The sequence below is a fragment of the Miniopterus schreibersii genome (genome assembly GCF_964146895.1).
Source record: "Miniopterus schreibersii genome assembly, chromosome: 15".
Lineage (NCBI taxonomy): Eukaryota > Metazoa > Chordata > Mammalia > Chiroptera > Miniopteridae > Miniopterus > Miniopterus schreibersii.
Window position 1 is genome coordinate 23,911,586 of NC_138115.1, and position 102,650 is coordinate 24,014,235.

A 102,650-nucleotide genomic window follows, 5' to 3' on the forward strand; every position below is an offset into this window, starting at 1 on the left:
ACACTAGGGGAATGAGAAGGAGCCTGGTATAGGAAGACCTGGAGGACAGTGGTTAGGGAGAGGGGCCAGCTGGAGAAAGGCCCATAGGTAGGGAGGGCTGTGCCATCTGAAGAACAGTTAAGTGCTGGTCACAGACAAGTGGAGGGGGAGAATGAAGAAGAGGCTTGTCATCAGAGCCTTTGGGCTATATTCTCAGAGCAAGCATGAGCCATGGAGGGACACATCCTGATTTGGAATTTTAAAGATTTCACTCTGGTAGTGGGTACCCATGGGATGCAGCACAGAGTGACAGGGACTCAGACTCCAAAAGGCGTCTTCTCTGGGGGACCTTTTGCTATGACCCTGGAGAAACCTGAGTCATAGGGAGAAGCAGTCATTTGTTGTTGTTTTGGGGGGCAGGGCAGGGCAGGGCAGGGACCCTGTGGCCTGCATGATCAGGAGCCCAGCCTTTTCCTTGACAGCCTACCAGTACACGCCCCTCCCTCTCTCGGTGCCCAAGGGCAGCTGTGAGGAGGCCATGAACACAGCTCCCAGCACTGCGATGCATGTGGCAGCTGCTCTACAGTTGCTTTGTGAATAACATCTGCTCTCCTAACTGTGGCCTCCAAGACCGGGCACACCCCCACCTCATCAGGCCCCTCTCTACCTCATCTCCAACCACCACCCCTTTCCCTCAGTTCCAGGCATACTAGCCTTCCTCTCCATCCCTGACCCTGCTCAGCTCCCTCCAGCCCCAGGGACTTTGCACCTGCCATTTCTGCTCTCTAGAAAACACCTTCTCAATTTTTCCCATGCCTGGGCCAGCTTTCCTTATCAGTCAGGTCTCAAATGTCACCTTTTCACAGACGTGTGCCTGACCACTGCCCACCCCCAGCCCCTCTCCATCTCATCCTTTCGTGGTTCTTGTTTGCTTGCACTCACCCATACCTGAGACCATCATTCTGTTTAATTATCTATTTACCTGTGTTGCATCTGTCTCCCCACCTGGAATGCCAGCTCCAGGAGGGCAGGGCTGGGTCTCCCTTCTTGGCTGCCTTACTGGCATGGCACCTGGAACAGAGCCTGGCCCATCGTGAGCACCCACTGTAATGTCTGTTATGTACCCAACAAACAGTAACAGACACCCTTCCACACAACTCCCACTCTCCTCACAGTCTGAAGGGGCTGGTGGTCTCTCGGCCAGGATGCAGCTCTCAAGAGGAGTACGTTGGAGATGAGGGGATCACGATTAAATGATTACTCTATGGAGGAACTGGCATTCATTCACAATGAACAAGCTAATGTGGTCTCACTGTTACAATCACCAAAAACTACACTGGGGATTAGTGAACCCAGAGGAATGTATCATTATCCCCATTTTTCAGATGAGGAAACAGAGGCTCAGAGAAGCAAAGTCTGTGCCTAAGACCACTCAGCTGGGAAGTGGCAGAGGTGAGGGGGAACTCAAGACTGGCTTCTAGGAGCTTGTGCCTTTCTCCTTCCCTCCCTCAGCCAAAAGGGACCTTGGGCAGAGAGAATGAGAAAAGGAGATTAACTTTCAGAAAAATCTCCTCCCAGGGCTTGTCAAGGCCACTGCCACCAGCCACATGTCTAGGTTAACAAGGGAACCTGAACGTCCTAATATGAAGAATATTCTAGGCTGATTACATCACGAAGTCCAAAGCCCCATCCCAGGCCCAGTGAGTTAAGGGTCCCTGGGGTTGGGACTGAGATTCTTCATTTGGGGAAACATGGAGTTAAGACTTTGGTGGCCCCATTAAAAGGCCAGTGGAGCCTGGGGTGGGAGGAACACAGGGACCCCTCCTGAACCCAAACAGCCTGAAGTTCCAGCTGGGTCATCAGACAAGAACCTGGCCATTACATCGAAAGGGTGGGAGCTTGTCCACACCTTGCTCTGCCTGCTGGGGAGCCGGGCAGTCTTGGGAAGGCCCTGCCAAGCAATCAGTTCCGATGTTCTACCTCTGCTGCCACCTGCACTTGAGTTCCCCCAGGGAGCAAGAGCTCACGGCCTCACAGGGCCATGCTTTCCTAATGGGACAGCTTTGCAGAATGGGGGTGTCAATGTCACCTTCCCGATGCACAAGGCCGGACCCCTGATTTATTTTCTCCATGGAGCTCCAGAGTGGAGACTGTGTTTCTTTGCTGGCCCCAAGGCAGAGGGTGAGGGAGATAGCGACTCTGGAAAGAGGGTATTAATTAGCTTAATAAGCACATGTGCACCCGTGTGGTTGTGTGCAGAGAGGGGCTGGGAGCTGATGTGACCCCTGTCACAGACACTATCAATTGCTGGAGTGAGCCTCCTCCCACCTGAAACCCAGACACTTAGATAAATGAATCAGGCCCAGTCTGGGAACACCGTTAAAATGCTCAGTGCTCTGGGCTCCGGTCCATGCCCCATGGCCGCTGTCTTCCGTCCTTCAGTAGAGACTGCAGTCAGCTTGCATGGTTTCCTGCAGGAGCTGCCTCCTAGCTGCCTTGTGCCACAAGGCTGGAGCCAGATTCTGTCCACCTGGGGGGGAGCAGTTATCCCTGGTGAGGGGACAACGTGGGGGGGGGGAAGAGAACCTTTCACGTATAGCCTGGCAGGACCCATGTGTGAATCATTCTGATGATTTCACGGTATGAGCTAGTGACAGAACTTCGATAGCTCCGAGTTTGGACAAGGCTGTGGAGAACACACTGGGGTTGGAGCCCCAGCCCCACCACTTCCCTGTTCTGAGCCCCCACAAATGGGGGCATTTCTAGCACCTACCTCACGTGTCCATTAAGAAGATGAAATAAGATAATGACCCTCAAGCACTTAGCCTGGTGGTGCCTTGCACATACTAACTGCTTAGTAAACCTTAGATTTTATTACTAAGGGTTCTTAGGAAGTACTTGGCACATAGTTAGCAATCCATTTGGATTTGATTTCTTTAGCAGGTAGATATTTGCTTGTGTTTGTGAAGTTCTAATCCACACACCATTTGTCACGGACTTGACAGTTTGGTGAACTACTTTTTAACAATTTATAAACACAACGTTTTCGCATTTCACTTAGGAATAGGCAGCAGCGTCCAGCCCCTGCTCTGCAGGGACGGTGCCCCAGGGCCTAGTCAAATTCTTATTTCTAAGGCCTGACTCCAGCTATAAACACCGCACTTAGGATCCTGATACCCCCTGCCTTTGGAGATGTGGGCTTGGTGCCTCCTCAATATGGTAGAGCTGAGGCAGTTTAAACATTATTTAATCTCCACAGGCACTCTCCATGTCAGGTATGATTATGCCCATTTAACAGATGAGGACACTGAGACTCACAGACGTGCCCAGGGATGCACAGCCCATGAGCAGGCGAAGGCTGTGATCCCAGGTCTTTTGTAATCACACAGTTGGTGCTTTTCCCATTGAACTTAACTCAGACCTTCCCAACCAAAATGGAGATAATTTTCACCAAAACAGCGGCAGCTGCGGCACTGTGAGGGCTTAAGGGTTTCTGTGGCAGTGCAATATTCACGACTCCTGGTTTCTCCCTTCATGTTCATTTCACCCCCATTTATCAGCACCTCTTTGTGCCAAGTCTTAGAGGGAACCAAGAGGGTTCAGACACACTCAGTGAGCGATCGAAAAGCATCATTGGTTTTTGCCTCACATCCAGGACCAGCTACGTAACTTGTGGGGCCCAGTGCAAAATGAAAATGCAGTGCCTCTTGTTCAAAATTAAGAATTTCTAATGGCGACAGCAGAACGCCGGGGCTTAAACCAAGCATGGGGCCGTCCTGAGTGTGTGTCCCTCTGAGATGACATTGGGCATCCACCACGAAGCTGGCCCTGAGCACATCAGCACTAGGAAAGTTGCATCTTGGAGTGCCCAGCCCCCCACTCATAGACAGGCATGAGATAAGAGCCAAACATGTTTATTAAGTGAGTTCACTCCAACTCTGTGAGATGGACACAGGATTGTGGATTTGCAGATGGGTAAACTGAGGCTCCTGCCTCACCCAGCCTCACCCAAAACCCATGTCCCTTCCTCCTACGTGACATGCTTGCCTGCGGTTCCATGCTGACCCCCATCCTGGCCTTTGTTTTTCCAGTCCCAGAGAGAGGGGTAGTGTTTACCACAGGCTGAAGTTTATTTTATTTTTGTGTTTTCCAATAATTGATTCCAACAGTTCCTACAGACGTCCTGCCGAAGGAAAACATGTTTTGCTCACTCAACCTTCGACTTCCTCACGGCGCCACAGTGGTGGGGGCCTATAACCGTGAGGAAAGCGTGGGGTGACTTTTCCCTTGGTTATTTTATTTTTTTCCATCTCCCTGTCAGGGGACAACAAAACATGTTTTTCTTTTTTCCAAAGGAATTTGGAACTTTTTTATTGATTACTTGTTGCCTAAAATTCATCTTCCTTCTGCGATTATCTTGGATTGGGCAAGTTGTGTGCGTGAACTTCAAAATAAAGGACTGTCCTTCATTTTACTGAAAGGACAACCATCACAACCGAAATTTTCATTCAGATGAAGCCATCGACACCACTGAAATTCACCTTGGCTTTCTCATCAGTCTGTACACACGTTTAAAGTGGCTTCATTATTCTGAGTTCACTTTTTTTAGAATGCAGGTGGTTGGGTAACCATACATACAGGCAATGTTCTGGTCAAGGTGAAGGGCTGCATAGAGTTCACTGAAACAGATATTGGGTGTATGATGTGAGGTAGGGGTCAAAAATCTTTTCTTCCCCACGTGCATATCCAGCTGATCCAGCACCATTTTTCCACTGTACAGCATCTCGGTTGTCATAAATCTGGTGATTCTACATGTTGGTCCAGTTCTGGACTTTTTGGTCTGTCCTCTTAGTCTATTTGTCTAGCTTTGCATGAACATCACCTGACTTAATTACTCTTCTATCCAGTGAAAGCAATACATCACGGTTGGCTAATAACACCTCTATTGCTGAACATTTAGGTTGTTTCCAATGTTTTATTATTATGGCTTGTATCATACTAAGTATTAGTAATTTTAAAAAAGCAGTTATAGCTGAGGTGATGTGTCAGGCTCTGTTCTAAGTACTTTCCATGTATTAACTCATTTAATCTTCACAAAAACCCTTGGAGGGATGTGCTATTGTGCTCTCCAATCTGAGAAATGAGAACCGCAGGGCACAGAGAAGGTAAGTCATTTGCCTTTGGTCCCACAGCTTCTGTGCAGTGGAGTTGGCTTTGGAACCTGTACTTTTATCCATTCTGCTTTGAAATCAATAAATGGATGAAAGGAGTGTGTAAAGAAAAGAATTAAATGTGGGCAGTAACACCTTATCTTCTTTAATGAATTAACTGGCTCAGTGGCTGTGGAGCCTGAGAGCCCCGAGAGCCCCGAGAGCCCTGAGACCCCGCCCCAGCTCCACCACTCACTGGCTATGTGACTTTGGGCAGGTCACTTCTCTTTAAGCCTCAGTTTTCCTGTCTGTAAAATGTAGATAATAGGCCTCCTAGTCTGGGTTGTCATGGGGCTTCAGAGACCAGTCCAGTGCCTGCTGAGTCAGAGGAGATTCTCTATCCTGTCGTAACTGCCTTGACTGAAGGCTCCTCCCAAAGAAGTCTCTGCTTTGCAGACATTCTGGGCTTCCTGACGGATTTGGAGGGGCCTTCCCAGGTGAAGTAACTAAGGCGTGGGACAGCTGCGGGTATGGCCAAGACACGATTAGACACGATTCGTGAACTAAGACACGATTAGATCAAATGGTGACTGTGAAGGCTGAACCTCAAAACCTGCTTCTCATAGCCTCTCTCTGCATCTGTAGATCTGAAGCTCAAGGCTTTCCTGATCATCAGCTCACCAGGGTGGGTGCTCTGCCACCATTCACTGGGCAGCACCTTCGATTGTAAGGGCAGCCCCCACCTGACCGCCCCAGGTTGGCTCTCCTGATCGCCTCACGGGTCTGAGTAAGCATCTAATGATATTGCTAGCCTCCTGCAGCTGATCTGTGAGCTCCCGAAGATGGGGCCCTGTTGTGGCTCTATGGATAGAGCCTGGCACAGGGAGGTCAGGAGGTATTTGGTAAATGAACAAACGAATCTTACCAAGCAGTTACCTCTGGTTTGCCCAGCACTGAGGGGTTTCCAGGGATGCAGGACTTTCAGTACTAAAGCCATCCACGTCTTGGGCAAACCAGGATGAGTTGGTCACCTGAAGTACCACTGTGAGCAGGTTCTGGGTTCAGCCTTTACAGTCACCATTTGCTCTAATCGTGTCTTAGTTCAGGAACCCAGGTGCACATGAATTATTGACAAAGTGCTGTCAGCAGGAGTGAGGGAGGCAGGGAGGGCAGGAGCAAAGCACCAAGCAAGACTGTGATCCCCGCTGGAGAGCGGCCTCAGCCTGGCCCCAGGGGGAGCTCTGCAGTGCAAAGAGCAACACAGCTTGGCCCCCACCTGAGGCGAGGCGCCCACCCTGGGGAAGGGTGGTAGCTGAAGGCTGTCCTTAGGAGAAAGTGCAGCTGTCAGCCTTTAGCAGCCACATCACTGCAGCTGGGGGACAGGAGCACTTGGAGATCCAGGCAGGACCCCTGGTGTCCACTATACTTCGTAATAGCCACGGAGGGAGGTCAAGTATGATTATACCCTTAATGACCTTTTTAACCTAAAATCACCCAGTGGTTCCCATTGCACTGAGAATAAAATCTGAAATCCTTACAGTGGCTCCGGGCCTCCATTTCTCTCCTCCGCATCTCATTTAAATTCCAGCCACCCTGACTACCTCTCCAGTCACCAGACATGATAAGCTTTGCCTGATCCAAGGCCATCATCCTTGGTATTTATATTCCCTCTGCCTAGACTCCCCTTGGCCCAGATCTCTCTCTAGCTGGCTCTTTCCTGTCATTCAGGTCTCAGCTCAAATGCCATCTCCTTGAAGCTGTCCCCGGTTGTCCCACTAACATCCCCCCACACCCCTAGCCACTCTCTACCATGTGACTTGAAATTATTTTCATCATACTTACTGCTACTTGAAATTACTGTTTATTTTCTTCCATAGCTTTATGCCTGTCTCCATCTCCAGAGCATAAATTCCATGAGAGTGGAGAGCTCTTCTGCTCTCTATTGCATTTTAGGGCACATACTAGGTGCTCAATAAATATTTGTTGAATGAATGAAAATGCCCCCATTTTATCGATGACAAAATGGAGTCTCTGAAAAGTCACAGTTCACCTGCTGCCAAGTGGCAGAGCTGAAAATCAAACCAAGCTCCTAACCACCAGCTTCCCCACCTCTTTAGCCTCAGGGCCAGCCCATGACAGTGGTGTCTGATTGGGTGCTGATAGCTCCCCAGCTCCTGGCTCAGGGCCTGGCCCAGAACAGGGGCTGGCAGATAAGCAGGGAGCAGATGAGTGACAGGGCCACTGATGAGAAACCCTTCTTGGTCTCTTGGAAAGGGGCAGCTGAGACTGTGCCCTGCCTGCATTTCCTGGGGACTCAAGACGCAGGCATCGCCAACCTGCCATCAGAATGCGCTGGCTGGCTCCTGGGAGGTGGGGGGCGGGTGCTGTCTGCCACGGTGATCAATGTGAATAATAAACGTTTAGAGTTAATAAGCTCAAGTTAACTCCTCTTGCTTCAGTGACTAATGGGCTTCCCGGAGCCCATAACTCATGCTGTCTGCAAACCTCCCTTCCCTCGGTGGTTGTCCTAGACCCAGCCTGCTGAGAGGTTGCCCGGGGAGGAGGGACTTGGCTTGGCGGAGACCTTATTTATGGCAGTGAACGCAGCACTTTCAGGGAGCAGCAGGGTCTTTCTGGCTAGTTTCTGGCTCCAGAGAGGAGATGGTTGGGGCTGAGGGAGGTTGATGATTGAACTGCCATTCAGGCCCACCTCTGCCACCAGCAGCTGGGGGACCATGGGAGAGTCCTGTGCCCCTTTTGCACCTCTAGTTTCTCGTTTGTCAAGGAAGATAACAATAACCTGAGCTGTTCCAAAAATCAAGCGGTGTGATGGGTATAAAAAGTGCTAGACAGGCCCTGGCCAGTGTTGTTCAGTGGTTAGAGCATCCATCTGCACACAGAAGGGTCAAGGGTTCGATTCCTGGTTAAGGGCATGTACCTGGGTTGCAGGTTTGGTCCCCAGCCCCAGTTGTGTGCAGGGGGCAACCAACGGGTGTGTCTCTCTCACATCGATGTTTCTCTCTCTCTGCCCCTCTCCCTTCCTTCCATTCTCTCTAAAAATCAATGAAAAAAAAATCCTTGGGTGAGAATTAGCAACAACAACAACAAAAGTGTTAGATAGTGGGAAGGGGTTGATCTCTTCTGTTTGCAAATGTGTATAAAGTTAAGGGAGAAGAGGAAGTAGCTGTGAATGGGAGTCTCAAAGATCCTTGCCCCATACTCCTCAAAGAGTGGTCCTCAGACCAGCAGCCTCAGAATCTCCGTGGGGCTTGGTAGAAATGCAAAATTTGGGCCATCCCCAGAACTGCTGGAGTTGAATCTTTGTGTTGATAAGATACTCAATGATTTTTGTGCATGGTATCAGACTGAGAATCACTGGCCTGGACCAACCATGACAAATCAATAACTTCGGTGCTCCTGTTCGCCAGTCCCCTGTTGAGAACAAACATTACTAATCAGTCAGTGGAACCTAGAAATGGCCTCAGGATCCCTTTCTGCTCAGCAGCCTCTGCCACTCTTCAGAGCTGGCATTCAAGGTGGAAACTGGTGGTTGTCCTGAGCCTAGGCTCTGCACCCCCAAATCTCTGATGAAGATTAGGAAACCCAGCCTAGTCCCTTCTGCACAGTTTCTGGAACCTGTACTGCTCACAGGTCAGGGAAGGCAGGATGATGCACAGGAGAGGCAGATGTGGGAGCTGAGGCAAGGAATACCCACGAGGCTTAGTGAGCAGTGGGATTCCCTCTAGTGTGGGGGTGAGCAGGGGAGTGGACACTTGGATATCTCTTGGAAGACCCAGGAAGGGGGTCCACAGTGGGCCGGACCCCCCAGCTCAGCAGGGAAAAGACAACCTTTTATGCTAGTGTTCTTCGTTCATGACGATGATGTGATGAGCAGATCTCTATAGAAACAGCTTAAAGATGACTTTTAAGAAAAAGTATCTGCTACTTAAATTATTAGAGGTACAAAAAGTTATTGTGAGCGTAAAAAAATAGAGAAATGACATAAAAAAATATCTTGCACCTTGCAATCCTCTTGCCATGGGGTAACTGATGTTAGCAGTTTGGTGAATATTTCTTTCTAGTTTACTCTTTCAAGCATATTTACAAAAATAAGATCACACCATATACCTGACTTTGCACCTCGTTTTTGTCTAATAATATACCATAAACATGGTTCCAGGTTTATACATAGGTTTATACGTACCTACATACATATCCAATTATTTTTATCAGCTGCCTAATATCTTATAGAATAAATGTCCCAGGATTTGTTCAATTATTGCCCTATTCATCAGCATTTAGTGTTCTTTCTCTTTTGTGCAGCAAACACTCTTGTAGGTATCACCTTATGTGTCTTTGTGGTTTCGCAGGATAGATTCTCCAAAGTGGGATTGCTAGATCAAAGGGCATACACATTTTAAACTTTAATAGAAACTGCAGATGACTGTCCCAAAAGATTATGACAGCTCGCACCCCCACCGGCAGTATCAAAACTGTTTGACTGCCCCCCTCCTTGCTGGCCCTGGATGTCATCAATATTTAATATTTTTCCCCAATCTGATGGGAGAAAAATGGCATCTCATTGTTCTTTTAATTTGCATTTCCACCACTGCCTGCGAGCTTGAGCAGAGTTTCGTTTGTTTGCTGGCTATTTGCATTTCTGCAGCGAACCGCCTGGTCTATTCTTTGCTCACCTTTCTTTCCTTGTTTTTCTTCCTTTGTTTATTTCTTCCTTTGTTTCTTTGTTTCTTTCTTTCTCCTATTTTTGTTATCTGTTTTTAGGCACTTTTTACATGTTAGTATTAACCCTTTATCTCATATGTGATCCAGCTCTGTGCCAAAAAGGTCTCTGCAAGCTGCAGGGACAGAATTCCACAGGATGAAACAATAGGAATAAATGCAAATTCTTCTTGGGTCTGCCAGCTTGAACTACCCGTGGATGGAGGAGATGGGCTTGCTGTCCGCACCGGGCTTCTGAGGACGGTGGGCTCAGTGGGAGGTAACAGTGGGATCAGCTGCTAAAACAGCTAAATGAGGACCGTAGGGTGCATTCATTGAGATAAAGGGTTTAAAATGCCCTGCCCGCTCCCGGGAAAGGCAGGCAGCTCAGAGCTGCTGGAGAAGGGCAAGGAGGGGCTGGAGCCCCCTTCCCGTGAGGAGCTGGCCCTGCTCAGCCTGGAACAGTGCAGGGCTGCCCAGGACAGGGGGAGTGAAGGGCTACGGGTCCAGAGGGCAGCATGGGGGCCTGTGACACATCCCAGGGAGCTGGGTCTCAGCCAAAAGTGAGGAGAAATTTTCTCCTTAACCCCTTATTTTTAGAATCGCATCCCCAGCACCTCCTACTCCTCTCCCTGCTTTATCTTCTCATAGTATGTGCAATTTCTAACACACTGTAAATGTTACTGTGTGTGCCTGTGTCTCCTCACTAGAATGTCAGCTCTACGAGCACAGTTTTTTCTCTTTTGTTCATTACTGCGTCCCTCCCAAAAGTATTGTTATTGTGTCTCCCAGTCCGAGCTGTGAAGGTATGGGACGGGCTAACCAATAAGTAGTGAGCTCCCCATTGGGAGATGTGAGCAAGCAGAACTCCCTGGTCACCCAGCAGGCTTTCTGTGCAGGGGACCCCAGGATTCATCTGCGGTCCTCTCATCAAGGTAAGGTCTGGAAAGGCCTTTGGATCAACAGGAGACCCCCTGGGCCTCCCCTGGCTGTGAGGGGCCTGCGAGTCAGCCAGCTGGGACGCCCGAGAGCTCCAACTGGGTCAGCTTCTGTTTATGTCCCTGTCCTGGCCCATCCTACGCCCGGGCCCCACCCCCAGGTCAGCCCCAGTCCAACCTCAACTCTCCTCTCAGCATGAGGCCCTCATGTTTTGGAAAATCAACCGGCATCACACCAGACTGAAAATATCTCAAAATATCGCTTGTGACTTCCTCCCGCTCCCCGAGGTCCCCCGCCTGGGCGGGCAGCAACCTTTCCCTTGCTGTTGATTTTCAAGAAAGGCTCTTCCATAGCTGGGACATAGGGAATTTCCAGTATTTTTCTTCCTCTGCTTTTTTTTTTTTTTTTGGGCCTTCAGACGCCCACATTGTGTTGTCCTGACGCAGCTCTAGGCAGCGCTTGGCCCCAGAGGCCTGGGCTGGGTCGGTGAGGCCTGGACCAGCAGCCCTGGCTCCTTGGGCGCAGGAACAATGCCTCCATAATTCATTGAAAACTCCCCTCGGATGACTTTTTCCTGTTGCTGATTGTCTCCGCGTTCCAGGCCTGCACAAACTGCTTTTTCCTCCAGCTAAATTTAAAAGGGCCAGACCCTGGAAATGGTGCACTGGGCTGGCCTCACTGTGGGGGCAAAGGTGGGCAGGCTGGGTAGAAGCAGAGCCCCGAAGCCGCTGTTTCCCCCCCAGCCCTGACACACATACATGCTCAGGTAGCCCCAGCCCTGCCTTTATTTTAATTCCCCAAACTATACTTAGAGCCCCTTGGGCCACAAACTTTGGAGTTCAGGAAACCCTATTAGGTCTATAGAGGTCAGAGAGGCCCCTCCAGAGCAGGGGGAACAGGCAGGTCTGGGGGTCCATAGTGCCAGACCCCAGTGGACGTTGGATCCACAGGGTGAGGAAGAGGAGGTTTCTCTCAGGCAGAGCAGGGAGAAAAGAGGTGGCTAGGAGGGAGTGAGCCCCTCATCACTGGGGATGTGCAAGCAGAGGTGGCATGCTCACTGACCAGGAAAACTGTCAAGGGCTGACAGTGCCAGGTGGGAGGCAGGTGGCTGAGGGCCCTCTACCAAGGCCAGAGAGAAGGGGCTGGCTCTTCTGCACCAGCAGCCTTGGAGGTTACAGCAGAAACAGAGACCAGAGCCTTGCCCCCTCTGCCCACACAGACCCAAGGCTTTTAATAAGAGGGAAACCAAATTCTTTGGGCTTTACTTTTAGCTCTGCTACTGACCTGCTGTGTGACCTTATGCAACTCTTTTCACATCTCTGTGCCTCGGTGTCCTCATCTTCAATATCAGAATAGTAAAAGCAACCACATCACAGGGCTTTTAAGATAACTAAGCAAATTAATATCTGTAAAGTGTTCAGAATAGTTCCTGACACAAAGTAAATATGATAAAAATGATGGTGATTACTATGGAGGGATTCCGAGAAGTCTTCACCTTTCATGTTTCAGAAACGGCAGCCTTTTCTGTTAAGCATTGCCCTCTCCGGAGGTCTGGTTCAAGTGCCTCTGAGGGAAAAAAGTAAAACACCAATGCCTAGGGGATCTGGCTTTGTCCCTAAAGGTGGCCACATGGTTGAGCACACGGTTGGGACGAGGCACAGTCTGTTCATCCCTGCTCCTCCTGCCCCCCCCCCCTCAGGTAGCTCTTTCATGGAGTGGGAAGGGCCCAGCCCAGCGCCCACCATCATTGTGTCATCCTGGGTCAGCCACTCCTGCCCCAGGTGACCGCATCCGTCTCATCGCCTCTCGGTGTTGGCCCTACATCACAGGGCTCCTGCGAGGGAGAGAGATGGTGGAGATGTGCACAGAGAGCAGGGAGCCGTGACATGGACAGTCCTGGGAGACAGAAACCGAAATTCCGTGCTGCTCTGAAGCCCTAAGGACCGAGGGTGGGAGGTTTGAAGTCCGTGCATCCGGACAGTGCAAATGTGGGCAGATCAGGCCAGTGTGGAGACGCCCCCCAGTGGACTGGGACCCAAAAGGATGCCGACCTGGCTCTGTAGAAAGATGTTCTCAGCCGTCAGAGCCCGGCCAAGGCTGGTGGGACAAAGGCTGGATCCCACCCTATCCTACTTTCTAGAGAAAAAGGCCAGGGGTCAAGAAAGAAGAAGGGAGCAAAATATTACAGCAGACAGAGAAGGTACCCCAAACAAAAGGACCAACATAAGCCAAAGCTCATAGCAACCCTACAAACACGATTATTAAGGGAGTGTTTCCCAAATGCCAGGGATTTATGCATCACCTCCACGATGTTTGCCGCATTTATTTATTGAATATCTTAAATCCATTCACACTTTCAACTTAGATGTATTTAAGAGAAACTTCCAATCACTGCCACGAATTGCTGTAAATTAAACTGGACATAAAGCTACATTGTTAAATTCTAGCCAAACACTGTTGCCTGCAGAGGCTCTGAGCTTGGCACCTGCTCCCCCTTGGTTAAGAAGGGAGATTATCAAGTGCCAAAGAGGTGTTAAAGATGGGTCACACCCGCCTGAGACTCTAGTCGACGTAAGGGAATAATCAGAAGAGAAAGGGAAGGACTACCTTTCTCACTTTGAACCCTGTCTGCTTCTACCTAAAATAAACTGCTTACAGCTAGTGACACAGCTGGAAAGCTCCCTTGAAAGCGCTAATGAGGTGAGAATTCCACCATCCTCAGGGGAGCCCCCTCCTGACCTGCCCCCACAGGACCCCCAGACCAGCTTGGGGAGGAGTCCTGGATCTCAGGCTCAGGGACTCCAGGATCTGGGCCACACCTCACTCTTTTGGGGGTACGTGATCCTTTCTGGTACGTCCTTTACAGCTTGCAGCCCCTTTAGTGTCTATCTTCCCCAGAAAGTTCCTCCCTGACCCAAAAAGTAGCCCCTTCCTTCCTTCAGCTGCAGAGGAGCCACATTGATGGGATCTGGGGAAGGTGGCATCAGCCCTCTCCACCTGGGTGCCTAGGGAGCCTCCTTAATTAACACAAACAAAGCCCAGTTCCTAATGCCCCTCCCCAAGCCGGCTCCTCTTGCAGCCTCCCAACTCAGGAACGGATCTCCCTCCTTCCAGAACACTGGAGTTGTTCCCGCAGCCTCTCTTCTCTCTCACCCCAAATCGATCTGTTAGGAAGTCCTGCTGACTTGATCTTCCAAACATAGCCACATTGTGCCTGCCTCACTCCCAGGCCTCACTCCCAGGCCGACTGTCTTCCCCAGCAGCCAGAGGGACCCTGTTAAAACCAAATCAGGCCCCATCCCTCCTCTGTGCCATACCCTCTATGGCTCCCACCTCTCTCAGGGAAAAAGCCAAAGTCCTTCCAAGGGTCTTGCACAAGGACTCCCCAACTGTTCTCTCTCTGTTCTCATCTCCTCCCCCAGTGTCCTCCAGCTCCTCTACTCTGGCCCTTACTGTTCTTTCAACACTACAAGCATGCTCTGCTCCAGGACTTTTACTTGGAAGGCTTTTCCTCTGGACATACACAAGGCTTATCCTTCACCTCCTTCAGGGCTTTGTTTACAGGTCACCTCCCCTGTGAGGCCCTCGTTGATTTACTTCCTCATAACAGGTATCACAATGGGCCATAGTGAGCATTGTGCTTCTTGGATTTGGTGTCTGTCTCTCCCCTCCCTGGAGAGAGAGGAGTTTTGCCTATTTTGTTCACTGCTGTAGTCCAGTGCCTCACACTGGACAGAGATTCATGAAAGAAATAACTGAGTAGCTAGACTTCATTAAAATTAGAAAATTAGACTTCTACTCTGAGACAGACAATGTCAAGAGAATGAGAAGACAAGCCACAGACTTGGAGAAAATATTTGCAAAAGACACATCTGATAAAGACTGTTATCCAAAATATACAAATAACTCTTAAAACTCAACAACAAAATGAAAAACCAGATTAAAAAGTAGGCTATAGACCTGAACAAAAACCTCACCAAAGAAGACATACAGATCGCAAATAAGCATATGAAAAGATGCTCAAAACCATATGCCACTGTGAAAGTGTAAATTAAAACACCAGTGAGATAACACTACAAGCCTATCAGAATGGCCAAAATCCAAAACACTGGCAACACCAAATGCTGACTAGGACTTGGAGCAACAGGAACTTTCATTCCTTGCTGGTGAGAATGCAAAACAGTACAGACACTTTGCAAGGCAGTTTAGTGGTTTCTTATAAAACTAAACACACTGTTATCGTATGATCCAGCAATCACATTCCTTGATATTTACACAAAATGATCCCAGCAGCTGCTGTAGTGAGGGAGGCCTTCGAGTGGTGTAAACTGTGGAGGGCTGTGCACATGCAGATCTGCCTCTGAGGATTCCAGCTTTTCTTTTTCCTTTCAGGCTCCTCTCTTCTAATTTGTTAAGAACAGCACCCCCACCCAAGGCTGTGCTCTGAATTCTTGCCGTAAACAGGTCCTGTGCCCAATCCTCGAATCCAGTGGTTTTCAAATGTATGACTATATATATACTTTCCCAGGGAAGAAACACATTTTACACAGTGAGGACAGAAAAAGAGCCCACACTCACAGCTTGTTGCTTTATTATATACAATGCACTCTATTGTCTAATCCATTTCTTTTTTTAAAAATGTAGATCACAACCCACTGAATAGATTTCACAACTCACCAATGGGCCATAGCCTGCAGGCAGGCCCATAGCAGGATGGGTGGGTTCTTATAAGACCTAGAGTGACTGGGGCGCCCTGACTGGGTACTCCCCAACCTGTCAGCATTCCCCCAACTCCAGGACTCCCTCCCAGCTCTCCCCCACCCCACCCATTTCCCCTTCCTCCAGCCCCACAGAGCCAGGAGCTGGAAGGACCCACTCTCTCTCTGCACACGTGAGCTGACAGCTCTGGGCAGCTCAGGGACCCCTGCATCCCAGAAACCTGGGAAGTGAGAGCCAAGAAGGCATGGAGGAGGGCCCATCCCAATCTCTTTGTCTGGGAAAGTCATTATGATGCAGCCAGCAGAAGAGCTGTAGCCTGGGAGAGGGGCTTTCATTTCCAAAGGCCTGAGCTGGAGGGCGGGAGGAGATTGCTCATAGATAGGGAGACATAGCTGCCAGGGCTGCTACCTCATTCCTACTCCTCGGCAAGCAGCCAAGCTCCTTAACCCTTGATGGAGCTGGAGACTGGGAGGCAGCCTGCAGGCGGGCCTTGCTGCGGCGGAGGTTGGCATTGGGTGGGTGGGGGGCTTTTTACCACTTTAATGACAGTTCTTTTCATCCATGATTACTAAGCATGAGCTTGGTCCTTCCTTTACAGTGCCATGTTCAGTCCACCCATATCCCTGGGAAGCTGTAACTGTCATCAGTCCCACTTTACAGATGAGAATGTGGAGGCCCAGAGACCAAAGTCACTTGCCCATAGTCTTAAGGCTTAGAAAGGGGGGAGGAATTCAGGGGGAAGCAGGTTTTGAGTTTTGAAGGGAGAGATACTTGCCAGTTCTGGGTGAGGGCTGTCAGGGGCCTCAGCAGCTGAGGCCTGGGCTTCATTCTGCGTCTTCTTGAGACCTCCTGGGCTCTCAGCAGAGGGGCCCCATCCTCTCTTGGGCAAGCACTCTGCTCTGTGTTTCTTCTGCCTCAGTTTGCTCCTGTCACTAAAGCAACTGACTGTCTTTGAATCTCCTGTTCGTCACCCACCTGCTCTGTGTTTTTGAGACCCCGTGTCACCGTGCGTGCAGCCTGGCCCACTGCTTCTCACTGGGAAACTGACTTTGTGCAGTTCTTATGTCCAGGACCTCGTTAAGTCCATATTAGTTCTAATATGTGTGTCTACCGATCCTTGGTTTTTCTAGGTAGATGGCTAGTAACCTGCAAACTGACAATGTTGTCACTTCCTTCGGCATCCTTATATCTTTCTGCTATGGACTGAACACTTGTGTGTTTGTCCCTACCCCTCAAGTTCCTCGGTTGAAGCCATAACCCCCCAGCGTGATGGCATTTGGAGGTGAAGCCTTTGGGAGGTGGTCAGGTTTAGATGAGGTCATGAGGGTGGAGCCCTCGTGATGAGATTGGTGACCTTATAATAAGAGGAAGAGAGGTCTGTCTCCGTGAGCATACAAGGAAAGCGATCCAGGAGGAAGGCCATGCCCAGGAATAGTGTCCTCACCAAAACCCCAACCATGCTGGCACTCTGGCCTTAACCTTCCAGGCTCCAGACAGTGAGAAATAAATTTTTGTTGTTTAAACTACCCAGTCTATGGTACTTGGAGATAGCAAACTGAATTCACTATGATGCTCTTATTTCTTTTACTTTCCATAGAATGTTCAGGATTTCCAGTACACTGTATTTTGGATAGTGGTATTGACAGTCATACCCTTATCTTGTTCCTAACTTTAGGGGAAAGCATTTAAAGTATCTCCATTAAGAAAAATGTTTGCTTCAGGATTTTTTTTTAGGTAAAATATAAATAACATAAAATGTTCCATCTTTGCTTTTTTTTAAATATATCTTGATTGACTTCAGAGAGAGGAAGGGAGAGGGGGAGAGAGAGAGAGAGAAACATCAATGATGAAAGTCATTGATCGGCTGCCTCCTGCACGGCCCTGATCGAGCCTGTAACCTGGGCATGTGCCCTGACCGGGACTCGAACAGCGGTCTCTTGGATCACAGGTCAATGCTCAACCGCTGAGCCACGGGTGGCCAGGCACCATCTTAAGCATTTTAAGTATACAGTTAACTGGTATTAAATACATTCGCATTGTTCTGCAACCTGTACCAACGTCTATCCATATAACTCTCTTCATTTTGTAAAATTAAAAACTCTATATCCATTAAACAATTTCTCCCCTCCCACAGTCCCTGGCAACTTCCATTCTACTTTCTGTCTCTATGATTTTGACTTCTCTAGGGAACCTCATATAAGTGGAATCATACAGTATTTATCTTTTTTGTGAGTGGCTCATTTCACTCAGCTTAATGCCCTCAAGGTTAATCCATGTTATAGTATATTGCAGAATTTTATTCCTTTTTAAGGCTGAATAATATTCCCTTGCATGCATATACCATATTTTGCTTATCCATTCATCTGCCGATGGACATAGGTTGCTTCCCTGTTTTGGCTGTTGTGAATGCTGCTGTGAACATGGGTGCACAAAGCTCCATACTGGTTTCCACAGCAGCTGTACTATTTTACACTCCCACCCACAGTGCGCAATGGGCCATTTTCTCCACATATTCACCAACACTCGCTGTTTTCTGTTTGATTGTAGACATCCTAATGGGTGTGAGGTGATGTTTCGTCATTTTGATTTGCATTTCTCCAATAACGAGTGACATTGAACATTTTTTCATGTGTTTATTGGCCATTTGTATAGCTTCTTTGGAAAAATGACTATTCAAGTCCTTTGCCCAATTTTGCATTAAGTTGGCTTGGAAGTTCTCTGTGTATTCCAGATATTAATCCCTTATCAACAAATGATTTTCAAATATTCCGGATATTAATCCCTTACCAACACATGATTTTCAAATATTTTTCAAATGTTTTTGAATATAAAACATTAATTTTATATTGTGCCTGACAGTTCCATTCTGTGGGCTGCCTTTTTACTCTTTGGATAGTGTCTTTTGATGCACACATTTTAAAAATTGCCATGAAGTCCAATTTGTCTATTTTTTCTCTTGTTGCCTGTGCCTTTGTCACATCCATGAAATGACTGCCAAACCCAATGTCACAATGCTTTTGTCCTTTGTTGTCTTCTAAGAATTTTACTGTTTTAGGTCTTAAATTTGGTTCTTGATCCATTTGCAGTTTTGTACGTGGAGTTAGGGAGGGGTCCAACTTCATTCTTTTACCTGTGGAAATCTAGTTCTTTACCAGACCTCAGGGAGCCACACCCTAAACATGTGCACTTGGCATTCAGCCGAAGACTCAAGCAGATCCCCACGCAAATTTCCAGGTCTCTCTGCAAAGCTCCCTCTTCTCTGATACCCCGCCCCACAGGTTCTGTTCCCTGCTGTCTCTCCAAACTCTGATTTCTCTCCCCAGTTCAGCAACACTCTCTACTGTGCTTGAACTCTCCCGTCCCGCTCCACGATCCAGAAAGCATGTCCGGCAGAAAGCCGGGAGGGATCCTGGAACACACTCTGCTTCCCTTGCCCTGGTTGATTGTGTCAGTTATTTCTGTACCAGTTATGCCAACACGTCTGGAAGCAAAATTCAGTCCATATCTTTGTTGTTTGATGATATCTTGTTCCTTGCTTATGTTTTCAGATCCTTCTTTTGTTTATTTAAACTTTGAAAACATTCATTTTATATTGTGTCTGACAATTTCCAATATCCAAAGTCTTGTATGTCTAATTTAACATTTGTGTTCATTCAAATGTTTGAACGAACATTTATTTGGCTTATGTTTTTAAATTTTGGATTGTGAGCTACTGTTCAACTGAGTTCTCTCTGAGGGAATACTATGAGGTCTAGGTTGAGAGTGAACATTTTCAGAGAAGCTTTGTGTTTGCTTCTGTTGGGCATCCTGGGGTGCTGCTCACTGGGCTTCCCAGACCTCATAGGCAGCATATATAGTAAATCTAGCATGTGAAGGCTGATCTGGACAGCAGTGGAACTTGCTTCCCCTTGCCTTTCAATTCTTGGGTGTTCTTGTGCTCAGAAGGGGAGGAGGGGTTGGATACCCAGGACCCCTAACAAATATCAGACCCCTTAGGTATCAAAGAATGCAGGCTTAAGAACATAGCACATCATTTCAAATCCATTACTAGGGGACAAATGTATAATTAAAAAAACACACCTTTGATACAAATGATAGAAATTAAACCTCAAAAAATTCAGATTTAATAAGCATCTTACAAAGGGAGCACAAGTAGTTAAGTACAGAGCATGTCACTGAATGCCAGTGACATATCAGGGCCTGAAGACTCTCTTCTGGGCTCTGAGAACAGGGCAGACCCTCTGGGGTCCTCACCCTTCTCCTGGGAAGTGTCGCTCTGGGAGCATCAGACAAGTGGGGCCAGAGCTGGTGTGCGGCCTGTTCTGCTCAGGTGCCACCAGGGAGGCATTAGCCCACCCAATAGGCTGCCATCTCTGGGCCCTTGATGCTGGTGAGGGTTCTTCAGGCCTGTTAGCTTGGGCACTGAGGGTGGGCTAAATGGGGACATCAGCATGGAGGGGCCACAGAGGCTCTGGCTTTCTGGGTGCCACCAAAGGGTCCCTGAGTGGCCTGTCACTGCCTCTTCTGTCCCACTCCATGGCTGTCTCCCTCTCTTTCCGCCTGCCCTTCATTCTCCCTCCTCCCTCATGTCTTCTCCCCCCCCCCTCCTTTCCCCCTGTGCTCTCCCTTCTCATCACCTGCCTCCCCATCTCTCCCTTAGTCTCCTCTCCCTCTGCTCTGCTTTTCTCTTCCTGTCTCCCCTCTCCCCCTTCTCTCTCACACCATTTGCCACTTGGGCCAGAACCTGAGCCATTCCCACCCAGTGAAGGGGAGGAGGGCATAGTTTAGTTTAGCCCCATTGCAGACCTCCCCATGGTTAATGTCTCCTTGGGCTTGGCTTCCTAGTCAGGCTTGTTTCCCTGGGAGTGGGACAATCCCGGGCTAACTTCATGGCCACAGAAGGAGCTCTGGGTCAGAGCACCCAAGTTTCCAAGGACTGGGCCTGGAACAGGGCTTTTTGGGGGCTTCTGGCCTTATAGAGCCAGCCTAGCCCATGGCCTCACCCAGATGCTGGAGGCATGCTTGTTTATTAGATAGAGGCTCAGAGAGAGGGGGTGAGGGCTGGGGAGGCAGGGCAGGGTGGGCGAGGGGGGAGCCTCGTCTAGGCCTGGCACTCTGGTGGTCAAGGGGCCTGCATTACTTCTTGGAGGACACTTTCTTCCAGGAATTTATCTTCTTACTGCCCCTCCTGGCTTTTCTATGAGGATGCAGATCCACATCAGGATGTTTCATCCTAAAAATCAAAATAGAGAGAAGCGAATACTGGGAAATGAGTGGAGAGGGCTGGTCTGGGCAGGGCCTGAGCCCTGCCCTGGCCTGGGCTGAGGTGGGTGTTGCCTCCACCTTGCACAGCTGAGGTCCTCTAGGTATCGCTCCAACCTGGGGGTCCTGGTGGCACCTGTGACTTTTCTAGGCGCTCACAGTTTTGTTTTTCTGTCTTCATGAGAAATGTGATTTTTCACACTCTTGCAGAACACATATTCACTTCACAGTGAACACGGCCAAGTTAGTGGACTTGACAGGTCTAGGAGGTTTCTTGCAGGGAGACAGCCGGCAGTCTCCACCCCTCTCAGACAGACAGATGGGCCTGGGCTATGGGGTTTCACCACAAAGCTTAAAGGCCTCAAACTCCACCAGCCAGACCACTGCCAGAAGCAGCTCCAGGGAAAGCAACTGGGCAGCATGTTGATAAAAGGGGCCAGAGGTCAGGGATTGTTGGAGATGACCTGTGCCCAGGGGGATGTGACCACCTAAGGTCACTTAGCCCCGTGTGGCCTCTGTGGGCCATACCTGTTCTGCCAACCACAGGAGGGCCCCTCGCCCTGGGTCAGGGAGGCCACCTACTTCTCCGCTTCGGGGGAGGGCTCCTCCATCTTGTCCCCTATTGTCAATGAAGAGGCGCTTCCCTGGCTGTCTTCCAACATTGCTCTCTTGTCTGAGTCAGGGTCATCCAGGCCCAGGATGGAGGCTGACGTGCTGCAGGGAAGGCAGGGAGGGGAGGCAGTGCTCAGTGGAAGCACAGGCAGAGGGGGCCGGAGCTGGGGGTGCCTGGGCAAGCAGCCCTCACTCAGAGCTGCCCCTTTGAGGTTCCAGTTCCTGGAGAGAAAAGGGCACGGGCGCTTCTCCAGAGGGCGTGTGAGTGAGGAACCTGACCCCCTGGGGACCCAGAGACTCACTGGAGGTGGGCTTCCCTGGCTTCTCGCTAAGGCTGGAATTGCCCTAACTCTGTGTCCGCGACACTTGTACACCCAGCCTGGCCATCAAATGAGCGAAGGAGAGAGGACAGGAAGCCAAGAAAATAAGTCATCATGTACAGTGTTATGGGCTGTGTCTTCCCAAAATTCATACTGGAGTCCTAATCCCTAGCACCCTAGGATTAGGCAATAGGGTCATTGCAGAAGTAATGAGTTGAGAAGTCATACCAGAGTAGGGTAGGCCTCAATCTAATAAATCTGGCATCTTTATAGAAAGGGGGACATGTGGACACAGACATGCACGCAGGGGCATTGCCTCATCCTAGCAGGCTTCTACTCTTTCTTCTCCACAAGCTGACAAGTCTTACCTCACCAACCAGGCCTGGCCTTCACCTCACATGTCTCTGGGTGCCCTAACAGAGTGGCTTGACCCAGAGCAGGTCAGTGACAGGCTCACAGTGCCACAAAACCCTGAGCTGAACCAGAGCCTTGCTGAGAACTGCCATGGCTGGTAGGGACAGCTGCCTGGGTGTGGAGCTGGGGAGGCAACTTAGGACGGGGTGTGTGTGGTGGGGGGGTTCGAGGGTCAGCTCTGCCACGCTCTGTCCCTGCACACACACAGAGCTCACACTCTCTTCTGAGGGCCTGGCTTGATGCCTCTTTCCCAGGAGCTGTAGAGGTCCCTGAGAACAGAGTGAGCAAGGCCTTGGAAAGCAGGCTCTAGGTGGGCCTCCTTGGGCTGAGGGAAGGTGCTGGCATGAGCAGCGGGCAAGGGCGGAGTGTACTCCCTCAGAGCAGCCTCACTGTAGGAGGGCCTGGTGGAGGTGGCTCCTCCCTGGACACTGGGCCCACTCTCCCCCTCCCGGAGCATCCTTAGAGGGGTCCTGGCAGGGGCAGCTGAGGAGGGCATGGGCCCCCAGCACAGCTGCCTCGAGGAGGGACCCAGGCCTCCTGACACTGCGCCCTGGCCTTCCCCTTCCTGCCCCTCCACCCCCCTTGTCCCAGTCAGCCTCCTCCTGCCTCTTGTAAGGTAGGCAAGAGGTAGGAGTGTTACCAAGCGGCACAACTGTGAAGAGCTTCCCCTCAATATGAACGGCACTTTACAGTTTACAAAGCCTATTGAGTATTACATGGGCATTTACATAGCACTGTGCCTTTCCAGTTTGTAATGTACTCTGCACCTGACAGAGCGCTTGCCAGTTTATATGGAGCTTTGTCATTTATGGGGTGTCTTGTGGTTTACAAAGTGCTTTTCAGGGTCTAGGGTACATTGCAATTTATAAAGCACTTTACAGGGCTTCCATCTTCCAGTTTGGGTAGAGGGCACACAGCAGTTTATGACGCTTTGCAGGTTACAGGGCACATTGCAGCTTCCAAAGCCCTTGGTGATTTATCGGGCATGCGGCACTTTACTGAGGACTTTGCTTGTGTAGATTTCATGATAGCATGGAAGGTGCTCTGTGGTTGACCGGGCATGTTACAGTTACATGTTATATGTTACTGGGCTTGGCGGTTTACAAGGCACGTGGCATTTTGTTATTGCAGAGTGCATCATCTCTTATAGCTTTTGTTTCTCTCAACTCACTCTTCTAAGAATGGCCCTGAAAGAATGATGTTCTCTATTCACAGGCAGACAATTGAGGCCCAGGGAGAGCAAGTGACACATCTGAAGCCATGTCTGTGGCATGGCCTGGCACCCTGCTTCTGCAGGGCACACTGCCCTCGCTGGCTCCCTTCTCCAGTGGGAGGGGTGCACCAGGGGCCCCTTGCCTCAGTCAGCTTCTCTGTAAGAGACTTGCCTCCCAGACCCCCACATCGCCCTGCAGCTCTGCATGCAAAGCTGTCTGCCAACATCCTTCTTGAAACAGGAAACCCAGAGATGAAACGCTATCATTCTAGGTGCTATGCACCTCCCTCGCATTGTATGCTGACAGTTCTGCCTTTTAAGATTTTTTTCAGCATAACAGTCTGTCATGCTGGGACTTCCACATCCACTGACCATAAACCTTCCAAATCTAAAGGTGAACATTTGTTCTTCTTTCTCTCAGAACACCTCTTGCAAACCTCGATTCCTTCGTCTCTCCACCTCTAGTGCACAGCTGAGCAGCAAGCCTCCCATGCACCCATCCAAGTTGCATATTTAGGAAACAAGTGGACAGGCCAAGTACAGAGGTCTGCCCTTCAAGCTGCCACTCCTCACTGCTCACTGGGTGTGGCTGAACAAGAGGCTACCTGAGCCACATCTATCCATTGTGTCCAAGAGCTTTCACCCAGTGACTTTCCAAGTCCAGATAATCTGGGCTGACAGCACGTCTCTCTAGTTGCCCTGCTGGAGGAGGAACTAGGGTTGATGGGTGGTTTTAAAACATGCCCACAAGTTCTTCAACAGTACTCCCATCAAGAAGTGGGGTCTTGTTCCTCTCCCTTAAACATGGGCTGGACCTAGGGACTCACATGCAGGGGAAGGTGATGCTAAATGACTCATGAGGTCGAATCATTAAAGGCAATGCAGCTCCCACCTGGCTCTTTGGGACCTTGCTGTTGGAACCCAGCCGCCATGTTGTAAGGAAGCCCAGGTCATGTGGAGTGGCCACGTGTGTTTCAGCTGACAGCCTGCATCAACTACCAGCAATGAGAGTAAACAAGCCTTTGAGAGAACTCCAGCCCCAGCCAATTTCTGACTCCAGCTACACAAGAGACCCAAGCAAAAACCACCAAGCTGAGTCCAGTAGACCCTCCAACCATCAGAGACAGTAATAACAAATAATTATGTTATTTTGCACCACGAAACTTAGGGTGGTAGTTTCACAGATATAGATAACAGAACTGTTGTTATGGCAATATTTTCTTATAGACATTCTATTCCCTTTCTCCCTAAGTGTTTTCAAACTGTCAACCTAATAAGCCATTCTGGAATTAGGAAGAGTCCTACTGGTTTATAGTTTCAGGAATCTGCCCCTTTCCTCTTTCAATAACCTAAACCATCTGTGGGGTGTGTGTGTGTGTGTGTGTGTGTGTGTGTGTGTGTGTGTGTGTGTAGTTTTCTGATTCTTTTTCCACTATTCCTCAAAAATTGTTGAAAACTGTAAAAACATACTATTAAGGCCTTTCAGAACCCAGAACTCCTTTTAGTAATAATAATAATGGCATTAACAATAATGGCAATAATGGCATTAATTTATAGCCTCTCTGTAAATGTTAGTGATGTGCTATCATTTCATATGTGTTGACTTATCTAATCCTCACAACCCAAGACAGGTAAAAACTGCTTATTCTTGCTGAGGCACAGAAGGTAAGTGGTTTGCCACACAGCTACTAAAGGTCGCCAGACTCCTTTTCCTACTTTCTCGCCTATGTTAGGCATAGACTGCCCTTTCCCATTAAAGGTCATTCTCCTTTTGAGGCTCCTTGGCAGAAGCCAAGTAAGAGCTGTGTCTTTTTGTAACTAGTTTTTTGGCTACCCCCACTCCCCACCTACTACATCCCCAACTGGCAGACTGGGCTTCTGAATGTCTCTGAAAATGCCTTTGCTTGTCGTCTTTGGCCTCAGCTCATCTACATTTTGGGCTTTTCAAGTTGTGTGCTCCCCAAACCCCTTTAATCTTTGGTGTATTTCTTAACTTAAACCTGAGCAACCTCACTCCCTCTGGAAGAGGCCATGGACATTAGGAAGGGCAGATGCTGACAGGTGCAGAGAGAAAAGCCACTGAGAGCCCAGGCATTCTAGAATCCGCTCCTTTCTCCTAATACAGCCTTCAGCAACGTCATGACCCCTGGGCTCCTTCCCTGCACCAGGCTGTATGGTTCTTGAGCTGAGAGACCTATCTTTGCTCATCTCACCCAAGCTGGGCCCAGGCTGTGCTCAGCAATGGGCATCACCTGGTTGAAAAGCCAGTACCCAGAGGCCGAGAAGCAGACCTCAGCCAGGCTACCCCACTGCCTTTTACAAGGACCTGAGATCACTCCATGAATGACCCTCATCTATGTGGCCCTGCTGGTAAACAAAGTAGAAGCAGGACTTGGATCGCACAAAGGATGGGATGGGGTGGGGTACAATGGGACAAAAGCGGGAGTGTCACTGGGGCTCCTACCCAAATGCCGGCCTCCATTATTTCTCCTACAGAAACCAGCACTGGGCAAACAATCCTGGCCCCCTCTCTGTTCAAGAGGGCCCTTCTCCCAAGCGTGTCACAAAGAAAACAGCATGGCCTTGTCCACCCCCTCACGGCCTGCTCTCATTCCCATCCTGCCTACTTGCGAAGTCCTCCCATGCCAGCTTCTACTGTGGACTGCGGGTGGGACCATGGTGTCCCCATCTCTGCCCCCTCTCACCTCACTGCTCTTTGGCTCACCAGTGCCCCTTCGTAGTGCCTTGACTCCTCCCTCCCCTCCACCCATCCTTCCTCAGTCCGAGTTTTTCCCATTTTACCTAAATTTGTAATTCTCCGGCAGGAAGTAGCCCATCTTGCAGTCCTGTCGAGCCTGGAAGATCTGTTTCAGCAGATTCTGCTTGCTGAAGCCGTATCCATTCAAAACGCAGCCCCCAAAAAGGAGCTTTCCCCCAGCGAACATCTGATGACAGAGAGGAAGGAAACTGAGGGAAGAGGCCATCAGCATGCCAGCACTGACCCTCAGGACAGTGCCACAGGCTCTCAGAGCTTGTGCCAGAATCCAGGACTTTGGTGGCCAGGGAAGGGGTGTTGCCCTTCCCAAGTCACCCAGCGAGGTGTGGCTAAGCCCGTCCTTTGTCTAGGCTCCATAGGTCAGAGGCCAGTCCCATAATCCCAGCCTCTCCCCCCTGTCAGACAGACCAGCTCAAATGTCACTTTATACACAAGACCTCCCAGAACTCTGGGGCCAGAAGGGCAACTTCAGCCCCAAGGCAGCTGGCCTCAAACCCACTCTGATACGCTCATCAGCTGGTCCCATGGGATGGGAGCCCCTTGAGGGCAGGGATCTTGTCCTACAGCTCTCCATGCTCCCACCTTCTAAATGCCAGTCTCCAGCAAGTAGAGAACTGTCCAAAGATTTCTGTGCAAGAATATTCATTAGTGCTGTTATTAAAAAAAAAAAAAAGCACAGGTAGAAAAACCGAAATGATAGATTCTTACACAGTGATTAAAAATCAGGTGTTATAAACTATTTTATGACATGGGGAAATGCGCATGTCATTTTAATTTAAAAAGCAGGACGCCAAAGTCAGAAAAAGACTGAAAAGGCCAGATACCAAAATATTAGCATGGGTGTGGCCCATGGCCTCCCACAGCACTGACCTATTAGGCGCCGGTGCACACTTGTGTAACAAATGGGGCAATCTGGGTGATATGATGAAGTAACTATATTCTAAATTGTATTTTCCAAATTTTCCACAATGAATTCACAGGGTGGGGCAAAGTAGGTTTATAGTTGTGCGTATACGAAACACAGTTTATTCTTGTATTATTATTTAATAATTATTGTATTATTTTTTACGAACAACTGTAAACCTACTTTAGCTCCACCCTGTATATATTTTTACAATCCAATGTTTCTAGTATGAAGTTATTTAAAATAAACAAATAGATGAAGAGAACTTGGGATGGGGGACACACGGGGTCAGTGTGGAGACAGGAGGCCAGGCTGGGAGAGAACCCCACAGGCCCCCCATCTTCCTCCTCCCACATCTGTGACTCCACAGGGGTAGGGCTATAGAGACTGGGGTGGTGGTAGCGAGGGGTGGCGAGTCCCCTGCCGGGCTCACCAGAACCATCCCCTGCATCACAGCATACTTCTTCACCAGCAGGGGCGGGGCCTTCTGCAGGGGGCTGTCCAGGTCATACCGCAGCAGGCGGTAGGGGTCATGCCGGCACTGCCAAGAGAATGAATGCCTGTCACCCCCATGCCAAGAGGATGCTCTCAGATGCCCGCATTCTCAGTGAGTCCTGGGGCTCCATACAACATCCCCTCCCAACTCCTACTCAAGGGGCTGTTCACCCCCCCCATGCACGCCTCCCATGGCCATCCCAGAGAATGTCCCCACATTCACTTAGGGCCCTCTATTGGTGAAAGCTGCCATGGAGATGATCGCCCTCACCATGTGACATCCACGACTAGCCTGGCCCTCTAGAGTTTAGGGGACATCCTTGTTTCCTCTGCCTGAGAAACTGTGGAGATTTGAAGGTGAGAGCCGTGTTCCCTAGTGTACCCATTTCCGGGATTCTTCTGCTCTCTATTCGCCTGCTGGCTGCCTTCTGGACACCTCAGAGTCATTAAATCCACTGAATTGAACCCAAACCTTGAGGTAGGGCCTGGTCAATCCAGAGTAAAGCTGGTCTCTTTCTTTCTTTCTTTTTTTTTTTTTTTTTAATATGTCTTTATTGATTTCAGAGAGAGGAAAGGAGGGGGGGAGAGAGAGATAGAAACATCAATGATGAGAGTCATTGATCGGCTGCCTAGCCCGCAACCGGGCATGTGCCCTGACAGGGAACTGAACCCTGATCACCTGGATCCCAGGTCGACGCTCAACTGCTAAGCCACGCCCGGCTGGGCAAAGCTGGTCTCTTTCTCCTCCTTCTTTCTGGATGCTATGGATCCATTAATATGGCCAATGCAATACTTTCTGGTTTTATTTGCCTTTTATTTCAGGTGCCTCCAGTTGTCCTGTCTGAACTTCCAGTTTAAAATGTAAAACCCAGAACCACACCTGGTGTGCTAGCTATCAGAGCAAGAGAACATCAGGGAAGGTTTGTTTTAAAACCCTGAATGGTGGAATCAGAGTCAGGGTAACTGAAACCACCCTCCAGGTCTGCTCCCTGCACTCCTGTCCATCTGCCATGGCCTTCAGCCAGCGCAGGCCAGGCCCTGGCCCTGTTCATGCTGCTCACGGCTGTGGGGCACTACCATGCATTCCTGTGCTTATGGATAATTACTGGTGAACAATTAATAGCCCTGAAGTAAACTAAAGTCAACTCTAAGTTTAAAACATATGTGGCTCTGATGTATGAGACTAGACAAAAACCTTCTTTTACCTAGTCTCATACATCAGGAAGGGTTCCAATGACATGCTCCTGGCACTGGCTGGAGTTCAGGTCCGAGGGTGGGTACGTCAGGGTCAGGAAGGTGGCACTCCTGGGAGGGGGACTTGAGAGGGTGTCCCCAGGGTGTACACAAACCCTCAGAATCTGGGGCTGCAGCCAAAGGAAGACAGGGCTAGACAATAGATTTGAGAGGGTACCAGGACAAAGGGTTTGAAGGAAGGCACCAGCGTGCTTGTGCTCACGTGGCATCCTCTGCTCCAGTTGGTCTGGGGACAGGGCCACCCCTTGAACTGTTCTAACTGCTGGAATGGTTGCTGCCTCAGGATGATGATGATGCTACCTCTGGAGCAGGGAGGGCAGGTGGGCTCCATATGCCCCTGACTAACTGACCCACAGTGAACTGGGACCTCAAGCAGCCTTTCCTCTGCTTACCTTGGCATAGGCCACTGCCTCTGCCAGAAGCACTCACCACCCACCCAGACCCTTTCCTCCTGGGGGGCCCTCCCAGGCCCTTGAGAGGTGTTCCTCTGCTCCCCTGCTCCTATCCACCTAGAGCTGTCCTTTCATGGTCCCCATTGGGGTTTGCTGTAGTTCCTGCCCCACCACGTTGGGTGCTCCTGAGGATCTCGGGGTGAGTGTGGCTCTGCTCTAAATACATCAGCACATAACCACACACGGTGGTGGTGAGAGCTCTGGGAGAAAACAACAGGGGGCTGATTTGTCTCAAGGCCAGAAAAGGCACCCACCTTGATGTGGTGACATTGGTTCTGGAGACAGTAGGGAGAGTGTGTGCAAAGGCCCCACGGGGAAAGGGAAGTGAAAGAGGGCCGTGTGTCAAGGTGGAGAGGGAGCCTCTCAGCCAGGTGCTCGGCCAGCCCTAGCCCTCCCGGGGGCTCCCCACCCCCAGACACTGGGGGCTCCTCTGCTGGGCCCAGAACCCACCTGGACGCAGGGCGAGGCACGGCCCTGCTGCCGGTGACTGTAGAGTGTGCTGAGCAGCCACTGGAGCTCTCCTGTGCTGGTGGGGCTCTGGCCAGACACGATCCCAAACACCAGCACCTGGCTGGGGTCGCGAGGCGCAGACAGGAAGCGCTCCAGCTCCAGGTCGGACACCAGGGGTGGCTTCACTATGCACTTGCAGCCAGCATGGATGCCTTCCTTACAGATGAGCTTCCGCAGCACCAGCGGGCAGTCAGAGGGTGAGGCTGCCCACCCGGTGGGGCTGCGCACCTCCTGGCTCTTCCCTCTGCAAGGAGCAAGTGGGCAGGCGCTCAGTGGGCCCTGCCCGCACGGACAGAGGCCCGCTGCTGTGGGGCCTAGGCTGCAGGCAGTTCTAGCCTGGCCTCCGCCACCACATGCAGCACCGCCTTGAATGGGTCCCCTAACTTCTCCGGGCCTCGGTTTCCTCAGGTGCAAAATGCAGTTAACAAGTGACTCAATCATTCATCCATTCAACGGAAGCTTTGCAATCATCCTCAACTCCTTTCTCTCACACCCCATATTCTATCCAACCTACTAGCAAGTCTGTCTGCTCTCCATTCAAGAAAGATCCAGAGTCCAACCACATTTCCTGTCCCCCCACTCCCATTAACATGGTCCAAGCCTCCATCATTTCTTGCCTGGATGCCTGTAAGTGCCTCCTAACAGATCTTCTGCTATCTCCCCTGGCCCCTCTTCAGTCTATTCTCTGCCCAGCAGACTGTTGTGATATTTTTTCTTTATTTAAAAAAATAGATAATTGATTTTTAGAGAGAGGGGAGAGAGAGAGAAACATCAATGTGAGAGTGTAGCATCGATTGGTTGCCTCCTGCATTCCCCCTACCAGGGATCGAGCCTGAAACCCAGCTATGTGCCCTGACTCGGACAATGTTCCAACCAACTGAGCCACCCAGCTAGGGCAGGGCCTTTTTTTTAAATTGATAGGATGATTCTAAAATTATATGGAAATGTAAAGGGCCAAGAACAGCAAAACAATTTAGAACACAGTCTGAGTACTTACTCTGCTGTATATCAGTACTTACTATAAAGCTGTAATAAGACAATTTGGTATTGGTAAAGCTATAATAAGATAATAGGGAACAAAACAGAAAGTCCAGAATGTGACCCTTGATTTATACATACTTATTGATCTGATATTCAAATTTCATATCATTTCGCGTATCATGAGAAATTCTTCTTTTGATTTCTCCCCAAGCATTTAAATACATGAAACCATTCTGAGCTCACCCATAAAAAAGGCAGGCAGCAGAACCAGATTTGCACATGGCCCTAAATTGCCAACCTCTGCTCTAACCCATTACACTGATTTATTTTCTTCCTAGCCTTCTCACTATCTAAATGACTTCAGTTATTCATGTGTTTATCTTCTAATGAGATAATTGCCCCATCCTGAGAATTCTAACTCCAAGAGGGAGGGGCCTCATCTATTTTCTTCACCATTGTGTGTCCACTACCCATCACAGCATCTGACACACGGAAGTTGGAGGAAATGAAGGCCCAAGCCTACCTGGGTGTGACCAGGGCTTTGGCACGGATCTTGATGGTCTTTTTCCTAGTGGGGCTCACAGGAGCAGACACAGGATCTTCTTTCAAAGACTCTCCAATCAAGGATTCGTGTGGGGCTGACTGATATCGTGATGGAAGGCCTTCTGAGTATACACTTGGCTTGGTGCTCCGCTCGAGAAAGGGCCAGGATTTCATTCTGGTTCGACTTATTTCTGACGATTCCCTTACTGTATATTCTATGGTGACCAGGCCTGTTAACAGAAGACACGCTGTTACTCTCCCTCTTGGCCTGGCCTTACCTCCCTGCTGTGAGGCTCTGCATGTGGGCACCCTTCAGCTCATCTCCCTCTCCACTCCTTCACTCTTGTAGATTCTCCTGCTGGGTTGCCTGCCCTCTGTAGTCTGGCACAGTGCTCTAACTCTAATACAGTTAGTGGACCAGTAAATGCTGGGTCCCTCTTAGATCCCTCTTCTCCCAAGAGGCCTGTGTTTCAATCAGCTTTGTGTCCTCCACAGCACTCAGTATAGAGACTGGGTACACAATGCATCCATTCTGTTCCCTTCCCTGAGAATGCTGTTCCCTGTGTCTCCAGATTTAAGTCATTTCCATCTACTTTCTTTGTTACATTGCATTTATCTGTATTCTTACTTTCCTTTCCTACTAGACTGGAAAACTTCTGAGGCCAGGAGCTCCCATTTCTTCATTCGCTTACCATCTATTGAATGCTGGGTGCTGGGCATAGACAGACAACCCAAAACAGGGTTCCTGCCTCTGGAAACTCCTAGTGGCAGTATATGAGGGATACGCAAACAGAAATATTCACTATGCTAGGTAGTAAGATTTATAATTAAGAGCACACATAAAGAGCTGTGGAGCCCAGAGGAGAGTGTGTCCCATTCTGCTGGGGTAATCAGGGAAGGCTTTCCAGAGAAGGGGCACATGATCTGAGTCTTGAGGGATGAGGGGAAATACCCCAGGGATGCCATGAGGGGAGCACAGCCCTTCCATGCCCAGCCAGGGGGTTGCATGGAGTGGCATGGGGTGGGGCAGTGTCAATGTTCTTTTGTCCACGGGTTCGTCATCAGTGGGAAGAGTCCAGGTGTGGAAGGGTTTCCTGAGGCTACCCACGCAGGCCCTGGACAGCCTGGTGAGGTGGCTGCTTTTTTCTCCTCTGCTGAGATCTTCCACAACAAGGAGAGAGGAATGGGGCTGCAAATGGATGGTGGGCAATTTAATAGATGGAGCCAAAAGGTGAAGCAGGTGCTGGGTGGGGACAGAGAGACATACGGAAAGATGACGAGGCCCAGGAAAATAAGATAGTCACATGGAGACATTCAAGACACATGGGAGAGCGCTCAAAAATCGAAGGTGGCGAAGGTCACCATTATTAGCTGCATGGCCTTGAGCAAGTCCCTTCAGCGCTCTGAGTCCAGTAATCCCATCTACCAATGGGGAAATCTCCCTGTCAAGCCCTGTCAAGCTGTCCTTGGAGACGACCTGCAGGTAACTCAGGATTTGGAAGCCATCAGATATGCTGTGACCCACCTTTCTGCCCCCTTACCTGCCGCCAGTAAGACAGAATTCATGAACTGAGACACTGCCTTCTGAAACCGCCTCTTGATCTCTGCCAGGGCTCGGCTCATCTTAGACAGCTTGTCGTCCAGGCTGCTGATCTTGTGGAACATCTAGAGAGAGGCCAAGGGGAGGGCATTGTCACCTGTTCTGCCAGGGGCTGCCTGCCAAGATCAGTGACAACCAGGCCTTGCTCTGACTTCGAGAATGTGCTGTCCCCTCTGCCTAGGACATCGTCTCCTCCCCTCAGCCCAGTGAATTCCTGCACACCAACCCAACCTGCCCCAAATGTCCCCTGCTTGGAGGTTTTTCCCTGATTCTACTGGGCAGAACTGTTCCTTGCCTTGGATCCCCATCATCACGCAGCCTGAGAGCAGGTTAGCCCTTTATGAAGTAATTGAATGTATCCGAGCCTGTCTCCCCCACTGAACTACAAGCTCCTAGAGGGCAGGGGCTGAGCCTTGGTCTCCTTTGTGTCGGAGTGCCCACCACGTGGAAGGTGTTCAATTAATATTTGTTGCATTATGAATGGTGATGGATAAAGGCCTCTTTGGAGCCAGTCCTCCTCAGTATGCACCTCCTAGATCCCTCTTCCTCCCTCCAGCTGCCAGGGCATCTCAGCTGAAATACCGCCCTTAGCCGGGGTTTCATAGATTGACTGGTACCTGTGAGCACAAAGGCTCAGGCCTCCTGTCTCAATTCTGGGTCACCTTGAAGGGCCATTCTGGCTCTGGGGCCCGCTGTTGGGTGGTGAGGCAATTGCTGGGGCTGCCCTGCAGTTCAACGGCTCCCTCTGCCAGAGCATCAAAATGGTGCTGCAGAACCAGGCTCAGGTCCCAGCATTAGCGGCAGTCAGGGTTTCACTTTTCCTCCAGGAAGCCTTTGCCGATTTTCTTAGCCAGCAGCAATTGCTCTCCATGCTAAACTTGCCCATTTGCCCATTCCTGTCCTTTCTGCCCTGGGTCCTGGTTATTTTTTACCTTCTTTATCCTTAACTCGGTCAGCCCCTTAAAGGCAGGAAACATGCTTTCTACATGTCTCACTTAACACAGAGGAGGTGTGAAAAAGGTTTTTCTTCTGTGGAATTGAAGCCTCAGGTGGAGAGAGCGGGGTGGGCAGTGGACAGGTTTTCTGAACAATGAAGTCAGCCCACATGTCCTTCTTTACCCTGCAGGCAGGACTTCTGTAAAGGATGCCCAATTAATGGCAAAACCTCAACCATCCTTCCAACTGCTGGCCCCAGCTGCTGCTTCTGGGCTAATTTTATTTATTTATTTGTAATTTATACCCAGCCTGCTTCCAAAAAGGATTTGAGGCGGCACTCTGGGCTAATAAAGCATTTAAATTGAGGCACTGCCTCGCTTCCAAAGTGCTGCCTTGATAGAAATATTTAGTGAGGAGCCAGGCCGCAGGGCCGTAAAAGATGGAACTGCCATTCTGCCTGTCGCTCTTCTTCCAGGGAGATAGGTGTCTGGGGAAGCCATTTAACAAGCTTCCCAGGGACAGGGACTTTGAGGGAGGGCGCCACCCTACCCCCCACCTTCAGCTTTCTTAGACTGCCATGGATTTTGCTGATGAGTGGAAACTAGCCCCAAACACACACACACACACAGGACGGAGTTGAATGGGTTGTAAAGGTCCCAGGATGGCAGTGTGTGAAAGCTGGGTGGACCCTGCATCATGATACAGATGGGGAAACTGAGGCCTTGCATTCCCAAGGCCCCATGGCCTCATCCTAGCTGAGGCTTTTTGCCAGCCCCCTCACTCAGCAAATTTTCTCAAGGGCTTCTTGCAGCTCTCATGATCTAAGAATCCAAAAGGAGACAATTTTCTGAGCCTCAAGGATTTCATGTAAAAATATTCTGAGATGCTTAACTTGGCAGTTAAGGTCAACGTTTGGAAATCCTGTTACCTACGATAAATCTAATCTTTCTTCATTTGCTGTTGTCTGATTAGAGAGTTGTAATATACCACACCTCCCTGTGCTCTCAAACAGTAGGGGTTATGACCTGGATGCTTTTGGCAAGTCAATCTTCTTGGTCAACATCAATGACCATTGTCAGAATCAGTACTGTTTTCAGAAACTGTTTTAATGTCTGTTTATCCCTATGCTAAATGTCCCCAGACGGTTATGCTCTTTTGAGTTACGATGCCTTTTCAATAACTCTCCAGCCTCCATTGCACTGTCAGTGCCTCTGGGCACTTCCTTTACAAAGAGTCCGCCTCCTAGATCCACACAGTCTGGGAGAAATATTATGTGAGCCACATGAGCAGTCTGAAACATTCCTGTAGCTACGTTAAAAATGTTCTTAAGCCCTGGCTAGTGTGGTTCAGTGGATAGAGCATCGGCCCACGCACTGAAGGGCTGATTCCCGGTCAAGGGTACATACAGGCTGCAGGTTCAATCCCTGGCCCAGGTCTCTCTCTCCGCCCCACCCTCCCCTCCCTTCCACTTTCTCTAAAAAAAAAACTAAAAAAAATGGGAAAAACATCAAGTGAGGATTAAAAAAATGTTCTTAAAAGGTAGAACTAATTTAAATAACAGTTATATACCTCACTATATAACAAGTATGATTATTTCAACATGGAACCAAAATCAATAATTAATGAAAACTTTTATATTGTCTCTTTATACTGACTTGGTAATGCAGTATGTATTTTCACTTACGGCCCATTTCCTTTGGACTTGTCACATTGCAAGTGCTCAATAGCCATTTGCAACTAGTAGTTATCATACTGGACATCACAGCTCTGGATTTCTAGTTGTAGTTTATACTAAGGTTACATTTAGGTAAGAAAAAAAAATCAGTCTTGAATTACAAAGGGGCTTTCCTAGGCCTGGTGGGCATGTTTAGTTTACGGACTTAGAGTGATTTATCTTGGCTGTTCATGGTGGTCTTTAGCTCCTTATGTCCTGGTTCTCAGCTGTACTCCGGACTTCAGAAATTACCAGACAAGAGGCTGCCAGGCAAACAAAGCATTACTGTAATTTTATGGGAAAGAATAATTTTCTGATATCTATTACCTTGGATAAGTAAACGCACATTTTTTTACACAGTCAAAAAAGATTATCGAGAAACATAGACATGTGACCTCATATATACTTAGTCACTTAACAATGAGTTTTATTTATTTTAAAGTTTTTATTGAATTTATTGGGGTGACATTGGTTAATAAAATTATATAGGTTTCAAGTGTACAATTCTATAATATATCATCTGTATACTTTATTGTGTGTTCACCATCCAAAGTCAAGTCTCTTTTTGTCACCCCTTTTCCCCCCTTTACTCTCCTCTACCTCCCTCTACCCCCTTTCCCTCTGGTAATCGCCACACTGCTGTCTGTGTCTATGAGTTGAGTTCGTTTTTTTGCTTAATCCCTTTACCTTTTTCACCCAGCCTCCTGTCTCCCCTCTGACAGCTGTCAGTCTGTTTTCTGTCTATGAGTCTGTTTCTATTTTGTTCATTAGATTTCACATATAAGTGAAACCATATGGTATTTGTCTTTCTCTGGCTGGCTTATTTCACTTAGCATAAACTCTCCAGGTCCATCCATGCTGTCCCAAAATGTGAGACTCCCTCAGAGTCCCTCTCTCTGGTGCCCTGTGCCCATTCAAGCTGGAATACAACAGGTGCTGATGATTTTGCCTTTCCACCATTAGATGAAAAGTATTTCAGAGACTAGAGGGAGTGAGACTTCTCTTATTTCTACATCCCCAGCAGCCAACTTGGCACACTGCAGGTGCTAATAAATGGTTATCGAATTAGCTAATGAATTAATGAAACGCTGATGAAATGCAAATGCATGGAAAATAACAGGTGCAACACTTTCCCAGGAGAAACACGGGTGTTCTTTGTTATCTGGTTCAGATAACATGGGCCCCTAACAAACGCCTGTCTCCATGTAAAGTGAGGGTGCTAGGCAAGCTGCTCCTTATGAGCTCCGTCAGCTCTGAGAGTCTATGAACCTGTGGTATGTGGCAGCAAGTGCCCCCACAGAACAAAAGCTCGTTCAGGGTGACCATATAATTTGATCATCCAAACTAAGATACTTTTGAGAGTGAAAGGGGATGCTTTCCATATGCTATTAATAATTCCTCCAGGCTGACGTGTAAACAGGGGTTGCCTCTGGGCAAACTGGGAGGTGGGTCCTCCTGTTCCTACTTCACGGAGCCTTCCTGAGTGAGCCAATCCCAGCAAAGTGCCCTGTGCGCAACGCACACGGCCTGCTCCATCGCCGAGCCCGGGACACCCCGTCTCACGCGTATGCCAACTGCTCTCCTCTGGATGGTAAGCTCTACAGGAATCAGGGCTGTGTCCCCTTCGTCCTCTCCATCTTCTCCACCATGGTGACTCGCCACCAGGCCCACGGTAGTATACAGACACAGAGAATGGGAGAATTGAGCTTCCAGTCTTTGCTGTTTTCTCACCACCCAACAAATATTTAGTAAGTCCTTAATTTGAAGCAGTCCTTGTGCTGGGCCCTGGGGCAATAGGCATCAGTGAAAATCACAGGGAATCCCCAATTGGGTGGAGAAGACTGGCTGTAAATAAAGGAGGGCTAGAATGGAGGTGAGTCACGTCTGGGAGGGCCCAGGAGAGGGAGAGGTAGACTCTACCTGAGATGAATAAGGGGGTGACAGAGTTGGCAGTTATTCTGTCCAGCATCATCTCTTCGTCTTCGGGTAACAGCACCGTGATTTTCCTTTTGGAAAACACTCCTGCGTCATCCTTTGCCCAGGTATTACACCTGAAGCTGATCGCACCCCGTGGCTCCCAGGATGGACACGACAGCTGAGCCTGGTCAGTGACAGCAACACACACTCCTGGCCACAGGGAACATTCCAGGCCTGGGCATCCAATAGAGCCAATGACATTGATATTGGCACTTCTACTGGAGCACTTAAGAAACAGAAGCCCCTGTTCCCCTGGGGAGACCAAAGCTGGTAGAATAATGAGCACAGAGATGCTAATGACTATCTTGTCACCGTAAGGAGAGAAACTCCCTGATCATAAACCCAAAAATAAAAAAGCAGAGCCAAGAGGCAGAGAGATCTGATGGAATCAGTTGAGGGCCTAGATCTAGTCATGCCTGAAGCTGCCTATTTAGACTTCAGTTTACTGAGCCAATATAGTCTCTTTTCATGCTTAAGCCAGTCTGCATTGGATTCTGTCACACTAAAAGACTCCTTACTGACAGAATTTCAGAGAGAAGGTATTAAGGTCAGTCAATGAATGATGAGTAGAAATCCATTAGGCAGAGAAAGAGGGAGGGCCTTGTGTGGAGTATAAGGGTGTGTGTGCGTGTGCGTGTGCGTGTGTGTGTGTGTGTGTATGTGGAGGGGGGCAGGGTAGGAGGCGCAATGGCATTGAGATATAGAGTAGCAAGACATTCTGAGATGCCCTGGGGTCAAACCTGGGTGCCTGGTCTGCTCTGCCTTACCCTTTTATCGTGTCCTACCCCGTGGGGACAGTTGTTGGCTGATACAGTGAGTGTTACTGTCTCATTCAGGGAGGTAAAGGTGACCATGATGGAGTCCTGCCCCAGCACCATCAGCTTCATTTGCTCATTCACCTGCAGATGAAAAAACCAGTACTTAGCGGACCTCTGCTTCTCTTGTCCCCTCCACTCCCCCACCCCCAAACCACAAAGCACAAAACCTCTCTTGGCTTGGGACTGAGGGAACTGTAAAATCTTTCTGGTTCTTATGTTGGAATTTAGCTTTCATGGAGAAGGGAGAATTCCAGTCTCTCTTTGGGGATTAGCAAAAAAAGTAACTGTCTTCTTACCCCTGCCCCTTCCCTTTTCAAACCAAGCTTAGAACCAACTGTGAAAGAGACACAGGAGTCTGGCAGGAGAGCCAGCTTTGGTTCTGGTAGAGCTATATGGGGATGCAGCTTGGGTCAGAAGCCAACATATCCCTGAATCAGATGTGTATCCACCCAGGTACCAGGTCTGATGACGAGCCTTGCTCTACAGTGCACAGAGCAGCACACAGAGTTGACCATATGGCACCAGAACATACCCCTCCAAAGGTGGGTAGGCAGATAGCAAAAGGAAACCCAGCAGGGGCCGAGCTACACATGCTCAGTACCCTCCTCTACAGTTACCAAATATGTCACCACCCTTTCCATGAAAAGAAGCCAAAGGAATTACCCCTTTTCACAACTTCCAAAAGGGTTGGATTTCCTATGTAGCAGTTTCAGGGAGGGTGAGCTGCCCTTATAGCAACTCACTCCTTACTAATAACTCTGTGGTCTAGGGGTCCCAGTTTTGTCTCCTGTTAGCAAGCCATTGAGCCTCTCTGAAGTGCAAATTCTTCAATGTGAAATAGCTGAAAGCCTAGTATTAGGTTCAAATGAGATAAAGATATGAAAGTGGCTTTGTGAGTCACAAAGGCCCATATCAAACATGAGCAGGTATAGTCAGGATGTGGCAGAGCAACTCACAGGTAAGGCCCCTGAATAGTTCATGTATGCAGTTATTCATGCACAGTGCTCCTACAGAAGGCCTAGGAGTCTGAAGCCTTAGGCTGCTGCATGATGATACTGCCTTCAGTGTTCAGTGTCCCTGACCTACACACACCTCAGGACTCCTCTGAACTAAGAAAATACTCTCCATTTTGCTCCTTCCATTTCCTCCTGCTATTCCACTTGTTAGCTCAAAGGTCCACATTCAACTTCACCAATGAGTCCTTTCCTTATACTCTGAAGTCTGGATGCTAGTCCTCTCCAACAACCTGAAGACATTTGATCCATGGCTGTCTTCTTGCCAACTCTTTTAATATCTTCAAGCTTGCTGATCATACTCACACTTAAGAGAAACCCTACCCTCTCCAATTCTCCTTTTAAAAAGATGTAGAATAGAGCCGTGGGTAAGAGCTCAAACATTGCAGTTGGTCAAGGTTCAAATCCTAGTGTTGTCACTTACCAGTTGGGCAATTTCAGGTAAGTTACTTCCCTTCTCTGAGCCTGAGGACAATAATAGAATCTGCTTCCTAGGGCACTGAGCAGATTTCATGTGAAAACACATGCAAAGGGCTTAGCATGATACAGCTGTTTTTATTTTCGCTGCTCCCTGGGTGGTTTCTCTTCTTTTCCCGAATGCCCCCAATACAAACTCAGTCACTGCTCATCTGCTCAGGAGTTCAAGAGCCAGCCCAGATACATATATCCATAATCCCCAATCTCTCACCCTAGGAGAGATTTGACCGTTGAACCCAATCAAAATATTTAAAAACATACTGAGTTTTGACCTTCAGAAACTTCTTTGTTTCCACCCAGAAGATACATACTCCATTGTGGAGTCATCTATAATTCCCTCTTCCTCTTATTTGTCCTTTACAGACCATGCCTGAATGCCACTAAATTCTTTTTATTGAAATAGCTTTTTAAAAATATTGCTACTACCCTTAATCATGTCAGGTCTGGCTAGTAACACCCACCCAGTCTTTCTACTAGCCTATTCATTGATCTTTCCCTCTCCAGCTGACCTTCCACACAGATGCTAGACTAAGCATGCCAGCCCTCAACTTAAAAACTAGCCAACTAGCCAGCTGGTTCTATTTCCAGTATAGTTGAGTCAGCTCCTAAGAGACTTAAAAAACACACCAAAAAACCCCACAACTCCCACAAGAGACAAAACCACCCAAACATATTTCTATATGTTTAAAGGAGCAGACTGATTTTGAAGAGGCAAAACTTAAAGGAAAGGACCAGCATGGGATGAGTTTCTGTTTTATAGCTTTAGCCTAAAGACAAGCCACAGTCATGGCCCAAATTCTACCATTTTTCTGGTTCAAATAATCAAAAACCAGAACCTGGGGCAAGTACAGTCACAAAAAAGTAAGGAAAGATTTCCAGAAGGGACAGAGCGAGAAAATGAGAGCCCCAAATTCAATTAATAAACTGTCCACATCTCTGGCTGATCCATGAACTATGCATGAGCAGGGCAGACTCAAGACAGTTTACAGTGCCTGGCCTGTATGGATGAGCATCGACCCATGAACCAAGAGGTCACTGGTTTGATTCCTGGTCAGAGCACATGCCCAGGTGGCAGGCTTAATCCCTAGTAGGGGGCATGCCGGAAGCAGCTGATCAATGTTGACTCTATCCCATCAATGTTTCTATCTTTCACTCCCTCTCCCTTCCTCTCTCTCTAAAATCAATAAAAACATATATATTTTTAAAAAGACAGTTTACAGCTAGGGAAACAAAAAAAACTGAACTGATATTTGAGCTGCTGTCTCACTGTAGCTGAGACAAAGTTTGTGGTATGAGTCAAGTTCCTTGCCTGTTAAAGCAAAAACATTACCACTCTTCAGAGAAATGCATCAGAATCCAGAGGCTCCACAACATAACATTCACAATGTCAGCAATCTAAAATTACTCAACATGTAAAGAACCACTGAAGTGTGAGCCATTCTCAAGGCAAGAGATAATCAATGGAGGCCAATTCTATCTGATATGACCCAGATGTTGAAATTATCAGACAAAGACTTTAAACCACCTAATTTAATTACAGTCAATGAAGTAAAGGAAAATATACTTGTAATGAATGAAAAACTAGAAAATATCAGAAATAGAAAATACAGGAAAGAACTAAATGGCAATTCTAGAACTGAAAACACTATTTGAAATTTAAAAATTTCATAGGCCCTGGCCAGTGTGGCTCAGTTGGCTGGAGCATCATCCCATGCATCAAAAAGTTGTGGGTTCAATTCCTGGTCAGGGCACACACCTAGGTTGCAGGTTCAGTCCCTGGTTGGGGCTCGAATGGGAGGCAACCAATGAATGATTCTCTCTCACATTGATGTTTCTCTCTCTCTCCTCCCCTCTCTAAAAAAAATAATAATAATAAAAAAAATCATAGAATTAGCATAATAGCAGAATGGAGATGATAGGACAAAGTTAGTGAATTTAGAGATAAATCCATGGAAATTATCAATCTGAAAAGTAAAAAGAAAAAATGTGAACAACAACAACAAAATAACAGAGCCTCAGGGATCTTTGGAACAATATTTAAAGGTCTAAAATACATGTGATTGGAGTCACAGAAGAAAAGGAGGGAGACTGGAGTATAATTTTTTTTCTAATGTAAGATTTCCTGAATATGGTGAAAGACATGAATTTACAGATTCAAGAAGCTAAGTAAATCCCAGACAGAATAAATATTAAGACAACACCTAGACATATCATATCCAAACTTAGAAAATCAAAGAAAATATAAAATCTTGAAAGCAGCTAGAGAAAATGAACAATGATTTGAATAACTACAGACTTCTGATCATAAACTATGGAGGTCAGACACAGTGGAACAACATCTTTAAATGCTAAACAATAACAACAAACAGTCAACCCAGAATCCTAGATCTAGCAAAAATATCCTTTAATAAAGACATTATTTTCACATGAAAGAAAACAGAATTTGTTGCCTGCACATCTACACTTCAAGAAATGCTAAAGGAAGCTCTTTGAGCTGAAAGAAATGATACCAGAAAGAAACTTAGATTTTCAGGAAGGACTGAAGAGCACTGGAAATCCTGTACTGGGTAAAAACAAACTGGCCACTGCAGCCTCCAAGAGAGTATACACACTCCTTAGCCTGACATCCAATACCTCTCACCTTCACACCACAACATATATCTCTTGGCCCTGTTTCTTTCACAAGAGACACTTGTGAACTTTTAACAATACTACACTGAGTCCCAACTTTGGCCCTTTGCAGACACTATTCCCTCTACACCTAATCCTCTTGCTTCCTTCTTCTATCTATGTAAATCATATGCATACAAACTCATAACTCAAGGGACACTTTGTCTTCCAAGCCACTCCTGACTGCTCCAGGCCCTGTTGTGTATTTCTGTATGCAGCTCCAAGGAACAGAGCAAATAATTGGAATACATTGCTAAAACATTTTGGTGATATCAAAGCACCTTCCCCTCCATTATTTCATTTAGCTCTCACAAAAGCAGTTCAAGGTAGGAGAGCAGGTCTGGTGACCCACCTTGTATAGGTGAGACAACCAAAGTCAGAGATGCTGAGTGGTTTTCACAAAGCTGCACAGCCGGAGTCCAGAAAAACTGGCACTAGTACTTCGCTCCTCAGACTCTCATCCCAGTTCTCTATTTAGCCACACTGATACACAACATATGGTGCCTGCTGTAACCAATTTATAATCTTCTTACATTATAAACTTTCATTCAGCTATAAAAAGTTAAATTTTAAGACAATAACTCAATACACTACTAGATTGAAAATCTTGAACCTGGCCAAGTATCAGAAATACTCAGGAAAACTTCAAAATCCAGAACTCATAACAGACCAATTGAATCAGAATCCCTCTGGAAATGTGCCTTGAAATATGCATTTTTAAAGTCCCATATGTGATTCTGATATGCAACCAGCGCTGAAGCCCCTTCATTGCATGACTAATCATCAAATGACTAATCCAGGCTGTGGGCAACGTGAGGAGACAAAGGGGTGTGGGGTGGAGTGCCACAAAGAAGGGAAAGTCTGGCCCTGGCTGGTGTTTCTCAGTGGTTAGAGCATCATCCTGGGGACCAAAGGGTCTCGGGTTCAATTCACAGTCAAGGGCATGTACCTGGGTTGCAGGTTTGATCCCTGGCCCCACTCGGGGCATGTGCAGGAGGCAACCAATTGATGTGTGTCTGTCACATCAAGGTCTCTCTCTTTCTTCCCCCACCTCCTTCCCTCCCTTCCACTCTCTCTAAAAATCAATGGGAAAAATATCCTTGGGTGAGGATTAACCAAAAAAAAAAGGGAAAGTCTGAGGGTTGAACAGAGAATATTTTGGATTGGCAGAAAACGAGGGAGTGCATTTCAGGTTGGTATTGGGGATGGAGGTCAGAAGGTTGAGATGTGTTCAAGAGATGGAATGTTTCTGAGCAGAGATTCACTGATCTAAAGGAATCAGGACCTAAGGATAAGAATGCATTGGCCTATGCAGAGGATAAATAGGAAGGGCAGGAGACAGGAGATTAGGAACAGGATGCCTACCATGCACTCCAAGGGTGCTTCTGTCCATAATCCTTACCTTGGGGTTCTTACTCTTAGGCCACTTTGGGTAGACTCTATGTTCTGTGATCTTTCTCTGAATCCCAACCCTATGAGCTTGTCCCTCTCTCACACCCCTTATTCTTCTCTACCCTGTGTTCTTATTAACCCCACCCAGACTTTTGAATTCCTCAAGGGATGTTGTTCATCTTTATATCCCCTAGATTGGTTATTCTCAACCAGGGGCAATTTTGTCCCCCAGGGGACATTTGGCAACATCTGGTGATATATTTTGGTTGTCACAACTGAAGAAGGATGTACTACTGCATCTAGTAGGATACTGCTAAATATCCTACACAGTTATAACAAAGAATTATCCATGCCCAAGTGTCAGTAGTGCTAAGGATGGGAAACTCAGGTTTAGATAAAGTGACAAGCACACCTAATTGTTTTATTAATAGCTTAAATTTAAGTTATTATTTAATATTAGTAATTCAACATTGAATAATAAATTAACAAATCTTTGATTAATGGCTGTCTGAACAACCCAATGAAAGAAAAAAGGGTTTGCGTCTGTCAGCCTTCTTTGACTCCCATAGTTTTTAATTTCACAGGTAGTAAAATTATAAAAACAAAAACTGGGGAGACCAACATAGAATTGCTAACTTTTCTTACTTCAATGCATAGGCATTAAAAATAAAACTACTAACTATTTAATGGTTACTTTCTAAAAGAAAGGACATTTAAACTATCAAAATTTAATATTAATAATAAAAATAACATAGGAATGATATTACCAAGAAAGCTCAGTATAGCAGCCAACAGTTGCTGTAGGCTGGTGAAAAGCTCACTTTAACCAGCCCTGGACCACTGCCCACCAACTTGAGAACCTCTGAATGAGACTACAAACTTCTGGAGAGCAGGGCTCTTGCCTTACAGGTAGTCCTCTGGCTCTTGATGCTGAGCAGCCCAGGGGAGGCTGCCAAGGCAGCCCCACCTGTGCTGCCAACCCCTACCTTATATTCCAGGGAGAGCAAAGTCTCCGTCTTAGAAGCCCAGCTCCACTTGTGGACTGCATAGCCCTTGTAGTCGCTGGTAGTCCCGCCTTCCTCATCCAAGACCAAGACATATGGGCAGCTAGGAGAGACACATAGGTGAGGCACTGCCACCAGGTCCCTGAAGGAAGCCCTTATTACCACTGGCTATAGGCAGCCAGGGCTCTGAGACTCTGCCCCAGCTGGAGAAAGCATGGTTTCCTGCAGGCAGCCTCACTTCTCTTGCCTAATATGGTTTGAGGCCCCTTCACATCTGTTGATGCTAATGGGAGAATCTGTTGGGAAGGACAGGTCTGAGGGAAATGATGGAGGCTCAGACCAAATCCAAGAGGGACAGAAATGGGATGTATGCTCTGTTGCTCAGAATCCTGAGTATGCAAGATCTTAGGCATCAAAATGGGAACATCTTTAATATGAAAGTGAGTAATTTCTTTCAAGAATAGTTTCTATGAAAGGCCAGGAAAAATCAATTATTGGCTGGCAAAAATATGTACTTTTTAAAAAATACCCCACAGAAGTGGTGCCTGTGACCTCTCCCTTCACACTCTCTTGGTATAAAACATTTCTCTCCACTAAAGAATTGTTCCATGAATCTAGTCAACAATCAGAGTCTTAGTGCTGTGGGGATACAAGTGGAGTAGATCTTGGAGAGTTGCCATTCTCATTGGCTATGACACAGATATAGCAAGTGAGGGCCTCAAAGTACCCATGTTTCTGCAGGCACTGCCTCTCTGCCTTCCTAAACTTCTGGACACTGCCTGGCCTCTCCTTTCCCCAGGGACTTCTACTTGCTACCTAAGTGCTCCCCTTTGTCACCCCTAGAGATACGTCCATGGGGCCATAATTCCTCCAACCCACTCACCAGGCCTTTAGGTTGTAGTGAACGTAGCCCTGGCCTTCAGCATTGAACAGAGCCAGGAAGAAGTTGGGTGTGTCATTAAAGAGGCAGGTGATGGGTCTCCCTCTGCAGCACGTGGGGATCTGACACATGGCAATGTTTCCGGAGGGATAGCTGGCAGAAAAGGTTAAGTAGAACTAACAAAAAACTTTCCAGGCTCTATTCTCAGATGCTCCATGGAAAGAAAGTCTACAAGTCTAAGTGTTAGCTAAGTGGTAACATTCCCAGTTTTCAAAGACCCTCCCTGCACTTTGCATAACAACGAAATGATTTTGGAACTAAATGCCTCTGGTGCTTTCCTATATATTCTTTCTATTCCTTACAACCACCTTGTAGTAAATATTATCATCTCCATCTCGCAGATGAGTAGGGCTTCCCTGCATCTGAGGGGGTTTCTGGGATGTGGGACTTTCATTGCTAAAACCAGGAAAGTCCTGGGCAAACCAGGACTAGTTGAGAAATTCAAGGTGCAAAGAAATAGTCTGCCTCACATAACACCACAAGGAAGTGGTAGAGCCAGTATCTTAACTTTGAGGCCAGTGATATTTCTAATGCTGTCAGGCTGCCTCCCCTTCTGACTAATCTAGGACAGCAGTCAATATATACCTGCTCATTTCCTACCAAGAGGCCCCAAGAAGCATGGGTCCCAACTAAGAGGGACATGGTGTGGTCAGCTACTATCCTGTTTGCAGGAAATTTCAGAATTACCCTGGACAGAAAAACTTCAGTGGTTGGCACTAGGATCGACCCTCTTAATCCTTTCCCACAAACTGATAAAAAATAAATTAATAGAAATTATAAAAAGCAACCAAATAGAAATTCTGAAGCTGAATAGTATAATAAATAAAATGAAAACATTAACTAGATGGGTTTATCAGTAGATTTGCACAGAAGAAAGAATCAGTGAACTTGAAGAGAGATCAACTGAAATTATCCAGGGTGAACCACAGAGAAAAAAAAGAATGACAAAAAATGAAGAGAGACAGAGACCTGTGGGAGAATATCAAGTTGACCAACACATGCATAATAAGATGACCAATAGAAGAAGAAGAGAGGAAGGGGCAGAAAGAATATTTGAATAAATAATGAATGAAAACTCCCCAAATTTTATGAAAGACATCAATCTACACATTCAAGAAACTCAACAAACTCCAACTAGGATAAATTCAAAGATAGCCACACTGAGACACATTATTATCAAACTGCCAATAGACATAGAGAGAATCCTAAAAGCAGCAAGACAAAAGAGAATTGTCATGTACAAGAGATCTTCAATAAGATTAATGTCCAGTTTGTCATCAGAAACCATGGAGGCTAAAAGGCACTAGGATGGAATATTTATAGGCCTGAAAGAAAAAAATCTGCCAACCAAGAATTCTATATTAAGCAAAACTATCTTTCAGAAGTGAAGGAGAAATGAAGACTTTCCAGATAAACAAAGGGTGAGGAAGTTCACTGCTACAAGAAATGTTAAAAGGAGTCCTTCCGGCTGAGATGAAAGGATACTTGGCAGTAACTAAAAGATATGCAAAGAAAAAAAGAACATCAGTAAAGTAAGTATATAAGTAAATCTAAAAGTCAGTATTATAGTATTTTTGGTTTACAATTCCTCTTTCTTTCCTATGTGATTTGAAAAATCAAATGCATAAAATAATAATTGTAAATCTATGTTAATGGCATAAATCTATATAAAGATGTAATTTGTGATAACAACATAAAGAAGGAGGAATAAGCTATATAGAAGCAGAGTTTTGTATACCATTAAGGCTAAGTTAGTATTAATTCAAACTAGTTTGTTGTCATTTGTAATAATCAAGTGTATTAGTTTCTTGGGGCTGCTATAATTAAGTCCCACAAACTGGGTCACTTGAACAGAAGAAATTTCTCTCACAGTTCTGGAAAGTAGCAAGGTGTTGACAGGGCCATGCTTTTGGAGGCTCTGGGGAAGAATCCTTCCTTGCCTCTACCTAGCTTCTAGTGGTTGTCAGGAATCTTTGATATTCCTTGGTTTATAGATGCATCATTATAATCTCTATCTTAGTTATCACATGGCTTTAACTACCCTGTGTGTGACTCTGTTTTACAGTCTTCTTGAATTAGGGCCCACACTAATCCAATATGGCTTCATTTTAACTTATTACATCTCTAAAACCCTATTTCTAAATATGGCCACATTCTGAGGTTTCATGTGAACATATATTTTTGGCAGACACCATTCAAGCCATGATACCAGGGTAACCACTAAGAAAATAACTTAAAACTATGGAGAAAAGAAAATGAGAAAGGAATCAAAATGTCATGCTACAAAAAAATCAAACACAAAAGCAATTACTTTAAATATAAATGGATTAAACTCTCCAAACAAAGGCAGAGATTGTGAGAATGGATTTTTAAAAAGACATAATCTACATATATGCTGTCTACAAGAGGCCCACTTTCGATACAAAGACACAAGTAGGTTAAAAGTGAAATTATCAAGAGGGATATGCAAATAGTAAACAAAAGAAAGCAAAGTTGGCTATATTGATTATCAGATGAAAGAGACTTTAAAAATTCTTTTACAAGAGACAAAGGACATTATGTATTCAGAAAATAGTCATTGTCTCAAGAATACATAACATTTATAGACATATACACCTTACAAGAGAGCCTTAAGATATATAAAGCAAAAATTGATAGAATTAAAAAAATAAATACTATGAGTTGAAGACTTCAGTACCTCACTTTCAATGATGGATAGAACAATTAGAAAATAAATAAAGAAATAGAGGACTTGGTCAATATTATAAACTGACTAAACTTCACAGGCATATACAGACTATTCCACCCAACAACAACAGAATACACATTCTTCTCAAGTTCACATGGATCATTCTCTGGTACAGACAACATGTTAGGCCACAAAACAGGTCTCAATAAATTTTAAAAGATTATAACCTTAGAGAATATATTTCAAAAGAATGAAACTAGAAGTCACTGACAAAAGGAAATTTGGAAAATTCACAAATAGATGGAAATTAAAAAACACAATCAATGGATAAAGAAGAAATCACAAAGTAAATTGAAAAAATTGAGATAAATGAAAACAAAAACACAGCATACCAAAACTTATGGAATAAAGTAAAAGCAATGCTCAGAAATAAATTTTTAGCTATAAATACTGACATTAAAGGAGAAGAAAGATATCAAATCAATAACCCAAACTTCCACCTTAATGAACTATAAAAAGAAAGAGCAAATTAAAGCTAAAACTGGCAAAAAGAGGGAAATAAAGATTAGAGCATAGGAGAAAAAAATAGTGGATAGAAAAACAATAGAGAGAACAAACAAAACAAAAAATTAGTTCTTTGAAAAGATTTTAAAAATTCACAAAACTCTAGCTAAAGTGAGAAAAAAGAAAGACTCAAATTTCTAAAATTATAAATGAAAGTGAACACATTACTAATGAACTTACAAAAATGAAAAATGATCATAAGAGAATTACATGAGCAATTGTACACCTACAAGTTTGGTAACCTAGTTGAAAAGGACAAATACCTAGAAACATGCAAAGGAAAGTTACAGGATACAAGATCAACACACAAAAATCAGCTGTCCCTCATAAATACAAGATGTCTTTCCATTCATTTCAGTCTTCTTTAATTTATTTCAACAATATTTTATAGTTTTCAGTAAACAAGTTTTACACCTTTTTGGTTAAATTTATTTCAAAGTATTCTATCCTTTTTGATGCTATTGTAAATGGCATCATTTCCTTTTGTTCATTGCTTTTCTATTGTACATACAGCATTTCACATCATTTGTTGCTAGTATTCATGGATTAGAAGGGTTAATATTGCTAATGGCATTATTCCCCATAGTGATCTACAGAATCAATGTAAATCCTATCAAAATGTCATCAATCTTTTTCGCAGAAATAGAAAAATTCATATAGAATTGCAAGGGATCCCAAATAACCAAAATAACCTTGGAGAGAGAAAAAAAAGAACAAAGCTGAAGGACTCACATTTCCTGATTTCAATACTTACCACAAAGCCACAATAATCAAAACATAATAACAGACATGAGATCAATGGTATAGAATTGAGAGTAAAAAAATAAACCAATACATCTATGGTCAATTGATTTTCAACAAGGGTCCCAAGACCATTCAAATGGGGAAAAGAACAGTCCCTTCAACAAATAGTTCTGGGACAATTGGTTATCACATGTACAAGTATGAAGTTGGACCCTGATCTCACACCATGCAAAAATATAAAAGTCAACTCAAAAATGTATCAAAAACCTAAATGTAAGAGCTATAACTTTAAAACTTTTAGAAGAAAACATAGGAATAAACAATGGGTTCATAGATATGAAAACTAAACTACAAGAAACAAAAAGATAGAAAAACTGGCTTCACCAAAATTTAAAAATTTGCACACCAAAGGATGCTATCAAGAACGTGAAAAGACACCCCACAGAACAGGAAAAATATATGCAAAGCATATACCTGATAAGATTCTAATATCCACAATATATAAAGAACTCTTACAAGAAAAAGACAATTAACAAATGAGCAGAGGATTTGAATACATATTTCTAAAAATATATATATACAAAGAAGGCCCATGACATGCTTGAAATCATTAGTTATGAAGGAAATGCAAGTCAAAACCATAATGAGATATCAGTTCACACCCACAAGAATGTCTGGAATTTAAAAACTGAAAAATATCAAGTATAGTCAAGGATATAAAGAAATTAGAACCCTCACACATTGCTGGTAGAAATGTAAAATGGTGCAGCCACCATGAAAAACATTTTGGAGGCTTCTCAATAAATTAAACATAGAATTACCATATGACTCAGTAATTCTACTGTTAGATATAGACCTAAAAGAATTGAAAACAGGTGTGCAAATAAAAACTTCTACAAGAATTGTTCATAGCAGCATTAGCCACAATAGCCAAATGGTGGAAACAACCTAATGTCCATAAATGAAAGAATGAATTTTTTAAAAGTGGTGTTATCCATATAATAAAATATTATCTAGCAACCAAAAGGAAGGAAATTCTGACGAATACTACAGCATGTACAAACCTTGAAAACATTGATAAGTGAAAAAAGTCAGACACAAAAGGCCACATATTGCAGGATTCCATTTATATGAGATGTCCACAATAGGCAAACACACAGAAAGCAAATTGGTGATGCCAAGGCTGGAGGTGGGGGAAAAAGTGGAGTGAATACTTAATAGATGTTTTCTTTTGGGGGTGGCAAAAAGGTTTCAGAACTTGATAGAGGTAGTGGTTGCACAATATTGTAAATGTATGAAATGCCACTGAATTATACATATTAAAAGAATCAATTTTATGTTATGTGAATTTCACCCCACTTTAAAAAAAAAAAATGAATGAAGTACTGGTGCATACTACAGTTGACCCTTGAACAATGTGGGGGTTAGGGGTGCCAAATACCTGTGCAGTGGAAAAATTCGTGTATAACTTAAGTTGGCCCTCCATATTCAACTATTTCCAACCTCTAGTTGACCCCTTGAACAACACAAGTTTGAGCTGCAAGGATCAACTGAACTTTGCACATCAATTTAGCTTCAGACTACTAAACTGAGCAGGGCCAATTGAACTGAATGAGTCAATTGAAAAAAAATCCACCTGTAAGTGGACCCCCACCGTTAAAACCTGCCATGTTCAAGGGTCAACTGTACAATGTGGAAGAACCTTGAAAACATTATGCTAAGTGAAAGAAGCCAGATACAAAAGGCCATATATTGTATGATTTTACTTATATGAAATATCTGGAGTTGGCAAGTACATAGAGGTGAAAAGCAGATTAGCAGTGGTCAGGAAGGGAAGGGGAAGGAAAATGGGAGTCACTGTTTAATAAGTATGGGGTTTCCTTTTGGGATGATGAAAAAGTCTGGAACTAAATGATGGTGATGATTGTATAATATTGTGAATGCACTTGATACCATTAAATTATACACTTCACTATAAATTTTATGGTATGTGCATTTTGCCATATGGTTCTGAGTGCTCAACACATCCCTAAAGGAACAGTGCTGAGCACAGTACTGAACATAGAATGATTAAGGTTTATATCTTTATATCAATGTGATGAGTTTTATACTTCATATGAAAAAGGGCTTTAAGGGAAATTTGGTGGGAAATTAGCGATTGAGGGAAGAGATTCAGGGAGTTGCTGACAACCCAAGTGAAATGAATACTAGGATGGTTCTGGGGTCTGCCCATCCGGACTTGGAGCTTTTTGGCATCCCAAGAGCAGATATATCATTTCTACCTGAGAGCTTTGCCCAGTATCTCTGTGACAACAGAATCAATTGCTAAGCCTACTGTTCTGTGGAAGCCGTGAGGCAAGGGGAGTGTTTTCCAAACATTTGCTTTACTCAAGAGGGATCCAACAGCTGCGTCATGTGTTTTAACAATTTGAACACAGTAACACAGAATTTCTCCTTCAAGATCACTGAGTCCAACTTCCTCATCCTAAAATAGAGGGAAGGGAGGCCCAGAGAGATAAAGTGACTTGTGTGCAGTAGTCACCAAGAAGAACTAAGCCCCAAACCCAGGCCTCTTGGGACTCCCAAAGAGGAAACGCATTAATTGCCAGGATATGCTCATTGTTGGGGTATGAGTCAAGCATGCCAGTAGCAATGGCCTGCAGGTTTTGGGTGGTACCACCCAGGCTGGGCTTGGGACTGAGACTCTGAGATAGGTGAGAGAACATGGATTTCAGCAGGCTGGTGTTGGGCCCTGATTGTAAACTAGTCCACCCTCTCTTGTCCCACCAGTAGCAACCTAATTCATAGCCACAGCTTCATGAGGAGCTTAAGGGGATGATCCTATTCAATGCAGTGTAGAGTCAAAAAAAAAAAAAAAAAAAGTGGGGAGAGGGCAGCCCCATGACCCACAAGTAGTAGCAGCTACCCTGGAAGGAGTTTGCTGTGTTCAATATCACAGGGCACATTAGAAGCAGGGACGAAAAGAGTGTGATGAACAGACTCATTTAAGCTCAGAGAAACAATAGGATTCCTTTGACAGGACACTTAAATTCTGAATTTCCAGTTCAGTGGAGAGGAGGCCAAATGAATTGAGGGGGGTGTTGCCAAGCAGGCCTGTCTGGGCAGCCTGTTTGACAGCTCAGAGAGCAGCCCTATTCTCCAAAGGTAGGGGACACTGAATGCCCAGTGGTTTTATCACTCCCCTTCCATCCTCTCTATCCTGCTCTCCACTGGAGAAAATAATCCTAAAAGGCATAAAAATGGTGCCAGAGATAGGGCCCTAAGGAGAGATGAGGCAGCCCTGAATCTAGGCCAGGCTCTGCCATCAAATTCCTTTTGTGATATTGAGTGAGTCATACTACCCAGTCCTACAATGAAGGGACAAGAATGAATAATGGCTTAGTGTCTCCCCTCTTTGACATCTCATCCAACTCAGACTACAAACCTGGAATAAATGTTTTGCCCTCTCTGACCTCAGCCTTGCTGCCAAATGGGTTGGGCATCTGTGGTCTGGTCCAGCTTTAGCACATGCTAGGGAGTGGGTGACAGGACCCCTGCCAGGAACACAGGGGTCCAAGGTGACTTCCTGATCCACTGTTTCCCACCTGGACGTTCTCCAACGGGCATCCTCTCTGACCTGGAAAAACTCTTAAGACCCTAGAGGACCTGTCCTGGATTGACTGAAAAACCAAAGTAAATACTCAGACCTAGAAGTTCTCTGGGGCTGAGTTGCCGGGGACAAGGGGCAGCCCAAATAAAAGGATACTAAACGAAGGAAGACCCATCATAGAAGGTATAGTGCAACTTGATGGTCTTCTTGCCTCCCCTCCACTCCTGAGAGTGCCGACCGAAGTGAGAATGGGAGATGGAAGGCTGGTAAGAGGCGGGAATGGAAGTCTGAGCACCTGGAGGGTGAGAGTGCTGGGAGCTCAGGGTCTGAGCGTCCCCTTTCAGGGTCAACACTGAATGAGAGGCCATCTTTGCCTTGTAGTTGCGTAAGATCATGGGGTAGAAGATATTCCTCCCTCTCCACGAGGTCCTTTCGGCTTCTCTGCAGGGAAGGAGACCAACATATCTTCTAGCCACTTGATTCTTACTCACCAGGTAGGCTCTCCACAGCCCCTCCCAGCTCCTAAAACTCCCATCCCATTTCCCTCTCTCAAAAATATCCATTCCCACCTCCTACCCCTCATCCTTAAAGTTAGTACTTTTAGGAAGAACTGGGAAGAGACCAGTACAGCTCTGAAACCAGTCATGTCCATCTTTATCACTAGGCGAGGACCCATGGAGTGGAACTGTGTGCCGAAGGGGAACCTGGGGGAGCTGGAGACTCACCCTCCAGTCCTGAGGTTATAGGGAAAGAGAGTTTCCTTCCAGAATGTCATAGTAAGGAGCAAAACTGAGTGGCTTCCTTTAATCTATGTTCTATAGCCTAGGGAGCCTAAGACATATATGGCTTAGATGTGACTAAGTTAAAAAGTCCTTTATGGCCCATCATCTGGGCCTTGAGAGAAATGTAGACTTAACTTGCTAGGACTTGTTGGACCCATAATATCATAAATATCATTAACCATCCATTCAATGTTTGCTGTTTAAGAGGTGTTTCTTTTTTTTTTTTTTTTTGGCAGGAGAATTCTGACAAATTATGTTAAGGAAGAGACATTCAGGGCACAAACGCTGTATACTGTAAGAAGTCCCATAAAGGGGTATCACTGGTGAGGAGGCAAAGATCAATGCCTTGAGGTCAGGTCCATCAAGCTGTGGTACCTCAAACAATGCCTCAATTTCCTTACCTACAAAATGGGCATAAATCCCATCTTCCTCATAGGCTGTATAAGGACTGAAAAGGATTGTGAGGAAGGACTAGGGACAACCTATCACCCTGTCACTGTTGTTAGGGGCACTGGTTAGCTGACACTTCCTGGTACTCAAACACTTTTGTGACTTCCCCTTTATGTATACACAGGTGACTGGCAGCCATGCCCTCCTCTCCCATCCACCTCCAACTTTTGAGGTGCTCACATATGGCGACACATCTCCTGCAGCTTCCCCCGGACCTCAGGGCAGGGGTCGCTGAACTCCACATTGTCAGAGACAGAAGTTCCAGGTCCTCGTTGAGGGGATGACACAGTTATCTCTTCTAAATTTTTTGATTTGCCTGTAGTTGGAGATAAAGAGGTTAGGGACAGAGTTTTAGAAAATGGTTTCTCCTGGGGGAGAGGGTCTGGTGAGGAGAAGGAGAGTCGTATCCCTGAGTTAAAATAATCGGGAGAATCATTTACACTTCCTGGGGACAGGACTTCCTGTTTTATAAGGTCACTTATAAAACAGACATCACTCTATGAGTCAACTCAGAGTGTCAGGAGCAGACTTGTACAGAGTGATGAATCCAGCTATGTTTCCCCAAGGGCAGCCTGGTTCTTGGTGGGGAGGGCATAGACATGCCTGCTGTGGATGCCGAAGTGATTACCTTCTGATATTTCTGATTAAATAAAAAAGTTTCAATTCCGTCTCAACTGGCTTCAACACATCTCTGATGTTGGCTAATCTCAGGCCTTCTGCAGAGGGCAGTGTGGCTCCATTGAGAATTGGACTGCAATTATTTTTATATTGTGGTAATATACACATAACAAAAATTTGCTATCTTAACCATTTTTAAGTGTACAGTTCAGCGGTATTAAATACATTCACACTGTTGTACAACCATTACCACTATCCAGCTCTATAACTCTTTTCATTTTGTAAAATTAAAACTTTGTACCCATTAGGCAGTAACTACCATTCCCCTCCCCCAGACTCTGGAAACCACCATCCTACTGTCTGTCTCTATGATTTTGACTACTCTATGTACCTTATATAAGTGGAATCATACAGTATTTGTCTTCGTGTGACTGCCATATTTCAGGGAGCATAAAGTGCTCAAGGTTCATTCATGTTATAGTATGTGTCAGAATATCCTTCCTTTTAAAGACTGAGTAATATTTCATTGGTAGTGTAGATTACATTTTCTTTATCCATTCATTTATTGATGGACACTTGGGTTGCCTCCATATTTAGCTATTGTGAATAATGCTGCTATAAACACGGGTGTACAAATATCACTTGGAGACCCTGCTTTTAATTCTTTTGACATATACTCAAAAGTGGAATTGCTGGATCTTATGGTAATTCCATTTTTAATTTTTTGAGGAATTGCCCCACAGTTTTCCGCAGCAGCTGTACCATTTTACATCCCCATCAACAGTGCACAAGGGTTTCAATATCCTCTCCAACTCTTTTTGTTTGTTTTTGTGATAGTAAATGAGGTAGTCCCTTATTGTAGTTTTGATATGTATTTCCCTAATGATTAGTGATGTTGAACATCTTTCATGTGCTTATTAGCCATTTGCATATCTTCTTTGGAGAAATATCTATTTAAGTCCTTTGCCTATTTTAATTCAGTTTGGTTTTTTGTTGTTGAGTTTTAGAAGTTCTCTATATATTCTGGATATCAATCCTTATCAGATATATTGATTTACAAATATCTTCTCCCGTTCTGTGGACTGCCTTTTTACTCCGTGGATAGTGTCTTTCGATGCAAAAAGTTAAAAAATTTCCATGAAGTCCAATTGGTCTGTTTTTTCTTGTGTTGCCTGTGCCTGTAGTGTCGCATCCATGAAATCATTGTCAAATCCAATGTCATAAAGCTTTTCTACAATGTCTTCTTCTAAGAGTTTTATTGTTTTGGTTTTCACATTTAGGTCCTTGATCCATTTCAAGTTAATTTTTGTATATGGTTAAGTGTCCAACTTCATTCCTTCGCAGGTGGTTGTCCAGTTTTCCAGCACCATTTGTTGAAAAGACTGTACTTTCTCCATTGAATGGTCTTGGCACCCTTGTCAAAAATCATTTGATCATATATGCAAAAGTTTACTTCTGAGCTCTCTATTCTATTCCTTTGGTTTATATATCTGTGTTTATACTAATACCACACAGTTTAGGTTGCTGTTGTTTTGTAGTAAGTTTTGAAATCTGAAACTGTGAGTCCCCCAGTTTTGTTCTTTTTTTCAAGGTTGTTTTGGCTATTCAGGGGTCCCTTGAGATTCAATATGAATTTTAGGATGGGTTTTTCTATTTTTGCAAAAAACACAATTGGGGTTTGAATAGGGATTGCATTAAATCTGTAGATCGTTCTGGGTGGTACTGGCATTTTAACAATATTAAGTCTTCCATTCCATGAACACAGAATGTGTTTCCATTAAGCTATGTCTCTTAATTTCTTTCAGCAACATTTTATAGTTTGCATTGTACAAGTCTTTCACCTTGGTTAAATCCTAGTATTTAATTCTTTTTGCTGCTGTTGTAAATGAAACTGTTTTTTTAATTTCCTCTTCAGATTGTTTATTATTAATATATGAAAATGCAACTGATTTCTGTGTTGACTTTATCCTGTTACTTTGCTGAATTCATTTATTAGTTCTAACAGGTTTTTGGTGGACTCTCTAGGGTTTTGACATATAAGATCATATGTGCAGACAGAGATAATTTTATTTCTTCCTTTCCAACATGGGTGCCTTTTATTCTCTTTCTTGTCTAATTGCTATAGCTAGAATTTCCAGTACTCTGTTGAATAGAGGTGGTGAAAACATGCATCCTTGTCTTGTTCCTAGTCTTTTACCAATTAAGTATAATATTTGTTGTCAGTCATATATTGCTTTTATTATCTGAAGGTAATTTCCTTTTACTCCTAGTTTATTGAGTGCTGTTGTTTTTTAATCATGAAAGGGTGTTGAATTTTGTCAAATGACTTTTCTGCATCAATTGAGATGATAATGTGGCCTCCCCCTCAATTCATTCTGTTAATGTGGTGTATTACATTGACTTTTTTGGTAAGTTGAGCCCTCCTCGGTGTCATGGTGTATAATCCTTTTAATATACTGAATTTAATAAACTGAATTCTTTTTGCTAGTATTTTGCTGAGGAGTTGTGCATCAATGTTCATGAGGGATATTGGTCTGCAGTTGTTGTTTTCTTGTAGTGTCTTTGGTTCTGGTATCTGGTAATGATGGCCTCATAGAATAAGTTGGGAAGTGTTCCCCCTTCAAATTTTTAGAAAAGTTAGAAAATGATTGGCATTAGTTTTTCTTTAAATGTCTGGACCACTGAAGCCATCAGGTCTAGGGCTTTTCTTTGTTGGGAGTTTTTATTATTATTATTACTGATTCAATCTCCATACTATTTATAAGTCTATTTATCCATGATTTAGTCTTGGTAGGTTTCATGTTTCTAGAAATCTTTCCATTTTATGTAGGTCATCCAATTTATTGGTGTCCAATGGTTTATAGTATTCTTTTGTAATCTTTTTTTATTTCTATAGAAGTAGTGTCCCACTTTCAATTTATTTTAGTAAATTTATTTATTGAGTCTTCTCTCCTTTTTCTTAGTTGATCTAGCTAAAGGTTTGTCAAATGTGATGTTTTCAAATAATCATCTTTTAGTTTCATTGACTTTCTCTATTCTCTATTCCATTTATCTCTGCTCTAATATTTATTATTTCCTTCCTTTTATAGCTTTGCGCTTAGTTTCTTCTTTTTCTAGTTCCTTAAGTTATAAAGTTAGATGTTTGAGATCTTTCTTGTCTTTTTTTTTTTTTTTAATCCTCACCCAAGGATATGTTTTTATTGATTTTGGAGAGAGAGGAAGGGAGAGAGAGACAGACAGACAGACATTGGTGCGAGAGAGAAACATCGATCAGCTGCCTCCTGTATGCACCCCAACCGGGGATCAAATCCTCAACCTAGGTGTGTGCCCTGAATGGGAATTGAACCTACAACCTTTTGGTATACAGGACGATGCTCCAACTGACTGAGCCACCCAGCCAGGGCCTTTCTTGTCTTTTAATGTAAGCATTTATAACTATAAATTTCCCCCTTGATATCACTTCTGCTGCATCCCTTAAGTTTTGGTATGTTGGGTGTTCATTTTCATTCATATCTAAGTATTTTCTAATTTCTTTTGTCATATCTTCTTTAATCTGTTGGTTATTTAAGAATGTTATTTAACATCCACAATTTTGTGAATTTTCCAGTTTTTCTTCTGTTATTGATTTCTAATTTCATCCATTGTGATTGGAGAAGATACTTCGTATGATATCTATCTTTTTAATCTATTGAGATTTAATCTGTGGCCTAACATATGGCCTATTCTGGAAAATGTCCCATATGCACTTGAGAAGAACGTGTTTTCTATTTTTGTTGTGTTCTGTATATGTCTGTTAGAACTAGTTGGTTTGTTGTGTTATTTAAGACCTCTGTTCTTACTTATTTTCTGTCTGGTTGTTTTTTCCATTACTGTGAATGGGGTATTGAAGTTTCCAATTATTATTGTAGAACTGTCCATTTCTGTCTTTAATCTGTCAGTTTTTGTTTCAAATATTTTGATGGTCTGCCATTAAGTACACAAATGTTTGTAATTGTCATATTTTCTTGCTGTATTGAACCTTTTATTAATATATAGTGTCATTCTTTGTCCCTTGTAACCTTTTTTTTTTTTTACTTAAAGTCCATTTTGTCTGTTCTCTTTTGGTGAATATTTTCATAAAATATTTTTTCCCATCATTTCACTTTTGTCTTTGGATCTCAAGGAAGTCTCTTATAAACAGCATAAAGTTGGATTGTGTGTTCATATCCATTCTGCCAATCTCTGTCTTTTGATTGGAGATTTTTTAAAACATATCTTTATTGATTTCAGAGAGAGGAAAGGAGGGGGAGAGAAAGAGATAGAAACATCAATGATGAGAGAGTCATTGATCGGCTGCCTCCTGCACGTCCCTGACTGGGGATTGAGCCCACAACCCGGGCATGTGCCCTGATCGCGAATCAAACCCCAATCTCCTGGATCCTAGGTTGAACTCAACCGCTGAGCCACGCCCAGCTGGGCTTGATTGGAGGTTTTAATTTATTTACATTAATTACTGATGAGGGACTTACTTCTATCATTGTGCTTTTTGTTTTCTATATGCCTTATAGTTTTTTGTCCCTCATATACTGCATTACTGTCTTTTTTGTATTTAGTTGATATTTAAACATTTTGAAATGATTTAATTCCTTTCTCATTTCCATTTTTGTATATTCTGTAGCTGTTTTCTTTGTGTTTACCATGGTGATTATATTGAACGTTCTAAAGCTATAACACTCTAATTTGAATTTTTAAAATTGATCTTAGAAAGGGAAAGGGGGGGGAGAGAGAGAGGCAGGAGAGAGAAACATCAATTGGTTGCTTCCGGCATGTGCCCTGACTAGAGATTGAACCCAAAACCTGGGTATGTTCCCTTACCGGGAATCAAACCTGCCCCATTTTGGTGCATGGGACAACATTCCAACCAACTGAGTCACACCAGCCAGGGCTCTAATTTGAATTTTTATCATCTTAATTTCAAGAACATACAAAAACTCTCCTCCTTTACAGCTTTGTCTCCACTCCTTTCAGTTGTTGATGTCACAAAATTACATCTTTATAAACTATGTGCTCCAAAACATAAAGTAGGAATTCTCTTAAATGCATTAGTCTTTTAAATTATGTAGAAAACAAGATTTGGAGTTACAAACCAAAGTTATAGTAATAGCTTTTACACTAACAATATTTTTTTAAATGTATGTCTTTTAAAGCATGTAGAAAAAATGCAGTTACAAACCATTGTTATAATACTGCTGGCTTTTATAATTTCCCAAGCTTTTACTTTTTAAAAAAATTTATTTTATTGTTGAGAGTATTATAGATGTCCCCCACTTCCCCCATTTGCCCAAGCTTTTACTTTTATTGAGATCTTTATTTCTCCACATGGCTTCAAAGTACTGTCTAGTGTACTTTCATTTCATCTTGCAGAATTCCCTGAGCATTTCCTGCAGGGTTGTCTAGTGATCACAAACTCCCTCAGGTTTTGTTTATCTGGGAATGCTTTAATATCTCACTTACTTTTGAAGGACAGTTTTTCTGGTTATAAAATTCTTGATTGACTTTTTCTTTTTTCTTTTAGTGCTTTGAATATACTGGCCCAGATTCTGTGGCCTCCAAAGTTTCTGATGAGAAATATGTTGATAATCTTATTGAGGATTACTTGTATGTAATGATTTGCTCTTCTCTTGCTGCTTTCAAGATTCTCTGTCTTTGTCTTTTGAAAGTTTGATTAAAATGTGTCTTAATGTGGGTCTCTTTGAGTTCCTCTTACATGGAATCTGTTGAGCTTCTTTGGTGTTTATATTCAAGACTTTCATCAAATTTGGGGATTTTTCAGCCATTATTTCTTCAAATATTTTCTCTGTCTCTGCTTCACTCTCTCTTCTCCTTCTGGAACTCCCACATTACATATGGTGTTCGACTTGATGGTGTCCCATGGGTCTCAGGCTCTATTAATTTCTTTTCAATCTTTTCTTTCTGTTTTTCAGATTCAATAATTTCCATTACCCTACCTTTGAGTTTGCTGATTCTTTCTTCTGCCTGCTCAAATCTGTGGATGATAATGTCTTGTGTTTGTTCTCCTTATTTTTACAGTTATCTTCTGTGTGTGACAAGTGTTAGGTGGTCTGAGGATATGATGGCATGAAATTGTGGAGATGATCTTCCATGACTAAGTTCCAGAGGCATCTATTCAGGTCCTGCCTGCTTCTGAGTTTCTGCTGCCCACCCAGCTGGAGCCACATGCTCTCCCTGGATATATGCAGGCTCAACTTCACCTTTGTCTCCAGAATAAAACCTGGCTTCATGTCAGGGGCATTTATCAGGCTCCAATTGAGCTCTGAGGGCCTCAGGAATTTTCCTGTCAGCCAAGCCTTGGGGTTTCTGGCTAGTGCTTGAGTACCATTTCTGGTATCCACCACCCTGAGTGGTTCCTGGTCCCATCCCCAACTCCTCCTGCCACCAGAGACTTGACCCTGAGGACCAATTACCAGCTGGCTGACTCCTGGAACATATGCTGGCCTGAGCATCCATGCCTGGCCTATACCTGGTTGTCTTGGGTTCTCAAGGGTGACAGCTTCTTGCTTCCATAAGAAACCACTGTTGACAGACTTCTCTCAGTTCTCTTCTTGTAAAGTTGGGCTACTTTCCAGAAAGAGATATTGTCCTCTGGGAGTAGGCCCAACTCCTGGAGCCTGTCTGCTCCAAGTCTGCCTGGCCCTACAACTGCAAAGAGGGCCAACTGGTGAGGTGTGATAGCACATGAGCATGGAACAGATAGGGGATGTCCCAAACCTAAAATGACTTAAAACCAGAATTACTCTACAATATATTATCCAAACTAGGAAAGTTTTTACAGTGAAAGTAGGCATAATAGTTATGCCAGGACAATAAGCATAAACTGGGACATTCCTGGGCAAGACAGGATGCATGATTACTTAAAAACAATTGGGGGTGAGGGGGAGACTCAAAGAGATTAACCAAAGAACTCATATGCATAACCAATGGGCACAGACAATAACATGGTGAAGGCCTGGGGTGGGGCAGGGGCTTGGAGGAGGGGGGGGAAAGAGAGGGAAATTGGGGGACATCTGTAATACTGTCAACCATAAAATAAAATAAAATTTAAAAAATATTAGGGAAGGTTCCATTCTAGCATGCGTGTGTGAGAATAATTCCAAAACATTATCAAGAATCTGTAAGAAATGCAGTATCATTTAACATAAATCCTAGTGAGAATGATAAAACATCAAGACAAATTGCACCTTGGTAGGGTAGCAGAGGGAAACAACCATATACACAAAGAGACCAACACACATAATTAACTTTTGCTTAGGAACATTACTCAAGGCATTACACTTGAGCTCATTAGGAAGAAAAATCATGAAATCACTGTCTTGAGGATACTCTGTTTTTCCTTAAAGTGACTGTCAATTTAGGTCCAGCTCAGGAGGGGATGTGATAAAAACAGGTGTATGTAAAGCGGGATGCTAAAAGTGATGTTGTGGGCTATTAAACCACAGTGAGAGAAAACGCATCAACAGAGGTAAAGGAACCAGGGAAATGAGAGGGGATAGCTGAATCTACTCTGTGCAGTGAAGCTGAGGATATCAGCTCCATTAGGAAAGGTATTCTTTGTCTTGAGTTCACATGTGTACCCCTGGCATTTAGAACAGTAACTGACAACTAGCAATAGTTTAAATAAACATTTGTTCACTAAATGAAAGGATATAGGATCAGCTTGATATGGAGAGTGAGGCCTGGAGGAAGGCAAATCACACAGGCAGCCAGGGGCAGGGGCAGGAATAAAATCCAAACTTCTCAACTTCCAGCCTTACCTCCAGTGTCTGTGGGAATCAATTGGACAGTATTTGAGCATTCCTACCTTATGTCGACCCTCCCACCACCTCTTTTGAATGTAGTCCTCCCCTACCTACCCCATTCCACCACTCTTCCATCAAAGCCCAGGGAGTAGGGGGAGGCCTGGAAGTTCCTTGAGGCCTCACCCTGCCTTCTCCAGCCTCAACTCATTTCTCCTATGAGCTTCTGGCTGCACAGTCGTTGCTATACTGTTTGGTCTCATCAGCCACCCATTCTTTCCCTTAAGCCTTTCCTTCTGTTGTAAGTCTTCCTCAATAGACTAGGAGTCCTCTCTATGTCTTCTTTGTTTTCTGCCCACAAGAACTGGCCCAGTTTAAGACACACTGTTAGGTTTTGTATCCTAACACCTCTCTTCAGATACTGGTTCCCCCACTTGCTTTGTGAATAGGAGCAACACAGATCTCTTTGATCAGAGGGGATCAGGTTGGGCTACTGAGGGCATGGAAAATGTGGGTTTGAGAGAAGTACTGTCCCTGGTGAGGAGAACCACATCACCAGGAATGGAGGGCATGTAAACATTCAAATGGTAAGACTGTACTTTGGAGTAACTAGGTTGAGATGTGTTGACTTTATGGGAAAGAATGTGTCAACAGCTTCTGTCAACAGCCAGGGAAGCTGTAAATCCTTCCTATCAGAAAACCAAATCAAACTATGCTATTGACCTAAACAGGGAATCTTCTATCTGCCCCCTACCACTCCTATCTCTACAGATGGGCTAAGAGGTCTTGCTGGGAACCACTGTTACCTGTTTTCTTCTTGACTTCCTTTCCAGTTGAGAGTGAAAAGCTCAGACAGCCAGTAGAGGCCTCATAGATAAGCTGATAAGGCGAATTTACTCCCATGATTGAGGTGCTCATAAAAGACTCTGAAGTGGAAGAGAGAGGGATCCTTCTTTTAATTTTTAAATTTTTTTTCTTCTTAGCCAAAAATATAATATGGATTTTTTTTCTAGCAGTATGGTAGACCAATATTTTAAATTGCCCTGTTGCACAAAACTACCACCTCTTGGAATAAAAATACTTTGTAATGCACAAGCAGGTTCTGGGTAATTAAGGAAAATTAAGGTTCCTTTCTACAGTCACCCTCACAACCCCTCCAATATCTATCAAGAGTAAAATGACTGGAGCAGGGAGCAGGGAGCAGCAAGCAAATGCAAAAGGTGACATGATGTTACTGAAGGGCAAATGCAGGTAAAACTGCCGCACTAAGTAGAGAGAATAAACAATGAGCCAGCTAGAAGGAAATTTAAAGTAATCTATTTTCCCTTATCCAAGCCATAGAAATTAGGTGCTTCTTTTACCATTAGATCAGTCTCTTGCAGAATCATACTGTCTTCTGTAGAATTATTTGATTATCTGAACACTTAAAAATTAGAATTTAGCACCCCCATCACTCATGGAAAATCCTGATCATTCTTACATATGCCTCGTCAAATCCTTTCCTTATTCTCCCTCCAAATATGGTCATTTCACTGGTTAATGGTTAGGAGATGTTAAGCAACTCATTCATTGACATAGCTCATACAAATTCATAAAGAAAATGGCAAACCTGATTTCACAGGTAGACAAAGATAATAACCAGAGACTACACACTGGATGATGCAATGCACAATCATTCACCATCACTAGTAATCCAAAAACTGAAATTAGAACAACTTTCAGCACCTTCTAACTTAGCAGAAAAGAACAAATAGCCAATGCTGGTAAAGGTGGAATAAAATTAGTCATCCCTGCTGGTGTAGAGAGAATCCATCAAGAAAGTAATTATTAGCAAGCGCTAAACATGTATTCAGACCCTCTACCCCAATAAGCCCTCTCCTGGGTAATCAATCCTAATCACCAAAACAACAGAAATGAGTGAGGTATATAAAGTTGCATATTACAATGCATATTATACTAATAACAAAAAGCCTGGAAACCTTTGGTTAATTATGGAACATAAATATTAGAAGGGATCTGCACCCACTCAAAATGAGAATTATTAGAAGTATATAGCCATGTTGGAAAATATTTGTCTGTTAAGTCAAGGAAACTGAGAAAGAGAAAATTGTAGTATTCTTTTAAAAATACACACACATGAGAGAGAGAAAGAGAGAGAATGAACCACAAAGAAAACTAAGTAAAAGAAAAATAGCTATATGTAAAGATGGCAGGATTATTATTTTTTGTATGTTTTATTTAATAATATTGCCATCAACTATAAATCAAGGAGCATCCTGGCTGGTTTGGTTCAGTGGATAGAGCTTCGGCCAGAGAACTGAAGTGTCGTGGGTTTGATTCTGGTCAAGGGCAGGTACCTTGGTTGCAGGCTGGATCCCCACCCCGGTCTGGGCACGTGCAGGAGGCAACCAATCAATCTCTCTCTCTCTCTCTCTCTCTCCCCTTCTCTCTCTCTCCCCACCTTCCTTCCTCCCCTCATCTCTAAAAAAAAAAAATCAATGGAAAAAAAATATGTATCCTCAGGCAAGAATAAAAAAAAAGTCAAGGAGTAGTCCAGTTTTTTTCATGACAACCAAGGACTAATAGGTATTAGGACAGGAGAAAAGGCTGGAACCAGTCTTAGTACTATGTATACTCTGGATACGGCTTTAAGGGAAGAATACTCTACACTCAGTTATAGCTTTGGTCTGCCTCACATAAGATGGTCTAGAAAAGCAATATTCATGCAAAATAAACTGATTTGCATCTTCTTTTTAATGTCCTGGGAGAGTTATCTAACTCAAGTCCTTCTAAGATGAGTGCTTATCTAAAAGAAAAGCTCCTTCATTTATATTTTGTCATTTCAATATTTTCCCCCCAAACTCTAGGCTTATTTAAAGAAAGGAGTGTCTGGAACAGATGTGGCAACAAGTGAGAGAGATTTCCTGGGGAATGTGATGGAGGGGGAGGCTTTCCCAGTGCTCCGCTAATGCAGCAGGACACAGACATCACCAAAAGGCTCTCTCTCCAGAGTTCAGCTCCTGGCAAATTCTCCTCCACTTGATTAACCACAACCCATGAGGGACACTGGAAGCTACTGTGACACAGGTGACTGCAAGAATGCTTAAATACTTAATGAGGTGGAGTGTGATTGGTGACAACCGTCTCCTTTTCAGGGTGAGGGAACAGAATGTTCAGGTAGGAGAGCACCATGGGCAAGTCTGAGAGTGGGTGCTTGGGGCAGAGCTACCATGACACCCCCCATGGGACCCTCCCTACCCATAAACAGACCAACAGGCAGCTGTCCACCCCAAATGAGATGGATCTCTAAGCCCTATATGGAACACAAGGCACAGAACTCCATATATGCTGGTAATCATCTGCAAAAATAGTTAAAACATAATTTAGAGGACCTGTGTTACCAGGGCATAGGTAATCCTGAACAGAACTGGCATGAGAGACCTCCATTGCATGGTAAATAGCATGGGGGGAAAAAAACCTTTGGGATTTTATCTTAGAAAACAAAACTTATCCAAAAAAATAACCTCCTTTTATCTGTATTTAACATTCATTTATATTGTAAGTACATGCTAAATCTTATAAGAAATAAAAATGTGTCGATTTTTTTTGAGGCAGTGTCATTTTTTTTCCTGAATGGTTGTATGATAGCAATAAAACATGAGTCCCTTCATGTTTGTTTTTTGCAAAAAAATCCAAGAACTTTATCGATTTTTATTTCTAATCCTTTGATACCCAACCAACCTTTCTCCATGGAGTCATTACCCTCGATTTTCCTGTCTTCAGTAGTTTAGTTTTGCTCCACAGCATCACTCATCAGTGGCTGCACCTGGGAATCGAGCAGCTCTCCAACATCACTTGTACTGACTTCATGAAATCCATATTTTCCCCCAAGGATTGCAATTTTACTATGCAATTTATTTGCACTGTATGTATATATTATTATCAGATGCTTAACCTCTGAACATCAAGGGAAGCCTGACAAATGTTCAGTGGGCAGGAGAAATGCTAAATGGGGACGGATTTTACAGGTGAGGGTAAATGGCTATGAGATACAGTAGCCCTCCCTTAACCACAGGAGATGCATTCCAAGACCCCCAGTGAATGCCTGAAACTGCAGATACCGAATCCTATATATATTATGTTTTTTCCATACTTACATAGGTTTGATAAAGCTTAACTTATAAATTAGGCACAGTAAGAGATTAACAATAAAATAGAACAATTATAACAGAATATTGTAATAAAAGTTATGTGAACGTGGTCTCTCTCTCTTCAGTAATTTTAATATTTTTTAGTCCAAGCCTATTTCTGAATCTGTGTAACCATCCCTTATTTGTAGTAAATGGCTCATGTGTGACTCATTTTAAAGAATCTCTTGCTGAAGTCTTCATATAGGCTCAATGCTTTCTGGAGCAACATGTTCCCATCAATCAGAACACATTTTCTATTCACGTCTTCTATGCAAAAATGTAATGCCTTTTCCATCTTAACTACGCACTTATCACACACTGTGGCTATAACTTTTGCAGTCTGAGGTAAAACAGAAAAATCAGCATGAATTTCTTTTTCCTTTTTCACAGCTCACGGGTAGAAGATCCTTCTTACTGTGGATCTTAACAACCTTAGCATATGACTTTTCTTTCCTTATTAAGTCTAGAAGTTTTATTTTTTCAACTTAAGGAAGCACTTTACAGCTTCTCTTCAGCATATCCCAATTGCCAGCATCACTACTCTTGCGCTTTGGGGCCATTATTAAGTAAAATAAAGGTGACTTGAACACAAACACTGTGATACCATGATAGTCAATCTGATAACCAAGACCGCTATTAAGTGACTAATGGGTAAGGAGTGTCTACAATGCAGATAAGCTGGACAAAGGGAAGATTCACATCCTGGGTGGGATGGAGTAAGACAGCTCGAGATTTCATCACACTACTCAGAATGGCACACAGTTTAAAACTTATGAACTGTTTATTTCTGGAATTTTCCATTTAATATTTTCAAATCATGGTTGACCACAGGTAACTGAAACTGTGGAAAGTCAAGCTGCAGATAAGAGGGAACTACTGTATAATTTTTTTATGCTTCCTTCTGAAACCACCTAACAATGAGGACTTTTAGGCATTCAAAATGAATACCCTATACCCACCAACGTTTAAAAATACAGCATTATAGGTATGATTGAATCACTGTGTCATCCAGATCTCATTCCCCTCCACCCCTACCCAAAGATCACTTCCTCCAACTTTGTGCTTTTATACTTGTATTTTGTATAATGTATGGATAAGCAATATATTATTACTTTGCAATCTTTTAAACTTTACTTAAATAGTATCAAACCAAATGTATCCTTCTGTAACTTGTTTTTTAACTTAATACTGTTTTTTGAGATTTATGCCTATTGATATAATTGCTTTAGTGTTTGATTCGTTTTCATTTTCACTTCTCATTATGTTCCATTGTCTAAATAGGTAATATTTTACTTATTTTTCTCCTGTTGATAGACATTTAGGTTGTTTCCAATGTTTTGCACTCCAAACGATTCTGCAATAAAGATTTGGGTATGAGTTCTTGCACACATGTGCCAAGTACGACTCTCAAGCCATGACCATGTGAGTACAAAAATTCAGAGTAAACATTTAGAAAACTTTGTAGCAATTTGACATTGCTGTGACATCTTTATCATCTTTATCTTTTTGAAATATCATAAAAGTCAGTCCACAAGAGACTGAAAATTTGCAAATTGGTCCTTCACTGCAGATAGTTTGAGAAGCACAGCTCTAGGGAATAACGTAGAATAACTGCTGGGTTGTAAGATGTTAGAGCATCTCCCACCTCACAGATACCACTGAGCTGCTCTCTGCAGGAACTGCACCAATTTACACACTCACCTGCAGCATTTGAGAATCTCCATTGCTCCACATCCACGTCAACTCTTGAAAATGTCAAACATTTAAACTGGGGATTTGGCCTTTTCATTGCACTCTGGTTGGTACTGTTTGAATTTTCACCTAAGGGCTGAAGCTTGGGTACCTACCTTTCCCCAGAGATCCAACACCATGGCCACTTCTCCTGACAGTGCCAATCAGGGAGTTGAAAGCAACCTCCTTGGCATTGAGGTGGAGGAGCTGGCTGGCCTCCACAAAGCGCCTTGTGATGTCCAGGGGGTTGGCACCTACTAAAGGAATAATGAAAGCAACTCGTTTACGTCCCCAGATGGGGCTAATGCTTCCAGAAAAGGACCTCCATAAATGGCCCAGGAAATAAGGGTAGAGTGGAGAGCTATATCTAGGATAAACAAGTGTGAGGAGACTCCTAATGGAAGGGTCTCAAGCTCTCAAAACCTGTCAGGTGGCATGTTACTTTCTGTCCCCTTGCCTTTCTCTCTTCCATACCCATAGACCTGGGTATCGCTGCTGTTGGTATTTAAAATAATGCAGCATTTAGAAGGTTTAATTACTGATGTGGCTCTAGATCCTGGCATTGATTTTGGGATGGCACTCTTACCATGGATGGACCCCAGCTCTCATAACTCTCCCTGATTCTGGTTCTACTGGGCTCTCTCTGTCTTGCCACCCACCAATCGTCCCTCCTTACTGGCAGCTCCACATGCCTCCTCCTCCTTGATGTCACCTCTCTCCACCTCTGCATCATTTCCACAAATTCCACCCATCAGTATCTCTGACCTCACACTGTTCTCCATGGCCAACCTACCAGTCTTGGCTCTGCAAAGTTGGGGGAATGGGAAGAAAAAGTGGACAGCAGAGAGGGTGAGAGGATGATTCTTGGGGGTGATTGTGGAAGGAGTTCAATTCCTACAGCAGATCCACGGTGGCCACCTGTTTCCAGCACATCCTTATATACCTGTTTGGGGCGGGTACGGTAGACACACATACATCGGTCCAGACTGACAATTCCAGGCCCAGAAAAAAATGGAGAAGAATGTGACAAGCCAGCCTTACCAGACACAGACTCCACCATGGCCTTCATCTTCAGGGTGAGTAGCTCAGTTAGCAAGTGGATGGACTGCTGCTGGAACCTGTGCAGGGTCCCCTGGGTGGAGCGTAGCTGATGGCCACGGGTGTGAGGGCGAGTGGTGAGCCTGACTGGCCCACTGGATGTAGATAGCGCCGGTGGTGGTACTGGTGGTGGAGGTGGCTTCTTCTGGATAGGGACCGGCACAGGGATTGATTCCACAGGCACCAAGGGCGGGGTCCCAATGCTGATCTCCAGGCCCGGGATGTCAGATGGGGTAGGCACCATGGGGTCAGAGATGAGCTCCTCCCAAGTGAACTCAAAGATGTTTCTGATGCCCTTAGGTACAGCAATGCCTGAGTTCCGGCACATGATGAGTAATTTGGAGATGTGGGCCAGCAGCTTAGGGGCTGTGGCTGAGTACTGCAGGTACAGTTCTCGGTTACTCTTGATGTCGTTCATGTTGCTAGAATATGCATACTGCTAGGTAATGCTGTCTATCTCGGACAAGAGGGACCTTTGGCTGTAAAGAGTCAGAGCACTCTGAGAGGTGAATGAGAACAAAAGTTCTTACCTAAGGCGAAGGCTTGGAGACAGACAGAATGGAATTGCTGAAATGGCCCTTAAAGGTCATTGAGCCAGCGGGTCCTATCCAGGAAGGATGATAATTGGTCACTCCCTCCACAGTAGGGCAAAGGGATGCCCCTCCTCCCTTTTTTCCCCAGAGAAACCTCAGATAGACCCACATTAGTGAGTCACTTTGGGGAGGGTCTGGGGATGAGCAAGTTCCAGAAATGGTTCCTGGGAGTCATACAAACCGAGTTCCTATGGAGGGACTCCAAGGGCTGGAGGAATGGAAACGATGGGGAAAGGAGAAAGGTTCCATCATACCTTTTGTAGTTAGAGATCTGAGGGTAGAAGATCTTCTTGGGGTCTATTAATAAAAACCTGCAAAAACAAAAAGATATTTCATCAGCTCTCTCTGGAGGAAGGTGATAAGCTTCCTGGTTGGGTAACTCTAAGTTGCAATGCAAGGATGGACATAGAATTATTCAACATGTACATCCCAGGGCAGACAGGAAAGGATGAGGAAAATGAGCTTTCTTAATTCAATGACTAATATCATTTGCCACATTTCATAAAACTGAAGATTTTATGTAATTAATGCGCCATCTTACAAGAAAAATATCAATGTAAGTACCACTGTAAGACATATCAATTTCAGAGATGTTAATGGGAAAAAATGTATGCCTTAAAATCAGCAAACTACAGTAGTATTTTTCCACTTTAATTAAACTTCTTGAGAGCTCTGAGTGCTCATCAAGTGGGCATATGTGGCTGTGAGGTTAGCAGATAAGTGTACTCTTGTCTGGGTCAGCTGAACACCATTAGATGCTACTAGGTAGTTTTTACCCTAACATTCTTCTAAATTGTTTTATTTTTATCTTCTTACTTTATACCAAAAATAGACCACTGGTTGAAGAATGGGAGTTTGAAGAACAATTTGATGAACACAAAATTGGCTAGAAAAAATCTGCAAATAAACCTGTAGGGTTTTGTAATCAGATCTGAAAGTTTCATTCATCTGATCAAAATAAACCCCATAAGGATATGCCATTGTCCATATATCAATCTAAAATACATTAATAAAAATATAAAGTCACTTTTTGATCTTATACTACACAAAAATGATTTAATTTCTGAGAGGTTTTGTGAGAATATGATCCTCTATAAGAGAGGCTCAAGAATCAGGACACAATACTCTCAACAGTAAAAGTAAATTGAAAAAAAGAAAAGAATCAGAACACATAGGAAAGGTTGATCTAGGGGAAGCTGAGAGGAGAAGAGGGTGCCCCCCAACTCTGATCACCTTTGCCAGCATTTCCATGCAGTCTCAGTGTGTGGCCCCTGTTGTCTGACTTAAATGACTCATGAGCACATTTGCAAGTAATGGTGGCCCTTAGAGCAGAAAGGCCGCTGGCTGGTGCCTTCTGACAATTCTTGTTACCACAGCCTTCCAATCATCAATTCTACTACCTTCAGCCTGACAATTTCTCCCACCAAACAATCCTCATTCTTTCGCTTTTCAAACCATGTCCTCTGAAGCCACCACAAGTTCACCATTCCAGGACCACCCCCCTGGCGCCATCAGTGTTTACAGAGCAGGTTCACACCATGATCTGGTGCATGATCTGGGGTAAGAAAGTTATTATCTCTGGTTTTACTGATGAAGAATCAGAGCTCTTAGTCAGGAGTCACCTATCCGCAGACTCCTGGCAGAGAGGCCTTTCCAAGTGCAACACTACTTCCCCATGGCCTTTGAGCTGCCTCTGCCCATATATCAGTAACAAATCTCCAAGAACAAGAGTCCCATAGAGCAAATCCTTCTGACATCCGGCTGACTTGCAGATAAAGTGGCTTCCTATGTCTATTTGCTGACCCCCTGGCATTTATTCCTTAGCTCTGGAGATTCCAAAAAATAGGTTCATTTTTTTAAATGGTCTATAGAACAAAGAAACCACTCAGAATCTCTGTCATCTGGGCAACCAGCCAGAGGATCTGACCCTGACCATGCTGAGCTGATTTTTTTTTTAAAGCCAGGACTCAGATGAAGACAAATAAAATCCTTGAAATGTTAACTGGTTTGAGGAACTTCTCCCTACCCCCTACCAGTTCCTTTCCTTTGAGGTTAATTTTGAAGATATGTCTTATAGATAAAAGCTTGATTTTTACAACAGCTTTATTGAGATATAATTCACATATCATACAATTCAGTCTTTTAAAAGTGTACAATGGTTTTTAGTATATTCGAAGTTGTGCAACCAGTAGCACTATCTAATTTTAGAACATTTTCATCACCCCATAAAGAAACCCATTAGCGGTCACTCTCCATTCCTCTTATCCCCAGGCAACCACTAATCTAGTTTCTGTTTCTATAGATTTGCCTGTTCTGGACATTTCATATAAATGAAATCACATAACGTAGCCTTTTGTGACTGGTTTCTTTCACTTAGCATAATGTTTTTGAGGTTTATGTTATAGTAGATATCAGTACTTCATTTTTAGTAGAATAATATCCCATTATACAGCTATACCACAATTTGTTGATCTAGTCATTATTTGATGGACATTTTGGTTGTTTCCACTTTTTAACTACTATGATTAGTGCTTCTCCGATCATTTATGTACAAGTTTTTGTGTGGGCAGATGTATTCATTCTCTTGGATATATACCTAGGAGTAAAATTGCTGGGTCATATTATAACTGTTTAACATTTTGAGGATCTGCCAGACTGGCTTCCAAAGTGGCTGCATCATTTTACAATCCCACCTTTAATGTATGAGGTTTCTAATTTCTCCATGTCTTTGTCAACACTTATTATGTCTTTTTTATTACAGTGCCATCCTAGAGGGTGTGAAGTGGTATCCCATTGTGGTTTTGATTTGCATTTCCCTAATGACTAGTGATGCTGAGCATCTTTTCATGTGCTTTTGGCGAATTTATATTTTCTTTGGAGAAAAGTCTATTCAAATCTAAAAGCTGTTTCTTAAAAGAAATATTTTTAATTAAATGCACAAAAACCCTATATTTATTACCATATATTTTATCTCTTCAAAATTCCTCTAGAGGTGACAATGTGATTATATTCAGGCCTATGGGACAAAGGTGGGAGCTCTTGGGTAGGACTCTGAGAAATCCTTTTAAAGGAAGCTGCCTTCATGGAGACACTTTTTCTTTACCCACTGCCCTCATTCTTCTGGAATGGATGAGATGGCTGTAGCTCCAGCAGCCATTTGGAGCCATGGTGTTACCTTGAGGATGGAAGCCATACATTAAAGGTGGCCGAGCAGAGCAATAAAGCCTGCCTCCTGATAATATCGTGGCATCCCCACACCAGCACTTAGTGATCTACCTCCAAACTTGTTTCACATGAGAGAATAAACTCTAATCTCTTTAAGCCACTTTATTCAGATCTCTATTCTTGCAGTCACGTGTCACTGTCAACTAGCCATGCTGGAATATCATCACTCCCTCCTTTCCAAGTGTCCAACTTTTATTCTGTCATTCATTCATTTTTCCATCACTGAGACATGGGCCTTGCCCTGGAGTAGCTCGGTGTTTAACTGACAAAAGAGACTTACATAAGTGAAATGTATAATATATAGGGTCACACTGAAGATTGTCGTTAAAAGTTGAGTAAGAAGTTGCCAGGCAGATAGGAAGAAGGCATTCTTGGCAAAAGGAACAGTATGTACAAAGGAACAGAGACATTTAAAGCATGGTGGGTTCAGAGATTTACAAAACACACCTGTATGGGCAGGGTCACAGAGGTCTATAGGAGAGCACCAGATAAAGTAGGAAAAGTAGTCTAGAGTCAGATCATGAAGGGCCTTATATGTCGTGCTGAAGAATTTGCATTTGTTATATAATCAAATACTCAATACAAAAACTCAAATATATTGTCTTTGTTAGTTGTGTCCCATGTAGAAAGTTTCATCTTTGCAAATGGAAGGCAGGGGCCATGTCGCCTCTTCTTTTATAGTTTCCATGACACTAAGTACAGTCTGCCACATGCAAGAAAGTGAAAAATATTTGTGGCATTGAGGTCCAATGGATAGTCTGAGAGATCTATGTAGATGGCTATAAACAAAGTTTCAAGACTTAACTCCCACAAAGAAATGAAAAAATGGTGTAAGAAATTTATAAAGAAAGCATAAAAAAGATGAGCATTGGCCCAGCACCACTTTCATTCTATAATTTGCTGTCTCCTCTGTTCCAGGCTAGGAACTGAGCAGAGATGAGGGGAGAGGCACACACACCAGGCTACAATGACAAGTCAGAGTGTTCTCTGCAAGGCAGAATGGAAGCCTAGAGAAAGGAGTGTCACTGGGTGGCTAAGTGCTCAGGTTATGTAACCTGAGTCTGGCACTTTATCTGTGTAATGTCTTCAAGGGCCCTGTGTGGACACTGGTCTCTACTTCCCAGGACCATAAGGATTAACTGAGGAGATGCATGTAAAGGGTTGGCACAATGCCTAGCACAGAGTTAAGTGTTCAATGAATGTTAAGTAGAAAGAGGTAATTACTTGAAGTGGTTGAAGAAGGCTGAAAAATAGAAATGACAGAAACTTGTCCAGAAATAGCTGACCAGTGGACACAGAAAGGAAGCGCATTCCAAGCAACAGGGACACTTGTTCAGGCTGGAGGCTTTAAATAGTCTGCAAGTTTGGGGAACTGCAAGTAACTAGATGATGCTACAGGTTAGGGTGGATGGGGGAGGGCCACGTGGGAGGAGTGGACAGGAGACCCTGAGAGGAGCTTGTGTGAAATGCTGAGTCTGGGCTTCATCTTGTAGGTGATGGGAAACCCTAGGATGCAAGCAAAGGAGGCATCTGTATTTTCAGGGGCTCCTCCCAGGGGCTGGCAGTGTGGTGGAAATATGGGGTGGGGAGGAGTGTGTGAGATGTATAGTTGCTGGAGGGATTAGCCAGGAGCGGGGCTGCACCCACGACACCCTGATTTCCATCTACATTAAAAGGGATTTTCAGTCCTAGGTGCACACAGAAGGGTACTTAAAAGGCACAGACACAGCAAAATACCAGGGGGACAAAGTAGGACCCAAGCAGATCAGGGGTGAAAAGGGGAAAAATTCTGAACAGTCCTTGGGAAAACCAAGTACATCTGACTAGAACAAAGTTGAAGGGGAAATTTGGGTATAGATTTAAAAGGGCACACTTCCTTCCTTTTCATGGCACTGGTCCAAGAACACGTTTTTGGGTAGAAGTACATAAAGCTGTATAAAAACAAAATGAAACAGCTCCCTCGGGTTATCTGGTGCCAGCTTCCTTTGCTATTTTCTGTTTTCTGGTTCTCTCTAGTTTCAATCAGAAATGCTTTGATAAGGACAGTGAGCAGTCCAAATGGAACTGCATAACTGCAATCTATGACCAAGTAGGGCTTTAGGCTAGGACATGCATGAGACTAAGCCCTCACCTGATACATGCAAGAAGTGGAGATGGGACTGGAAAAATTAATAGATGCTGTCTTCTCTACCGTTCAGTACATAAATGGTTTTGGATGGATGCTTGAATTCTCTTCACAAATGAGAAGAAAGAAGGGCAGAGCTATAGAGAGAAGAGGATCTAAGTGTAAGCAGTCAGACCAGCAGCACATGTGATCAAGCTTAACCTAACTGCCTGCTACTGAGTAAGGTTTACATAGGAGACTGGAACCGCATAGTCACCCCTCATCCTGGAGTGGAATTCTACCTCCACCCTCCGCCAGGGAGATTTACTGTGGCACCAAAGGCCCTTATTAAGACAGATCTCTTGGGAAGACCCATCAACAAACATAAAAATGATCATCCCTTTGACCCAGTGATCTCAGGTCTGAAACTAATGCCCAAGGGGACGGTTGAAACGGGAGAGAAGATGCTTGGGTAATGATCAATGTTGGTTAAACGAAACAAAAAGATGTTTATAGCTGCTTCATTCCTAACTGTGAAATGCAGCAACCAGCCAACAACCGAGGAAGTGTCTAACAATTATGTATATTAATTTGATGAACTATTAGCAATTAAAAATAACTGAACTAAAAAAAAAATTGGGCTCAATTTTAGAAATAATGTTATATGAAAGCAAAAAAACCCACAAAATACCCAAATGGTATGCTTACATTGATTACCTATCCCATTAAAACCTATGTAGATCATAATCGGAAGCAGAGATATAAAGCCTTATTTTTAAAAGTAAAAATTTTTAGAAAGAAGACAATAAAACATGGGTCCCCTACAAAGACAGCAGCACTGTTCTCGGACACACTTGTGATCTAGGAGAGCTGGGCTGAGAGCAGGGCCCATTCCACAGCGTACCCCAGGGAAAATCCTTAAAACCAGGCAAGCAGGGGAACTTTCAGAGTTAGGGAGAAAGTGGCAGTTATAAATGTAGTGGAGAAAGCAGCTGTTTAAATTGAGGATAAGAGTATTTCTAACCACTCCCATCACTGGACAAACACACATACTAGGCATGAATATATAAATGCAGCCCAGGACTGAATGAGAAACACAGTAATAAGATCAATACTAGACCTGGATGACAGGTTTTTCACTAAAAAACACCCTGCTTCATTTGCTTACTTTGATTATCCAGTTTTCCTAGATCTACACCAATCACATAATTCTCTACTCCTCCCCCCGCCACTCCACCCTACCCCTCACACACATTAAGCTAGGTGTACACACCTATACTAATAAAATGCCTCACAAAGACAGCTTGCAAAGGCAGGTGGGAAGATCAGAGGAGTTTCATTTTTGCTCATGGTTTTCAGGTGGTCAATAAATTCTTTTCTTTATCATCACTTACCTTAGCCGTTTAGTTTTTTTTTACAGGAACTGCCTGACATGTAACGGACGTAGTTCAATTTACTGATTGAAAAAAATCTAAACATATATGGAGTGGCTACTCTATGTTGTATTAACTGCAAAAACCAGTACTCACACTGTTCCAAATTCTAAATTCTATTGCCTCATCTGTATGTCACAAGGTTAGTTGAAAACCACCCCCATGGCCTGCATTATGGCTTTAAGAAGAAATAAATTATACACAAGGCTTTGGCAAATGTATGGCTAAACAAAGCAAGAATCTCATGTATATGGATTTAAATTTTCTCCTTTGGGAATTTTGTAAGCAAACAAAATGATTTATTTAGCCAATTCAAACGAACTGTATCAAAACACACAAAGGCCTAAAGAAAAGATTAAAATGAAAACAAATAATTCAAAGCAATTTCTGACCCAAAACATTTCGCTTAGTTCTACAAAGACATGAATAAGGTGTGGTCATGTTTTCTGACAAGAGGTTTTACCACTACTTGCTCCCAAGATAAACACAGCCATAAGAATATCTTAAATGCTTCATGTACACTTGGAAGAAATTGTTTGTCTACCCTTTAGTTATTAATGGGAAGATCATGTGTGGTCAGACCCTAGAGGAGGGGTGGGGAGCGTCTGGGGTGGGAAATCATTTGGTCTCGCCCTGCCAAGGCCTCACCAAAGAGTAGTCCACCATCACATCAGGGGCTAGTTAATTAAATGTTTGACCAAATACAGCAGACTAATTTGTAAGTTGATAATTTTATATGGCCCTTGAATGATGTTATAAATATCCACATGGCCCTTGGCAGGAAAAAAGTTCCCCACTCCTGCCCCAGAGCATGTAAAAACAGATCATTTAGAGTTATACTGTGCAGTACAGTAGCACTAGACCACATGTCTTTTGAGTACCTGAAATACGGTTAATATGTCTAAGAAACTATATTTTCATTTTATTAATTTAAATTTAAAATGACACTTGATTCAGTTATTGGCAAACTTTTAAACATGGTTAAGTATGTTTGGAACAACTTAGATATGTGAATCTACTCTTTCAACTGTATATTTTATGAAATCTAAAGATCAAGTATTCCTGATGAAAATTTTTATAAGCAGATACACAGTGAATTTTGAAGACTTGGTATGAAAAGAAATATAGACTATCTCATTAATATTTTTATACATTGATTCAATGTTGAAATAAAAGTATATAATAAAATTAACTTTTTTAATGTGGTTACTGGAAAACTGAAAAAGACACAAGACTTACATATTCCTATTGGGCAAAGTGTGGATCTGAAGTCTAAGAATTCTAATGCCACCTGCTGGATGTACTCATACAAAACAGGCCCGTGAGAAATGCTAAAACAAACTATGTTAACACTTGAAGAACTCTGGGTCTGCAATGGAAGACAATGTAAGAACTGAGCTCACAGAACAGTTAGAGAGGGCACAGAGGAGTGATGGAAAAAATAAAATAAAATTTTAAAAAAAGGAATTGGAAATAGGTTAATACAGTTTCTGAAATCGTAGAGAAAATCTCACTTACACTTATTAGTTGACAGTGACCACACAGACTGCTTCGCTGTCTACCCAACGTACTCTGGGCAACAAAAGGTTACTTGGTGGCGTCTTCCATGACCACTGGCACCCATACTCATGGGCTCATTACTGCCTGACTCCACAATTTGCCTTGAGTCCTTCTGCTCTACCTTATATAAATACAGTCTTTCTCAGATTTGTCAACTGTTTTCCTTCTTCCCTTTTTTGTTTTTCTTATGATTCTAGGATAGCTAATAATTCTTTTTTTTTTTTTTTTTATTCCAATTTTTCTTTTTCTCTCTTCTTTTGTCCTACAAGCTGATCCAGTTGGTTTTGTAGTTTTAGCTCTCACATTTAGGTCTTTGATCCACTTTGAGTTGGTCTTGTATATGGCATGAGGTACAGGTCCAAATTCATTATTTTGCATGTGGATAGTCAGTTGTCCCAGAATCGCCTGTTGAAAAAACTATTCTTTCCCCATTGGGTAGTTTTGGCACCGGTGTCAAAAATCAATTGGCCATAAGTATATGGGTTTATTTCTGGACTCTCAATTCTATTCCATTGATCTATAATGTTTATCCTTATATAAGTACCACATTGTTTTGATTCCTGTAACTTTGTAGAAAGCCTTAAAATCAGAAAGTGTGAGTCCTCCATTTTGTTCTTTTTCAAGTTTGTTTTGGATAGTCTGGGTCCCTTGCAATTCCATATAAATATTAGGATCAGCTTGTCAATTTCTATAAAAAAGGCAGCCGAGTCAGTAGGTTTTAATGTATATTTGTCAAGAGGTATTTCCCTGATTAGGCTGACAGAATGACTATTAATAGGTCTAGCAATTTTGCTCAATATGGAGTCTAGAGGTTAAGTTCTCAGAAACTTTTGTCTAATACTGCTTGATACTGGAGTAACAAGACTGAGAGCACAAGGTGCTGGAGAAAGCATGAACCTGGAGCAAACCTAGCCTAAACTGTGTATAAGTCCTAGATATGCTATTTAGGTGCCACATGACCTTGTACAAGTCAATTGAGCCTCTCTGTGCTCCAATTTGCAATCTGTAATGAGAACGAGGGCCTTACATCAACACCACTGTGCTGTGGGAATAGAAAACATGTGCACCACAGAGCCCAGAGGAGAGTGGGTTCCTTTGGGCACTTGGAAGATCTGCTCTAGCACATTCTTACAGGACTCACAGGCTTGGGAAATGGCCAACTCCATCCGCTTGTCTGCAGCTGCAAAGAGGATACTGAGTTGTCCTCTTGGAGATTAGATCACTTGCCTCCCACAGTGTCTTCTCATTTACCACTCTTTGACAGGCAAAAGTTCCTCCTGACAGATGCTCCATCCACTGATCTGGAAGCTGACCCCTCGGAAAAGACATCTATATGCTACCATTTGCAAAAGGAAAGAAATGGAGCCCTTAAATCTGAGTAAGTCATGGGAATAGGTATGAAAGATAGGATTACAAGCCCCTCGGTGTCAAATATTACTAAATAGAATATTTCTTCCTTACTGACAAATCCAACCTGTATCTTCTAGGGAAAGGACGGGAAAAGAAAGTTACAATTCAGTCCCTAAAATTAAGTCATTTTCTCTGCTCTGGGATAGGAAGACACCACCAACCATACAGACCTAAGTCAGAATGTATATTAACTTCATGTCACTTGTTTATAATATGATATCATATCATCCAGAGTTTCAAAAGTGACTGTGGGAGCTTGGGGCAGGCCGCTGGGGGCAGGAGTGGATGATGTATGTGAACAGCTGGGGTCATGGTTCTGACCAAGGTGCTGCCCTGCGTCACTCTGTGCAGGTGCAGGTCTGCTCCATGTCTGGCTACTGAAAGTACCAGTTCTCTTTTGACCCACAAAGTAATCCGACGGTGGGGCAAACTCAGGATCTCTTTCAGCCCGGAGATCTGACTGCCTCTTCGACCAGTACCCAAAGGAAAATTCTAGTAAAAATAAGAAAGAATATTATTAGAACTGATTGAATCAGATGAATTTTTATTGTTATTACATTTCAATCATTGTATGTATTTCTTAAAAGCCACCTCAAATTCTCTGGAAAGCAAAGAAAAAATTTATAGAAAATTTTGCATAACCCAGTGGAACCATATGTGAATCCAGGTTAACACACTGGCATGCAGACAATTTTAACTGAACATAGAAGAGCCTGCTAAAAACACAATACATTAAAATATCAAACCTTCATATGATTTTGAAAGCAGTTCCTGACAAATGACATTCCAAAGCTGCAAAACCACGAGGCAGTACAAATTTCAGAAAATATCCCCCAAGCGCTTCCCCCAAAAAAACACCTCATCCTTCGACATGATGCCTTGTGAATCCTGGTCCTTTGTAATTACTCTTCCTAGTGCTCCTATTTATAAACAGCTCTGTTTGGATATCAAGAAGAAATGAGTTCAAAGACATGGAGAATTCCTTAAGACTCAAAGGACCACCAAGACTCATCAGAATCATACTCGGATCAAGAGAGCCAGAAAAATTTCCTGTACAGGGCCCATTACTGGAAAGGTTTTTACACCTAGGAGCCCACCCTCCTTACCTTTTCCTCTGTCCCACTCCCGGACGTGTGGCACTCCGGGCCTGGTATCCTTCCTCTCCTGAACGATGACTTCTACTTTGCTACGCTGGGCAGCAATATGTGGAGTTGGGATGGCCTCTGGTTCTGGTGGTAAAGGCCCAATAACATCTCCATCTATTTTTTTGCAAGGGAATAAGACTTTATTATAACAAAGCTTAAAGCTACTTAATTTTTTAAAATATACTAATTCTGGGAGTAGAAGTAATAAGCAGTATTTACTGAGCACCTACCATGCTCTAGGCAGGGGGATAAGTACTTTGTATATAATAGTTCATTTAATTATGTAACAACCCTAATAAAGCTAGTATTGGTATTCCCATTTTATCCCCATTTTGTAGATGAGAAAAATTAAGCTAAAAAGTGCTGCACAGGTCAAAAGTGACAGGAGCCAGGATGGATTTCAAGATATCTATATCCCCAGACCAACAATCAAAGGACCAGAAACCCCCCCAGTTACTTAACTAAAGTAAGGGTCTCAGAAAAAGCAAGGGGACTTAGGGTTATAAAGAGCTGGAGCCTGGTGAAAGGCCAAAAGCTATTCAGTTTTGGCCATATTTTAAAGAAAAACTGATGTTTTTAACACACTGTGGTGTGACACTTCACAACTTGTAGAAATAACATGTTCAGGAGTAGAGCAAAAATAAACAGCATGCAGAGCTTAATATGTTACAGGGAGCCAACAGTCATATGAAACTAAATGGACAATTTTCCAATTCATAAATGTTTCTGGTCTTCTTTCAAAGCTAAATTGAACTTGTGTTCAGAATTAGAAAATGGTCTTTGGCTTAGCACAAGGCTTCTGTGAGGGCTGGAGAGGCTTCTATATGCCCCTAGCATCCATACACCTCTTCTTCCTTTTGGGACCAGAATGCCCTGTTTCAGCTAGATACACAACACCTTGCTAGAGAGGGGAATCGCCAGCCTCCCTGCATTCTGGCCATTGAGATGTGTGTGACTTGCATAGGCTGTGTGTGACTTCTGACGGTCATCCCCCCCAAAAAAGAAGCTGGTTCCCCTCCCCTCTTTGTTCCTTCTCCTGAGGCTGGATCATGAACAGGTATTGGGGAGCAAGCTTCAACTGTTCAGGTTAGAGCAACCCTCTAGGGAATGGCAGAAATAGCAAGACAGGAGGAAGCTGAAGACTGGGTGGCCATCTGAGGCAGAGCTACTACCTACCTGGACACCCATCACCTCTGAAATGTTAAAAGAGAGAAACAGACTTCCCTCTTGTTTGAGGCAGTCTATGTAGGGGTCTCTTTGCCATGGCAATTTAGACAAGACCACCATAACTCATATAGTGAACTACTTTGAATACAATACTTAACCGTGTTTCCAAGTGTTTTAGCAGTCCTTTCATAAGCTGTCCATACTCATATTTATAACTTCTTTATTTAATTATCTGACTTTGTGAATATATTTCTTCTTTAAAATAAATTAATATATAATAATGAACAAACACTGTAGCCACAGCAAAAAATTAGTTTAAAACATGTATGTACACAACTAAACTAAGTGTGAGTTACTAAACCGTTCTATGAAGTGACTCAATGTCCTGTTAATTTCCTTATCTATAACCTAAAAATATTCCTTGGAGTATCATTCCACATCACTCTGGTTAGAAAAACTGTTCCTGTCAGGTGTTTTCTTAATGGCTAATTTCTATATTGCCAGTCTTATTACTGAGACATCAATGGAACTAAAATTTTTCCTTTTAAAGTTTATTAACATGAGCTATGACATACCTTTATTTTCTTCCTCTGCTCCATCATCTTTTGATTTTTTCATCTTTTTTTGTCGCAGTTTGGCAAGTCTTGCTTCTAATATAGCCTTACGCTTTTCTTTTATGTTTTCTCGTTTTGTTCTCTGGTCTGTTGTCTGAAGAGAACAGAAAATTAGAAAATTATTTGCTTTAAGACAAATTCATAATACTTCTGTTTAATTTATTCTAAAAATAGACTGATTTTCATGCCACCTCTAAGAAGCTATCCTTGAGATCATCAAAATGAAGACTCATAAAGCACTCTTTTACACAGTCCCTCTGATGTTTTCTGAGGTTTAGTAAGCATTCAAAGAGCATCCTGGAAGGTTTAACATTCAAGAAAACCAATCAATTCTGTTCTACTCCTTAATCCCTCAAGCTACTTTCTATTTTCTTACCCAGGCCACTCCACAAGTATATTTGAAACAAAATTCAAAATTACACAGGTTACTTCTGAGCAGCTATAATCTTAAAAGTTTGAAACATCAAAATAATATAGCAATTAAAGTTATGAAATCTATAACTGCATTCTGAGTATCAATTTAAATTCCTAATTAATTTACTATATTTTTTTGCAGTATCATCTAACAAGAAATCAACTGCTCAAAGCCTTCTTTACATCAACTCTGAATTTAATTTGTACCTGTTCACGCAGCATCTCTAAAGTTTTCATTTGCTTATTTCTTAACTCTTTATCTCGGGCAAAGGCAAAATATCCAACACCAAGTTGCCGGGCCTCTGAAATATGTCAAAATTATAAAAGAGATTATAGATTTCCCTGATCAGTAAATTACATCCTACAAGAAATTTGGCAAAAAGAAATACAGTGATATTTGGCATGAGTTTTTTTTAAAAAGGCAGATAAGTAAAAAAGCAAGTTAGAAATAGTTTTCATCCTGTTTGCCAAATGATAAACATAACAAAAATTCATTCATTTTCAGTCATAGGCTGTCTCCACTTCTCTTGGGGAACAAACTCTTGGATTAATAGACCCTCTGTTAAGAAGATATTCCCAATATGAGTATTTTTTAGGCTATGAAGTAAACAAAGAGGGTAGTTTCAATTTCAAAAGCAGAAATCTTTTATTTCTACATAAGAACTGTTGCTTTATGAATGAATACTTTCCTTTATGCTTGCCATTAGTTCATGATAAAAACATGATTTAAAAGCTGCAAGATGATTATACCATTTTCACGAATGTCTTCATAATGTATAGGCCCCATTGGCCTTTTAAGGGCCTCCCGTTCTTCTTCCTCCCATTGCTGGCGCTGAAGTTCTTTTCTCATGTCTTCAGATAGTAAGGTTTTTTCATTAGCAGGACTAACAAAACTAGTAGAAGGAAAGAGCAAAAACTATCTTTAGATAAGAGCTTTGAGAAGGCAATGCTTCAGTTCAGTAAGATGGATCATGGATAAGTAACTCTAATTCTCTAATTGATAAAGAAGACAGTTCCTTACAGAGGAACCCACTGGACGACTGGGAAATAGCAGAAAATATTTTCACCTTTTTAAGATCAGGCAGCCGACTTGTTACAATAGCATAATGGAATCTTGCCTGCACTCAAGACAAACCACTTTCCTTCCCACCCTCGTCCTGGGCTGAATAGAGGGAGGCAGCCCGGGCAGGGAGGAGGAAGTACAGGCTCTCCTGGATGGCCGCCCGTGCGGGACTACGGAAGCTGCACACCACGTGGCCTGGCAGTGCCCGTGTTCTGTCAGGTGGCTTAGGGATTCTGCGCTTCCTCCTTTGTGCCAAGCTAAGGCCCACCTGGAGGACTTAGACAAGGTGGACCTTCTCCCAACACTTTCCACACAAAAGCTGCTCTTGCTGAGAGGAATTTTATTCCCTGGGATGTTTTAGCAAGTTATCTCTTAGGTGTCTTAGGCCCCACTGAAAAAAAAATCCAGCTATAAGGCCCTTACTTCAAAATGCAAAGATGTATAAAGAATAAGTTAATAAGCTACTGCCTCCCTGCCCCCACCCCCTTGCTGTAGGATAACCAAGTGTACATTCTTAAACACCTTTTTCCACTGAGGTTCGTTGGTTGGTTTGGTTTAGGCTTATTCTATATGTTACTCTGTAATTAGACATCCTTCCAAGTACAGGCATAGCTCGCTTTATTGAGTTCCACTTTATTGCACTTTGCAGGTATTGTGTTTTTTACAAATTGAAGGTTTGTGGCAACCAAGCACCAAGCAAGTCTATTGGTGTCATTTTTCCAACAGGCTCAGATGACAGTTGGTATTTTTTAGCAATAAAGTATTTTAAGTTAAAGTATGTATACTATGTTTTTTACTCTGTTATTTTTTATTTTATTTTTGGGTGGTATTCCATACTTCTTTCCTCTGTTTCCTCTTTTTTTAAGTTATGTGTCCCAGTTTTGGGGTTTTTGTCTGTGGTTGTCATCAGGTTTATGAAAAAGAAAGTTGTATATATATAGTAGTTCCTTTTTTTCTTTTGAGTGCATCTGATCTCCTTATACTACTTTTTTTAGACATAATGCTATTGCATACTTACTAGACTATATTATAGTATAAACATAACTTATATGCACTGGGTAACCAAAAATTTTGTGACTTGTTTTATTGTGATACTTGCTTTATTGCGGTAGTCTGGAACTTAACCCACAATATCTCCGTGGTGTGTCTGTAAACAGATATAGCTCTAACTCATCCCTTGTAGTAGCTACATGATATGGATCATCCATTCAGGTTGTTCCCTGAGTGTGGATTATATGTATATGCGTATGCTAACCATGAATAAGTGCTTCAGCAAATATTCTTATACATTAAATAAGATCTCCTTACTGGAGCACCAAAGATAACTGAATAAAGACAGCCTTGCCCACAAAACTATCCCTGTGTCTGCATTTCAGACCTAAGCAAAACTTTCCATATAACACACTTACAGCTTCCCCTGAAGATTTTTATCCATCTCCAGCAGATGTGGCAAATCCTTTTTCATGCAGCGCCGGGATCGTCCTAAAGAATCCACATAATCCACCCTGAAAATAAAAGTGAAAAGATGTGAATGAAGGCTTTGTACATGACATATGGTTCCCTAAGTTATTGAGTTGGTGCACAGTAAAAAATTAATGTAGGCCTCGCAACCAAGAAAACCCCTCAACCTAAGAGACCACTACCACTGATAAGAATATGCTTTTTAAAGACACATAATAAACACATTGCACCCTTTATTAAACCTTAGTTTTAGCAAATGTAGAAAATGATTGATCATGTATGTCTCTGATTTCAAAGATAAATACCCGTATAGATCCTTGCTGCAACATCTCAGAACTTACTTGAATCTGGTTTAGACAATTCCAAATAATTTATCAGCATTATAATAACTTTGCTTTATACCAGACTCTAAATTAATTTCTTTAGTCTTCCCAAATCTGACACTTTACTTTTTCCTTTGTTTCTTCTAATTGGTACAGTTCTCCCCAATGAATTGGAAATTTATTTCTTAATATAAATCACAGTATTTTGGAACTCTTTTTAATTAGGAGGAAGCGAACAACATACTTTTTGTGCCACAAAAACACCTCATCAGTAGGCCAGTCTGTTATCTTTTACCCCTAGTTCCTCTTTCCTAATCCTTGCCCAGACTAGAAAGTACTGTAGTTAGGGAAGCCAGGCAGAGAGCCAGGCAAGTGAAATACTTAGACTTTTCACAACAGGTATTATGGACGGATTTTCATGGGAAACATTTCATTTGCATTATAATGCAACAGACATTTAATTTTTTAAAAATCAGGGGCAAGGAATTTCCCACAGCGTTTAGTAAGGTGCTAAAAACACACAAAGGGGCCAATACTGCTGGTGGACAACTAAGGTCAGATTCTCATGTATGGACTTGGCTTTTGTTAGCAATTTTTTTCCTCTCACACATGCTGATTCCAGTTGTCAGCCCATAATTTAAAAACTGAGCACTTGGGAATCCATTGCTATAGTCTGAAAGCTGATTACCACAAGATATAAAACCTCCAACTGCAAAAAGCAGTGTCTTTTTTTTCTTCTTTTCCTTTTTTTAAAAAAAAATGAATGGAGGAAGAAAACCATCTAGCCAGATGGTCTAAGTAATTATTTACAGTATTTTTGCAGAAACATTTTCCACCACCTGGAATTTAACTACTGAAAGAATTTTGCAAGCAGTTATAATTCTGGAGCCTAATTTAAAAACAAAAGGTCCCAGAACTGCTTGCAGTGTGTCTTCCTTCACTATATGGTGGCACGTGACACCTTCAATTGCCTTCCAAACTCTTCAAATCACTGACAAATTGCTTGTAATCTTACAGGTGTTAATAAGGAAAAGAAAAAGACACTAAACCTTCCAAAGGAGATGAGATTTCAGTTATGAAAAGCAATCATAGGCTATTCTGTTTTTGGAGAAGGCCTCCAACACGTACAGAGCCCATCAAAACAGAAGCAGCAAGACAGTAGTCAGCAACTGCTCTGTGTAATCAGTTACTGAGCAAGCTCTAGGGAAACAATTACTTGAGGTGCCAGAGTAACAGGAGAGCTCAGTCATGTCATTGTCAAAGAGCTCTGGGGGAAGCTAAGGCACATGCCCATGAAATGCTTAACTAACAACATGTTAGTTAAAAGTACCCAAGTTTGCCTCAATTTTTTTTCTTGTAATGAGGCCAGTTATGTCGATAATAAAGAAAAGCATGACCCAAAGGAGTGGGAAATATTTAAGTGCTACCAGAGTTCAGGTGAGGGAGAATCACTTGGAATGAAGCAGCACTGATAGAACAGACTGCATTGTATATGCTTCTCTCTTGGTTGCTTATATAGCAAGCATGCAGCCAGATAACCTACCCCAAATAAGTTTTTAGAAGGTAGGTGAGAACACACCTGTTCTATCTCAATGTGCATGTTTTATCTGGACTGATTTGGACACCCTCAGTAGTATGAAGAGGTGCAATCTCTGTGCTCCACAGTAGGGACTACTCTCTTCAGCTCATAAATGACTTCTGGCAACTGGGCCCAAGCTTCACAAAAGTCAACAAATGCTGCAAACAATCCTAAACAGTTCCTGACAAAGACCCCATGATGAGGATATTTGAGCCTTGAAGGGAAGATGGGTGGGCTCTGCACAGGCAGGACGGTGGGCAGGGAGGGTTAGTTACTCCCAGGACATTTTCATAGCATCAGTGAATCTCTACATAATTTTGAACGCTTATGAGCAAGTTCAAAATAATGTCTTAAGTAGAGAATACCATCAGAATGGAATTTGCATTCTGGTCTCTTATTGACACATTGGTCTCTTTGTAAGGAAAAGACAAGATTGGTTTCCCCATTATTCAACTACATGTAGGTAAAATTCAGGACAATTTCAGTAATAAAGATTTACAAAAAGTCCGCTTATACTCCACAAACAGCAGTTTCTCGGGGATTCTAAAATATGCTTACTTCCTGAAGGAAGTTTAAGGCAAGCAATCAAGGGAAGTAGGCATTGCCATCACTGCTTTATAGGTGAGGAAAGTGAGCCTCAGATTGGTGAGGAACTTAATCAAGGTCACATTGCCAGGGAAAGGTAGAGCTAGTGTTGTCCAGGTCCAAGTCGACAAAGTCTTTATTACACTGCCAGAAAATGTCATAGCTAGAATAAGGCTTACTGGAAACAGAAATCAGCACTATAGACAAAAAAGTCTCCATGAAATCTGAATAAGGACATGGGTAGCAAAGGAACATGCTCCTGCCTAAACAACTCTTTTGCATCAACAAAACAGGTGTATTAATGCCCCCTGCCCCTGGCACAGTGCTTGGCACATGGCAAGAGCTCAGCCTTTATTTGTAATTATTCATTGGAGCTACTGTTTCCACATCTGTAAATCCAATTTTACTTAAAGTGGAGTCTCAAAAGAAAGAAAACTGAGGAAGGATACAGAGAAATGGTTTGATAACAACCAAACAAAATCACTCTTAAAAAGTAAACACAAGCCTCACAATGTCAGTATGACCAAATCACATAACATCACCAACCATTCTTCACTGGGGTCCTGGGGAGGAGGTATATCTTTTTCAGAAAGATTTTCTTCATCATCATCTCTTTCTCCTGCATTTCTAGAATCTCTAGTGGCACCAAACGACTCCATTTCTCTGTGCCTGTCTATGATTTTCTGTGTGAAATCCACAAGGTACATATCTTCCACTTCTTCATCTAGGAGAAAATCAATTGTCACATTCTTGATATCAAGGAGAAAAACACACATGGAATTGATATGAAGCAGTTACATTCATCGATGGCTTCGTGCTCCTGATGGTTCACTAGTCAATGACTCCACCCCATGGAACACTTACAAAACAGAGACACCTCGAGAACTGACAGGGAAGCTGTAAATAGGCTATTGGAAACTACAAGATGCAAAAATATCTTTACAAAGCCTTAAGTTTTCCGCTGTCTTGTCAATACACTGAGTAAGCAATACTGTCTCAGGATGTAATTTTAAGATAACAAAACCATTTGATTTCAAGAGATTCATATAGCCAGTTACATAATACAGAAGGAGAGTGCATTTCTCATGTCGTCAGAACAGTAGACCTTGGTTGTTATAGATAATACACCTCTCTAATCAGGTGAGCTGTATCACTTAATCCTAATTCTATTGCTATGGTATGGTAAGTGTCTTAAGGGTCATAATATAGGTAAAACGTCATTTGAATTATTTTTGATCCAATGAACACCACTTTCAGACAAGACTTGTTGCCAGGATCTACAGGACATACAGAGATGTATGAGATACTATCCTCCTCAGGGCTTATGATCTACTCGAGCTAAAACATATACTGAAAAGTTAAATAGCAATGCACGACTTAACCCAGGATGTCTGATATACTCACAAATAATGTTTACATGAAGTTTCCCTATGTGGGATTTAAGATATAATCACTTGAGTCATTTTGTCTGAGATGGAACAGATATTAGGTTACTAGGTGCTGGTTTTATCCCACTGTATAGTGGAGAAGTAACTGAAGCTCCAAAACTTAATTTGCCCAAACATGCAAGCCCAATATGCCTATCAGGAGGTGGGCCTACGCTCTGGACAGAACCAAATCTCCATGTCTATAAGCATATTCTATATGAATCCTATATTAACAATACAAGTTAAAGCTTGAATCAAAATAGAAAAGACTTCAATTTTTTTTAATAAAGGCTTTCCCTAACTCACTCTCTCTCTCTATATATATATATTAAAAGCCACAAAATACCTCAGATGGAGAAGAGATGTACTTCCCCAGAGCTGAGTTATAAGACACATATTATTGAGGACACCCGGTTAATGGCTAGCCTGCTGCTGCTTCAGGAAGAAGGCCAAGCCTCTCCTCACGGCCCCTAGCTTTGAGCGTGCCTGAGCTTCCCATGCCAATTCCCTGCCATGCAGGGAACGCGCCCCTGTTGTCTGAGAAGAGGGCAGCCCATGACTGGGGTCCAGCCTGTCTCCCGTTGCCCTGCTGCCCGCTTTCCCAGCCCCCTCAGGCTCAGCCAACTAGGCTGCCCTGCCAACTCTGGCCCTCTCCTCCCTCTGTTGATCTGCTCTCATCACTCTCCCACTTTCTGCAGAATCCCTTTCTCCAGCTACCCAAAGCCTCTGAGACTCCTATTAGAGCCTGTCTTCTTCCTAAATACTTCCATATATGCCTCCTTTGTAAACTGCTTTGCAAATGCTCTTGTACTATTGCTTAGCTATAGCTTGGATTTTCTTTCTCGGGGGAGGGGGGGTATGAGGAAAGTGATATCTCTTTTTATTATTATCATTTAAAAAGCAATTATAAATGCATCACAGAAAAAATATAGAGAAAAAGAGGGAAACAGGAAACAACTCTAGCACCCTGATATAACGATAATACCTCTCAGTTTTTTACACAGCTCTAATTATTCATAATTGTGGCCTATTTAGACCTTGTTTCCTAACTTTGCTTTGTTCCACTGATGACACCCCTCCTTGAGGGCAGAGGATCTGGTTTATATTGTACTTGCTTGTCCCCTCACAGCACCTAACACATGCCCAGCACCCACTGGGAAACTGGAAAACGATCGCTGATTTTCTTGTCTCTGGCACAGAAAATATCGGTTTGATTTTTTAAATTTCTCCTTATGCTTACAGTTATTAACAAATAATGAAATACCGCAGAGCTGTATGAATTACAGAAAATAAAAGAAGTATAAATAAATAATTTTTATTTACCTATAAAGTCTCCTTTGGTCATTTTTTCATATAATTTAGCTTTTTCTTCCAATTTCTCCCTTGGAGAAAACAAAGCAAGTATTAGAAATGCCTTAACTGCCACCCCCGAAAAGACTGCTCCACCTTCGGCTTCATTGCTGTGATTTTTCCCAAGAGGTCCAACCTGATGACAAGGCAATCATAACTATAGCTGACTACCCCACCCTGAAGGGACCCTCAGACCCAACCACGTCTGCTTTGCCAAATGTAAGCTCTGTAAGAGCATGGCCCATGTTTCCCTTATTCATGACTGTATCCCTAAAACAATACCTAAACCATAGTAGGTGCTCAATCAGTACCTGATGAATGAATAAATGAGTGAATTAAGATTCTAACTTAATTTAAATGCCAAATGCAACTTAAATACCCAAAAGAGAGAGAAAACTACCATTTAACCCAACAATTCTACTTCTGGGTATTTATCCAAAGAAAATGAAAGCACTGCCTGGCCAGCTTGGCTCAGTGGTTGAGGATCGACCTATGAACCAGGAGGTCATGATTCGATTCCCCGTCAGGGCATATGCCTGAGTTTCGGGCTTGGTCCCCAGTGGGGGGTGTGCAGGAGGCAGACAATCAATGATTCTCTCTCATCACTGATGGTTCTAACTCTCTCTCCCTCTCCCTTCCTCTCTCTGAAAGCAATAAAAGCATGTAAAAAATAAAAAATTAAGAAAATGAAAACACTAACTCAAAAAGATATATGCACCCCTTTGTTTACTGCAGCATTGTTTACAATAGCCAAGACATGGAAACAACCTAAGTGTCCACTGATGAATAAATGCATAAAGAAAATCACATACATACACACACACACAGGGGAATACTATTCAGCCATAAAAAAAGAATATCTTTCCATTTGTGACAACACGGGTGGACCTTGAAGGCATTATGCTAAGTGAATTAAGTCAGGCAGAAAGACAAATATCATATGGTCTCACTTACATGTGGACTCTAAAACAAAAACAAAATGACAAGTTCACAGATACAGAGAACAGACTGGTGGTTGGTTGCCAGAATCAGGAGATTGGGGTGGGAGAAATAGGTGAAAGGGCTCAAAAGGTATAAACTTACAGTTATAAGATAAGTAAGTCCTGGGGATGTAATGTACAGCATGGTGATTACAGTTAATAATACTGTACTGTGTATTTGAAAATAGTTTAAAAAGTAAATCTTAAAAGTTCTCATCACAAGGAAAAAAATATAACTATGTATAGTAATAGATGCTAACTAGACTCATCATTTTGCAATATATACAAATTGAATCATTATATCATACACCTGAAGTTAATAATGTCATATGTCAATTATTTCTCAAATATATACATATATATAATTTTTTAAAAGATTACGGCATCTTTCAACAAAATTAAAATTCTGAGAATATGTCCAGTAGTGAGAAAGCTATCTCAAAATCAATGTATCTTTTTTTTAAATACATTTTTTTATTGATTTCAAAAAGAGAGGAAGGGAGAGGGAGAGAGAGATAGAAACATCAGTGATGAGAGTCATTGATAGGGTGCCTCCTGCATGCCTCCTGCTGGGGATCAAGCCTGCAACCGGGGCATGTGTCCTGACCAGAATCGAACCAAGATCTCCTGGATCATAGGTCAATGCTAAACTGCTGAGCCATGCCAGCCAGGCAAAAATCAACATATCTTTAAGTAAAGTTTCATGTCAGTTGGGGACAGGTCAAATGCTGAGAAAAACAATCCCCAAAATGGGCTGATATGCTGACTTTTATTTTCAGACCCAAAAGGGCTAACATTAGCAACCACTATTTTCGACTGCAGAGTTTAATTATACAACGGATCCAAAAGCATATGGTGGCAGTCTTAACAGACATTAAAACCTGGGATTCTGAGTCCAGGATGATAATACAAATAGGAGAGGAGCTCTTCTTTACAGAAGTATGTCAGCTAATAAATGGAATGAAAAAATAATAAAGATAGAATGATAGAATTAGAAAAATCATCATTTTGAAATCATCACTGTAATAACTGATAAGTGGCATGACTCATCAGTGATGTCAACACCACTACATGAAAATGTAATGTAGCACAGTCTCATAGTTTCCCTCCTTAGATAATTATTTATTACAAATGAGGAAGAGCACCTTTACAGTGGAAAAATCTAGCAGACTACCTTAACTAAGAGATCAAACTTATGACTACCAATAATGACTCAAACTGACAATATGGACCTCCTAACGTAATTCAATGGCAAGGACAAAGTATCACCTACATGGTAGTATTCTTATTAAAAGCAGTTTATGTGACTTATCAGATTTTGGGACCTTGTAGAAACAACTGTCTGGACTATTAAAAAAAGTCAGCACATAACAGACAACAAAAAGGCAAGGGAATTGTTTTAAATGAAAAGAGACCAGAGCGATATGACATGACAACTAAATGTAATGTGTAATCTTTGATTGAATCCTAGGTTAAATTTAAAAATACAACTTTAAAGGACATAATTATACTAGGATAATTGGTGAAATTTAAATATGGACCATATAATAAATAATACTATTTAAGGATGTCCTTGTTTTTGGAAGATATATGCCAAAATATTTGTAGGTCAAGTATCATGATGCTTAACAAAGTTTCTCTATACACACACGAGAGAGAGAATGTGGAAAGATATTTATTTGTGAACTTAGGTGAAGAGTATTAGAATGTTCTTTATAGTAGTCTTCCAATTATTCTGTTAATTTGAAGTTTTTCATATTAAAAAGTGTGGGGGGGGGGGGAATTTAGTTTCTAAATGCTAATGTCACATCGCCTAGCCCAGAATCACACTCCCATGCACTTCTTAAACACTTGCTGATAATCTTAGTGCCTAAAAGAAGTTCAAAGTGGGACTGTGTTTCATCTTTTAAACTGAGGCTATGTCTTACCTTATTCTAAGATTATAAATACATCTGCAAATTACATTATTTTTAAAGTATATTTTATATGTACAGAGTATTTGGCTAGAAGGATGATAAAAATTTAAATTGTAAATAAAAAAAGAGTAAAAGTTGAACTTTCATTTCTTTGCTTGGGTAGCCTAAACGGTAATTACATTGACCAGAGTTCAACTTTACCTTGCTTTGTCTAAAGTCTTCTGTTCTTCAATCTTCTGTTCTGCATCCTTCTCAGCTCGATTTGAAACTCCCGCATTCTGTTTGTTCCAGATACTTGGTTTCTGGAGAATAATTTAAAAAGACAAAACAGAACCACCAAATGACTGTAAAACATTTATACTTGTACATCAGAAGGAAAAAAAGAGACCATCAGATCTTATGAATCAATGGAGAGAACTAGATCTTCTGACAGCTAACTTATGTCATGCAATAAAGTGTACGTGGCAAAGCTGGAGCTGAAAAGAATTTCTTTATACAACTATACAGTGTTACTTCTTTATCTTTTATCTCCTGAATGATTCAAGACTGTAATAAAAATGCATATATTACAGATAATTAGTAATACAAATAATAGATAACATTACTTATAATATTGGATAACCATTCACAACCGTTAAAGACCCTGATATGTTTTGCTGTATTTCTATATTATCTAACTGTTTGTCTCGGTTTGGATTTATAATACATTATACCTAGATAATCTTCCACGAGAATATAATAAATTACTTATTAATAGCACGTACTTTTCCAAAAGAAGTGCTAAAGAATTAGAGCATTAAAATGTGCTTTTAAAGAATCTTACTATTTTCTATTTTAATAGTTAAGACATCCCATGCAGATGTTCAAATACAAGACAGGGATTTTCCCTTAATATTTTTATGTAGCAGATACCACAAACACTTTCAAAAAACCTAAGTATGGTATAATTCCCCATGTTTGGAATCAATGGAGATAATCAGATCTTATTTTTACCTTATTAGTTGTTTTTGGTTTTCCCAAAACTCCAGAATCTTTTAGAAGTTTTTCTTGTTTGAATTCTTCTTGTTTTCGAAAGAGTTCGGCCTTAAGGTCTACCAACTGGAATAAAACCAAGAAACAAACAAAAACATTTATTTAATTCTATGAGTGACTGGATTTCTAAGTTATTATAATTCTCAAAGCAAGGCTGCAAATTTCCATAAATGGACAAAAATGGATACAAAATTAAAAGTTTACATGTAGAATCCAGTACAAAATAAAACTAAGTCATATTTCATCCTCGCTCTGTTGGAAATGTACTTCTATTCTAACTTTCAACGTTCAAAGTCTTTCTTCTGGGCAAAGGGAGACTGATAAATCAAAGTAAATGAAGTCTACATCTTCTAGAGTCAACTAACATTATTAAACACCTTTCTGACTGGCACTGTACTTGGCTTTTTCATACGGTATAGTCTCATGTAATCATCACAACAATTTATTATTTCTACAGGGAAATGTCTTTGTTTAGCAACTATCTGAGTACCCAGTATGTGCCTGGCACTTAACACTGAAGAGTAGGATACAAACATGAATCGAACATACTCCCGCCTCATGTGGAGCCTACAATCTAATAAGAAAGATAACATATAATACCAGTAAGAAGTAATCAGTGCTGTAAGAATGGTAGAAAGTAGCATAAAAGTTCAGGTAAGGGAGCATTTCCTCCTGTCCAGAGTGATCAGAAGCAGCTTTGAGCTGAACCTTAAAAGATAGGCAGGTTTCAACAGCCAAACATGAAGTGGAATGAGTGAGTGGTAAGAATGCTTCCAAGTTTGTTTTAGTATGTATCAGAAACTCTAAGTTCGGCTTAACCACAGGGTTCAAGAATAGGCCAGGGCAAGGGAAACAGGACAACTGAATGAATACCCTTGCCCATCCCTCAGCTGTATCAGTCACCACTGTCTACTGTGCGCAAGACGGCATAAGGGCAGTTTCCTTTTTAAGTATCCTGCACAGCTGCTTATACACATGGGCATTTGTAAATCAACTTACAGAGCCATGAATCATGGACTGAATTTTAAGGGAATTCAAAATGATTAAGTTCAATGATTTTTCTTTTGGAAGAAATAAATTTAAAAGTAGCCTTGGCAGGAGTAATGCAAAGGGCAGTTCATCCCAGGACCTAATATTCTAAATTGAATAAAACAAATTAAAAACCTCTCGCCTTTTTTTCTAAGCTTTCTTAACCACATCAATTTTTCTAGCCACGCATTTTCCTTTTCTACAACTTATGAATTTTAAAAGGAAGATGCTCAGAAAATTGTCAGTTCCCAGATGGCATTCCTATTATGATCACTGCTAATTTTTTAAGCTGTTGGGATAGGATAACTTTCATATTTGTATCTTTTTGCTTCTTAATCCTCAAACATAATAACTAGTACCAATTTTCAGGGTTAGGTGAGGAAATGGGGTTCAAATGCTGGGACATTTAGACGCTTTCCTTATACTCCCCTTGCATCCTAATATTCTGCAGTAAATTCAAGATTAAATCAGGAGTTAGGCAATTTGCTCTGATATAATGGAAAAGGCAACCAAACTGAGCGAGCCAATTCTCTCACTAAGAATTCTGTGTGTAAGCTGGGGGCTGCCCCTTCACCCTTCTGAGCCTCCATTTCGTCATGTAGAAAAGGGGGACATGGCCAGCACCTACCTCCCAAAGCAGTTGGGAGGAGTCAATGAGAGCGCGTATGAAGTGCCGGCACAAATGAGTCCTCAGAACAGGTTTTCTTCCTAGAAGTGGCCAACTTTAAAAAAAACACGGCCCAGCCGGGCGTGGCTCAGCGGTTGAGCGTCGAATCCCAGGCGATCGGGGTTCGATTCCCGATCAGGGCACATGCCCGGGTTGCGGGCTCGATCAATGACTCTCTCATCATTGATGTTTCTCTCTCTCTCTCCCCCTCCTTTCCTCTCTCTGATCAATAAAGATATATTAAAACAACAACAACAACAAAAAAACCCCCACGGCTGACAGCCTGTGAGACCCGACAGCGCCGGACACCGCGTCACCCTGCGGGTGCACTGGCCACGGCTTGGTTCCGGGTCAGGGAGAATGTCACTCTGATGTTCCCGGAGGACCTTCCCGGGGCCTGGATCGGAGACCCAGGGCGGGGAACGCGTACGCACAGCCAGCGCAGGCCCGGGTCCTCCTCGCCCGGGGGAAGACCGCGCCGGCAGGAGGCCGGGGCTGGACGTCGCGGAGGGAGGCAGGGAGATTCCGGCCGGTGTCTGAGCCGGGGAAGCCCGGTACCGGCGCATGTCGGAGGGGAGAAAAAAGTTCAGGGTCCTGTAGGTAAGAAAGTCGGTCCGCGTTCCCGTCTGAGAAAAGCCAGGTCCGGTTCCTGTTTGGGGGGAGGGGGTCAGGTCTGGGTCCCCGAGTTAAGACACAAACTAGGCCAAGATTCTTAGCTGGTGGGGGTGGGGAAAAACTCGGAGCCCGTAGCGTCACTATACCCGCACTCACCGAGGAGGCTGTGACGTCCAAAGGCTTTTTCCTCCGGTCCATGGTCAGGCCAGAGTGTCCCGGACCAAAAACAATCCTTCACAGGTCCCCGCAGAACTCTAACGCCCGCCTCCGGCGCAACCGGAAGTGTCTCTTAGGAGAGCGACGCTAAGATTGCGACGCCGACGCCATCTTGAGAAGGTCGTGAAGTGATGCAAACGGATCCGCCACCATTTTAAGGAGGTCGGGATGCCCAGGGTTGACGCTAACTACTGAGGCCATCTTGAGGGCGGAAGATGGAAATGACTAGTAGACGCCATATTGAGGAGGTCTCATAACTTTGAGCACGATGGACGCCATCTTGAGTGGGTCATTTAGATGTGGAGGAAGGTGCTATCGTAGGGAGGAATGAACGCAAACGTCTTTGTAGAGAAAAGGAAGGTGAATAAGAACTGGAAAGATCTAAATACTATTTGAGGAGCTGCTGTATGCCAAGCACTGTCTGGTAATATGCACACGTCGATTTATTTAATTCTCACAAGAGTTATATAGGAATTATTATATTAATCTTAGTAGAAATAACAATAATAGCTAACATCGATATAATGCTTACTGTGTGCCACTGCACATACTTCAGCTTGTAAGACCATGAACTTTAGAAGCCAGCTTCCTGTTGGTCTTGCTCCTTCACCAGGTATAGGCTCTGTGACCTTGGGGAAGTTACTTAACTTCTCTGTGTCTCAGTCCCCCACATGAGAATGAAACCGTATTTACTTCATGGGGTTTAATGAGGATTAAATTAGCTTCTCGAGAAAAATATTAATAATTGTGATAGGTTAATGACCCCTCCCCCCCAAGATATCCATCTTCTAATACCCAGAATTTGTGAATGTTATCTTATATAGCAAAAGGGTGCGATTAGATAAAAGACCTTGAGACGAGGAGGTTATTTGGGTGGACCCAGTGTAATCGGAAGCATCCTTGTAAGAGGGAGGCAGGAGGGTCAGAGTCCCCGAGACAGATCAGAGGACTCTCCACTGTAGGCTTTGGAGAAGGAAGACGGGACCCCTGCCGAGGAATACAGGCGGGCTCTGGAAGCCGGGAGAAAAAAACAAACTAATCCTCCTCTAGATGCTCCAGAAGGAAGGCAGCCGCACTGCTGACAACTGGATTTTAACCTTGGAAGGCTCATTTCAGACTTTCCACCTCCAGAGCTCTAAAAGAATAAATCTGTGTTGTTTTAAACAGCTAAGTCTGCAGTAATATGTTACCGCAGCAATAGGAAACTGATACTACAAATGCTGATGATGGTAGCAAAGCATTACTACGCGATACGCACACGTGTCACTCTCTTCGTGGATTGTCTCGTTTATACTCCTTGAAATGATCTTAGAGGTGGGAGCTATTATCTCCATTTTACACAGGAGAAAAATGAGGCCTACGAGGTTAATTGACCAGCCACGGGGCATTTGCCGGCTAAGGAGTGAAGGAACCTAGAGTCAAAGAATAACTCAGACATTGAGTTAATTGTCTGCACCCTATTTGCTGGTAAAGAGGAGAACCCGTATAGTTTGACTTCATCTAAAAAAGGCTAGAAGAGGATTTGTATAAAAGAAAGAGGGAAGTAGGGAGGAGGAAGGGCCGTAAAGAGATTGGAAATCATGAACTCTGGTTTCCTTGCGTAGCAGGCTGTTGGTCCTGAGGCCAGTCAGAGTATCTGGATCTTGGGTAGCTAGAAAGAAAGTGATTTTAGTTGTTCTTGGATGCCCCAGAAGACCTCGAGAGTTTTGTTTTCTCTGTATAATGCCTCTCAGTGTCCATGGTGTCATCTCCATGTTCGTTAGGCAGGTTTGTACCATCACCCTGACCAGAAGTTCCCACTAGAGTGGCATCCAGCTGATTTTAATTACCTTTCAAGCCATTTGAATGACTAAGGAAAAGCCATTTATTCTCCTTTATTCTCCCCAGCCCTCAAACACATCAAGGTCTGCAGAAGCATGGAAAGCTTAATCTTGGATTGACCAGAATGCCCTCCTGGCACCCCAGCGATTTTTCACCTATCCTGTTTCCTCAAGTTCTCCTCTTCCTTTGATGCTTTCCAAGCATCTGGGTCTATTTGGAATTGCCTTCCTCTACCAAGTACAGAAATTGAGACCACAGCCCGTATGTTCTTTACCAGGCCACACTGTCTTCCTAGGGTGTCGGTGCCTCATGCACAGACCTGGGTCTGTTCTGGAAGAAAGGAGAAGGCGGGGATAGACTAGTCTGGTGAAAAAGCACAGGATTGCCTCTGAGGAGACTGGGACCCAGTCCCAGCTGTGTCCCTCGAGTAACCTTGAGAACCTCATCCTATTTGCTGAGCCTCGGTACTCATGCCTGATTGCACACACAGGATGTTTGAGATAAAGAGTATGGAAATAATTTTCAAGCTGAAAAGTGCTGTGCATGCATCACTTGTGGGATACAGAAGTTTTGCTCAGCACCAGTTTTCTCGCAGCAGAAGGTGTGTGCTTGACAGCCTGTGGTATGATGCTGCATATTTTGCAGTGTTTTCAGTTCCAGTTTGTCTGCATCCCTGCTGGGTCCCAAGGTGGTGGGACTGGTGGGAGATCCCTTATCTTCCTTCTCATCTCTTATTGGATTTTAATCGTCAAATCTCCTAGGTGCTTTAAATAAAGGGAGAGAGAAGAGACCTTCAGAAACACACAGCAATTATTTCCCTGTGAGAATGGCCACCAAGCCATGCTTTGATTTTTAAAGGGGGCCCTGCAGTCATTGTCCAACATGAAGGCACATAGCAACATGATTACAGGCCTGTGCTGCTATTGTAATGCTTTAATCGGTGGTTCAAGTCAAAAGGTTTAATTTAGTCCTGGCCCTTTTTTGGTACATGAATGATTTTTCTACATATTCTTTTTCCTCAAAATAAAAATGTGTTTCTCCCCCATGCATCCAGCCTGCAGCACCTCAACCTTTGTTCGGTCTCCAGCACACTCTGAGAATAAATTACTCAGCAGTGGATGAATTAGCTGAGTCCAATGTGTGAAAAAAAGATTAGGTTGGACCTAAGTAAGGAAATGGGGTTCTAAGCATGGGCACAGGATGAGGCATAAAGATACCGAGATTCTTTCCCTGGATGACAAAGAAGCTAACCTTTATTAGCATCAGGCACACAAATCTGTTATTGGCATTATCTTACTGAATCCCCCACAGCAAGTTCAGGGATAAGTGCTATTATTATCCTTATTCTGTAGGTGAGGAAACTGAGACACAGAGACATTAAGTAACTTGTCCAAGGTCACACAGCTAGTCTTGGTCCCAGGATTTGAACCCAGGCAGCCTAGCTCCAGGGCCTCACACTGTCCTTCCTTGGTGGATCTGAGACTATATTAGCTTTGCATTCATTCACTTATTTATTCATTCATCCACCTATACTGGGGAAGGGGGTGGTTTTTATAGGAGCTGGCCCCAGAATATTTCTGTAGGAGAGAACCGTCATTAGGTCATTGAAGGCAGAAGGAATTGACTGCTTAAATGCCAGAGACCTGATGGTGCAGGCTGGGACTGGATAAAGATCATTTGGTGGCCTGGAACTTATTTGCAGCTGATCTTGCAAATTTGGAGTAACAGGATGGTGCGTGGGGCTTTTCCTGCAGCCTGGAAGATTGGTGCTTGAGGCCACAAGAAGTGCTAAGAATTCTACAGCATCCAGAAAACTGCCAACCACTGGGGCCTGAGTGCTTCCCCAACCTCAACCCAGTGGCTTACTAAGAACAGGAGAAGATGCCTTACCATGTTCAAACCCACCCCAGCCCCACTGCAAATCAAGAGACAATTGGGAGGAGGCAGAGGAAGCCTGAAACCCAGTGAGGGGCTCCAAGGATGGGGCCCAGAGAACAAGTCAGGTGGGGAGATCCTTCAAAGAGTCTTGAAGGCCACAAATGGGGGAAAAGCAAGAAACAACAGAGGCTGAAGAAGCCAAAGGCTGTTGGCCCCTGAACCCTCCTTTTGGCCCTATGTTAGTTTCCTAGGGCCAAACTGTGTAGCTTAAAGCAACAGAAATTGTCTCTCTTCTAGAGGCTAGGAGTCCAAGATCAAGGTGTCAGCAGGGCCATGCTCCCTCTACAGTCTGTATGGGAACCCTCCCTGCCTCTTCTTAGCTTCTGGTGGTTTGCCAGCAACCTTTGATGTCACTCCAGTCCTCATCTTCACTTGGTCTTCTCCCTGTGTCTCTGTCTGCATATGGCCATTATCTTATAAGGACATTGGTTATATTGAATTAAGGGCCCACCCAACTCCAGTGTGACTTCGTCTAACTAGTTACATTGTAAGGACCTTATTTCCAAATAAGTTCACATTTTGGGATCCTGGGGCCAGGACAACACAGAGGAACACATTTCAACCCAGATCAGGCCCCAGCGCCAGTCTTGAAAATGATCCCTATTGCAGACCTGCTTTGGGAAGCAAGTCACCCGGATCAGCCCACTCTCAAGTGGTGCTTTATGTATTTTAACTCACCTAATTTTCATAATAACCTAACCTGGCAGACACTGTTATCATCCCCACTTGACAGAAGAGAAAACTGAGGCTCAGGAAGGTTGGGTGCCCCCCCCTGAGGCTGTGAGGGAACTCCCAGCCTCACACTCCTGCCTCTCCTAGGAGATGGGGCTCCTGCACCCGTCTCTCCCCTAGTTTGCCACTTTCTCTGCATCCAGCCTGCCAGTCCTCATCGTTCACACATCTAGAGATGGAAATAATCCAAGTTCCTTTG

General features: G+C 43.4%; 2 protein-coding genes across 2 annotated transcripts; both read right to left on the reverse strand.

Annotated features, from left to right (window-relative positions):
- Positions 1-19,602: 19,602 nt before the first annotated feature.
- On the reverse strand, positions 19,603-70,790 carry LOC308568092 (uncharacterized protein C3orf20). Its single transcript, XM_081160539.1, has 15 exons — positions 69,996-70,790; positions 69,071-69,211; positions 63,840-63,959; positions 54,803-54,938; positions 53,547-53,831; positions 45,727-45,876; positions 44,826-44,946; positions 38,237-38,368; positions 32,784-32,907; positions 31,223-31,472; positions 29,659-29,962; positions 27,441-27,548; positions 26,130-26,272; positions 21,351-21,482; positions 19,603-20,739 (listed from the first exon to the last, which is right to left on the reverse strand). The coding sequence occupies exons 1-15, from the start codon at positions 70,468-70,470 to the stop codon at positions 20,643-20,645; spliced, it is 2,718 nt and encodes a 905-aa protein (XP_081016665.1). The 5' UTR covers positions 70,471-70,790; the 3' UTR covers positions 19,603-20,642.
- Positions 70,791-79,154: 8,364 nt separating this feature from the next.
- CCDC174 (coiled-coil domain containing 174) lies at positions 79,155-98,018 on the reverse strand. Its single transcript, XM_081159103.1, has 11 exons — positions 97,901-98,018; positions 95,395-95,499; positions 94,603-94,703; positions 91,479-91,537; positions 89,275-89,452; positions 86,190-86,285; positions 84,468-84,610; positions 83,925-84,019; positions 83,265-83,397; positions 81,484-81,636; positions 79,155-80,869 (listed from the first exon to the last, which is right to left on the reverse strand). The coding sequence occupies exons 1-11, from the start codon at positions 97,940-97,942 to the stop codon at positions 80,571-80,573; spliced, it is 1,404 nt and encodes a 467-aa protein (XP_081015229.1). The 5' UTR covers positions 97,943-98,018; the 3' UTR covers positions 79,155-80,570.
- Between the last annotated feature and the right edge of the window lie 4,632 nt (positions 98,019-102,650).

Bases quoted from the DNA above. Each gene is read 5' to 3' on its own strand.
- LOC308568092 (XM_081160539.1), bottom strand. From the start codon at position 70,470: ATGAACGACATCAAGAGTAACCGAGAACTGTACCTGCAGTACTCAGCC. The intron at 69,212-69,995 runs GTAAGGCTGGCT...TTATTCCTTTAG, and splicing joins CATGGTGGAGTCTGTGTCTG to TAGGTGCCAACCCCCTGGAC. The intron at 21,483-26,129 runs GTAAAATGGGAA...CCTTCCCTGCAG, and splicing joins CCGGAGAATTACAAATTTAG to CACGTCAGCCTCCATCCTGG.
- CCDC174 (XM_081159103.1), bottom strand. From the start codon at position 97,942: ATGGACCGGAGGAAAAAGCCTTTGGACGTCACAGCCTCCTCG. The intron at 94,704-95,394 runs GTAAAAATAAGA...ATTATTCTCCAG, and splicing joins AACCAAAAACAACTAATAAG to AAACCAAGTATCTGGAACAA. The intron at 84,020-84,467 runs GTATAATCATCT...GACATATTTCAG, and splicing joins TGAAGACATTCGTGAAAATG to AGGCCCGGCAACTTGGTGTT.